The sequence below is a fragment of the Tenrec ecaudatus genome, chromosome 6 (assembly GCF_050624435.1).
Source record: "Tenrec ecaudatus isolate mTenEca1 chromosome 6, mTenEca1.hap1, whole genome shotgun sequence".
Classification (NCBI taxonomy): domain Eukaryota; kingdom Metazoa; phylum Chordata; class Mammalia; order Afrosoricida; family Tenrecidae; genus Tenrec; species Tenrec ecaudatus.
The window spans coordinates 61,847,355-61,961,447 of NC_134535.1; the positions used below are offsets into that span (position 1 = coordinate 61,847,355).

General features: G+C 42.9%; 2 protein-coding genes, 1 non-coding gene and 2 pseudogenes across 3 annotated transcripts; 2 read left to right on the forward strand and 3 right to left on the reverse strand.

Annotated features, from left to right (window-relative positions):
* The first annotated feature begins 11,576 nt into the window (after positions 1-11,576).
* On the forward strand, positions 11,577-12,288 carry LOC142450837 (ferritin light chain-like; annotated as a pseudogene).
* A 2,895-nt stretch (positions 12,289-15,183) lies between these two features.
* Positions 15,184-32,576, reverse strand: SLC35E3 (solute carrier family 35 member E3). The gene is made up of 5 exons (XM_075551315.1): positions 31,952-32,576; positions 30,998-31,108; positions 25,066-25,224; positions 20,236-20,318; positions 15,184-18,193 (listed from the first exon to the last, which is right to left on the reverse strand). The coding sequence occupies exons 1-5, from the start codon at positions 32,351-32,353 to the stop codon at positions 18,007-18,009; spliced, it is 942 nt and encodes a 313-aa protein (XP_075407430.1). The 5' UTR covers positions 32,354-32,576; the 3' UTR covers positions 15,184-18,006.
* A 5,379-nt stretch (positions 32,577-37,955) lies between these two features.
* On the reverse strand, positions 37,956-87,418 carry NUP107 (nucleoporin 107). Its single transcript, XM_075551316.1, has 28 exons — positions 87,304-87,418; positions 85,203-85,294; positions 84,641-84,727; positions 83,595-83,710; positions 81,056-81,194; positions 78,688-78,791; positions 70,394-70,521; positions 66,305-66,353; positions 61,764-61,835; positions 61,344-61,432; positions 57,224-57,302; positions 53,018-53,131; positions 51,034-51,124; positions 50,801-50,877; positions 49,764-49,823; positions 48,777-48,922; positions 48,612-48,660; positions 47,090-47,159; positions 46,674-46,792; positions 45,781-45,819; positions 45,307-45,457; positions 44,879-44,991; positions 44,204-44,306; positions 43,586-43,746; positions 42,785-42,910; positions 42,475-42,588; positions 38,593-38,760; positions 37,956-38,274 (listed from the first exon to the last, which is right to left on the reverse strand). Exons 1-28 carry the CDS (start codon positions 87,309-87,311, stop codon positions 38,167-38,169), a joined length of 2,772 nt encoding a protein of 923 aa, XP_075407431.1. The 5' UTR covers positions 87,312-87,418; the 3' UTR covers positions 37,956-38,166.
* On the forward strand, positions 57,989-58,122 carry LOC142452205 (small nucleolar RNA SNORA2/SNORA34 family). The gene has a single exon (XR_012785234.1). It is a non-coding gene; the product is annotated as a small nucleolar RNA SNORA2/SNORA34 family (small nucleolar RNA).
* A 17,141-nt stretch (positions 87,419-104,559) lies between the features above and the next one.
* On the reverse strand, positions 104,560-105,071 carry LOC142451420 (mediator of RNA polymerase II transcription subunit 22 pseudogene; annotated as a pseudogene).
* Between the last annotated feature and the right edge of the window lie 9,022 nt (positions 105,072-114,093).

The following is a 114,093-nucleotide window of genomic DNA, read 5'->3' on the forward strand; positions in this document are numbered from 1 at the left end:
TCCCGACTTCAACGAAAGGAAGACAAGAATCCTCACAACGGAGCAGCAAGCCCCAAGGAGGAGACCCTGAAGGTGGCGAGGATTTCCTTTTCTTTGGGCCAACAATCAATGCCCACGGGAGCAGCAGTCAAGGACGCAAGAGACATAGTGTGGGGAGAAAACCTGCTGCAAAAGACCTTTTAAATCTTAAAAAAGCAAAGAGATCACTATGATGACTAAAGTGGGTTTGAAAGGTAGAAAGTTCAGGGATAAAGGGGGTTGTCTCCACTGAATGCCTAAGCTAAACAAAAACTAGCTGACCATGCCACAATAACGGGGCTGGAAAGAAATCAGGCACACATTGGGCACCTATGAGGCACAAGTGAAGGTATACCTGGGCACAGACAGTAGGCACCAGTGACATCCTGTCACAGGTGCACCTGAACTCAACCACTAAGAATGGTCAGTACCCAACCATGCCCCTCAAGTGGGGTGGGATGGGATAAAAAGCAGAGACCAAGGGCAGTCACTCTCTTGTTTGGCACTTAAAAATTTTTTTTTTCGATACCAAGGATTTATTTTTTGTTTGTTCATTTTAGCCAAATTATTTAGTATTCTGTAGGATTTTTAATAATATAGAAATCATCTTAATGGGTGCTCTTACAGCTCTTTTTTTGTTTTTGCTTTATATTTTTATTTTTAAAATAATTTTATTAGGGGCTCATACAACTCATCAAAATCCATATATATATAAAAAAAATCCATACATATATCAATTGTGTAAAGCACATTTGTACATTCATTACCTCATCATTCTCAAAACATTTGCTCTCTACTTAAGCACCTGGCATCAGGTCCTCATTTTCCCTTCCCTGCCCGCTCCCCCTCCCTAATGAGCCCTTGATAATTTATAAATTATTATTTTGTTATATCGCTCTGTCCGACGCCTCCCTTTACCCACTTTTCTGTTGTCCACCCCCCAGGGAAGAGGTTATATGTAGATCCTTGTAATCGGTTCCCCCTTTAAAGCCCACCCTCCCTCCACCCTCCCAGTATCGCCACTCACACCACTGGTCCTGAAGGGATCATCCGCCCTGGGTTCCCTGTGTTTCCAGTTCCTATCTGTACCAGTGTACATCCTCTGGTCTAGCCAGATTTGTAAGGTAAAGTTGGAATCATGATGGGGGGGTAGGGTGGGAGGAAGCATTTGGAACTAGAGGAAAGCTGTATGTTTCATCGTTGCTACATCGCACCCTGACTGGCTCGTGTCCCCCCTGAGGCCCTTCGGTAAGGGGGTGTCCAGTGCCTACACATGTGCTTTGGGGCTCCACCCCGCATTCCCCCTCATTCACGATGGCACTCTTCTTCTAGTGCTTCTTCCACGTGGTTTTTCACACCCCCCAAAGTGCCCATCTTCAGTCTCGAACTCTTGCACGGTTCCCCCGCACAACCTTGCACGCTTTCCAGAGAAAGCTTATACTGAGCCTGTAATATCCGAAACTTCCCCTTCCCACATGAACGTTACTTAGAGTTACAAAAGTGCTCCTGTCATGTGAATGCTTTCAGTGTTGAGATGCAAGAACCCAGGGAAACCACCCCAGAATCCGGACAGATTGAACCCACGCCACGGCATCTTCAAGCACTTCCTAGTGTGGGGACGCTGGACAATGACAAAGGAAGCCCGGAGAAGAATGCACACGTTTGAATCACGCGGTTGCAATGTTAATGCAAAAGCCACCTAAGTCAAGCAGAAACGCCCCGGAGATACAGTGTCTCCTTTCGGCAAGGAGAAGATTTCATTTGTGAGCTCAGTACCATAAACCTAACACGACGGTTGCAAAGAAAAGAAGATCGTTCTGTATACGTCTTTATACATTTAACAAAGGACCAGCAACAGACGCGGAGCTCGGCTAACACATCGTGCCGCCGTCTTGATGCCGCATTCTGCTGCGGCGGCAGACGGTTGTCATGATGTGAATGGCGGCCGCCCGGGGAACGATTTAGCTTGCCCTTCTCTGGAACGCCACAGAGCAAGCTTTAGTCTGGCTACTCCTGAGTAAGCACCCTGGTTCTCTGGCCTAAAATCCCAAGCTGTTCACGTACTTCAATCCTTCCTGCTAAGAACACTAACACAAACCCTAAGGTAACTGAAATAACCTATACTAAAATCATAAAATGCTTCCGTTTTTAGTCTTATTTCACTATGAATATAGGTTTCATCAATTCCTAACTTTTAGAGGGAAACAGCAAAGGCAAGTTAATTCATCGATTCTCACACAATGACAAAGGCGAGCAAAATGCATGGAGACCCACGAGTTCACTGAGGCCCGGTGCAGCCACACAAAGAACATTCACTATCCCATAGACCACCAGAAGAACAAACCAATCGATTGTGGAGAAAAGACACTCAGAGTATGAGAGGGTACGCCCCACCACACGGAAAAAAATCTCCTCTGCCAGGTGGAGCTTTTGTAGTTTGAATTTTTCCTGCTAGGTGAGCATCGAGCAACTTGCTCTTAGTGCACCCGGTGGGGTCGCCTGGAAAGGTGCTCTCTGGTCACAGTGAATTTTTTTCATGAAAACAGATTTGCTCGAACCTCATTTTGTATGATGGCTGATTTAAGAGAACGGTGTGTGGCAGTGAAATTACGTTTCCTGCTTAGGAAAACTCCCAGTAACTGTTGTGATGTTGAACACAGCTTACAAGGACAGCACTAAGGGGAAAACTCAAGTATATGAGTGGTTTTCTCTTTCAACAAAGGTGAAAATGTTGATTGATGACAAACCTTGTTCTGGATGTCTGTCAACTTCCCGAACAGATGAAAATGTCAACTTAGTGCATTTGGAATTCTTTCCACCAGGTCAGACTGTTAATCAAACTTTCTATTTAAAAGTTCTGAAAAGTCCCCCCCCCCCCCAACTACCATGATCTGAATTCTACTTTGCAAGTCTGGATAGAGCAGAGGATGTACACTGGTGCAGATAGGAGCTGGAGGCACAGGGAATCCAGGGCGGATAATACTTTCAGGACCAGGGGTGTGAGGGGCGATACTGGGAGGGTAGAGGGAGAGTGGGTTGGAAAGAGGGAACCGATTACAAGGATCTACATGTGACCTCCTCCCTGGGGGACGGACAACAGAAAAGGGGGTGAAGGGAGACGTCGGACAGGACAAGATAGGACAAAATAATAATTTATAAATTATCAAGGGCTCATGAGGGAGGGGGGAGCAGGGAGGGAGGGGGAAAAAAAGGACCTGATGCAAAGGGTTTACGTGGAGAGCAAATGCTTTGAAAATGATGAGGGCAAAGAATGTACAGATGTACTTTACACAATTGATGTATGTATGGCTCGTGATAAGAGTTGTATGAGTCCCTAATAAAATGTTTAAAACAAAAAGTTCTGAAAATATTGCCTGTGTGACACAAAAGACCTGATTTGTGGCAGATGGGGGACTGGTTTTGCCACCATGACAATGCACCTGCTCATGCAGCCATCTCAGTGTGTCAGTTTTTGGCAAAAAATAGCATGCCTCTCTTGTCCCATGCACCTGACTCACCTGACTTCACTCTAAGCGACTTCTTTTTGTTTCTGCAAATTAAGAAGGCCATGAAAGGACAGTGGTTTGATGATGTAGAAGAGGTGAACAAATAAATGAGGGAGGCAGTGCTTTCAGCCATCCAAACAGATGAGTTTGAAAAATGTTTCCCAGAATGGAATCGCAGAAGCAGAAAGCTTCATCTTCCTCCTGTAGAGCAGCTGGTAGGTTTGAATTAACAACCTGTCCTTAGTGGCCCAACACATAAGCCACTACCTGAACAGAGCTCCTAGTTCTGGTAAACGTTTTCTTAATAATGCAGAAGCCTAACTAATGCAGTTCTACTCTGCCCAATAGGATCACTGTGGGTTGGAAGTGACTTGAAGGTACTGAAGTCACAGTGCTGTCTAAGATGATCGAAAATACCATGGACTGCCAAAAGAACACACAAATCTTGTCTTGGAAGAAGTACAGCAAAGAGGACACAATACTGCCTCACATATTTAGGACATGTTGTCAAGAGCGACAGGTCTTTGGAAAAGGACATCATGCTTGGTAAAAAGGGAGCCCCTCCACAGGATGGGGAGTGGCTCTAACAATGGGCTCAAGCATAGGACAATTGTGAGGATGGCACAGGACCGGGCAGTGTTTATTTAATTGTGTACAGGGTCACTAGAAGTCAGAACCAACTCAATGACCCCTAACAACACAACAACAAGGAATACAGACACGCAAAATGAATAAGCAACTGGTTTGCCTTTGTTGTACTGTATATAAGCTGCTCACAACTGAAATGTGATGAATTGTTCTCCCCCTGTTCGTGAATAATTTTCTCTACCCAATACAATATTTGAGTTTTAATTGACTTATTGGATTATGGTTTCCTTTTTATAGTTATTACTTTTCATAATAAATGCACAAACACAGTCACACCTGTGTGAGTGGATGATGACTCCTGGAGTCCATCTTACAGAGGAGGGTTGTTGGTTGGACTCTTTACAGAAGCAAGTCGCCAGCCCCTTCGATGAGTTGAGGCTGCCAACTTTCAGATATGTGGTGGCGCTGCAAACCACTTGTCCCACCCAGGGATCTAGAAAGTTATATGTCCCCTGTATAAAGGGAAAAGTTTGACCCGATAAGAGAGGGCAGAGGGGTGGGGATGCGGCAGGCTGCAACCATAAAAAACAGTGACCAGGACAGCCTCTGAGACGTTGGGAAGGTTTGAGGAAAGACTTAAAAGGAAGTGAGGTCTGTGAGACACGGTGTTCTAGAAGAACAAAACAAGGACATTTATGATTTTAGATAGATACAACATGAAGAAATAAACAGCTAATTAGTCCACAGAGCAGTACAGAGGATTCAGTTCAGTTGAACTCACTTCTGAGACAGTTAATGTACTGGCAGTACTTCAACTCATGAGGCCTACTGGGTGCAAGTCAAGGAAGCAGACAGCTGAGTCTTCTGTAGAGCAATACAGGCAGTCTGGCCACAGGCAGCAAACAGCAGGGTAGGTCACCAACAGTCTGCCAGATGACAGGGTCCTACAGTCCCCTGATCAAGTGATGTATACACCAGCAGTGTGGCGAAGCAGGTCTTAAGGAGCCTCAAACTATAGTGACACAGTCCACGGGTTGGGTTTCCCACAGGTAGTATAGCTCCCAAGTTGAGGCAGAGAACTGGCTAAGGCAGCCGCACACTGGTCTGATCATCAGAAAGCAAGGCTCTCCGAGCCATTTATCTCTTTGCCCTTCAATTGAACTGAGACTTTATTAATCCCACATGTGTTTATTGGCCAGGTTGGTAAAATAAACCCACCTATCATATGAAGGTTAGCCAAAGGACATCTGGGAGGAAAGTTTCCAATGCAGAGCTGGAGCAAACTTCCAGGCAGGTGTCTGTTGGAGTGTAGAAGGGACAGTGGGGAAGCCTGTGTCACTGGAGTAGAGGAGGGAGTAGAAGGTGAGAGGAGACAAAGTGAGAAGAGAAACAGGTGTGGAGGGAAACAGACTTCTCGAGGCCCAATGTGGTCATTCTTGCTTTCTGATAGCCCACTCTGGTTGCTCAGTGCCCCTTCCATGCACCTGCTGTGGTGGCTTTGGAGGTCCAGCCTCCTGTCTTGGAACCACCTTTGTTCAACAAAGCCACAGAAACCACTGCCTCCTACTGCAGGGTGTCCAGAACTAACCTGGTCCTATCAGTGCCTGCCTGGTATGTAACCATGAATGAATGCTTCGCTGCCACCCATGGAACTGCCTGTCTCCTCCTTCAGGCTGACACTTTAGGTAACTTCAAGTTACTGTTCCACACTAAGGAGCCCTGATGGAAAATGGCAAAGTGGGTTACAAGTTGGATTGCTAACCATAAAGTCAGCAGTTCAAAACCACCAGTTGCTTCCTCAGGGGGAGAGATGAGCCTTTCTATTACCCTAAAGATTCAGTCTCAGAAACCCAGAGGGGCAGTTCTACTCTGCCCTGTAGGGTCACTATGGGATTGAAGCTCCCCACGGGTAGTCCGTTTTTGGAGCCCCATCCTCAGACAAGGCCATATTCCACACCACTCTGAGGCGACTGTAGGCAGGGCTTTGAGCAAAGAGGGCTGCCACGATAAGACCATTCTTCTGTTGGGTTGAGAATGGACTTTGAGAACCAGGAGGGAAAAAAAATTCTAATCAGTGAACACAGTAATTGAGGAAATGGTACAAAGACGTTGGATTCTGGATATATTTGCATGGAAGAATCAACTGTGATGCAGCCGAACAGCAAGGGAATGGAGTGGCAAGGTCCCCAGGGAATGCTGAAAGTGGACTTTGGGGCCAGGGCGTGATGCCCCAACAGACTGGACTGGAAAACGCTCCTAAGGGCCAGCAAACGATCCCTGAACTAACTACAAGCTTTTCTCTTGTGAACTGTTTTGTTCTGTTCTGTCAGTGGTTTGTTTTTGTTGTTTGGTTGTCTGGTTGTATACTGTTGCTTTGCTTTCCTCTGTCTTGTTTTCGGGCATGTTAGTGTCTCCACAGGTCTGTCTGAATAGGACAGGCTGGATGAACTATCTGGAGGAAAAACAACGGGACCGACAGTTCCGGGGGGACTTGGGGTGGGGGGGTAGGGGGTAAGGAAGTGGTGTTAACAAACACAGGGACAAGGGAAAAACATGGGACCCCAAATGGTAGAGAGGGGGGAGTGGCAGGCCTGGTGGGAAATGATCAAGGGTAAGGTTGCTTACAGAAGAGGTATACTCTAGCCCAGGTGGCGACAAAGCATGGTAGTAGGGCAGGAGGAAAGTCAAGGGAGATGGAGGAAAGAGCTAGGAGTCAAAGGGCATTCATGGAGGTCTAGACAAAGACATGTATATGCAAATATATAAAGGAGGATGGGGAAATAGATCTATGTGTCTATATTTATAGGTTAAGTATTAAGGTGGCGGAAGGACATTGGACCTCTACTCAAACACTCCCTCAATGCATGAATACTTTCTTTTATTAAATTGGAACTCTATGATGCTCACTCTCCCGACACAACGGCTGGAGCCAAAGTGGGTGAACAAGTAAATGTGGTGAAGAAAGCTGATGGTGCCCGGCTATCAAAAGAGATAGTGACTGGGGTCTTAAAGGCTTGAAGATAAACAAGCGGCCATCTAGCTCAGAAGCAACAAAGTCCACATGGAAGAACACACCAGCCTGTGTGATTGAGTGGTCCCAAAGGGATCAGTTACCAGGCATCAAAGAACAAAAAATCATATCATTGACTGCACACCTCCATGATAGGATCGCTGAAGACAAATGGGTGCATAAGCAAATGTGGTGAAGAAAGCTGATGGTGCCCGGCTATCAAAAGAGATAGTGTCTGGGGTCTTAAAGGTTTGAAGGTGAACAAGCGGCCATCTAGCTCAGAAGCAAAAAAGCCCACATGGAAGAAGCACACCGGCCAGTGTGATCACGAGGTGCCAAGGGACCAAGTATAAGGCATCATGCAAAAAAAAAATATATATATATATGTGTGTGTGTGTGTGTGTATGTATGTGTATATGTATATATATATAAATATATACCATATTAAATGAAGGGGGAATTGCAGAGTGGAGACCCAAGGCCCAAGTGTCGGCCAATGGAGATCCCCTCATAGAGGGGTTTAGGAGAGGAGATGGGTTAATTAGGGTGCGAGGTAGTACCAATGAAGAACACAGCTTTCCCCCAGATCCTGGATGCTTCCTCCCCCCAACTACCATGATCCGAATTCTACCTTGCAGGGCTGGATAGGGCAGAGGCTGTACACTGGTACATATGAGGGCTGGAGGCACAGGGAATCCAGGGTGGATGATACCTTCAGGACCAAGGGTGTGAGGGGCAATGCTGGGAGAGTGGAGGGTGAGTGGGTTGGAAAGGGGGAACTGATTACAAGGATCCACATGTGACCTCTTCCCTGGGAGAGGGACAGCAGAGAAGGGGGGGAGGGGAGACTCCGGATAGGGCAAGATATGACAAAATAACGATGTATAAATTACTAAGGGCACATGAGGGAGGGGGTAGAGGGGAGGGAGGGGAAAAAAAAGAGGACCTGATGCAAAGGGCTTAAGTAGAGAGCAAATGCTTTGAGAATGATTGGGGCAGGAAATGTATGGATGTGCTTTATACAATTGATGTATGTATCTGTATGGATTGTGATGAGTTGTATGAGCACCTAATAAAATGTAAAAAAAGAAAAGAGGAGGAAAAAATGATTAGGGCAAAGAATGTACAGATGTGCTTTATACAATTGATGTTGTATATGTATGAACTGTGATAAGAGTTGTATGCGCCCCTAATAAATTGTTAAAAAAAAAAAAGAGTTGTATGAGTCCCTAATAAAATGTAAAAAAAAGAAAAGAGGAGAAAAAAAATCAACTGTTTTTTTGTTTTTTTTTCAACTTAAGACCTGCTCTATGCCAACCAACCCAAGTGGAAGAAAAAGAGGAGGCTTTAGGTTTGTTTCCACTAGATGGGCCTGCAGTGCGGGGAGCACTCAGCTCTGGGGGTAAGGGAAGGGCCTTTGTAGAGTAACCACATAGAGTACTACATTGGGTTGTTACTGGGTCCAAATAAGATTCCTTCCTTCTAAACTCAGCCTTCTAAATTCACAATTAGAATGTGGAATGTACGAGGCAGGAATCTAGACATACCGAAGTGGTCAAAAAGGAAATGGAACGCACGAAGCTCAATACTCTAGGCATCAGTGAGCTGACCTGGTCTTGTATTAGCCATTGTGAATCGGACAATCATATCAATTCGATGGTTTACTATGCTGGAAACGACAAATTCAAGCAGAATCACGTGGTACTCATCATCGAAAATGACATTTCAAGATCTATCTTGAAGTACAATGTTGTCTGTGATAGGCTCATTTCTGTCTTTAGACAAGGAAGTCCGCCAATACATTATGCAAATGTGTGTTCCAGCCACTAAAGGGAGCATTGAGAAAATTGAAGAATTTTGCCATCTTTAGTCAGAAATTGTTGAAACGTGCAATCAAGATGCTTTAATAATTATGGGTGCTTGGAATGGAAATAAAGAGGAAGGAATTGTAGTTAGAAAAATATGACATTGATGATAAGAATGTTGCAAGACCAACAACTTCTTCATGATATCTTTCAACAACATGACAACTGCATGTCAGGGGAAGCCAGCCCCTAACACATCATTACAGGTCCAGTAGGCGCAATTGTACAGCGATAATAAACAAAGATCATAGTAAAGTTACAGAGAGCATGAGATAGAAGTATTGAAATAAATGGAGTCAGACATGATTCATAGTAGCATGCTCACCTCAGCCCCGCTTGATGGCCTGCTAGCCCAGGCTTTTTATCTTCTCTGGGGACATGCAAGCCCCCTAATTACAGGTGAGGACATACGTCACAGGAAGGGGTTGTGCTATAAGGTAATACAGTAATGAGAGGGGGTGGTCTAGGGTCATATACGCAATAGGAAGAGGAGGGATTGGGGGATATACATGTGACAAGACGGGCGGATCCTAGGTACAGGATGGCAGCCTAACCTTGGATGCCACAGATCAGTTTGGCCTGTTCCCTGGCTCAACCATTAATCCATTGTCTCCAGCAGCAGGGAGCATGCCCACCCCTGTGGTGTGGGGAGACAGCAGTCTGGCAGGGACTGCTTCCAGGGAAGATGCCTGTGAGCATCTGACCTCCCCCCACAACTGCACACCTGGACCTCACCAGTTGGAATACAGGAAGCACACGGGCGACATCTGCGGGCAGAGACGATGGAGCTCCGTAGCAACAGGGCAAACAGGGCCAGAGCAACAATGCGACAGACCCCAGATGCTTATCAACTGCTCAGGTTGAAGCTGAAGAGAATGCAAGCAAGTCCACGAGAGCCACACTACAACCTGGAGGACAGCCCACCTGAACACCGAGAGCCCTCAAGATGTTCCCCCTGCCCTCCCTCACAGTTTGGGAGTCTCTGCGAAGGGAGGTGGACTGGAGCCAGCCTAGCTGTATTTTTGTTTTTAACAAGCTAAATTTTTATGTTGCTTTCTGAGTTTTCAAGTCCAGTAGACAGAGCTGGCCGTCCATTATTGTCCCCCGACACCTTTGATTCCAAAATGTTCAATGGCAGGTTTTCAGCTGCAAGTAAGAGTTACAGGAGATTCAAACAGTGCGGGGTGTACTTTTTACCAATGAGAAGTAGTTGGACGGGTGCAACTGCTCTGTTGTTTACGTGGCTCCGCAGGTTCTTTTCAGGCTCTTGACCCCTCTTTTAGTCTTCCAGTGTCTAGCAAAATTCGAGGCATCTTGGATATATTTAAGGGAGCAAGATGAAAGGAAGAGGCAGTCTTTATCATACCCCACCCTTACAACACAAAAGCAAAAACCTCCAGAAATCTTCAGCAGAGTGCCAGGTTATGTGTCATGTGACCACCAGTATGCAATTAGTTTAAAGAGAAGTTAATTTTTCTAGTGTCTAGAATGACATTGGGTAAATCTGCTGCACAAGACCACTTTAAAGCGTTGAAAAGAAAGGCTACTTTGATGCTAAGTTGCACTTGACCTAAGCCATGGTATTGTCAGTGGTCTCAGATGCACGTGAAAGTTGGACATTGAAATAGGAAGACTGGAGGAGAACCGATGCCTGTGGATGCTGCTGCTGGTGACGAACATTGGCAGTACCACAGACTTCCAGAAGAACCAACACATCCTCTGTGGAAGAAGTACAGCCAGCATGCTGGGAGCGAGGATGGCAAGACATACTTTGGACGTGCTGTCAGGAGAGACTAGTCCCTGGAAAAAGGACATCATGCTTGGTAGAGGGGCAGTGAGAAAGATGACCCGTGACAAGATGGATTGACACAGTGGCCGCATCTGTGGACTCAAGCAAGGCAATAACTGGGCGGATGGCGCAGGCCGAGTGGTGTCCTGTTGGCACTGGTTTGATGACACCTAACAACCACAGTCTCGAGAGTTGAAGTGAGCAGGACGGGTGTTTTGTGTAGGAAACGCAACGGAAGGCTTTTGACTGCACTCTGCCCAGTTCCCCAGCCCTGTCTTTCTGTTAACTTCTATAAATCATTCTGATTCAACAAATCACTCCATGCTTCTCTAAGACCTTCTGCCCATGAAGAGTCTGCTTCTAAGCTCCAGGCAGAGAAATACCTAGTCTGGAAATACCATAGGAAGTCTGTTTAGGAAATCTCAGGAAGCAAACCCACTGCTGTGGAGTCAGTTCTGACTAATCAACTGCTAGCCAGCCCATTGTGACTCATAGGGAATCTGTGACCCTAGGATTCTGCCTCACTAGCTGCCATGGCCTTGAGGTGCTGTAAGACAATGTCCAACACCGGGAAGGAAGGGGGTGTAGAAAGGGAGAACCGATCTCGGGGATCTACATGTAACCTCCTCTCTGGGGGATGGGCAACAGGAAGGTGGGTGAGAGGAGATGCCGGGCAGTGTAAGATAAAATAATTTAGCTAAGCTCGCCCCGTGGTCCCGAGGATCTGTGTCTTGCTTCAACAGTGTTTGAATGGAACAGATCCGGGGACTCCCTGCCACCAACCCTCCGCCACTGCAACAGGTTTCTTTCCGGAAGTAACTTGGGGACCATCTTCTTGGCCAGCCCCTCTTCTTGGGACCAGCGGACACTTTTATTTGGCGTGCGGTGACCTCCAAACCGACGCATCATGAGCTCTCAGATCCGTCAGAATTATTCCACCGACGCGGAGGCCGGCGTCAACCGTCTGGTCAACCTGCACCTGCAGGCCTCTGACACCTACCTCTCTCTGGGCTGCTTTTTCGACCGCGACGATGTGGCCTTGGAAGGCGTGGGGCACGTCTTCCGCGAGCTGGCGAAGGAGAAGCGCGAGGGGGCCGAGCGTCTCTGGAAGCTGCAGAACCAGCGCGGCGGCCCGCCCTCTTCCAGGATGTGCAGAAGCCGTCTCAAGATGAGTGGGGTCGAACCCTGGACGCCATGGAAGCTGCCCTAGCCCTGGAGAAGAACCTCAACCAGGCTCTTCTGGACCTGCATGCCGCGGGGTCCACTCACACCGACCCTCATCTCTGTGACTTTCTAGAGAACCACTTCCTGGACAAGGAGGTGAAACTCCTCAAGAAGATGGGCGACCACTTGACCCACCTCCGCAGGCTGGCCAGCCCCCAGGCCAGGCTGGGGGAGGATCTCTTGGAGAGGCTCACCCTCAAAGAAGACTAGAAACCTGCGGCGCCCAGCCACCTGCCAGGGGCCCTCTGCCTCCCCACGGCCGGCCTTAGCCCCTCTGCCTGAACCCGTCCGCAGCGCCACCGCCCTGGAGCCCCTCCCCCCAGCTGGGGACCAAATGGAAACAATAAAGCTTCCTTTTGCAGCAAAAAAAAAAAAAAAAAAGATAAAATAATTTATAAACTATTAAGGGTTCATGGGGGAGGGGGGCCTGGGGAGGGAAAAAAAGGAAAGCGAGCTGATTCCAGGAACCCAAGTGGAAGGTGAATTTTGAGAATGACGAGGACAACGAATGCATAAGGGTGCTTTACTCAATTGATGTATGTATGGGTTGTGATAAGAGTTGCATGAGCCCCAATAAAATGATTTATTAAAAAAAAAGACAGTGTCCATGTCTGCCCCTGTGCATTTCCAAGACAGTACCTCTTTACAGAGTAGAAAGCCTCATCTTTCTCCTGTGCAGTGGTGGATGGTTTTGAGCTGACCTTTCGGTTTGCAGCCAGGGCTCCTGGGTCTTCTAAAACAGACTGATTGCAAGCCTCCCGCCACCTGGATGATGGCCCACCTGTTGCTCTCCTACACCAAATGCTTAGCTCTAATTTTAAATGGAGAAAGCAGGAAAGTGACTTTTTTTTTTGGAGAGCGTAAGACAAACAGGAAAAGGAAAAGGAGCACATCTGGTTGACACAGACCATTTGATTTCAAAAGGAAAAAACAATCCTTAGGGGTAAGTTAAAAAATTCCTTCTTTAAACACATAATGCTGTAGGTTGAATAAGCACGCATGTCTGTTTCTGTGGCACAGGCCGCATTTATATTTTTAGGTTTAGTAGAATAATGTGCATTATTGGTTTGGCACGTGCTGTTTCCCAAATTAAAAACAGCATAGGAAAAAATATCCCCCCAAATAGCCATTATTTCTTCGACGATTAATTCCCCTCTGCTGACTTCATAAATGTTGTCGTTTTGATAAATCCAATGAAATCATGCCTTTTAACATAACAAAGATGAAAACAAACCACATTTAATGTATTGCAAATGATTTCCAAAAAATAGAAATCGCTAAAAAATGCACACGAACAAGAAAACATTTCTTATAAGGAGAAAACAAAATCTGAAATCTGAATTAATTTCCTCTTACTATAAACAAAAGAAAATTACAACATTTTACCCTGAAAAAGCAGCCTCTGGGGCTTTAGGAGCTGGAAAGTCCCTTGGAAATCACCCGGAGGGGAGCCTTCATTTGTAGCTGAAGAAAGTGAGGCCCCTGAGCCAAGCACCTGGCCCAAGGCTCAAGACAACCGTTAACAGCTGAATCTAGCCTGGAAGGCACACGCTTGGTGCCCAGTCCGAACTCACTGTGCTGTGCCGCTTTGCGTGTGGGTGTTTGCATCTTTAGCAGAAATGGGAATAAGAAATCTGTAATTGATCACCCTGGAGCGGGCTTGTAAAACTTAATTTTTTCAATATATGCCAGCACTTGGCAAAAGCAACTGTAGATTTTACTAATAGCAACCCATATGTCAGCAATATGCTTGATTTTTCAGGAGCAATTTTGTCATTTATGCCCCCCTAAATGAGAGTCCTTTTCAAGCAAGATGGTTCCTCTTAAAAAGTCCTCACATTTCTGCCAGGGGTAGACATGTACACAGTATATTTGGGGCTTTGCAATATTCATGGTAATGAATTACCATCACGATAGAATTCTTGGACTCCAACAAGTCTCTCGTAACTGCAGAATTGTCTGTTTACCTGGATCCCCTCTCTGTTCCTTTCAGCTGCTTCACTCACTCGTCTGTCACTTCCATCATGCCACTGCAACAGATCTCGGTGCGACACATGATGACCTCAGCTCACTGTCGCCCCTCCGCCCCCTCTCCTGGCTCATCAGTAGCCCAGGTTACGTGTCCCTCTGTGTTACCTTCTTCTATCTAACCATCCATAAACAAGTGTCTTTGAAGGATGTCCAGAATGCTCCTTAGAGGCTTAGCAGCAGGGGTGAGGCTCGACTATCTCATGGGCTCTGGACTTTTCAGGCGAGAATAGTCCCTTGAAGGGGACATCATGCTTGGTAGCGGGTCAGTGAAATACAGGAAGATGTTCACTTAGATGGACTGACACAGTGGCTGTTACCTGTGAGCGCAAACAATTGAGGATGGTGTGGGGCTGGGCATTCTGTGCGGTGGGTCACAGTGCTGCTATGACCCAATGTAACCAACAGCAACATCCAACCATCAAAGGAGCCCTAGTGGTGCAGTGGTCAAGTGCTCAACCGTTCACCAAAACGTTGGTGACTTGAACCCAGCAGCTGCTTGGTAAGAAACCGTGGCAGTCTGCTTCCGTCAAGATTTGACCTTGGAAACCATCTGGGGCAGTTCTACCCTGATCTACAGGGTGGTTATGAGGCAGAATTAAGTAGGCAGCAATGGGTTTGGATCATCTAACCACCATTTCCTGTAATTCCATCAGATTAGGAGGGAAAAGCCATTTGAAGTTTGGGAACAGGATTAAACCTAGCTTCCATTATTTTAAAAAGAATTCACCTTTGGCCATTCTGCATATTCATCCCCTCACCCAACCACCATCCACTAATGGGATATGGGGTGGATTCTCTCACTGCCATAGAACCAATGCCAATGCATAGGGCCCTATATGACAGAGTAGAAAGTCCCATCTTCTGCAGAGCCGCTGGTAGTTTTGAACTGCCGACCTTGACGTTAGCAACCCAACTCATAACCACTATGCCATCAGGGCACCTAAGTTGCTGATTTTTTAAAATGGCATTAATGGTTTAAAAATAATGCAAGAAGAAAGCTTGCATCAGCACACGATTTCTGTTACTTTTAGTAAGGAGGTGGGCATTCAGTTTCCTTTTATCCTGCATATATGGGAGACGGACAGAGCGGTGCCAACAATGCACTCACCGGTGCTGCCCGTATTGCTTAGGCTCTGACAGGAAAGACAAAAGTAAAAACATCATGTTCTTTTTATTTGTAAAGGGTATAAACAGAAGTTCAATCATTTACCATAAGATACAAAATAACATTGGTAACAAAACGATTGTCCATCTTCTTCAAAAGCAATCCATTCTGGGTTGTCTGCTGCTGGTCCCGATAATCGGATGCACTCATTCCTCCCAGGAATTCTTCCTCATGGGCCCATCATCTTCAGGATGAAAGATGTTCACGGACTCTTGTTCTAGCAGTGCATAGTTTACTCATACACCCAAGATCCCCAGCGTCCAGCTCCAACCCTCTGACTACATTCCTATTGACACCAGCCATTGCTTACAATCTTCCATCTGGCCCTGAGTTTAGTCGCCAGTTAGGACCCTGGCACAAACTCAGCTGTTCTCGGGGTTTAAAGGTCACATAACCCTGTGCTGAACTATGTTGCTTACACATAGTCATTTCTTCGACAAACGTTAACATCCGAGGCTCAGCACAAATTGCATTTCAAAGCGCAGTGAAATATGTCTCTGTAAACTCAGAAGAACCAAAGACTGTTTAGATAAAAAAAACAACAGAAAAACACATACAACAGACTTTCAGAAATGTCAATTTCGGTGAAATAGATGTTCATTGTGGCTTTTCACGTCCAGTGGGCCAGAAAGTAAGTCTAAAGGGACTATTTGATACCTATGGCTCATTGTCCTGTTTGAGCTTTTTCCTCAAAGTGAATCAGCACAGCTGTCTGACTCAATTCACTGTGAGAGACAACTATTTTTAATGTTCAAAAGCCGAGCCGGTGGAAGGTCGGAATACATCTTGCAGTTAAATATGTGGCACTGTATTTCCTTCAATGGGAATCGTGTAGTCTGGCCAGACTCCGATTCTCTTAAATTATCCTTTAAAGACTCGTGGGACTGACTGGTCAGTAACATGGTTGTTAACAAATGGTGGTGCGTTTCTGCTTCGAGCATCACTCTGTAATCATGCACTGGAATTGCACTGTAAGGGATGGCTTTCCTTCCTCACCACCTATGTATTTATTGACTTTTTGTTTTCTTGCTCCAAATGCCAGATTTCATTATTAAAAGCTGCCTTAAGTAGTTTCCTATAAAACAACAATAAAACTCATGGGACTAAGTTGCTTCTTGATGATTTCTCTTTAAAATCTCTCAACTTTTCACCAAGTTCCTGCTTGGTGTCTGGGTAACACATTTGCTCTGAATTGCCTCATTGGAATTTTCCTCAGCCACGTTGGCAAGGCGGAGCACAATCCACTCTAAAGCCAAATTCCAAAGAAAGGTCCATTTCAGCAGCAAAGGTGGGGAGTGGGGGAGGGGTGGAGGGATGGGGTGGGGGAAGGTGCGAGGAAATTTCCAATATGAACTACAGGACTTTGCCTGTTTAAATAAAGCATGCCTGCCTTGAGTGTTCTGCATATGTTTAACATAAATTATAAAATAAAAACTGCCCATGTGAAATGCTCAGAGGGTCTGGGAAGCAGGTCCTAGGATCAGAAGAAACCCATTCAGTTCCCTCTACTCTCTCTGTTTTAGCTACTTACATGTGAGACTATTTTGCTTTTGAACTCCACCCAGAGACTCCCGAGTTCCCAGAAAGCCCAACAAGAAAATGTCTGTGGGATGGCAAAGAACCTGAGTTGGCCTCTCTGCTTTCTGAAAACAGGTCTGGGGATTTGCCGGCAGTCCAGTCTCTGATAAAGCAGCCAGGCTACATTTAATCATAGGCAAATTAGTGCCTCCACAGGGCCCATGTGGCAGCCAAGCTCACAGAGCAAGGCGGCTAGATGAACTCCGTCATTCGAACCAGTTCATGCTAATGGGCTGGGGCCCCAGTCAGGCACAGGTACTGGGCACCAATGACGCAGGATACTGGTCTTCTTTCAGGCTTCCAAGCGTGGTCAGGTCTCTGCAGGCATGGCACTTCCTGAAGGGACCTCAGCCAGACCCTGCCGGATGATTCCTTGCTTCGTACCCTCCTGGTCACTGAGTAGTAGGTAGTCCCTGCTTGTCCTGCGAGTCTCTAGGGCACACGGAACCGCCACGGGCAGTGAGAGCCAGCAGAGGCTGGTGCTGGCCTTTCATCAGGCCTGAGGGTCAGGCCGAGTGGCTGCCATCAGGCAAAGGTGCTGCCTTCCTCGTTTGTCAGTAAGCCCAGGCTGGCGACTATAAAAACTAGCTTTGGTTTTGTTTTTGTTGATGTGTTTTCTCTTATATTAGAGTTCTACTAGAAAATTTCACTTTTTGGGTAAGATTTTGTCTTTTGGGTTACTTTCTCTCCTTACTAAACTTTGCTTTCCACACGAATCAGGAAGTGAAACTAAGCCTATGAAAAGGATGTGGGGGATGTAAAATCGGATTTGAACACTGTGGCTAGAATGAAGAAGTGAGAGGCCGTCTTCTAGGGCAAGGGAGGCCCAGAGAAGTCTTTCCTCAAAAGAGTCGGAACACTTTACCACCACATGTCACACAGTAATAGATTCTTTTGTCGTCACTATAGAATCTGAATTTTCATGTATGCCACCTGATAAAACCAAACCATCTTATATAATTCATACTTAATACCATTATCGTTGAAAAGACATCCCATTTTTGCATGGGAACTTATTTGGAAAGTTCTTAAGAGAATTCACATTTATGAATAAAATTCCCTTTGCATTATTTCTTGCAAACTAAGATTTCCTTTGCATTATTTCTTACAAACCATGACTCACTCATGTATAATTACTGAATTGTAATTTTTCTTCTTTGAAAGTCATCTGCACATTTGACATTTCCCCATGATCTTCTTGAGGCAGCTTGCTTTTCTTCACAAACACCAGGTCATGGACGCTGCACCAGTTTACTCTTGCTTCCTTCCTGCTCACGGAGTTTAAAGTAGGTATAGGCGAGAATGCCAAATAACGTACAAAGAATCCCGAGACCCTGGGTAACTGACAGTGGATCCTGAAATAAGACGTAGCCTCCAAATAAAGTGATGCAGAACTTGAAGTGTCCAAACATGTTATACCTGAGCACTCCAGATAAGGACAGAAAAGAACCACAAGCCAGATGCTCTATTCCACCCTCCCCAGCAACTGCTGCCCTTCTGGCCAACTCCTCTTCCTCCTCTACTCTCCCTCCACCAGCCCCACCCACACGGCAAAGGCTCCCGTGGCTGGAGAGAAGGGCATGAGGCACACTGCTAACAATGAAGTGTAGGTGAGCCCCAATCACTCCAAACTCACTGCCATTGAGTCGATTACAATGCACAGAGACCCGTTTGGTCAGCGTAGAGCTGCCCCCATGGGTTTCTGAGGCTGTAAATCTTTCTGGGAGTAGAAAGCCTCATCCCTCTCCCAGGGCAAGTCTGGTTTCTTCAACTCAGTTGGAGCAATTGACCAGTGACCAAGATCACCTCTACTGTCCCTGATGACTGTCCCAGTCTGGAAAGCGGGCTACAATCAAAGGTAGGGAGGTACACCGAAAACTCGGAGTACAAAAGATACAATGGGGCTTCAAAAGATATCTCTCCACAAACTTTCGGAAGCCCCCTTGTACATGTAAATATTTTCCCCCTTCTTCCCTATCCCTTCCCACCTTCTCAAATTTTCTCATTGACTAAATGTTGCCTCGCCATGGCCTCCCTCACTTGCTTCAGATATTTCCGCCTAAGTCACCTTTGCAGGGAGACCTTCACCACGTTCCCAAACTCTGTCTCCTTCCAGCTCCAGCTCACTCTCCTAAGCACTGGTCACTGTGTAACACTTTTATAGCTGTGCCCCTTCCCCCACGGGGAATCTTCCTTACCAGGGTTCTCACCTGTGGTACAAGGACTTCTGTGCTTTTGACTCTACTGTCTCTACAGGGTCTGACATATAAACAGCAGATGGTCGGTAAGCACACAGTAAAGCCAGAATGCTTGAGAAGCCGGCTGATCTAGAGTCGATTCAAACTCACGGTGCCCTACAGAGGGTTTCTGCGAGTGTAAGTCACCGTGGGAGAGGACAGCCTCACCTCTCTCTAGGGGAGCAGCTGCGGGGTTGGAACCACTGACCAGGCGACCTACTGCAAAAACATCTGTTGAATGAGTGAATAAATGTTTGGGTTCTTAATTAGGGCATACCCTTGTGCTGTGCAAGTTCTGCTTGTAGAAGACTTGGGCTGAAATAAGAAGGCTGCCCTTCTCACTGCGTGACCTTAAGTGTGTTTAATCTGTGCCTTTTCCCCTCTAAACGGAATGATAGAATTCACTACACAGAAAGGCTGGGAAATAAGTGATCTAACATGTACAATGTGCTTCAAACAGAATCAGGCACAGATTAAGTATTGGTTTAAAAAGAAAAATTATTTTTAAAATAATAAAAAATAAAAAGAAAAATTATTACCGATTGTTGCTACTTCTTTAATGTCTGCTAATGCACTGACATCTAAATATTTATTTGCTTACAAATAACAGGCACATCCATCTCCAAATAAGTACAAAAGTCAACTCCAAAGTCAGATTGCCAATGGTTTGAAAAGTATATTTTGCAATTTGGAGTAAAGACACTTCTTTATGACTCCAAGCCTCCACCCCCTCGCCCCGCCCTCCACCCCCATTATTCATTAAAAAAAATCTCTTGACCCTACCTACTGTGTCTGGCAGCTTAGTGGTTAGGTCCAGCAGTTAGAAATCGCCAGCCGCACCACGGTAGAAAGACAAGGTTTTGCATCCCTGTGAAGTTAGTCTCTTCCTCAGGGGCAGTGCTGCCCTGTCCTATAAGTTCGCTATGAATCACAACCAACCCAGTGGCAGAGAGTTTGGTTTTTGACTTTCAATGTGCAAGGAATATTGCTCCATGTTAATGTTCATAAAAAAAAACCATGGTCTAATATCGAAGAACATTTAAAACAAAAATCACTTATGGTGTAGAGGCTAACCATTTGCTCAATTCATATTTCTGTAACTTCATTAACGTGAATAGGAAAGCGCTCTGTGAAGGGACGTAAGAAAAGACTAAAGCTGCCCCCGCTTCAATTCGTGTCAGACTATCCACTGGTAAGCAATGATGGACATTTTGGAAAGGATACGTGACGGGGGAAGTGTTTCCGATGATCCAGTAAATCGACAAGTTCACCATGAAAGCGATGACTCCAGACAGCAGCACCATAACCTACAAACAAACCGGGAGAACCACTCATGCAAAATCACTAATTCCCCAGGGCCACCTTCGAGTAAAAACACATTTCATGGGGCATTTTAAGACTCAAGGTTTCAACACTTAAGAATGGGGTGGGGATTAGGGAGGGAGCCGAAAAGTGAGTGAAAGAGCACACTGAGCAGTAGCAGGAGTGTGATCCTGCCCACGAGGGTCAAGGGGGACTCTCAGTAATACCCCGCCTTGGAATGAAGATTTCATTTCCACCTCCTTATTCAGTTGACAGAATGTTGTTTTTTTTTAAATATATAATTTACCATAAAAACAGTACATATACACTGCAGGGAGATCAGAAAATACCGGCAAGCAAAAAAATGTCTGAGTCTCATACTCCAGACGACCCAGCACAGGTAACACTTTGATCCATAGCCATCTAGATTGTTTCCCAATGAATAGCGCATATCTGTGTTTTATTTAAATGAAATTTAAAGTAAGTCCACTGACTGAAAACTGAGCCAGGCTTTGTGAGAAGCAGTCTGTGCAAGGTAAGTGCCCAACCGCTCAGAGGAGAAGCCCCATGAGGGCAGCACATGCTTCCATAGCACTCCCCACCTGCCACGAATTGCATTACCTCCCCCACGCACCAGGCGACAGGTCGATGCTACCATTTCCTTGGGAGAGGTGAGAAAACAGCACCGAGAGGTAAGGTCATTTGCCCAAGATCACACAGCTAGTGAGTGACGGTTAAACCCAGGAGAACCGGCGTCTGTGCTCCGCGCTCACCTTGTGATTCTAGTTTAGGCGATAGAAGAAAGGGAACACAGGATGCTACACTATTGCAGCCAAATGATGGAATGGGTTCATGCAAATCCCTAGGCACAAGACGGTGTTAGGGGCTAGGAGAAAGAGGAAAATCCCCGAATTTCAAGTCTGAATCGATTTTTTAAAACAGGGAAACTCGTGGGCCAGCGCGCGGGGAACCCGAGCAGGAGGCATGTTCAGGGGGCGGTGGTCGCCCGCCTGGCCGAGGGCACGGGGAGGGCCTGCACCTCTGTAGACATGTACACAGTCACACAAGGTGCTGCTCAGATCGACTCCGCAGTTTAGAAAGCTATGACAGCATTTCCTCTTTCTCAAGAGAACCTAGATAAAATACTGAATGTGCCTTGAATTATTAAGACATGTAGGCTCCATAGACGGATCTATAAAACCAAACCAAACGCACGGCCAGAGCGCAATTCTGACTCATGGCGCCCTTACAGAGCAGGGCAGCCCTGCCCGGGGGCCCCGAGGCTGCTCCCCTTTATGGGAGGAGGAAAGCCTCTCTCTTCCGTGGAACAACTGGTTTTTACCCACAGGGAATAGGCTCAGCACTTTCCTTTTCCACCACCTTGGGGCCTGCGAGGCTGCTGGGAAATCACTCCTGAACTGGCAAACATGCCTGCAAGACTCTCAGCTGGCGACGAGGGGTCTCTGCGACCAGAGGGAGCAGGCACAGCACGTCTTAAAACTGAAGGCGCTTACGCCCCAGATGGAACTGAGCTCTATTTAGGCAAAGGTCCACACCTGCCTCCTGGCGGCAAACTTAACAAAACCAGAGTCACCTGGGGAAAGGTAGCTCTTGCCCAGGGAGGCACTGGGCAAATTCTGAAGCCACCTCCCTGTGAGGGTCATGCAACATAGAATCCATGCGATGCCGTGTCCTTCAAGGATCTAAACTTGTTGAAAATAAATACAACTGTGAATTTGTTATTAAAATAAAAAAGAACAGTGCTTAGAATAATCAACAACAGGAGAACAAAGAAGCAAAGATGAGGCTTGTGGGAAGGAAGCAGGAGTGCTGACACACTGTGGAGGCTACCCACCCCCATCTCATAATCTGTGCATGAATCACTGAGTGGAAATCTAATCCCCTGAAGCACAATGTAAGAACATTAACTAGGTAATCAAAGACAGGCTAACAAACAAACCGCTCTTATTTGAAGATTCTCTGTCCCCAATGAGTTTCATCTTAAATCAGTGCAACATGCGGGGACACATCGGGGCAAGTCAGGTCCCACTGAGGTAAATGCAGGAATGCCCCATTTGTCTTACAACAGTGAGGCCCATTAAATATTTAACTAGGAGACACTTGCTCCTTGGACGTCCATCTCTATAACTACATCTAAAATAGGCCATTCTTAATTGTCTAGGGCTCACAGAATATTACATAGCTGGAGCCCTGGTGGTGTAATTATGCACTGGGTGGGCTGCTGACTCCACGTCAACGGTTCAAAACCACCAGTTGCACTCTGAGAGAAGGATGAAGCTTTCTCTTGTCAAGAAGTACGTGTGGGAAACCCACAGGGGCAGTTCTACCCTGTCCTACAGGGTCGCTCTTAGTTGGAGTGGCTTGCTGGCAGTGAGTGTGGAGTTTGGCTTTGGATGTCTCGATGAGAGCGCCTTGGTGGCATGGCGAGTTCAGGATGGGCTCCAAGGTTGGCATTTCTAACCCACCAGCGGCTCGGAGAGAGGAATCCGAGGCTGTGTGTCCCTGTAGAGACGCGGCATCTCAGAAAGCCTGTCCGGCAGCTCTGTTCTGTCCTAGAGGGTACCTATGAGTTGGAAGATTATAGCCAAGAAAACCCCAGGGGGCAGGTCAACTCTGTCACGTGGGCTCGCTATGCGCTCGAGGGGACTCGACCACATCCCAGCACAGTCACACTAGCTTCAATGGCGTGAAGACCAGAGTGCCAAGACGGTTAGGAGGTCTGTGAACTAAAAGGAGTGTTAGCTGAGCAATGGCCCGGTGATTCCTTGGGAAATGAAAGTATGTGTCAAAGCCTATCAAGGAGCCCTGGTGGTGCTGCGGTTAAGTGCTCGGCTGCTAACCACCAGGTCAGACATTTGAACCCACCAGTTGTTGGGCAGGAGAAGGAGGTGGCAAGTCTGCTTCCACAGACATTCACCGCCTTGGACGCACTGGAAGGTGTTCTATCTGCTCGCCAGGGAGTTTGAACTACTACCCATCTGCTCGCAGGCAGCATAGGGCACAGAAAGACGGACCTTGGAGCCAGAATACTGGTTCTGAATGCTCACTCTTGATTTGTACCGAGATCTTGGGCTGGTTGGTTAACTGTCCCCGTTTCCTCATCTTCAGGAATGGTGTGTGCCGCTGCATCAGTTCCTGCGCAGAGCAACCGTGCAGGATGGGGTGCAGCTGCCTCAGAGCGTTTGCTCGGCTACAAGGTGAGCGGGAGCAGATCACCTGACCGTTGCTCCTGCAACGCTGCTAGTGGGCTCGAACCACAGACCTTTCAGCCAGTAACCAAGCACTCAACCACCGCCAGGCCAGGACACCTTTATCAAATAGTGTCTCCTTAATAGGGGTGTTATCAGAATTAAATAAATTAATACCTACAAAGTATTTAGAATAGTACCTGGAAAAGGGTGACGTTTAATAAGTTAACCCTATCAACAAAATGGCATTCCTGTTGCCTATGTTCAAAAGGGTAAAGTTATGGGACACGGAAATTCCTGCCATCTTTTCTGCTGTAAAATGTTCCCAAAGCAATTGTACCTTTGATCTGGAAATGGATTTTCCTAGGAAAAAGAACAAAAAGCATTTGCACACAGGGGTACATGTATAAGAATGTCTACTGAAATGTAAAGAGTGGTCAAGAACTTACACACACACAAAGAAGGGAAAAAAAGACACTAAAGTGGAAACCCAAAAGGACCACTCCTTAGAAAAGCAAGATTTGGAAAGATTTTACTGAAGTACTGTCAATTGAGGAAAGCAAAGTTCAGAATAGATATATAATATGAACCTACTTTTGCAAAATAAATGAAATTTTATTATGTGTGTCTTCATCATATGGGTATGAATGGCATGCAGAAAAACATGGAAGCACAAATTCTCGAATGTTAACCTGCCTTACTTCAGGGACCACGGGAAGCCGTCATGGGAGGTGGAGGAGCCTATGGGTAGGAGGGCCGGCAGAGGAAGAATCCAAGGTAAAAAGCAGCATGCATAGAAAACGACAGGCACACACATACATGAGTGTGCATGACGTGCCTGTGTGTATGTGAATAACAGATCTAGGGCAGGAGTGTCTCCAGAGGGTAAAGGTGGTGAGACTCCGGCGGAGGCCCTGACTGTGTTTCTGCTTCTCCGTGTGCTCCTATGTGTCCAGAATCTAGATAACGGACGCTTACTAGCTGTGTTAAAGCAATGCCAGGAAAGCGGTATTTCACTGTGAAGAGAGAAGGCAAGAGGGAAAACAAAATTTCCCATTAGTCATGGGATAGCTTAGTGTGGCTGCAAGACAACCAAAAACATGAATGAAACTGAACTCACTGGTTCTGACTCCACAGGACTGGGTCCACCGGCCCCTGTCAGTTTGCCGGACTGTAACTCTTTATAGGAGTAGAAAGCCCCAGCTTTCTCCCTCAGAGAAGCTGGCTGTTTTGAACTGCCGACCTTATAAATGGCAGCCCAACACGTAACTACTATGCTGCCAGGGCAGAAGATTTGAATTCTAGTCTTGGTTTTGCCACTGACTGGTTGTTTGACTCTGGGAAAATCCCCGAATCACTCTGTGACTTAATTTTCTTCATTTAAAAAAAAAAATCTTTATCTTGCCTTCCTTCCAGCATAACTAAGAAGATCTATGGTGAATAAATATGAGACGGAGTTCTGCAAAGAAAACATTGCCCCAGGAACAGCACAGTGATGATGCTGTTTCTAAAACATACATGAAAAGAAAACCTGTGAACTTACCACAGCAGAAATTGACCAGGGGCCAAATATTCCTCCTTCTCCAAACACTGGCTCAAAGAAGGGCACCGCCACCAGCAGCATGGCGGACGACATCGGAGCCTGGTAGTACAGCAGCTGCATTGAGTTCACTTGCAATTCATGCTGCTTGGCTCCTACCCACTGAAAGTTGGGAGACAAAAGCAGTCAGGAGTGGCAGCTTAGGTGCTAAGGAAGAACACAGGGGCACCCCCCGATTCCATTTCTTTCTACAAATGCACCCCCGCCCCAGAAGACGACTGAGACTCACAGAAACCTCACTGATCCCAGGTGGCAGCTACTGTGAGTGGCCAGATGGGAAGAAAGCACTTTTCATTCACTTTACAAAGATCCAGTGAACAGAGAGGGCATTTTCCCCTCCGAGGATGGCTTTCTGTGGGCAGTGCGCCTCCCCTCAGTAAATCAGGTAATTACCAAGCCTAAAATAGTGATCTCATTCAGGACAGACATCATGTCCAAACCTCAAATCCCATCAGACCTCAAAATGCCTCACAAACATGCCTGAAAAGGAGGCTTTCAGGAAAGGCTGGTGGGACTGTCTGCCGAAAATCTGGCAACCGCAGCAAGGCTTGTGAATAACATCGCTGAGAAGCTATTTTTCCTGTAGGTCTGAGTATCCTATTGCAGGGACTCTAAGTCTATAGAAATTAACCAAGACAAAAATAGAGAAGCAGGAAACGTGAAACATACTCCTGCCAGTCTTAAGAGTCTCCCGTGGATAAGAAGGCTGGAGAATTGCTTCTTCAGTTGCCTGCGGCTGGGGCACAGAAGCGGGTGAAAGCAGAGGCCCCGACTGCGTGCATGTCCTTCAACAACCTCCCCGGGCAGCGGCACAGGCCTCCCCCACAGAACTGCCTGCATCGGCAGTCCACACTGCACCACACCCTTTACAGAAGCTGCTCTCCCCAAGGCCACTGTCCCCTCCAACGACCAGACCCTTCGTCCTGCCGCTCCTCTCTGTAGCACCTACCAACTGCTCCTGGAAGAACCTGACTTCTGGTTTGCACGACACCCTGGCCTCCTACCTCGTGCCCCTCTTCACCCCTTACTGAAGGTAAGGGAGCTGCCTGGCCTGGTATCTTTTCTTCTGATGGGTCTCTCCCTCTCCACTGACATACAGAGCATAGCAGGAATGGGCTGTGTAACCAAAAACTAACCAAACTCTGCCATCAACAAATCAGTGCTGACTCATAGTGACCCTATAGTCTGTCACTCATTACAGGGGTAGAAAACCCCATCCTTCAGTCGAGGAGCAGCTGGTGGTTTTGAACTGCTTACCTTGCAGTTAGCAGCCCCCATATCATAAATACCAGCTAACACTACACGCTTCACCAAGAGAAGCAGTTCTAGCCAGCACATGAAACCCAAACTACACTTGCTGGCCTGCAGTCGATGCCGACCCACAGCGACTCTACGGAGCCGGGTAGCACCGACCCCCGGGGGTTTCTGAGGCTCTAACTGTTCGAGGAAACCCCGTGTTTCTCCAGTGGTGTCACCACGTTAGGGGTGAGTTACTTCAGCGTTCCACCAGTATGGCCTGCAATGATGCTATCCATCTCCATGTGGTTCTTAGCAGAAAAAAATTCTGATCCCCGATCGAAAGTTCTCATTTCCTTCCCTGAGCGTCCTAACCCTTCATCTTTAACAATGTACTGTCTATCTTTCCTCAATCTGCAGGAAATTATTTCAAATAAACCGGTGCTCCTTCTACAAACGGGTTCCTGTTGTGTCCCTCCACCTCACGATGCAATCTCCCGCAGGGGTCAGAGCCCTGGCTTCCCTCACTCTCACCTTAAACCAACTCTTAGGCATTCTTCCTAACTCTCCCACTTCAGAATGGAGCATCGTCGCTCTGGGTGGCAGTCTAGATTGTTGACTATCTAGTCTCACCCCCACCTTTTCCTCTCCACGGGGCACCTATGCTCTAGTCTCACCAAGCATTTCTCCAAAAGTGCCTTGTACTTTCTCACAGCATTACAGTACAAGCAAACACCTCCGTTGTTTCTCCGCCAAGCAAAGTCCTGTGCATCCTTCAGCTTGTCCCTAACGTCTCACCTGCCCATTTCCTGCCACGTGTTCCTCAGAACTTCCTGCATTCCCTAAGGCAGACATACTGTGTGTGATTTGCTGTCTACATTCATTTCATTAATGCCGGACTGCAGCGGCTTTTATCTCCATGCCCTCAACACTGAGCAAGAGACTTCGTCCAGGAAATCTCTGATGAATACATTAATCAACAAGTCGAAACTTCAGAGCTGATGTTAATGCCCTCAATAGCAATACAAAGAAATACCATAGAAATTACTTCAGAGAACAATAGGAAAATACAACTTTCTTTAAAAGAAAAAGAAATCTCAGGGAATATGCCTATTCTACAGTAGCCCTTTACTATTTACTGTTAATAGAGATGGTGTCCATGAACTAGCAACTCACTGGCCAATCTCATTCAAATACCTACCCTGAGGATACAGAATCTTTCATTCTAACCTGCAGTAATTTGAGACTTGTGTGAACAGAAAGTATCATATTGATATTTATATATTAAGAATTAAGGTTGCAGATGGACATTGGGCCTCAACTCAAGTACTCCCTCAACACAAGAAAACTTTGTTCTAATAATCTGGCATTCTGTGATGCCCACCTTCCCAACAGGATCACTGAAGACAAAATGGATACATAAGCAAATGTGGTGAAGAAAGTTGACGGTGACTGGCTATCAAAAGATACAGCATCTGGGATCTTAAAAGCTTGAAGATAAACAAGTGGCCATCTAGCTCAGAAGCAACAAAGCCCACATGGAAGAAGCACACCAGCCTGTGCGATCACGAGGTGTCAAAAGGGGTCAGGTATCAGGCATCTGAGACCCAGAAAAAAATCATACCCAATTTGAACAGGGTGGGGTGGGAGCATGATATGGAGTGGAGACCCAATGCCCATCTGTAGACAATTGGACATCCCCTCACAGCGGGGTCACAGGGAAGAGATGAGCCAGTCAGTGTACAGTATAGCACCAATCAACACACAACTTTCTTCTAATTCTTTGGTGCTTCCTTCATTCCACTATCATGACCTCAATTCTACTTTACAAATCGAATTAGACCAGAGCATGCACACTGCTATAGATAAGATCCCGAAACACAGGGAATCCAGGGTAGATAAACCCCTCAGGGCCAACAATGAGGGTAAAGATACCAGGAGGATTAGGGCAGGGTGGGGGAAGAAAGGGAGAATCAATCACAAGGATAAATCTAGAAATCCCTCCCAGGGGGATGAATAACAGAAAAGTAGGTAAGGGGCAATGGAAGATGATGTAAGCTATGAAATAATAATCTTTAACTTATCAAGGGTTTGTGAGGGAGGGTGGGTGGGGAAGGGAGGGGGATGAAATGGGGAGCTGATATCAGGGGCTCAAGTGGGAAAAGAATGCTTTGAAAATGATGACGGCATATGTGCAAATGTGCCTGACACACTGGATGAATGTATGGATTGTGATAAAAGCTCTAAGAGCCCCCCATAAATGTACTGGGGGGAGGAGAGTATAGTATGTACTAAGATTTAAGATTATGTATACAGGAAAAAGGTGGGGCTTTCCGCTCCTGTAAAGAGTTAGTCTTAGTAACGATCAGTTCTACCTGCCCTACAAGGTCATATGACTCAGAATCGACTACATGGCAGTGAGCTGGTTTATAAGAAGTGTAAGAACTTCTACTCTTCAACAAAGTAAATTTCTTACTATATTTAAGAAAGATTTAGCCCTAGTAAACAACAAGAAATGTATTTGGCCCTTAATAAATAAAAAGCAAAGTTCATTGATATTTACTGTACCTACTAACAAAATTTAAGCCCACTGAAATGTACTCGTTAAGGGATTGACTTGTCTTCCCTCCTAAGTAAGTGCTGTCAATCTCTAGCCCCAGGCCCATGGAGAGGAACCCGGAGCCCGGCGGTTAAGCACTGGGCTGCTTCGCACAGGGGCGGCGAGTTGAACTCTCACCAGTCACTCTGCAGGAGGACGATGTGGCAGTGTATTTCCGTGAAGATTTACAAAAACCAACCAACTTATTGCTACGGAACTAACTGCCTCAGAGCAGCCCGACGGCACAGGGTAGAACGGCCCCATGGGGTTTCTTTTGGAGCAGCTGGGGGTCCGGACCGGACATCCAGTATTGGTGAGAGCTGAGTGCTAAACCACCGTGCCACCAAGGTCCCTTGAGTAAAGAGTGCAGCGTTGGTAAGCCTATGGACAGTCCTCCAGGGTTGCTGTGTGTTGGAATGAACTTGGGTTTGGGGCGGGGGTGGGGGGAGACCGGTGATGACAGTGCCATTTCGGAATAGGGTGTTGTTCTTGGTTAAAGAGGTGGGGGAAGTGCAGAGTGGGTTTTTGAATGAGTCTCTTTTAAGATTTAAATGAGCAGATTAAGGAAGCACAGATTAAAAAGCAGAGAGTGGACAACACATGCGACACCGCATGGAGATCACCAAGGCGCGGAGCAACAGGAGCTGAGAAGACAATGATCCTCATGAAATCCCCGAGAAAGACAGCTTTTCTCCAGAGCCAAACTCACTGACAACAAGTCGATTCCAACTCACAGCCAGCTCACTGGACAGGGTCGAGCTGATCTTGAGAGTTTCTGAAACTAACTCTTTACAGGAGTGGAAAGTCCTGTCTTTCTCTGTCTGAGCTGCTGGTGGTTTTGAACTGCTGACCTTGGAGTTAGCATGACAATGCACAACTACTAGGTCACCAGGGCTCCTTCCCCAAAGCCAGCACCCTGGATTTGGACTTCCGGCCTCCTACACTGTGAAAAAATAATTCTGTTTTATTAAAGCCACCTACCTACAGCATTTGTTATGTCAGCATTAGGTAATCAAGACAATTTTTTGCTCAAATACAAAACTCAGCAACCTCTGGCCTGAGCTTGGAGTAAAAGGCAGAATTGATCATGGAGCCAAGTGTCACAGAGTAGGGGCTCCTGCCATCCTAACTGGATCTCTTATTTTATTTGAACTGGTTCTATGCCACGAAGAACACACATTCAACCAAGTAATTTTTGAGATGATGCTTCAGAAACTATCGATACCAAAAAAGTTTAAGGTGCCAGTCTTATTGAACCTTAACACCATAACAAGAACCCAACTGCAGGAGTTTGAGATCAGTTATAACATGGATTTTGGCTTGATTCCCCATGTAGGCACAGCCCAGAGTTTCCAGCCCAAAGCTTTCAGTATGGAGAGAAAACTGTTTCACTATACCTCATACCAAGTTACCTCTTCCTTTCTAATATAAGAAAACAAATTTGCACTTAATGATTATACTAAGGAAAGTGAACATAAAACATTTTTAATGAATGCCTACTACAGATAAGGAACAGGTGCTACGCTTGAACCAGAAATGAAATACTCATTGCTAGCAGGTACTCTACTAATAGAGGAAAATTATTAGAAGCCAATATCCAAGTCATATAGCAGCAACATTTTTTTCTTAAGGTAAAGATCTATAAACCTGACATTGTTCTTCCTGCTTCACATGCTAGAAAGTAAACTCTCACAATCAATTAAAAGTAAATGATTACTTTATTTGGCAAATGCGGTCCTTAAAGTAAAAAAGTAACTACTCACTTTGTAAAGATTTCCCAGAAAATAATACAGCTTCACCCCAAAACCAGAGTGTTAAGCCTGGGTATTATTCACTTACAAACAGGCAGGTATTTGATGAGCATCATACACCCAAGTTTCTGTCTCCTTTCTTCTCTTCACCTTGAGTCAGACAATTTATGCAATTATGCTTTCTTCCCAACAGTCTATTGTCTCTATACTGTTTTTTCTAAACCTTGGGATACAGCGTCAACATATATGAAATCTGCTAAAAAGCACATAAGAAAAAAAAATTACCAACCACTTGATAAAGAGATGTAACTAAAACACCAAGAGCAGCAAACACCATTCCAAGGAAATTAAACTTCACATCGTAATAAGAATTTAGGACAACACCTAAAGTTATAGGAATCTGTAAAGAAAAAGAGGTAAACATTGTTCAGATTAAATTCACACGAGATAAACAGTACTCCTTCCACGGTGCTTTCTAAGGCTTTTATAAAGACATCACTGGAAAACCATGTGTCTTCTATACATGTTTTCTGGTTTCTGTTTTGGAATAAGGGATGGCTAATCCAATTTTTTCAAAGTGTAAAGTAGTAACATTATATATATTGATGTTTACATTTAATTCTACTTTAAATTTGGGCTACAATAAAGGTGGCATTGCACTTTGCAATCAATGCCTATCCACGTGTGCAAGTGTAAATATGGAGATCTTAAAACTGGTCTAAACAGCATGTAAGTATGTAACTAGGCAAATAAAAACATAAGGAAATAATATGCGTTCATAAGCATTAGAGTTTTTAGCCCACCTTTTATTTAAAGATGAAGAACCCCCTGCAATATTGTCACCAGACATCTCTCCTGAGATTGACTTTTGGGTGCTAAACTTGGAAGTCATTCTCATACCTGGTTTGGCTCCCCAGAGGAGGGAAGCTGTTTTCAGTTTGGAGTTTCGTGAACTTTGATACATTGTATTACGTCAATACTGCTTTCTTTTCCCACTGCCTCTACTGATTCCCATCAAACAGTACTATTAAATCCCACATTAACGCAGCCTCTGCGCTAAGAGCCAATGGAACGTCAGTGTGCTTTGCTTGCCCACCTCCCTCAAATAGGCCCGCGTTCACTGCTCACAGAATGACTTCGTTGAGGGTGTGTAGGCGCAGGGACCGAGCACGGGCGAAGGTCAGCCACCTCCATTCCAATTTCCCGGGGACAGGCGGTTGCAGGCGGAGCGGAGGCTACTCACCAGCGTGAGCTGTATCCTGGTGGAGAAGGTCTTCTGGTAGCAGAAGGTCTGGATGGCGATGATCACCGGCGTGGTCATTGCTTTGGCCAGCTGATAGGTGCCGATGGTGTTGTTCTGCAGAGAGAGGTTGGTGAAGACCACGAAGCCGCAGAAGCTGAGCGCCAGCAGGAGAAGCTTGGTGGGCGGCAGACTTTTAGGCGCAAAGATGTCCAGCTTCTGGCAGATGAACAAGCCCAGCCAGGTGACCACGAAATGCACCAGAGTCAGGCTCATATTGGGGAACCCGTGGTGCACGTAGATCCATTTGTTGAGGAACACGATGCAGATGGACACCAGCAGGTTGAGCAGGAGCCCCGCGGTTATCCGGCCGTGGGCCCTCACTCGGTCCGCCAGCGATGCCATGGTCGCGGGCGGCGGCCGAGTGGCGACCCCTGAGGCTGGGGCGCCCCAGCCTCCGAGGGGGCGCCGATTGCTCTCCGCTGCCCTTCTGGTCCTCCTTCGCCGCTGCCTGCGCACAGCCGCCGGCCTCACCTCTCCGCCAGGGAGAGGCAAGCACCCATCGGGGCTCCCGCCAGCAGGCGCTTCAGCAGCGCACACCCGCCCCGCCGCCGCCCAGCGAGCCCGCCAGTCCGAAGCCGGGAGGTCCACTCGCCCCGCCCCGCCCCGGTCACGTGACTCGGGCGGCCGCGCTTCCGCCCCGCGCGGTCCCTAGCGCGGCCTCGCCCTGGCGCAGGCGCACTGGGGTCCGGGCAAGGGGGGCGGGGCAACCCACACCCAAACCAATCCAAAAGATGCTAAGGGAACCACTTGTCTTACTCTAACGCCGCCGCTGACTGGCTGTTCTTGGGCCAACCTCTTGGGTTTGTACAGCCCTTGTGACGTTTCACGTCTCTGGATAGATGGCTTCTTTTTCAGACTTGTGCAATGGGTAATACAGCTTCAAAAAACCTCGCTGCCATTGAGTTGAAACCAACTCAGAGGAACATGATACCATAGGGCAGTATAACTGTCCCTACGGGTTTTACAACCTGTAAATCATAGTTCTCCCGTGCAACTGGTGGGCTTGAACTACGGACGTTGCTGTTAACAGCCAAAAACCTATGTCGAGATCTTTACAGCTTTGGAGCTGGAGAGAGGTGCCCCGGTGGATCCACCCTGTGGATTCAAAACCAACAGCAGCTCCCGGGGAGAAAGACTGGGCTTTCGACTCCCATCAATAGTTACAGTCTTGGAAACCCACAGGGGGTCATTGTGCTATGAGCTAGCATTGACTCCATGGCAGTGTTTGTTTGTTTGTTTTTTGTTTAGCTGGGGGCGGGACAGTGGCCCACTTCTCTCAGTGCAATCTCTACAAGCAGGGAAGGGTGGGTAGTCTGGGGTCTGACTTGCCTCTCCTGTAGTGCCAACTACTAGGAGCCTGGTGGCTAATGGATTATGACGTTCAAATCCACCAGCTGCTCCGCAGGATAAAGACGGAAGCCTTCTGCTTGGCAACCCACAGGGCAATTCTTCTCTGACTGAAGACCACAGCACCAGGATTGGAAGAAGGCTTACCCTGCGTTATGCAGATGACACAGCGTTACTTGCTAAAAGTGAGGACCTGAAGTACTTGCTGATGAAAATCAAAGTCAACAGCTTTCAGTGTGGCTTGCAATTCAAATGTAAAGATTAAAAAGAAATCCTAAGAACTGGACCAATAGGCAGCATCATGATAAACATAGAAAAGATTTAAGCTGTCAAAGATTTAATTTTGTTTAGATCTACAATCAATGCCCACGGAAGCAGCAAAGGACATGTTGTATTGGGAAAATCAGCTTCAGAAGGCCTCTTTAGAATGTTGAAAAGATACCACTCCGGCCCAAGCCCTGGTATTTTCAGTCGCCTCATATGCATGTGAAAGTTGAGTAGTGATAAAGTACACTGATAAAGTAGAATTCATGCGTTTGCATTATGGCCTTGGGGAAGAAGAACATTCAAAGTACATGAACTACCAGAAAAACAAACACACCTGTCTTAGGAGAAGTACAGCCAGCATGAGCCTTAAAAGGGAGGGTGGTGAGACAGTCTTATAGACATGTTGTCAGGAGAGATCAGGTCCAGGAATGAGGCTTCATGCTTGGTAAAGCGGAGGATCAGCCAGAGAGGACAGGCCTGGGCGCAATGGGTTGACACATTGCTACACTAATGGGCTCAACCACAATTCTGAGGATGGCACGGGAACAGCTGCTTCCTTGTGGAGGGCACAGTTACTGTAAGTGGGAACCGACTCCACAGCACTGAACAACAGAGATTCATAGTCTTGGAAACACTTTATGAGCCAGCCTGAGTGGGACATTGATTGAGGAAGGGGACCCCCCCCCCCCGGATAGCTCAGGCACACGTCTCTGTGTGAGCTTCTGTAACATGAAACTGGGGATGGGGTGTGTGGGGTCTGAGAACTGGGAGAACTCAATCAACTTACTGGTAGTCAGTCAGAGTGGACTGAGATCTCGCATTTCACTAAGAGACTAGTTAGGAGGAAGCAGGTTCTGGCCCAAGGGCCACAGAATCTCACTGTTCTCACCAAGACGTAGGCTCAGTCACTGCCATCAAGTCAATACCAACCCATGGCAACCTACAGGGCAGCGGAGAACTGCCCTTGTGGGTTTCTGAGGCTGTAACTCTCTTTTTTAGTGATATGTGATTGCTATTCTTTTTTAAAAATCATTTTATTGGGGGCTCATACAACTCATCACAATCCATACATACATCAATTGTGTAAAGCACATTTGTACATTCGTTGCCCTCATCATTCAAGCCCTTGGCATCAGCTCATTTCCCCCTCCCTCCCTGTTCCCCTTCCCTCATGAACCCTTGATAATTTATAAATTATTCTTTTGTCATATCTTGCCCTGTCCGATGTCTCCCTTCACTCATTTTTCTGTTGTCCTTTCCCCAAGGAGGTTATATGTAGATCCTTGTAATCAGTTCCCTCTTTCCACCTCACCCTCCCAGTATCACGGCTCTCGCCAACTGGTCCTGAAGGGATCATTTGCCCTGGATTCCCTGTGTTTCCAGTTGCTATCTGTACCACTGTACATCCTCTGGTCTAGCCAGACTTGTAAGGTAGAATTGGGATGATAGTGGTGAGGGAAGAAGCATTTAGGAACTAGAGGAACGTTGTATGTTTCGTTGCTACCCTGCACCCTGACTGGCTCATTTCCTCCCCGAGACCCTTCCATAAGGGGATGTCCAGTTGCCTACAAATGGGCTTTGGGTTCCCACTCCGCACTCCCCCTCATTCACAATGATGTGATTTTTTGTTCTTTGATGTCATCCCTTTGACACCTCATGGCCACACAGGCTGGTGTGCTACTTCCATGTGGGCTGTTACTTCTGGGCTAGATGGCCCCTTATCTTCAAGCCTTTAAGACCCCAGATGCTATGTTTTGATAGCTGGGCACCATCAGTTTTCTTCACATTTGCTTATGTACCCACTTTGTTTTCAGCGATCATGTCAGGAAGATGAGCGTCATGGAATGCCAGTTTAATAAAACAAAGCATTCTTGCATTGAGGGAGTACTTGAGTGGTGGCCCAATGTCCATCTGCTACCTTAATACTACATCTATAAATATATGCACATAGATCTATTTCCCCATCCTCATACATATTTACATATGTACATGCCTTTATTTAGAACTCTATAAATGCTCTTTGCCTCCTCTTTCCTCTATTTCCTTTGACTTTCCTCTTGTCCTACTATCATGCTCAGTCTTCATTTGGGTTTCAGTAATTCTTGTGTTACATTACACTTGATCATGCCCTACCAGGCCTCTCACACCATCCTCACCACTGATTTTGGATCACTTGTTCCCTTGTCCCTGGGGTTGCTAACACTTCCTTTCCCCCACCTCCCCCTCTCCCATGTTCCCCCAGAACTGTCGGTCAGTTGTTTTCTCCTCCAGATTGTTCATCCAGCCTATTTTATTTAGACAGACTGGAGATAATAACATGGACAAAAACAAGACAGAGTAAAACCAAGTAACAAAAGAAAACAAAGCCAATGACAAAACAAAACCCAACACAACAAACAAAAACAAAAAGCTGTAGTTAGTTCAAGGACTATTTCTTGGCCTTTAGGAGTGTTTTCTTGTCAAGTATGGGGTTCCAAGACCTGGTCCCAAAGTCTATTTTTAGCAATCCCTGGGGACTTCGTTGATGTGTTCCCCTTGCTGTTGTTGCACACCCTTAGTGTTTTGCCTTGGTGTGGTGGGACCAGATCAGGTGCAATTCCCACAGTGTCTCCAGTGTTGTCCCCTGTAGGGTTATGGGTCAGTGAGGGATGTCATGTCTTATAGTGGGGTTGGCCATATGGTCCTCTCTGTGGATTGTCTACTGAGAGAGAATATGGTCAAGGCTTGTTGGGCCAGGATGTGCTCCACTCTCTCTTCCTCCCCCTTTATTTGCTCCTGTGTGCTCTGATCAGACATGTCCCTCTCCCTGAGCTGCAGCTTCAGTGCTGTCATCTGAAATAAATTCTTCTGGGGGAAGGGGCAGCTATCCACATAGTTGGGATTGGGGCCAGATCTGAGACGTAACTCTTTACAGGAGTACAAAGCCTCATTTTTCTTCGGAGGAGCAGCTATTGGTTACAAACTGCCTACTCTGTAGTTAGCAGCCCAACATGTAACCAGTACACTACCAAGGCTTCAAGATGCAATGAGTCTTCTGATAATTTTTAGAGATATTAATGACTGTTTTTATAATTTTTTGTAGTCTTGTGATTTCTCTGGGCAGGTCCACAGAGATCTTCACAAGCTATTACAGAATTCTTATATCCCACCCCCCAAAAAAGTTCTCAATTTATTCTTAAGTTTTATTCTTAAGTCTATTAACCAGTTTGAGCTATTTTTTTTTGTAAGACAATGTTGTGATCAATTATTGCTTCCTTCAGCAGAAGTGCTAATATCCACCCGACTGGGGCCAGGATGTCCCAAACTTAGCTAGCGAGAACCACCTAGGGCGTTATAGACTATTCTAAAACACACGTTCTAGGACCCTCAAGCGCTCTGAACTATCTCTAGGAGTGATGCCTGTAGATATTAACCAATTCCCAAAGCTAGTCAGATGTTTGGCCAGTTGTGTTACCAAACTAGACTGTGTTTTCTATCAGTCACATTTTCTCTCTGAGTTACTTCCTCACTACAAACCTGTGCCAGTCTATTTGGAATATTTGCTGATTGACAAGCATGCTCTAAGCAGTCCGGCTGATTCAGTGGTTATGCACGGGCTGCGAACCATAGGACAGCAGCTTGAACCTAGCAGCCATTCTGCGGGAACGGCTTTCTACTTCCATTAAGAATAAGGTTCACTTATTGATGTTAAAAATTAAATATCTCAACTCAAAAAAAAAAGAGAAATAGTCCAGGAACTTACAGGGGCAGTTCTCTCATGTCCTCTTGGGTCGCAGTGGGTTGGCACTGACCCGAGGACAGCGAGACACCTGCTTTGCTCATTCAGGTTTCCGTTTGTAGCCCGTTCCCCTTGTCCCATAGCTTTGCTGTTTTAAACTTGAGTTATTCCGCAAACTCCAGCTCAAACACTACTTGCTCTGAAATAATTTCTTCTAACTCAGGTTACTTTTATTTGTTAATGGTACTGTTTAATATACTCACTGTTTTTCTCACTAGAATTGCTGGATTAAACCATACTGACTTGAGAACACATTCTGAGATTGATTCAGGACTTTAGCAGGTTTGGTGACTAAACTAGGTAGGTTTTCAAAATAAAGAAATAATTGTTTAATATTACCTAAAACAAAAAATATACACCATCACACTGATTTTAATTATAATTTAAAAATATTAAACTTTATGAAAAATTTTTGTGTCTGGGTAAAAAATAATTTTACTTCCATCTTCTTTTTAAAGAAAAAATGAAGACAATAGGAAATTTCATATCTGTATTCATTACACAACTGCCAATCTTGGAATTCATAAGAACAGGCCATTATAATTTTTTCACAATTTTATTAATAAACAGGAAAATACTGACATATACATTAAAACTTCAGTGTCACTATAATATTCTAAAAGGTACAAAATGCAATCTTGAAATTTTACAAACATTTCCCCCATGATAACTCAGAAGATAATTCCCAGTAATTACAATTATGTGTATTTTATAAGGAATATCATTTATCATGTAAATTAGCAGGATTCAGAGAATGACTGAATTATGGCTGAATTTCATATCCTAACGGGTCGTGTCCCTGGTCTAGCAGCATTAGAGAGGACTCCCTTAGCTTCTGAAGCAGTTTCCTTAGTTCTTCCTTCGAAAATACCTGATTAAGAAAAACAAAACAAGAACAAAGATCATGTAACTAGTCACTTAATAGATCTGGTTAGCTAAATTCCTTTTAAAGATTTATGTCAGTCAGGGCTAGTAAACCAAAGTGAATTAGGACCTTCCAGCTGCTTCCCAGAACCAGTCTTGTTGTATAGGAAAACACAGACGTTTTAGAAAAGAAACACAAACATTACAAAGTAGATCATTATTTTATGCTAGGGACAACTGAAACATGTAAACATATCTCACAAAATTAAATACTTTTACATAGTTTATCACTGCACTTGAAAACAGCAAGTGCTCTGGGACATACCAGGTATAACTTGTGGCGCTCAGAAGACACCATGTCCGCTAACTGCAGACACTCCTGATACTGGCCAGTGTTGTGCAGTATGGTGTGAAGAAGAAAGCACAGCATTGGCAGACAGAGCTTCCTCAGTGAAGTCATCTGGTGCGCTCTTTCCTCATCTTCTTCAGCATCCTGCACACAGACACCAGTGGTCACCTCATTAGCATTAAGCTACATTTGTCAAAAGGAAATTCAAACACTGAAACAAAACCCTAATGCACACCCACACAACATGACCAGGCTACAAAGACCATTTCCTGGGGAAAGAAGAGTCTCGTCTACAAGTCTGGGAAAATGGAATTTCTACACGGAGAAAATGAAACAGGATCTAGGCCTCTCACCACATATAAAAACAATTAAAAATGGATTAATGACCCAAATGTGCAAACTCAAATAGTAACATTCTTAGAAGAATATGCAAAAAGGCAACCCTATCAGAGGCCTAGGTTTCAACAAGGAAGCATGTAATAAAAAAGACAAACAGCAAAAACAAATAATTGGGCCCTCCTGAAAAATAAAAAGGTTTGTTCCTCAGAAGACTTTACCACGAGAGAAAAATGGCAAGCTACCATCTGGGAGGTTCTCTTCAGAAACCATACATCCAATAAAACTCTGCAATTTATCAAGGGTGCATGAGGGAGGGAGGGAGGGAGGGCTGGGGAGGGAGGGGGAAAATGAGCTGATACCAAGGGCTCAAGTAGAAAGAAAACGCTTTGAAAATGATGATGGAAACATATGTACAAATGTGCTTGACACAATGGATGAATGTATGAATCGTGTTGAGATATGAGCCCCCAATAAGAGTATTTAATAATAATAAAAAAGAATCTACAGTCAAAATGTAGATGAAATTTCAACAACACTAACAACAAAAAGATAAGTAGCTTAATTATAAAATGTGCAAAGGACTTGAATTGACAGTTCTCCAAAGAAGACAGGCCAAGAGCCACCAAACACATGAAGTAAGATGCTCAGCATCATTGGCCATCAGACATACAAATCAAACCCACCATGAGCCACCTGCTGACTCCCATAAGAAAGGCTCACAACCAAAACTCTCTAGAAAAATAACAAATGGTGGCAAGGATGTGGGGAAATTGGAACTCTCATCCGATGCTGGCTGGTAGGAATGCCAAATGGCATAGCCGTAGTGGAAAGCAGTGTTGTGGTTCCTGGAAAAACTAAAAATAGAATTTCCATTTGAACCAACAATTCCATGCCTAGGTGTGAGTACATACTCAAAAGGCCTGCTGGCAGAGACACCGAAACAGAGAGTGAGTAACAACCTTACTGCAGTGCTAGTCACAATACGCCACAGGTAAAAACAACGCGTGTGTCCGCCAACACATGAAGGAAAAACCCTATGTGGCATGTACCTTCAAGGGAATACTGCTCAGCCAGCGGGAGCAATGAAGTTTTGATATCTGCATGGAACTGGGGACATTAAAAAATGCACCGCTGCCATGAAATACAACCACCACAAAGGAGAAATAAGATACAGCGACAGTAACCAACCTACGAGATCAAAAGGGCAGTGTTTACTTGACATCAAGAGTTCAGGGGATTATGAGTAGAGGAACGGGAATAGGAACACAGAGAAAGCTGAGTGGGAGATGGTACAGGCCGGAACTGCGACAAACGAACTGAAACAAAGCAAACCGTACACGAAACGTTGCAGCTACACCCGATCCCCTGCTCTGTAAGCCTTCTCCTAGTCCACAATAGTTTCTGAAAGCAGAGCTCGCTTACATAGAGAGAGAAAAGGCAGACCAAGGGAAGAGTAGCCACCGTGGGGGGGGGGGGGGCGGGCGGAGGTTGAAGGGCTAACAGTGTAAGAAAAGTTACACTGATTAAGGGCAGGGCCGCACAGTGGCTGATTGCTGTGAGTTGTACACTATAAAAAGTCGAGTTGGCAAAAGTTGTGTGAGATAATGCAAGGGGATTTAAAAAAAATTCATCAACAATGGATTTAAAAAAAAATAGTATTTTCCCAGAAACATTTTGAAGCCCCGTTGTATTTATAATGACCCCCCTGTATCCCACCCACTGTGGGATTCATGGGGTTATGTCAGGGGACGCTGGGGGAAGTGGGGAGTTAATAATAGGTGTACAAGAAAAATGTTCTAAAACTAATTGTAGTGATGAGTGCACAAATGTTCTTAATCATTTAAACTACTGAGTTTTAATGATATATGAATTCTATGTCAATAAAATCTAAAATAAAAGAGCCCATTGTTAATGAAAATATTAGAAATATAAGTTTAGTTTGTAAGAAATCTAAAATTTAACAGCCCGCTTCTTTGTAGTGAAAATTCCTTTAAAGCTTCATCAGCAAGGACAGTCTTCTAACTGAGGAAGGTGAGGCAGAGCAATTAAAGACAGGTAACCAGGCAAAAAGCAACGCCCACCTATGCAAGCCGTGGGGCACGGTGCTTCAGGGCATCCTGGTTTGGCTTTAGAAAAATGTATGTACAGACAATGTTTGCCGTGATAATTGCAGCCTCCTTTGTGTTACATTGGTAGGGTATATAACTTGCTTGATGTCCACAGCAGTTTCTTCCTTTATCCTGAGCTTGCAGAATAAACTTATGAGTCTCAAGAAAAGAACGTTTTCATAGAAGAATGCTTATGAAAAGGGGAGAAATGCAGAGCAGAATTTGAAGATAATTCCTATAACAATACCAGAAAAATGGAACCTGAGTCTAACCTTCTGTTTCTAACCACGAGAGGTAATAAGATGCGGTCATTAAAATAAAAATGTAAATACGCCAAAATACAGGGAATAGCAGCAGAAAACCACCAAGACTATTCCTGTGGGCTTCTTTGCTTCAAACAGCATTCCAAACACACAAGAACCTACCGCCCAGCTCTTCGGGCATCAGGCCTGCAGAGGCAACGGAGTTCCTGCTCGTGTTGGTGTCAAGCCTCAGTCTCTGCTCCCATGATCTTTCTTTACTCCACTCTCAACTCATCTACAGTCCACTGTTCACTCAGCAATTAAATGATACAGCTCTGCAGCAATCCTGTCCAGTTATTTTCAGGGTGGAAGTAATTGGTTTTTTTCCTGAACTCATAAATAACCTTATTTGTGCTTTTCTGAAGCCATTTAACACTTTTGGGCCAGCAGTTTGAAATCAGACTAAACAAAACCCTCAAGATGATTAAAAAAAAAAAAGTTCAGTGCCTCACAGTTCTGGGATGGAGCTTATCCCAGTCAGATGGGTGGCTTAGAGATGAAAGTCACTATTTTACACAATGTAACTTGTGAAAGTTGATAAATTGCATAAGGCAGAAACCAGTCAAGAGGAGGGAAATGTAAACATTTGCCACTAAAACAAGAGATAAAAAATGTCAGGTCAGAAGGTACCCTGTCAAAGAAGGAAAAAAAGAGGACCTGATGCAAAGGGCTTAAGTGGAGAGCAAATGCTTTGAAAATGATGAGGGCAAAGAATGTACAGATGTGCTTTACACAATTGATGTATGTATATGTATGGATTGTGATAAGAGCTGTATGAGCCCCTAGTGTAAAAAAAAAAAAAAAAAAAGGTAGAGAACTGGGAGGTCCAGAAAGCCAAGGCTTACTGCATGTACCCTAATTGACTAAATACAAGTATAATGCAATTTTAAAACGCCGATATTCTTAAAAATTGGATTTTAGTATCTTGAGAAAATGATTCCCCAAAGAGTCAAACATTCTAAGTTCCCAGCTACCATTTTCAGCTCAACCTTAAAATATGGATGTTCAGTGTTAAGTACAAAGGCTGTATGAGAATACGTACTGATTCAAAGTCAGAGCTTTTTAAACACAGTTTTAAATAAAAGTTAGCCAAAAGGCGCACAGCTTACCTCTCTAACATCGACCATCCACCCTCCATCAACAAACAGTAAGACGTTGTACATTTTCTCCTTCACATCAGCAGTTAGGGCATCTAAATGTCCCTTCCAAATGCCAAAATCCATCTGCGAAACAAGCATGCGGCAGATATATAGTCACCTACAATATATTTCATTTCTGGATACCTACTTACCAAGAAGTAATGAGGGACTTCTTTGTCAAAGCAGGACATTAACAAGAAAATCCCCCATTATAATAACGACCTCCGTGCAACAGTCATTTTAAAGGAAATAAAACATCTCATGTCCATAGTCCACTCACTTCATATTTCTTTTCTTTGTGTTCGTAAGCCACTGTCTCAGTAAAGGTTGCCTGAGGAGTTAAAGTAGGTTTCTGTGGAGCGGAATTCATATGCTTAAACCACTCGTTAAAGGCTTCATGGGCTTCCTAGATTGAAAAATAAAAACAAAACAAACACATGAATTAAAAATTTCACATCTATTCAACAAAGCTTTGAAGATTTGGTTCTTAGAAGTAGTTTATAGCATCAAGAAATAAAACTGTTCAATATTTATTTTGCCAGCACCATCCTCTTTCCGAAAAATAATCCCTGTGAGTAAATGTTTTGGCAAGTAACAAACAAGAGCAAGACATATATCTTGTCTCCCAGCATTTCCTCCTGCCTCAGCACCCTAAGTCAACCCCCCGACTGTGCTGACTGCGTATTTACTTGTCTTCCTGATTAGCCCATGAGTTGCTAGAAAGTACCGCTGCACCCCACAGGAAGGCTGCCAGCACACAGCCCAGAGCAATCCCTCGGTACTTTATTCCATGAACTGGGAGTGAGTGTGTTGTCAGCACAGAGTGGAGACAACAGTGGTGGTGCAGTTGCTGCCCACTAACAGAAGCGTGGGTTTGCGCCTGCCCTTTGCCTTCCAGGAAGAAGAAGGGGCAGCCTGCTTCTGGGCGGACTGCAGCCTGAGAACCTCTACAGGCAGTTCTACTCCATCCAGCAAGGCCACGGCGTCAGAACCTACTGGCTAGCAACTCGTTTGATTTGGGTGATGTCTCAAAATCTGAGAGCAAATCAGAGACATCTGTACGAAGCCAGACACATCTTACCAAATAAGCTCGAATGCACAAGTGCTCTCGGATGGCGTTATCATCTTCCGCAGGAAGTGGACTCTCCATTCCTTGTTCTTCCCACTGGTTATAGATTTCTGCAATGGAATCCTGAGGGATTTTCACAAATACTTCCTTTGCAGCATCATGCTTCTTTGATGCTGTGGCCAGAAAAATGTACAGGTTTCCAATATGCATACAATTCTGTGCAATGCTAAAATAATCAAATTATCGATCGGCCACTTATAGAGCATTGTCCCCTCTTCTGGTCCCAATGCATGACTGTTAGAAGTCTGGGGGACCTTCCGACTCAACGCTCTGCCTTTTCTTTATCTTAATGTGATACGACACAAAGGCTACACTAGCTGCAGTTACTCCGCTGCAATTTGATGCCTTTAAAGGAAATTGTTTGCAGAGTCTGAGAGTTTAAGAGCGTACATTCAAAATTGATGGGAAGAATAAAAATTCACTGATACATACTGCTTGTTTCATACTACCAGGTTTGATAAGTAAATAGTGTCTATTTTATTTTTTTGTTCCCAGTGGAAGAACTTTAAAAAAAATTAAAACAAAACTGAATAGTATATGAATTTGAGAAAACAAACAGATTGCACATACCTAAGAATCTTCTCATGATTGCGTTGCCTTGCTTCAGAGCTTCCGCTCTCTGTGCCGGGTCAAACACCAACCAGTCGATCACATCGATCTTTAAGCGGTCTTCCTACACAGTTACAGAACAAGAGTGGGTAAGGAAAAATGGTTTTCGCTTTTGGTTTCTTTTACCTCTATGATCCTGAAAATTAATAAAATGATTTGCACTTCTAGTGAACATAATTTTCTTTAAATTGTGCAAATTTATGAAAGAATATAGCCTTCCTTATTCTATTCCATATTTAATAATTCTCCATTACACTACAGAAAACACTCACTAGATTATTAATCTGGGATTAGACATTTTATTTCCCATTAATTTAATGATGTGATTCCCTTATGTATAACTCCAAAAAATGTCCTTTCCTAAACACAACTTTTTATTCTTTCCTGAAAATATAAATATATAAGCTACATGAGAATGATTTAAGTATAAAAAATAACTTGAAAAACAACTATCCACTCAGATAGTTTCTCTTCAAACAGAAACAAAAACGTTTTCTATAAAATGCAACGACTGTATATAATCTTAGATAAGGCTTTAAATTTATGACCAGTTTCTATACTCTGAAAGGTTTTGGCTAACGAAGAAGGAAATGACTACACTAGGCTACAAAGCCGGCTTCCAAGGGAGCAGGTTACCTCAGTGGTGCCGGTATCCAGAGCTGGTGCCAGGTCGTGATGACTGAATTCACCATTGTCTTTCCTTCGAATATTCTCAACCACGGTTTTGGTTATTGTTGCAACATCCAAATCTGAAGAATGTTTTTAAGAGACAAAAACCAAAGACTGAGACAAAATATGCATTCGTGATGATCTGGTAAATCTGGAATGGTAATTATTTACAAATAAAGCACAGAGTATGAAAAGCATTATAAAAGAAAATGCCCAAATTAAAAGCTATCCTTATACGCAGTTTATATTATTCCTAAAGCAGAACTGAACTGGAAATTTTTACTTATGCCCCCCCCCCCCAGGAGAAATGAGTGAAATGTGGTTTAATGTTATTAAAAGCACAAGGAGATTATTCCTTAGAAAACCCAATAAATAAAATTCCCAACCCTTCTTACCTGCTTCTTTAGCCAGCTCTAGACACTGGTGCCGCTCTTGAAGTTCTGTAACACCTTCCAAAAATAGAGCATACTGGGCAACAGCTAGGTCTTGAGGTAAATGACAGGCATAAAACGCTATGAGACTTGTATGCTTTTCATTTATTAGAAGCTGGAAAGCAGAAACAGATTAAAGTATGTCAACAGTAAGTTCTAGGATTAACACTACTTTTTAAAGAATAGCCTTAAAAAATAGCCTTTAAAATTTTAAGTCCATTTACACAGAAAATGGAGATTCGTAATGACATGGATTTGTGCTGCTAAAAAGAATCTTAAATTCAAAAGAAATGTACTAATGATAATTTTAAAAGCTCTCAGATAGACTCTTATGACTTTCATGTCACTTTGTATTAAAATAGTGCCACATTTGGCTTTTGTTTTCATTAAAGGGGGGGGGGGCGCCACGGGAGTTAAATTCTAGACTCTCAGGTTTACCTGTATGTATGTCTTCAAAATGTCAATTGAAACTTCTTCCTTCAGAGGGAAAAAAGACAATCCATAACTCAATTATAAAAACAAGTGCTTATATGTAACAGAAACATTTCTAAGAAAAAGTGTGCCATTGACTCTTTTAATCATCTTAACATTTACCAGTGGCCAAGAAATACATGCCAGGTTCAGTGCTTAGAAAAGTTCACACATCGACAGATTCGGCCTTATAACTCTTTGCATTTAGTTATTCTTATTGTTCACATTTTCAGACCTAGAGAGGTTTTAACTCAAACTCACGGTCATCAAGTCAATGCTAACTCAAAGCAATCCCCTATGGGTTCCCAAGACTGTAACTGTTTACAGGAGTAGAAAGCCCACTCTTTCTCGTCAGAGCTGCTGGTGGTTTCGAACTGCTGACCATGTGGAAGGCAACCCAACTCATAAGCGCTACGCCACCAGGGTTCCCAGAATTATAGTTAGAAGTTGCCAAGTAAGGAGTGAACCCAGGATACCTTAGTCCAAAATCCCACCTTTCACCTAGTACATGTACTCTGACAAAAATGCTCTGAAATATTTAGAAAAAAAAAAAAAAACACAGGTAGTTTAAAAATTCACACTGAACTTATTAGTTTGACTCAACAAGCTTGACTGTTTGCTTTAAAGTTGAGTACTGATGAGAATAAAGTTAGGAATTTATAAATCACTAGGTAGCCACCATATTCCGCAGCCAAAGGCTCAACCCTAAAGAGGCACCTGCAGTGAGTTATCATTGAATGACCACAAAAGACCTCTGTACCCTTATCACCATTTCTAGAAAATCAAAATTAAAAAGTAGTGTGTTTTCCTGAAGAGAAACACATGGCATTAAGTTTCAAAGAAAGGTAGACTTTATTTACTTTGGTCTGCAGCCCCAAAGTCCGGAAAAACAGAATGAGATGAGTCATGAAGCGGAGGAGGTGTCCAGGTAGACTGCTCCTGCCTTTGGAAAGCCATTTGCTAAATTCGTCCATCAAACCTAAAGGCCATGGGGGAAAAGAGGTTCAATACGGGAGACACCCAAACAAGAGAAGTAAACGCTGCCAGGAATACCGACCTCACTCCTCCGTCTGAGTTAATAGTCATTGTAAAAACTCTGTGACACTCTTAAACAGAGTTTGTTTTTATTCGATGAAACAATTAAGCGAATAATTGTATTCCAAGGGTTATTATTTAAAAAGATTACGATATGTGCGTCATATACATTGTTTGGATAAACCTTTCACAAAAATTATTAAGGGAAAATTAAGAAATATGAAGTAAAATAATATCTTACCATCAATGTCTCCCAGGATAAGAAATTTTTGAACTATATGATAATGTTCTTGATTTTCTTCCAAAACTCTCTGGAGGAAAAAAAAAGAAAAGGCATATTCCAAAAATCTTTTAGTTGTCATTCAGTAATATGTACTCATTGATAAACTAGAAATGCAAACTTCTAAAGGTCCAAGAGTGAGTAAAAAGTTAGAAACGAAGGCTAACTCGAAATAAAATACGGGAAAGATACCTGCCTTGGAAATACACTTGCGGCTGAACTCTTACTGGAGAACTAGAACAGAACAATCTAATCTTTGTGAATGCCATTAAACTTCTGTTTACATTTTGCAGCTATTTGACACTCCATGAAGGACCAGAAAGTAAGAATACATGTAAATTTGTTATTTTTGAATACATGTAAATTAAAAAAAATATTTTTAATAACCAAAGCCATAATCTCAATACATTTAACAATTACATCAACCAAAAATACTTATAAAAAACTTTACATCTCCTTCTCTAACTCTATATGGTCTTGATTAGTTAGAATCTAGGAAAAGGAAGTGTTGTTAATCTTCTATTATATAATTATAAATTTTTGAAAGATAAAGGGTTAAATTAACTTACATGCATACCAGATATTTAGATGGAACCAATTCAAAATCAAAAAGAAAAAGTGATTTTCTCATTAAAGTATGCAATTGTTTAAACACTGGCTCTACAAACAATCATATTGATGCAAACAAGGGGGAGTGTAGAGTAGAGTCAAAGCCCATGCGTAGACAATGGGACATTCCCTCACAGAAGGGTCACAAGGAAGAGCTGAGTCAGCCAGGGTGCAGTGTAGCACTAACAAAACATACAACCCTCCTCTAGTGTTTTAATGTTTCCTCCCCACCACTATCATGATCCCAATTCTACCTAACAGATCTGTCTAGACCAGAGCATGTACACTGCTACAGTTGAGTTCTCAACACAGGGAATCCAGGACAAACCCCTCAGGACCAACAAGAGAGTAGCAATACCAGGAGGGTAGGGGGAAGGCTGGGGGTTGAAAGGGGAACTGATCACAATGATCAACATACCCCCCAACACCCGGGGACGGACAACAGAAACGTGGGTGACGGGAGATAGCAGTCGGTGTAAGACAGGAAATAATAATAATTTATAAATTATCAAGGGTTCATGAGGGAGGAAGGGTGGGGGAAGAGGGAAATGAAGAGCTGATATTAAGGGCTCAAGAGTCGAAAGAAAATGTTTTGAAAATGATGATGGCAACATATGTACACATGTGCTTGATACAATGGATGGATGTATGGATTGTTATAAAAGCTGTAAGAACACAATAAAATGATTTAAAGAAACATGCATTTATTCAACAAACATTTACTGAGTACTGGAAAATAAAAAGGGGACTGTCTTTCATTTTGATAACAGGCAAGGAAAAGAATGGCGAGGGGAATAAATTTTCACACATTAAATGGCCTAACATTTATTGTTTGCCATTTCAGAGAGGCTGACACCTCTATACTCATATTTACCTTCTTATCGGTAGCTTGGAGTTCTTCAAAAACCTTTTCTAAGGTCCAACTTTGAAACAAAGAAGAGGAAATCAACAGAATATTAACAAGATAAGAGCTGTGAGAAAACAAGCAGCAAACCCCTTCAAGAAGCACCCGGGACCGAGACCCAGGCGGCACACTCACTTTGTTTCCAGACACTCTCTAGGGAGCTCTTCCGTTTCACCCAGAGTCATCACTGACGTCCGGATCTCTTGCTCCACCAGGCTGTCCACCATCACCCTGAAGTAGGCCCACACTGTGTCTTCCCATGTGTCACAGACAGGAAGAAGCTTTTCCCCCATTCCAACACAGAAACACACACCCAGATTCAGCAAAAAGAAACGAAACGCAATCAGATCTGTTGGCATGGACTATCAAGCCACTTACAATCACATTAAACTGCACTCTTACATAGTGCCCACATGCAGAAATATGCCACCGAGGCACAGTGACTGCTTGCTATTTCATGAGCCCCCATGCCCTTAGCCCATCTTGAAACTATCTTACATCTACATGAAAAATCGAATCTACTGGAATTTCTGAATGGACAAATTTTAAATTCATATTTATTAAAATATATCACCAATAAATATGGCTTGGCAATGAAATTTACAATTCTTAGAATTCAAGTCTGATTGTATGTGAACATCCAAATTAAACAGTGTAACTCACTATTGTGTTCCATGAATATCTCTATCGTTGCTACTCTTAAAATTTATTTATAAGAATCTATGCCTATTCAAATATTTTTAAAATTTATATTAATTTGGAGCTAATACATATACGCTATCATTCCATGGTTTAACAGTTTGAAGCAGGATTGCACAATTGCTACCACAATAAGTTTCCAAACATTCTTTTCCTCCCTGGACTCAACATTGTCTCCCTTTAGGCCCACAGTGCACCACCCACCACTCCACCACCGCTGTACCCGACCTCCAAAACCCTTTTCCACTTGCAACTGTCCCTGTAGGTTCTTCAATCCTGGGTTTCATGCACAGAAACACAGAAAAACAACACAACTTCATGAGGGTGACCTCCAATGACAACATGCAATGTCTACTAAAATATTATTAAAGATGTAATTTTATTCCACAGGGGGGGGTAAACTGATTGAAAGAGCTTGCATACCTGCTTGAGATTCCCACTTAAAACTGCATAAATCGCTCTCTCGTATCTGTTAAAAAACTCCTGGAATAAAGGGAATAAAACATAAACTCAGAATCGACCTGATGGTAGTGAGTTTTATTTTCGGTTCTTAGTATGCAATTTCTTTCAAAATCATCTGGTATTTTATATAATCTCCTTTCAATTTATTCACTTGATTCAACTCTGAAATTCTTAAGAAGATGTCAAACAAGTAAATTTCGAATGCACTGCAGGCAGATTTAACCAATGGCCACGCCGGTTACCTATCTAGCAGTCAGGGGTGTTCTCAGCCCCGCCCACAGAAACCCCGCCCACCACTCTGACCGAGCTCCTGGGCTGCGGCCCTTCTGAAATTAACTTCCCCAAGAACACTCCAGGTCACTTCCACGGTAAAGTTTTTGAATTACTTGCCCTGTAGTATGAGGGAAACAGCTACCATTTTTAATAAGGTTTCTCTTTTTATGTATCACTAAAGAACTTTGTGTCCTTAACATCCCAGTTTGCCCATGAGCTCCAGGGGCATTTCTGTTTAATTTTGGATCGTGTGATTTTCAATAATGCATATGCATTGTTACAACAGTTTAACAGTATTTCCTTCTATGAGCTTTCTGCTCTAATCTGGTAAGAGTACCTTCCCTTGAGTTTCCCAATTTATCCTGTGTCATATCTGACCCTCTACCTAGAGTTCCTTCCTTTCTTCTCTTGCCCAATAACCCAAATCCTCTAAACTTTAAAATGTCTACTACATTCTTTCTCCTGTGAAGCCAGGTCTAGCCCAATGCTTATTCTCTGAACTCATTGGGTATCTCCTCCTATTCCTGGCTTATATCAAAGTTTAATTCTGGTTCCACAGTGTCTGAATAATTCTGATTAGCAGTTAAGACGGTCCCAATTTCTCATTTTGATCTGAACTTCCTTGAAGACAGGGATTAGTGTCCCCTGCCACACTGAGCGCTTCATAGCATACGAGCAGGCATGCAAGTAATCAGTAAAAACCAGTTCCAAAAGTCGTATCTTACATCTTCTGCCATTCTCCAACAACTGATTTTCCAGATGCATCTATAGGGATTCCCTTCGACAGGCTCTAATTCCATTCCTACAAAACAGCAAACAAAATAAAGTCCTAAGGTAGCTTACATTGAGATCTCCTTATCTCAAGATTTTCGACACAGAAAAGATCGCCTTCACAAATAGTAGCACTTAGAACTAAGGACCTTCACCCCCAACTCTCAGAATAAAATCTACCAAATACCTCCATTCACGTTAGGGTCATGGTACAGTTTCCAGCCTTCCAGGGTCGCAGCTCTCCACGCCTGACCACAACGTTTACAGAGACGCTGTGCCTTGTAAAAGAAGAGCAAGCCATGAGCCAAAACCACTGTACAATTCAAAAATACCTGTAGTCGTCAAAGCCTGAGCACACAGTAGGATCACATCATCTGTGGCACAGAAGTGATAGCGCATGGCATAATAATGTTCCACTCTGCCAGCGTCATCTTTCTGTGATTTCTGTTTTTCTTTTAAAAATATTTCCTTTTTCAGCATTAAACTTTTTAAAAACCTTCTTTAATGTGAATTAGGTAGAGGTTGACATTTCAGGTCATCAATGAAGTATACAACAATGTAAACTACTTATTGAACGTCCCAATAACTTGCCCTGCCCGCCTTTACTTTCTCTTCTCCCCCCGGTGGAGTACGATCTTCCCCTTCAGCGACACAACAGCTGCGGCCCAGCCTCTAGCTTGTTGCGTCACCTGTCCTCCTTGCTCCCATCCTTGATGCTCATCAAAATCTTTTTGTTTGGGCACGAAAACCTTTGACTTGAATTTTCATTTATAACAGTGACCATTGTTATACAATATCTGTCCTTTTGTGATTGACTTATTTCATTTAGCACGATGTTCTACAAGTGGTGTTTCATCTTGCTAGAGACAAATGGGGCTAAAATGTTTGAAGACCTCTGACCTATGTAAAAGTACTTTGAAGCCATTGTTAGTCTCTATGCAATAGTTGGTTTTGCTCATATAGTCCACTATTGATATTTATGTTCAGACGACCAGTAAGCTGAGCTTGTACCAGGGGTGCACATCTTTGTCTTTTCTTCCTCATTCTTAGTTCTCATGATTTGGATAGGCTGAACTGAGGGTTAGGCGGGTGACTCAACAAGAACCACCCTGGGATGATGTAGGATCATCAGAGAAGAGACACACTCCAAATGCTGAGACTGCTAGCTGGGGGGTATATCAACCTGGAGAAGTTGCTGGTCAGCTCCCAAGAAGCCACTGAGAAGAGCTCAGAGGCTAAAGAGATAGTATCCTACTAATATCATAGTCATTTTATAAGGTAAACAAAAATAAGTCCCTTCCCTATAAGCTCACAGTAATTTGAGTTGGGTTTCTCTCTCTTGAACCTAAAAAGTCTAACTAGCACAACTAGTCAAAAGGCAGAATGAAACAATGTATAAAGTCTATTATGATTATTGTTAAAAAGTTGGGACAAAAGAAAAATGGTTTTAAGCAAACACAACAAAACACCACCTGCGGTTACTCCACATACCAGGACCTTTCCACTTTTAAGTCTTCAGTAAGATATTTTTGTTGTCCCTTTTTAAAGATAAATCTTTTGCTCACCATGTGATTCCCAGTATATTTTGCAAATAATATGGTAAAAGGGGCTGGAACCTAATACCTTCTGAATACACAAACAAGTGATGTCAACTTTTCTTCATTAAAAAGTAAAAATGATCTTACTACTCTAATAAATTACTTAACATATTCTATGAGTTTATAACACAAACAAAATAACAAAGCATCCTTTGGCCTAACATGCACCTATTAAAGAACATCACACCCAAGCCTCATCTCGAGTCGACAGAGCCCTCTTCGTAAGGAGAAGTGTGAGGGCCACCCGAGCCTTCAAACGCCAACACAGCGTCGCTCTGGAGACCAGCTAGAATTCTACGTCTCCTCAGCGCTTTAAAACAGCGTTAGAAATGTCCCACTGGGATGTGCTGACGTGCAAGGGAGATAAAGCTTGACTTATAAAATTTTAAAAAGAATTATGGTTGGGCTGAACTTGTGTGGGCTGCTTATCAATGGAAATGTTCAGGGAAGGAGTTACATGCAAAAATACTTTAAAAGGGATTCCTGCATCGAAAAGGTAGGTTCACAAAGACCCCTTCCAAGTTACAGTCCATGGTTTTTGAAAATGGGACAGGCAGGCTACACGTGGTTTACCTCTTCTGTCATCCCGGCACGGATCAGCGTGAAAATGTACTTGAGTAATCTGGCTTCATCTTCTCTATCCAGATCATCCAGGGGCATTTTCTGTCTTATGGGAGCGTCAGGATCCTATTTTAAAAAAAAAAACCAAAAAAACCATATACATACACATTTTTAGCATTCTCCATCTATGCTGTAGTTATATACTGAAACATATTTAATTATAATTTAAGTTAACACAGGGAATGAAAGTGTCACAGGTGTTCCAACAAGGTACACAATTATCTGCTGTACAGATTTGAAGACAAAGGCAAATGCAAGATGGAAACACCATTAGCCCAGAAACGCTACTTATCACTCAAGACGAGTTGAGGTTTACTCTGCATGATATATGTAGCCATGTTAATTCTAAACAAAGTCAGAATAAAAATGGAAGTTACTGTTATTGTTGGCTTGCCTGCTTATATAAGATAGGCACGGGAAGCAAGCTCGAGGAGAAAGCAACGGGACTGATGACTGTAGAGGGACTTGGGGGAGGAGCCGGAGAAAGGGAGCAGTGAGCAAACTATGCCAGACAAGGGAACAACGAGGAGCTCGTAGAGATGCTGGAGGTGTCGGAGCAATAGCAATCTAGCCGAGAGGCATTCCTAAGAGGGGAAGAAGAGCAGGGTGATGGTGGGCAGGAGGAAGGTAAAAGGAAACAGGAATGAGCTAGGAAGCAAAGCTATGGATAGCAGTATAAACAGGTCTACATCTGTGTAAATACATTAATTCATACAAATAGAGGTATTGGCCTATGTACATACATTTATATGCCAATACATTTATATGCCTTGGGGCCTCTGCACATACCCTCCCCTCAATGCACGAACACTTTGTTCTAACAACCTGGCATTCTGTGATGCTCGCCTTCCCGGCACAATCGATAAAGACAAAATGAGTGCAAAAACAAATGTGGTGAAGAAAACGGATGGTGCCTGGCTATCAAAAGATAGAGAGTCTGGGCTCTTAAAAGACTTGAAATTAAACAAGTGGTGCTCTAGCAGAGAAGCAACAAGCCCACATGGAAGAAGCACACCAGTCTGTGGGATCATGAGGTGTTGTTGATGGGATCAGGTAATAGCATCAAGAAGACCCAAAACCAACCAACGAACAAACAAGCAAGCAAAAGCATATTGTTGAGAATAAGGGGGATCGGAGCAGAGACCCAAAAACCCATCTGTGGACAGTTGGGCATCCCCTCATAGAAGGGTCACAAGAAAGGGATGACTCAACCAAGGTGCAGTATAGCACTGATGAAACACACACTATTCCTCCTCTGGTTCCTTGAGGTTTCCTCCTCCCCCACTATCATGACCCTAGTCCTGCCTAGATCAGCGCATGTGCACAGGTATAGGTAAGCGATAAGAGTCTCACAGAATCCAGGAACAGGAAGAGGTGTAGTGATACCAGGAGGATAGGGGGAAGGTGGAGAGAGAAGAGGAAAAAGCAAGAACCAATTGTAATGATCAACACATTACCATAACCCCTTCCCCCAGGGGGACGAACAACAGAAGCTGTGGGGGAAGGGAGACAGAGGTCTGTAAGATATGAAAATAATAATATTTTACAATTTATCAAGGGGTCACGGGGGGAAGGGGAGGAAAAAAAGAGGAGCTGATACCAAGGACTCAATAGAAAGTAAATGTTCAGAAAATAATGATGGCAACATATGTACAAATATGCTCGATACAATTGATATATGGATTGTTATAAAAGCTGTAGGAGCTCCCAATAAAAGTCTTTCAATAGAAATAATAAATCCCAAAGGCAACAAACCAACAGGGCAGAGCAAGGCCTAGATGAACAAGGAGGCGGAACAGCGGGTCTCTTCATTCTGTTCCGTGACCAGGAAGTGCTCAGCTAGTACTTTCTGGAACTTGAGAAGGGAGTCCACTGTAGGACTAATGACCCAGCAAATCCATTAATGTCCAGTAAAAAATCTATAAACACTTTTCCCACCTTTCACAAATTAAGTTATTTCTGTATCTCTTACTGGTTCTATGACAGCTATTTCTTCCCTGGCTTATTGATTATTGTTGGGGCTCTCATCCCTTTTAATGCATTACTAGTATTTTTGTCTGTATACTATTAAGTTTTTACCTTTTCCAACTTAGTGCGATTATGTTTTTTATTGCTTTCTGTTGGGTCTCCCAGGTGTGATGCATTAAGGATGGATGCATAATTATAATAACAGATACAAGCAGATATAGGGAATACAGAGGTGGGATGGGGAGACAGGGAGGGGAAAGGGATTTCGGGAGTAACTAATGAAGACAGGAAGGGGGGGAGAGCGCTAGAACTGATAGTTATTACACAAATCATCTTAAAGGCAATTCAACCATGGTGGGGATGCTCTAAAATTGATGTGGGGGTGACTGTACAATTCTCTGTGATAGGATTGATTGAACTCTTTAATTATATATGTAAATTACTGGCCAATAAAACTGTTGGGGGGCGATATCAGGAAAGGAAAAAAATTTTGAAGCAAAAATAAAAGTTATTTCTACCTTCATAAATGGGAGGGAAATGTGGTTTTAAACATGGGGAATTATGTGACTGGTAACGAGCACATGTGATCTGCGTGAGGAATGCAAATGGAAGCCGTGTGATGCGACTGTTTCCAACTTTACCGAGCGCACAAGCACAGGTGCGTCAGCTCCAAGGGGACTGCTGAAGCGGTCACGTGGCTACTTTCACATGATTTTGCAGACACTGAATTGAAGAAGTCATCAAATAGATGACTCTAATTATCACTCATTTAATATTGGAAGACAGTTTATTTCTGACAACAGGAAAGAGCACTCTCCAGATGTTCGGAGTAAATGACTTTCAGCTGTTGCCTGGCTGCAGGGAAATTTAGTTGGTTTATCTCATTCTCTTCTAGTTTTCAAGCAATTGTCCTTAAAAAATAACTTTGCCGCCAAAAGGAATTTTATCAATTCTTCAATTGTGTTATTTCTCTCCAGGTTTCATTATAAACATTTCTTTTACACGTTCTATCACATAGCTGTCTCTATTTCTGTACAAACTTCATTCTTCTAAAGTTCATTAAATTATTATTCCTATAACTCATATTCTAGAGTATGTCCAATTTCAAGTTATTCATACAGCTTTACTTTTTTCCTGCTTTCTACATGAAGAACTTTCATAGATCACTATCTTATGGCTGAAGAGGTCAAAACCTGCTGTTGTGTCAAAATTAAATTGTTTTTAATGCTGCCAAATCAGGTACATTTCCTAAACTTCTTTAATTCATAAGGTAACATTTAACATATTTAGGGTCAAATAAATTCCGCTAAATTCAAAGGCAGTATAGTAGTTTAGAGTTAATTTTTGTTCAATCCTTTGGGAATATTTGCACAAAACAAGGATTCAAGAAACGAACAGTTCTCATACTTAATTAAAAGGAAAAATATCACTAATAATGAGATACCTCCTCACCCCAACATTGATAGCAAAGTTCAGCAAAGCAGAAAACAAGTGCTGGAGGGGGGTGTGGAGAGACCGGCGGTCTCACACTGCTAGTGGGACTGTAATCAATAATAACCACTGTGGAAAGAGATATGACACTTCCTCCATCAACTGGGATTATAAATGCCGCATGTCCCAACAATTGTACTACTTGGTATATGCCCTACAGAAATAAGGAACACAGTCCAAACAAATAAATGCACACCTATGGTCATCACAGTACTATTCATAATAGCAAGAAGATGGAAACAAGCTCAATGCCCAGTCAGTGGAAGAATGGATAATAAATGAACTCTGGTACATACACACAAAGAAATCAAGAAAGATGGGGAAAATGTGAGGCACTTCTTGACTGGAATGAATTGGTAGGCCTTTACACTGAATGAAGCCAGTCAATCACAAAAGGAGAAAAATTGTAGGGACCACTGATATGAAAAAGGAAGAAACGAAAAGGTTTTCATACCGTAAGAAGCAGGTAGTTTTCAGGGTCCGAGGGGAAGCAATAGGCTAGAGGGTACAGAGGTCTTAGCTTGGGTGAAGGGGGAGATGAGATCTTAACAGAGGGAAGTGGCAGGGAAAAGGTCAAAGAGGGTTGATATGCTGTTTAATTGTGGAATGCAAAACTGATGATCTAGTATGTAAATGCAATAGTTGTTTTTTTAAATCATCCAACTTTGAAGATTATTTTCCATTTCAAAGAGCACTTACCAATTCAGTGACAAGTGGACGGGCATTTCCTATATAAGAAGCTAGCTGCCGCTGTTTCAAAGTATGCAAAGTATTTTCCCTAAAAGAAAACACAAACTTAAACAAAGCATTCAAAATTCCCCAATATAGAAAGGAATTTCAATTTTAGCTTTTCGAACCTTAATTGCAGTTTCCTCACCAACATTTTATTATAAAGTTTCAAACAGAGAGCAAAGTTACAAGACTTTCATAGCCACCACAGACCCTACGGTTAGCATTGTCTTTGGCTGCTAGCTGCTCCCAGGAGAAAGATGCAGCAGTCGGCTTCCCTAGAGATGTACAGCCTTGGAAACACCACGGGCAGTTGTAAGTTTTCCAGAGTTACTCGACAGCAATAGGCTTGTTTTGGTTTTATTACAATAGCTAGTCTAACCTCCTTGCATTTGAATTGTGGTCCTCGAGAATATTTCAAGTACCACGGCCTGCTAAAAGGACAAACTGGTCTGTATTGGAAGAAGTAAGGCCAGAGTGCTCCTTAGGACAGGATGGCAAGACTGGAAGCCATTTCTTCCCGTCTCTGGCTTCCCTCCACTCATTTTCCTACTGGTGTCTTTTAGTGAGTAAATTGGGATGAAGTTAAATCAACTTTTCTTTCCTGGTAATTGTATTTTGTTACATAAGAAATATACACCCCAAGGAACAGAGACACTGAATGCTTTCTCCTACAAGCTTTGTGATGCTAGCTTTTAAAATTTAGATAAGAATCTGACTTGAATTCATTTTTGCTTGGCCCCGAAACAAGGGCAGTAGTTTGATGGAGCTGCTGGCTTCAAGCAGGAGCTACAGAAATGTCTTCCACGGTCTGAGGGCTAGTTCAGAACTTGGAAATGTAATGGTCAGTTGATTAGAAAGAAACATCTGAGAAAAAAGAAGACATTTTGCCTGTGATGTGAAGCAGGGATTAAAGCTAGTCTTTTTGCACACAAGTGTTCAGTTTTTCAGCACCAGCTGGTGCACAGACACCCCTTCCCACTGGATCGCTTCAGTGACACACGAGAAACCAATTGATCAGTTAAAAAAAAAGTGAACTAATGAAAATTTTGCAAAAGCCCTACCATAGAAGGAAACTTTAGTTTTATAAAGATATTTTACAGAAAATAAAAAAATTATCTTTTACTCAAAAATTTAACTAGTTAAGATTTAATTTTTAATAACCACCAAGTCAAGCAGAGAAAAGTCAGATGTGATGTACAGGCTCTGTACATGTACGACGTTACTGAACACAATGGGGATGTGAACTTTTTCATTCTGGAATAAGCGACTCCTGTGTCAGGGTGGACTCGGCCGCAGAGCCGGAGTGAGTCTGAATTATCTGAAGGCTGCTTCCAGGTTTAAGGTCCTAGAACAACTTAAGAGTTATTTAAAGCTGTTGGGGTGGGGAGGAAGCAGATTCTTTTTTAAAAACAAAACAACACAACAGAATTAGTTAGATACATAGCATATGTGTTTTCTTGATGATCAAATTATTCGACTTAGAATAAAACTCAAAATCCTCACCTTGGCTTGCCTAGAACAGTCCTACAGCACTGGCCTCCATGCACAAAGGCTTCACTTCTCGGATCTCTGCAGTTTCTGTTACTGCTAAAACACTTCTCCTTGAATTTTTGCATGGCCTGCCTCTGATTTCTCAAGAATTTCTCCCTGTTACTTCCTCAAGAGGCCTTCTATATCTACTTTGTCTCCTTAGAGTCTTGTTCACGGTCATTTTATACCCCTCAGATGATTTCTACAACCCCCCCGCCAAAAAAAAAAAGTTTGTGTACTCTGACAGAAAATAACTATTTGCTAACCCTTAAAAAATTATAAAGCCCACAAAACAAGGCCTTTACACAATTTGCTCACTAGTTGAACAGTAACTGGAAACAGTACAAACTACCACATATACTCGAATATAAGCCGACCAGAGTATAAGCCAAGGTACCTAATTATTACCTGGGAAACCAGAAAAACTGATTGAGTTTCAATAATCAAAACAAATGAAAATAAAATTACTAAAAATTGAGACATCAGTGGGGTAACGTATTTAAATACTTATTTTAAATAAAAAACATAAATAAAAGGACAAGTCATTTAACATTAGTAAACCAGCACAGTAAGTGGAAAATAGGTGCAACAAACACAGTAAGGTATCAACAATGATACCTTAAGAGTACTATTCCCTGAGCTCAATCAGCAACCAAGCTAAAATGTAAAGAGTTAAAATCCTTCAAAACTGGATTCCTCATCACCATCCGTATCCCAGTGCAGAGCTTCAGCTGGTGTGAGGTCATCATAGACGCTGTCCTCACTGAGATCACCGTCACCACCATCACTGCTGTCATTTTCATACAAAGCACAGTCTTCACTGCCATCCATAGCATTACTAATACTACATTTCTGGAAGGCACGTCGCACCATGTCTTCTGGAATGTCTTCCCACGCATCTTGAACCCACTTTGCTATTAACTCTATGTCAGGCTTCATGAGGTTTCCTCCTTTTCTTAGTCGGGCTTGACCAGATGACATCCATTCATGCCACATCCTTTGCACACGGTCTTTAAAAGGCTTATTCAAAGATACATCCAAAGGCTGCAGTACAGATGTAAGCCCACCTGGAATAATGGCTAAAGTAAATACTAGATTTTGCCAATTTTTAAATGTCATCCGATAGGTGGGCTCTGAACATATCCATATAAGTAATGATGGCTTTGTCTTTAAGGGTGCTCCTGGTCGTTGGCTCCAAATTTCTTCCAGCCCTTTTTTTGTTCCGTCTGCATCCATCCAGCCTTTAACATGTGCATGCACAGTAATTCTTGGTGGGAAATTGATCATTTTAGGCAAGGTCTTTCTTTTAAAAATAATTACAGGACGCAGCTTAGTTTGATTAGGCAAACATGATAGAACTGTAAAATGTTTTTTTTTTCCATTTCCTGTGGTTTTGAGGAAAGTGGTTTTTCTCCTAAACTTGCCACAGTTCTGTTGCTTGGAAGATCAAAGGTCATGGCAGTTTCATCCATATTCCCAATGTCGGCCAGGTCATAATTGTAAATCCTTCTTTGTTTTGTAATAAATGACTGGAATGACCTAATTTTTTCTTCAAGGTCTTGTGGCAATTTCTGGGAAATCTTTGTTCTTTGTCTCAAACATACTAGGCCAAACCTATTCATGAAGCGGGTACACCATCCTGCTGACGCAGCAAATTTCTGAATGCCTGGTGCTTTATATTTGTCATCCTTAGCCATTTGTAGAGCATGTATGTAGATTCCCATACATGTTATGCAGTAACCATTTTGACGACACTCCATAACCCATTTATGCAATTCACTCTCTAGAGCCCCATAAAAAGATGTTAAACCACGACGAGCTTTTTTAGCTTTTGGAATCTGTTCCAAGTCAGCCTTCATTTTCCGCCAACCCCTCCCTTGTTTCTAGTCAACACAGAATCCCTTACTTGCAATAGTGTTATTGCTCTCTTCTGCTCTTGACACAATCGTCGTTTTGAAACCAGTCTCATATGACCAGTGTTTTTGTTTTGGTTCAAGAGTATCCATTTCTAATACAATTAAAAAAACAAGACTTTGAAAAAGAACTTTCATGGTAATGCCCCCGCCCCCTCGCAATGTGTTAGATGGGATGATGGGGGGGGGAGTCCATGCGGGTGGGGGATGCAGGATGTGAATTAACACAGAGACCAGAGGGAGAGACAGAGTGCAGCCAGACACATCCTTACCAGTTCAGCTGCTGGTGTAAGTGAATCACTACGGGTGCTTCTGCGAATTGGAGCCGTCCATGTCATAGGACGGCTCTGATTGGTTAGATGTAAGTAAACAAACATTCAAAGCCCTGCAGTGTCAGCAGGGCTTTGAATGAACAGAGGAGAAACGGCAATCACCCGTGAGATAATGGGCACTCATTCTGGGGGTGGGGCAGCTAGATGTTACACCTGCTGGGGTACCACTGACCCTTGTATAAGCTGAACCCCAGTTTTTCAGCACATTTTTGTGCTGAAAAACTCGGCTTAAACACAAGTATATACGGTAACTACCTGTTGAATGATGAATGAACAATATTAAAACTGTAAAAACAAAGTGTAGTGACTTACCAATAAACTGATTTTGCATAATACTCAATATTATCAGAAAAATCTCCGATCTCATCCTTGGCAATGCTCTCTAACCAATCTACCACCAGCTAGGAAAGAAAAAAAAAGTTTCTGATTTCAAAATACTGTCCATTTTCTAATCACTATCTTAACTTTTAAAAATAAAACAAATATCATAGCAAGAAAATGGACTTTTATTAGAATTGGCATGGTTTTTGAAAGGTTATTCCTAGAAATATTATGGTTATTTTAAAATCTCAGAACAAGGTTCCTAATTCCTAAATCCAAGGTAATTGCTAAAAGAAGCCTAATTAAAAATTAAGAAAACGCTAATTAAAAATTTAAAAACTTTAGCTGTTATGCCATTAACCTTGTTTTCAAGTTTTATAAAAAAATAAAACCCCCAAATTAGATTCATACCTGACTTTGTCGAACAAGTGAATCTCTCTGAAATAATGCTTCCACAACTGCCTTTTCACTGGCATTAAGAGCCTATTTGGGAGGAAAAGTTATTTTTAAAAAGATGATATTCCAAGAGAGAATCTAAAGAAAGTATATTTTAGTCACCCCTACACGAGCATTTTACACATGACAAATCTGGATACTCATCTTCGAAAATGTTCTTATATAGACTGCAAGCAGCCAAATGAATTTGTGGCTGCTCCTCCTAATGTAATTCTTTGACTAAGCTTACAACTTTAACTTTTATTTTCCTAAATATATTGTTTTAAAGGAAACAAAAACAAAGGACGGAATATAGTCACATTACATACTAAAAAGAAGTTCCTTCTCTCCACAGTTGAAAGGTGATAAAGCTGCAGAGTAACCCAGAGCTATTAAGATGAACTTACAGGACAACTTAACACACAGAGGGGAAGCAGTTTTGAGGCCCGGCATGCCTGTGCTCTTGCTTACTGCTGGCTCATTCCCCGTGCTCAGTTGACATGACAGCTGACAAGAGCGGTCATCTGACGGGACAGCGACTCAAGTTTGGCCCTGCTGCTACCCGGGTTGTTTTTATTAAACTCCTTAATAAAACTCATTATCATCATGGAGCTGACAGCATCTTTTCCTTTTCTGGGTACTTTAGGGAAAATATCAAGTTACTAGTCTGTGCTCAGACAATGTAAATATTACCAAATCGAACTAAGCAGATAGTAAAAAATTGTATTTTCTGATCACGTGTCAGCATGGGTTAAATCGATCAATTCACCAATTTTATTAGTTGAGTACAGGCACTGGGCTGCCAACCAACAGACTGGTGGTTCAAACCTCATTAGAAAGGTGAAGCCACCTGTTCCGGTAAAGATCTAGTCTTGGAAATGCACATACAGGCACCAGGAGGACGCACACATTAAATTGTATGCTTTCTCTCTTTATTCTGTTGGGTATAGAGATGACTTTATCAGTGTTTTGTTAAAAATTATGTATGGCTAAAGAGTTTGAGTTTATCTGGAATGGATAGTTATATGAATTAATGAAGAGATTCAACTTTCAAGTAGGTATTCATTTATTCCAACACCTTTTCAATATTCCAATACCTTTGAAATATATCCAACACCTTTTCAATATTCCAATACCTTTGAAATATATCCAACACCTTTTCAATGAGTATTCATTTATTCCAACACCTTTTCATCTCTTTTTTTTAATAAATAATTTTATTGGGGCTCATACAACTCTTATCACAATACATACATATATCCATTGAGTAAAGCACCCTTATACATTCATTGCCCTCGTCAGTCTCAAAATTCGCCTTCCACTTGGGTTCCTGGAATCAGCTCATTTTCCTTTTTTTTCTCCCTCCCCCTCCCTCCCCGTCCCCCTCACCTTTTCATCTTTTACTGAATTATAATGCAAATCTTATACCAAATCACATTTGTGTGTGGATCTTTTGTTTTATTGATTCATTCATTTAAAGCCAGTACTACACAATTTTACTCAGATAACTAAAATTTTTGGTATTTCTATATTTTTAAAATACATTTTTTACTATTCTCATATATTTTTTCCCATGGTTGAACTTATTTTTTTAAAAAAAATCTTATTGGGAAATTTATTGAAACTATATTGAATTTGTCAGTTAATTTGTATATAATTGACAAACTTTTCTACAGCAAGTCTTTCTATTAGTGAACATAGTATAGTTCTCCATTAACTCACATCTTTCGTATTTTATATAGATCTTGTCTTCTCTGTAAAGTCCTATGTGAAGCCTATTAGTGGGTTTCTATTTTACTGAGTTGACTAGTTAGTTATTATTGTCAAAGAGAAAGCTTGATTTATGTATACAACTTAAATTTGACTACCTCTCTGAACTCATGACTCCAGCAGGTTTCCATTTGCTTCTGTTGGCTTTTCTCTGTAGATAATCATCATCTGCAAACTGTCCTTAATCCTTGCCAGTCTTTGCACCTGCATTTCTCTTACCTGCCTGGTTGCCCTGACTTGGAGCACCCACACAGTGTTGAAGTATGTCAGTGATAGCAGTCATTCTTGTTGCTAAATTTTGATAAGAACGGTTCTCTTTTTCATCTTTACATTTTGTTTTACTTTATGTGGTATAAGAATTTTTCTCCTTCCCATTTTGTAAGGTGTTGGAACAGGTATTGGATGTAGTCAAATGTTGTTGTGTGCTTTGATTTACTAAATATGGGCAAGCCGCTGCTTCCTGTCCTGGATAAGTACAAGTACACGCCTTGTTCCAGCTTACATCAACATGGGTGACAGCATCAAGATAAATGGCTACAGCTGAGCATCAGCCAAGTTTCCTTGCTGTCAGTGGATGGGTGGAGCATGGTTGGCGTCGACACACTCATTTCTGAAGTATACGGAAGGGAGCAGGGTGAAGATGAGCTCTCTGAATGGTCAATGCTTCTCAGGAGACGTGTGAAGTGAAACTAGCCCCGTGAAACTAGCAAAGGGCATCTGCTCTAGATTTTTTTTAAAAAAAAATTATTACAAGATCATTTTATTGGGGGCTCTTATAGCTCTTACAACAATCCACACATCAACTGTATCCAGGATACTTGTACTGTTCTAGAATTCTGACGCCCGTACAGGCATCTGTCTCATCTCATCACTGCAGTGCTGTTCCTATCTAACAGTTGCATTTTGTATTTTAAGCAATAAAGCTGAGCTGTGTGTGAAACCCTTCAGCCTCAGAAAACTATTATTTCACGTAGGCTATAACTTGTTTACAAATTTTATAAGTTTGAAGAGAAAATAGTTAGCATTTTAATTTGTCAGTAAACCAGGCTTTGCTGCTCTTCTCCCCAGGAGGAACTTGCGATGTGAGCAGTGACTAAGGCCCTTTGGAGAGACGGTCTCTGTAGAGCCTGCCTACTTTTAGAGGCGGCTTCCCCTACACTAGAGAGGTCTGTCTCTTCAAGAGGATGTTTAAAAGCACACGGTCTTAAGCAGAACACCCTCAACTCACTTGCCCTGCATCGCCCCAAAGCCCAACTCTTTGGCAATCAAGGACGTTTACTAAACAGCAAGCTTTGTCTTCTTTGGTTAGATGCAGAAAAGCACCACAGCTTACTAGGAATCTTGAACAGCTGACGTCCACAATAGTAAATAAAAAACGACTACAGCTGTGATCAGATGAAAATGAAAATGTCTGCTTGACAGATTCCTTCTTAAACAAAGTTAAAGGCTAATATCTTTAATATGTGCAACAGGAAATAATTAAGAAATAATATAAAAGTGAGTAAGACATATGAACAGAGAATCCGTTTAAGAAATACAAATGGATTCGAATGAAAAATACTCCACCTCATAAACGGTCGACGATATGCACATTAAAGCAATGAGGCAGGTATCGTCCAAGCTGGGGAAACTGTGTCACGTGCCAATACCCTCAGAAGAAACCTGTTCATACACTGCTAATGCCAAGAACGAACTGGTGCAGTCTATTAGGGAGCTTCACGTCCAGCAAGAATGAAGAAGAGGGAGAGCAGGGCTCTGAGCCAAGATGGAAGGTAGAGAGACAGGAGGACCAGATGCCTAGGAACCACCCACCCACAAGGGAATAAATGAGAATGCTAACACACTGTGAAAAACGTCACCAACATCACTGAACAGTCTATAGTGATAGTAATTATTAAATAAATGGGAAGCAAATTTGCTATGTAAACTTTCACTGAAAAAAGTATGAGGAAGATTGTTACTATACGGATTGCTACAGCAAACATGCTTGGAAAATCTACATGTGTCCAGCAGAATGTCTGAAAAAAACCGCAGCACATTAGTCCTCTGGTATATGATGAAAAAAAAAGAGTATAAATCAATATGAATTGAAATGGGAAAAAACACAAAGAAATATTAATGAATGTGAAAAGGAATTCAGTGTAATCTAAAAGGAGGCTTCAAAGTTTTCAAAAAAAGAATGAAAATATAATGGAATTTTTCCAGAAACTTTTTTGAGCTCCCTCATATAAATGCAATAATACAATATATTAAAAAGGCAAACTACGCGTGTGTGCGCATATAAAAGTGCACAGAAAAATCTCATAGGATACATATCAACTGGTTATCACAGTAACAGGAATAAGACTTTTACCTCTCATTTGTAAGTCAATACTTAATTTATTTTATGGGATTATATATTTTATTTTTAAAACGTTTTCAATGATGGGAGTTTAGATAAAAAGTTAAATACTATCACTGAAAGAAATTCCCTATGATTTTTAATCACCACTAAAGGAAAGTGAGCCCTGGAAGCACAGTGGGTTAAAAACTGGGTGCTAACCGAGATTTCAGCAGTTCAAGTCCACTAGCTGCCCTATAGGAGAAAGATGAGGCAGTCTGCGTCCATAACGATTTACAGTCTCAAAATTCCTATGGAGCAGCTCTACATTGCTCTGTAGCATTGCTCTGGGTAGGAATCAATTTCAGGACAGTGGGTTTGGTCTTAGCTCTATTTGGTGACTAAAGAAAATAAGAAATAAACTTACAGTTACTGCAAACATATTTTCATCCTCTAAAGCACACTGTATTCTGTCTCTGGGGGAAAGAATAAAACAAAAAAGCTTCATTTCACATGAGCATATGGAAACACCTTTTAAGTTATGTGGATGCATAAGCCTGCATTCTATTCAGTGAAAACAATAGGTTTCCAATTAACATAGCCACCACACATTAAAAGCAAAATACAATCGTAAATGCTTGCTGACTCTGATAGTAACACCTGAATAAACCTGGTATTTGCTAAAACAAAGTACACTGCAAAATAAAATAATCCCTATAGTTGAATGATTCATTTAGTCTTCTTGATAATGGACATACTCCCCTCGCCTAAGAAACAAACAAAAACATTTTAGTTCTTGGCAAATTAGTACATAGCAATATTCACACACAAGTTGTCCCACGACACTGGCTGCATCCTTGTTCTGTGTCAGCGTGCCCTCATTTCCACCCTGGGCTCTCCATTTCTAGTCCTCTGGTTTCCCTGCCTCTCACTGCTTTCTCACTACTTCTGGGCAGCTGTTGCTCTCTTGGTCCCATACAGCTGATTGTTCTAAGGTGCAAATTGCTCACAGGTGTTAATGTTTTATAGGCCAGTCTATGATGTGGTTGAGAAGTGGCCTCCATGAGTGGCTTGGGGTCCAAATGATTCAGGGTGGTAGTCTAGGGGTCCCTGTAGTTTCTATCAGATCACTAAGACTGCTTTTCCTTATGAATAGAATTCTGTTCTGCATTCAGTCTACATGCTGTGTGGTCTCAGCAGCTGATCATGGCAGCTGGACACCATCTAGCTCTGGGCTCCAGCTGGAGAAGGCTGGGCTCCACATGTGCCTTTAATCTTTGGAACGAACTACTCCTTGGAGGAGTTTTTGGTTTTCTTCACTTCCCTTTCTGCTCTGGCAGGAAAAGCCCAATAGCTATCTTAGATGGTCACTCACAAGCTATTATGGAGAAACTATGATATAGAACATTATTATTATAAACTGTTATGCAAATCGACCTACAAGGCTCCAAAATTAAGGTCCTCAGACTTCAATCACCATAACTCAGTTCCAGATTTGGTTTTGCCCATGAAGTTTCATAACTTTGGCCCCTATGTGCTGCTCTATTATATATATGGCAATTCATGGAGCACTTATAAACACGTATGTAGAAATATCCACAACCATACCTCTATCTGCAAGCGGGCGTACTTTTACACGCACTCCCACATCTATCTAGCACACACATCTATACCTTTGTGTCCATTCATAAATGGCTTATTACTATGCTTGTAGAGGAGTTCTGGTAGCACAGTGGTTAAGATCTGGGCAACCAGCGACAAGAGCGGCAGTTCAAAACGCCAGCCATTCCATGGGAGAGGGGACGCTTTCTGACGCTAACAGGGGCAGCTCTCCCGTCCTGTAGGCAAGATGGCAGTGAGGGTTGGTTTCTGTACTGTTGCAAGATTATGTATGCTAATTTATTGTAATTGTCTGTTATTCTTGCACACCTGCATGTCTTCCTTGATCATGGTCAAGCTATGCTGACTCTACCCACAGAGTGTACTGCCTTTCCCTTCAGCAGAATGAACACGTCTACTACCTAGTTAGCTATTCTTCCCCCCTCATGCCTGGTCACCACCAAAGAATGTTTCCCGGTGTAAATCTGTTCTCCACCTTTTGTAGCATCACACACCACTTGTCCTTTTGGGAGTGACTTACTCCCCCACTATCATGCCCTCCAGGTCCATCCACATTGTGAGGTGTGTCACAGAGTCATTACTACTTCTCATCGTTGGGTAGTGTTCCGTTGTATGTATGAGGGGGCTTCAAAAAGATTTTGGAAAAAAAATAGAATGCAAAGATAGTGGGATTTTGCCACAAACTTTTTGATGCCATCGCATATAATTATCCACTGGCGGACACATCTGCTACTGTGAACAATGCTGCACGAGTGCACGTCCATTTCTATCACAGCGCGCACTTCTCAGGACATACAAGGGTAGGCGAAAAGCATCGCTATCAGGGTTCCAGTCCATACATGCAGTTCACACCAAACAAGACATGTTGGAGCATGTTCTGCGATCAGTGGGTAGCTGTGGACACATTCTTTCAGGAATCTGCCTTAGTTTCATTAGGGTGCGTTGGACAGAAGGTCCAATCAAAATAGTGGCTGTCAAGGGATCTCTGGCGCCGGTTAACTTCAAGTCAGAGGAGTCAGCTCAGAAGGTTGTGGTGCCGGCTTTCTGGAATCCCTAAAGGGGCAATCTTACACTGTCTCAAGACCCAAAAGCATCACAAGGGCTGATAACTACACTAGCGAGAAAAAGGCCAGGCAATCTGCACTAAGGCATTCTTTTCCACGACAATGACAATGCACCTGCCCACTCTTCAAGGGTGGCAGACACTGCCCGATAGAATGTCATTGGGAAACTTTATCTCGTCCACCTGACTGCCCTGATCTTCCCTTTCAGAATTTATTGGTTTCCAGAACTGATCGAACATTTCCAGGCAACATGATTTGAGTTTCTGGCGTATGCAAACTACAATTTGATGGCGAAAAACAGAAGAGTACAGAATTGTTCAAGGAAACGTTAGAGATGGAAACACTGTCTTTCCAAATGCACAGACCCAGAGGGAGGACATATCAAGAAACGACAGCTTCACATTTGGTATTTTTGTTTAATGCGAGTTTGTAAGATTTAATAGCAATACTTTGTGTCTTATACTCATATACTTACAAGTGGCATTGCTGGCTGGCATAGTATTTTTATTTCTATACTTTGAAGGAAGAGCATACTGATTTTCATAGTGGCCACACGACTGTGCAGTCTCGTAACCATGGTGTAAGTATTCCAATCTCTTAATAGCCTCTCAAGCACTTGTTTCTTTTGATTAGTGCCATTATTCCCAGGGCGAAGTCTAACTTTCTACTGCTGGAGTGACCTTTAACTTGTTTTTTTTTTAATCATTTAAATTCTTATCACAATCCATACATCCATCTATTGTGTCAAGCACACTTGTTGCCATAATCACTCTTAATTTAAAACATTTGCTTTCTGCTTGAGCCCTTGGTATCAGATTCTCATTTTCTCCTCCCTCCCCACTCCCCCCTCATGAATCCTTGATAATTTATAAATTATTATTATTTTGTCATATACTGTCCGTCGTCTCCCTTCACCCACTTATCTGCTGTCGCCCTGCCCCCCCACCCCGGAGGAGGTTATATGTAGATCCTTGTAATCGGTTCCCTCTTTCCACCCCACCCTCCGTTCTCCCCTCCCGGTGACCACTCTCACCACTGGTCCTCTCCCCTCCCGGTATCACCACTCTCAGCACTGGTCCTGAGGGATCACCTGCCTGGATTCCCTAGAGGCTTAACTTTTTACACAGTATTTTCAGAGAGCAAACATAAAGCATTGTACTTTTCTTAAGATTTCATCATTAGGATGAGAACCCAACAGAAGAAAAGTTAAACCTCTGAGAAGGTAAAGCTGATTGATTTCTTTAAAATCGTTATCAGCACTGTATCAAGTCCATCTTTCTAATACTTTCCTTTTTTTAAAAAAAACTATACTAAGTATTGCAGTATTTGTAAACAAAGTTCATAAACCATAAAATTTCAAAGTTCACCGTAACACAAAATTATGTTTAAAAGATTGTGTGTATATTTTATGTATATGTTCATGAGTCTTCAATTAGTTTATTGAAAAAAAGGGTTTAAAAATAATAAATTATGTCAGTAAAACTGTTAAGAAAAAAAAAGAAACAAGTTTGTCCATGAACCTTTTGAAGCCCCCTAGTATGTATATTTCAATTTTTGTTAGCAACTAGTTACACGACTTGTTATGTCCCTCTTCTCCAAAAACCCACTCCTAAAAATTAAGGTACATGAAATAGAAATGAAAAAAAAGAAGTAGAAATAAGCATAAAAATTATCAAAACCTATTTCCAAACACAACTTATTCTTTTAAATGGTTTTAATTTTGTAAAATTACAAATATCATCATTTGCCATTCACTTTAATTTTTAAAATAATTTGATTGGTGTGTAACCTTTTATCTATTTCACTTATGAATTAATTATACACAACCTTACCTATATAAAGACGCCAACAGCCTCCATGTGACCATTTCCTGTTGAAGAAGCCAGAGCATACTGGCGGTTTTGGAAAACTTCTGAAGTCCAGGTGTTGCTCTGTTTACTATTTTACTCAGTATATTCACCTGAATTAAATAATTAGGTAAAAGGTCAATTTTCTGTAACTTCTGAATTTTGCATTCTTCAATTATACTGTTAAAAATATGCCAACAAAAGTGTTTTCCTTCCTACTGTCTTTCTAAGCGCCCTGGTGGTGCTGAGAAGCATGTACTGGACTTACCACAAGGTCAGCAGTTCAAACCCACCAGACCCTCTGTGGGAGAACGATGAGGCCAAAAGATTAATGGCCTCAGAAACCCTATTTAGAGTTGCTGTGAGTCAGAACTGACTCAAAGGGCAGTAAGCTTTTATTTTGGGTATCTTGTCCTTCTGAGTTAAGTGTAACATAACATTCCCATTAAAAATGGCCTTGATTTAAATGTTGTACTATACTTCTATCAAAAAGAAAGCAGTTACTGATACTGCCTATATACAACCAAACAAATCATGGAATTTTTTCCTGGCTGAGTTTTCAGGGTTATAGTTTCATGGGATATCCCAGTCCGGGGCTGAATATTGCTTTTAGTATTTCTCTCTTCTATTCCCGTACATAGTACCTGAGGTCTTAAATGCTTGAACGTGGCTACCTAAGGTACAATTGATTTCTAGTTGCCTGGACTAGCAGGGGAAGGAACGTTCGAAAAGAAAGAGCAACTGAAGTGTGTGTAAAACAGTCTTCCTGAAGTGTGTGTGTGTGTAACAGTCTTCCTGAAGTGTGTGTGTGAGTGAGTGTGTGTGTGTAACAGTCTTCCTGAAGTGTGTGTGTGAGTGAGTGTGTGTGTGTAACAGTCTTCCTGAAGACCAGACAAGCTGAACGGTGTCCGGCTGCCATCACTGGACATTTCCACCAAATATTCTGTAGATGACTCCTGATCAAAAGGAGGGTAGGGCACAGATATGGAAAAACATTTACAATTCTCACAGAATTCAGACTTTCTGGAGCCACTGGAATTAGAGAACCAACCTCTCTGAAACTACTGCCCTGAGGACGTCTTCATAGCATTACATCAAGCCTACCTGCGAAGTTATCTTTCAGCCAAACGATCTAAACACCCACTGCTATAGTCAATTCTGACTCATAGTGATCCTATAGGGCAGTGGTCCTCAACCTTCCTAAGGCAGCGACCCTTTCATACAGCTCCTTATGTTGTGGTGACGACCTCAACCACAAAATCATTTTCGCTGCTTTTTCATCACTGTAATTTTGCTACTGTTATGAATCAGGTGACCCCTGTGAAAGGGTTGTTCGATCCCAAAAGGGGTCGCGACCCACAGGTTGAGAACCGCTGCTCTAGGGCACTGCCCCCTCGCGCTTCCAAGGCTGTCAATCTTTAGAGAAGCAGAAAGCTGTTTCATTCTTCTGCAGAGCAGCTGGAGTTCCCACTGCTGACCTTGCAGTTAGCCGGCCAACACACAATCCACTGTATCATCAAACAATAGTTCTGCTTCATAGGAAAACGTCTGCCTTGAGCACTGATCAAAAGAGCCACAGCAACTTGAAGCGCGCGGGCAGTCAGCAAGCTTGTAATCATAGAAAAGTCATTCAGAACTGAGCCTGCATGATTTGTACATGTAGGATGTGTTGAGATGTTTCACCAATTAAACAAAAGAAAAGGTCTTAATATTAAGTATGTTCATGAGTACACAAAAAGGGCTTACATGAGAATTCAGATTCAACAATAATAGCTATGGGTACATTTTTATCTCACTATTTATTTAACAGGTTTATTAGTGCTCTGCTCACATGTCACTCACTTCAACAACCCAACCATAAAAAGTAGTTGTATAATTGTCACCATATTCAATTCTAGAACATTTTATTCTTTAAAAAAAAACAACATTTCATTAGGGGCTCATACAACTCTTATCGCAATTCATACAGACATCAATTGTATAAAGCACATCTGTACATTCTTTGCCCTAATCATTTTCAAATCATTTGCTCTTCACTTAAGCCCTTTGCATCAGGTCCTCTTTTTTTCCCCCTCCCTCATGAGCCCTTGATAATTTATAGATTATTATTTTGTCATATCTTGCCCTATCCGGCGTCTCCCTTCACCCCCTTCTCTGCTGTCCGTCCCCCAGGGAAGAGGTCACACGTAGATCCTTGTAATCGGTTCCCCCTTTCCAACCCACTCACCCTCTACTCTCCCAGTATCGCCCCTCACTCCCTGGTTCTGAAGGTATCATCCACCCTGAATTCCCTGTGCCTCCAGCTCCTATCTGCACCAGTGTACATCCTCTGCTCTATCCAGACTTGCAAGGTAGAATTCGGATCATGGTAGTTGGGGGGTAGGGTGGGGGAGGAAACATCCAGGATCTGGGGGAAAGCTGTATTCTTCATCAGTGCTACATCGCACCCTGACTGACTCATCTCCTCCCCTGGACCCCTCTGGGAGGGGATCTCCAGTGGCTGACAAATGGGCTTTGGGTCTCCACTCTGCACTTCCCCCTTCATTCACTATGGTATTTTTTTTTTATGATGCCTTATACCTGGTCCCTTTGGCACCTCGTGATCGCACAGGCTGGTGTGCTTCTTCCATGTGGGCTTTATTGCTTCTGAGCTAGATGGCTGCTTGTTCACCTTTAAGCCTTTAAGACCCCAGACACTATCTCTTTTGATAGCCGGGCACCATCAGCTTTCTTTGCCACATTTGCTTATGCACCCATTTGTCCTCGGCGATCGTATCATGGAGGTGTGCAGCCAATGATATGATTTTTTGTTCTTTGATGCCTGATAACTGATCCCTTCGGGACCACATGATCACACAGGCTGGTCATTTTAGTTTTATAGTCATTGTTATTCATATAATTTTTCCAATTGTGGCAAAAATATATACAACAGAATATTCTCCAATTCCACAATTTCTACTTGTATAACTCAGTGTCACTGATTATATTCTTCGTATTACACAAGCATTATTCTCCCTTTCCAAATTACTCCACCACCACTGACATAAGCTCAATGCCCCTATGTAACAATTCTTTCCCCTTCACCCATGGTAACCACTGGTCAATAATTATGATTTATGAATTATGAAGGGTTCATGAGGGAGGGAGGGGGAAAATGAGCAGCTGATATTAAGGGCTCAAGTAGAAGGCAAATGTTTTGAGAATGATGATGGCAACAAATATACATATGTCCTTGATAACAATGGATGTATGTATGGATTGTGATAAGAATTGTATGAGCCCCCAATAAAATAATTTAAAAAAAAACAAGGACAAAGTTAGGTTTCTTTTTTTGGTTTGGTTTTCTTGATATAGTATTCACATATCACACTTCCATGGTTAATTCTTAAACCAGTTGTATATATGTAATCACAATCAGTTCTCCCTCCCTACTCTCTTCCTAGATATTTACATAGAAGATAAGCTATATCTAACCTATACGCCCACCATTGGTGTGTCAGTCTGTCACACTCTGGTGACAGCAGGGCCACCCCCCCAAATAATGTTTCAACAGATTTTCCAGACCAAGAACAGACTACAAAGAAATTATTTGTACACTTCAGAGGAATTAACCACTGAAAACCTTACGGATAGCATGCAAATATTATCATTTACTGGAAACCTAATAAACAGAACTTTTTCTGAGACAGTACCAGATGTGCCTCTCAGGTGAGATACTCAAAATATGACTGAGGATGAGCTGTCTTCTCAAAGCAGAGTTGACCGTAACGACAAAGATGGAGTAAAGCCTTCAGGACTTTCATTTGCTCATGGGGCATGGCTCAAAATGAAAAGAAACAGCTGAAAACATCAATTAATAATTAGAATTTGGAATGTACAAAGTATGACTCTAGGAAAATTAGAATTTGTCAAAATGAAACAGAGATCAAGATCAACATGCTACGCATTAGTGTTGGCCATTTTGAACCAGAATTCACAAGGTGTCCAATGCTGGGAATAACAGATTCAAGAGGAACAGCATTGCAGTCAGTGTCAAAAGAGCATTTCCAGATTGATTTTGAAGTACCACGCTGTTAATATCTATCTATCTATCTATCCATCTAATCTGTTAATATCTATCCACAGACAAGGAAATCCAATCAGCCTGACTATTATTCAAATTTCTGCACCAACCACTAAAGCTAGTGGATGGAGAAACTGAAGACTGAAATTGACCAAATATGAAATCAAGATGTACGGATAAACATTGGCAACTGGAATGCAGAAGTTGGAAACAAAGAGGATGGAACAGTAGTTGGAAAATATGGCCTTGGTGTAGAAATGAAGCTATAGATCACATGATAGAATTTTGCAAGTTCAAGACTTCTTCATCAGAAATACCTTTTTTCAACTTAAAAGGCAAATGTACATGTGAATGTCTCCTGACTCCAACTGTGGGAAGAGATAGTGGAGATGCTCAGTTTCAGCAGCTAAAATGAGATCAGGGGTCGACCCTGGCACAGGTCATCAGCTGATGTTAGTTCAGGTTGAAACTGAAGACAATTAAGTCCACAAGAGCCCAAATACTACTCTTTATATTCCACCTGAATTTCTATAACATCTTAGGAACACTAATGACAGAAGATCTCATGAGGTACGGGATGACATGAAGCATATCATACATGAACAAAGCTAAAGGTCATTAAAAACACATGGAAGAAAAACAAGAACAGCAAAGGCTCTGGACCATGCTCTTAATCATCGAGTAGCAAATGAGGGAAATAGTGAAGTCGAAGAGCTGAACAGGAATGTCTAAGGGCAGCTCGCAAAGGCAAACATTACAATGCAATGTGCAAAGACGAGTTAGAAACTACAAAGGAAGAACACACTCAGTTTATCACACACTGAAAGACATGAAGAAAACGTTGAAGCTCTGAGCTGCAATACTGAAGGACTCCACTGACAAAATATTAAATGATGCAGGAAGCATCACAAGATGAATACACAGAGTCACTGTGCCAAAAAGAATAGCTGCCATTCAATCATGTCAACAGCAAGAATCAATGCACTGAAGGAAGAAATTCAAGGGGCATTGAAAGCATGAGCCAAAAACAAGCTTCCAGGAACTGATTTAATACCCACTGAAAGTTCCAACAAGTTGATGGAGCACTGGAAGCACTGAGGAAAACGGCTCCTGGGCCAAATGGCTGGGAGAGATCCCTATTTGCACCCACTCCAAAGAAAGGGGACCTAACAAAATGTGCAAATTACAAAAAATATAACTGATATCACATGCAAGTAAAAGATCATCCAACAAAAGGTGCAACACTATACTGACAGCCAGAGGTTCCAGTTGGATTCCGACGACGTCATGGAATCAATCACTGCTGCTATCAGGTGATCAAGAAAGAAGCTTACTTGTGTCTCACTGACTGTGCAAAGACAATCAACTGTGCGGATCACACAAACTATGGACAGCCTTGAGAAGAATGGGAACTCCAGAAACTTCATTGTGCTCACATGAACCTGTACCTAGATCAGGAGATAGTTGTGTGAACAGAACAAGGGTAAGCTGCATGGTTTAAAATCAGGCAATTGTGCATTAGAGTCGCATCCTCTCACCACCCTTATGCAATCTGTACACTGAGCACATCATCCGAGAAACTGGCTTACACGCAGAAGAATGTGGCATCAGGAATGACAGGAGGCTTATTAACAACCTGTGACATGTAGATGACACAACATTGCTTGCTGCAAAATGAAGAGGACTTGAAGCACTTGAAAAAGATCAAGATCCCCACAAATGGACCGACAGGTAACTTCATGATAAACGGAGAAAAGACTGACGTTGTCGAGGATCCATCCTGTTTGGACCCACATTCAATGCTCATGGAAGCAGCAGTCAAGAGATCAAAAGACGAGCTGAATCCGGTCAACCTGTTTGTTGCACAAGTCCTTCACCTACTGAAAGCTACGGTCATTCTCCACGGGCACACCCACAGACTGCTTTCTAGTTTCATTCGCAAAGACGAGGACGGGGACCCCTTGAGAAGGGAATTAAACAAGGGCAGGCGTTCAGAAGATGAAGAGTCACTCTTACCATAAGTTTTCCTACTCCTAACAAGCAGTCAGAGCAATGTTACTAGTTGTTTGTTTTTTATTTCTTTTTACTTAAAATCATTTTATTGGGGGCTCAAACAACTCCTTTTTGTTTGTTTCTTTTGCTCATACAACTTTTATCACCATCCAGCCAACCACTGTGTCAAGCACATTTGTACATATGTTGCCATCATCATTTTCAAAACATTTTCTCTCTACTTGAGCCCTTGGGATCAGCTTCTTCTCTCCTCTACTCCCCGCCCCCCACGAACACGTAATAATTTATAAATTATTATTATTTTGTCATGCCTTACACTGACCGATGTCTCGCTTCACCCACCTTTTTTGTTTGTTTGTTTATCCTCCTGGGAGGGGTTATAGGTAGATCATTATGATCGGTTCTCCCTTTCTCCCCCTGCCTTCCCCTTCCCCTCCTGGTATGGCTACTCCTCATTATCAATCCTGAGGGGTTTATCTGCCCTGGATTCCCTGTGTTTCCAGGTCTTCTCTGTACCCGTGTCCATGCTCTGGTCTAGCCAGATTTGTAAGGTAGAATTGGGGCTATGATAGTGGGGGGGGGGCACGGAGAGGGCGGAGAAGGAAGCATTAAAGAACTAGAGCATGTTTCATCGGAGCTATACTGTACCATGACTGGCTCGTTTCCTCTCCACCACCCTTCTGTTAGGGGATGTTCAACTGCCTATAGATAGGCTTTGGGTCTCCATTCCACACTCCCCCCCATTCACAATGATAAGATATACACATAGATCTATTCTTCCATTGTCATATATAAATATATTTACATATGTACATGCCTGTATTTAGACCTTTATAAATGGCATTTGCCCCCTAGTTCTTTCCTCTATTTTCTTTTACTTTCCTCTAGTCCCACTATCATGCTCAGCCTTCAATTGGGTTTCAGTAATTCCTCTTGGTTGCGTTGCTCTTGATTGAGCCCTACCAGGCCTCTACACCCTGCACGCCATCGATTCTAGATCACTTGTTGTTCCCTTGTCCCTAGATTTGTTAACACCCTCTTCCTTTCCTCCATCTCCCCCTGTCCCTTGTCCCCCTGGAACCATCTGTCCCATTGTTTTCTCCTCCAGGTTGTTTACCCTGTCTATCTTATCTAGATAGACCTGCAGAGATAATGATATGCACAAAAACAAGAGAGAGCAAACCAAAGCAACAAAAGAAAACAATAAGGACAAGAAAAAAGAGAAAAACCTATAAACAGTTACAGGTCTGTTTCTTGACCTTTAGGAATATTTTCCGCTCAAGTCTGATGACACGCCCTGGCCCCAAAGTCTATTTTTGGTATTCCTCAGGGACATCATTGCTCAGCTCCCCTTGCTGTTCTGTTGCACACCCTTAGTGTTTTGCCTCGGTGTGGTGGGATCAGACTGGGCACAATTCCCACACTGTGCCTCCAGTGTTGTCCCCCTTAGCACTATGGGTCAGTGAGGGGCGCTGTGTCTCCTGGTGGGGTTGGCCTTATGGTCCTCTCTCTGCATTGGCTGCTCTGAGAGGAAGTATCATCCTCAGGGCATGGTGGTCCAGGATGTGCTCCACTCTCTCCCTCCTCCCCCTTCATTTGCTCCCATGTGCTCTGATCAGACATGTCCCTCTCCCTGAGTTGTAGCTTCAGTGCTATCCTCTAAAGTGAATTCTTCTGAGGGGAGAGGGGCTGTCCACATAATTGGGATTGAAGCCTACCCGTGTTACTATTATTAAGTACAGTGTTTTAATTAAAAATTACTATCTACTTTTCACTCTTTAGTACAACTTTAATTTCTCTTCCAATAATTCACTAGGTGACTCTTAAATAAGAAAATAGTTTTCCTATTTTAATGAATGTTCTGATTTCATAATAGGACAATTCAGACCACTAGTTGAGACAATATTAAATGCATAGATAATACTGGCTATTACTATTTTAATTATTCTTAATGTAACAGTTTTCAAAAGTTTCTTTTTCTCCAAGCTCACTGATTTTCTGTAAAGCAGTAGAATCCTTTTGTTTCATGGGATTTTGCACAAATGGACCTTCAAGGCGCACGCTGGCTCACCTCTCTTTCTCACTACTCCTGCCATTGAAATCCCAAGACAAGTCTCTTAAATAAGCATGGAAATTCACAGGTAAGGCTGTGCAAAACAATCTAAATGTGCTTCCATTTAGGCAGCCATAGAAAGTAGCTTACCTGACTACAACAAATGTTTTCATACTCTTCTACAAGATCAAAAATTGTAGTTGATGTGTGCTTCAGAGAAGACTGCAGGAAATCAGAAAACATACTCATGGATGCTAGAACACAGTAAGAAGAAACGGAACAAAGAAATGTTAAGTGACATGCTTCTAGGTTTAACTGTTCGTTTGATATCTTAAAAACATAGCTAAAAGTTCTTCAAGATCCCACAAATCTACTAGTTACTAATCTTTTCTACATTTCCCCCAGTTAACAAAAAAATTGGGGACAAACTTTATTACATCTGAGTTAGTTACATCTTAAGTCTATCAAAACAAAGTAGCTTAGAAAATAATACAGAACTTTTACATATAATGCACCCATGTAAATAGTGTATACACAGAGTACATGCATCGCAAATTGATCTGTGAGGGGTTATATTTTGCAAAAATCATGTAACGTGTTATTTGCATAAAACGTGGCAGATACTAAAAGAACATGCTCATTGTATGTTTATTTAAGATCCCGCCAATTGGTCACATTAAAAAAGGAATTCTTGCACTTTGTACATTAATTACAGAAACTTTCACGAAGTCATTCAAAATGTGCGTGTACATTATTGGCAAGCAGGACACAGCAGCAGAGGCTACCACAGTCATCAGGGCTTTGGAGGCCACTGGCTCAGTTTCAAATCCCGGTGCCATCACTTTCAAGCCAGATGATAAAACGCAAGTTACGTAACCTCTCTGAGTAGCACTTTCCTTCCATGATTGCTGTCACTATTTTAACTAGAAGGAGCTCTGGTGGTGCAGTGGTTAAGTACTCAAGTGCTAACTGAAAGGTCAGCAATTTGAACCCCACAGCAGAAAGCTCCGCCTCCATAAAGACGAGTCCTGGGAAGCCCATGGGGGCAGTGATTCTGGGTGCTCTATGGTCACTCTGAATCAAAATGCGGTTGAGGGCAGTGGGTTTGGTTTTTGACTGTTAAGAATCACCCAAATTGATGTTTGTAAAATGGTTGGCACAATGATTAGCATTCCTTTGTATTAGCTTATGATGAGGTTAAAATAAATAAAATAATGTGTAAATGCAGACACAAAAAGCAAATGCTCACTGTCAAAAAAGTAAGGTGACAACAGACTCAAAACTAGCAAGGTCACAACAGTATGTAAAAAATAGCACTACAAGCAAACGTGGTAAAGAGAGCTGATGGTGCCCGGCTATCAAAAGAGGTAGTTTGGGGTCTTAAAGATAAACAAGTGGCCATTTAGCTCAGAAGCAACAAACTCCACATAGAAGAAGGACACCAACCTATGTGATCATGAGGTGTCGATGGGATCAGGTATCAGGCATCAAAGACCCAAAACAAAACAAACTAAAAGCATATCAATGGGAATGAGGGGGAGAGCAGAATGGAGACCCAAAGCCCATCAACTGGACGCCCCCTGTCAGAAAAGCCACAAGGAAAAGAAGAGCCAGTCAGGTGCAATATAGCACTGATGAAACACACAACCTTCCTCTGGTTCTTTAATGCTTCATCCCACTACCATGATCCCAATTCTATTTTACCAACCTGGCTAGACCAGACCATGCATACTAGTACAGATTAAGAGCTCAGACACAGGGAATATAGAACAGATAAACCCCTCAGGACCAATAAGGGGAGTGGAGATGCTAGGAGGGTAAGGGTCGGGGGCGGTTCTAAGGGGGAACGGGGATAGATAGCAGAAAAGTGGGTGAAATGAGACAGCAGTTGGTGTAAGACATAAAAAAGAAAGAATTTATAAATTATCAAGGGAGCATGGGGGAGGAAGGGGAGCGGAGGGAGGGGAAAAATGAGAAGTTGATGCCAGGGGCTCAAGTAGAAAGAAAATGTTTTGAAAAAGATGATGACAACATATGTACAGGTGTTTTCGACACAATGGATATATGTATAGATTGTGATAAGATGTGTAAGAGCCCCCAATAAAATGATTGAAAAAAACCCATACATTTCAAGGAAAAAAATATATAAGACACACACACACACACACACACACACAAAGTAGCACTAGCATTCAGATCAAACAAAACATGCCAACACTGTTAAAAAATTAAGAACTAAACCTGAAGAGGAAAAGCTATTTCAGTAGCAGGAATAAGAATAGAGATAGAAGTGACTTGCTCAGTAAGCTGAGAGGCTGCTAGTTATACTGAAAGATAAAAGTGCAAGATGCTGCTCTGACTAAGGTGAGATTACCAACGCTCCTGTGCCAACTAGCTTTGCCATGACCTCATAGATCAGCTTAATGACTAAGTGTTCTGGGAACGCCTAGAAACAGCCGAAAATAGTTCCTTTGGTCTAAGCAACAGGCTGCTGCGTCAAAGCTCAAGTCCAACTCACCAGCTTCCCCAGGATCGTCCTCACGCAGCATAACCGCACTGAGGGTTACGTCCTCCGTCACATTCTGGGGATCCGTGAAAAGCCCCGAACGCTGCGCTGAGAATGCAGTTGCCCAATGACTGTCATCCAGATTAGAGACCTTAAAAGGGCAGATTCAGAAAAACAATGGAATCATTACCACGGAGTGAATAAAGAGCCACAAAAGTAACTGACACAAAAGTATATACTGTTTTCTTTTTCTGGAAGGAATTATGAGACATTCTAACAGTGCCTCCTGTTGTCGAGAGATGCCTAGGGAGGTTTTTACTTTCCACCTGTCTGCTTTATATGCCCATGCGTGCTTTTCATTTGTAAGACAGCCGCAGCACCCGCACTCCTAGGCGTATGTGCCGGGAAACTGAAAACAGGAAGTCGAATGTTCATCACAGTCAAAAAGTAGAAGCAACTCAAATGTGCGTCAGTGCATGAACCGATAAGCAAAATGCGGCTGTGCACACGATGGAACATAACCCTGTTGTAAAAATGGTACAAAGTACTGATCAAGCAACATGGATGAATCTTGAAGCAAAAATAATAAAACATAAATCAAGTAAAAGAAGGCAAACACTAAAAACCATTTACTAGCCCCAATAAAAAGATTAAAAAAAAAGTAAATGTCTAGAAGAGAATGAGGGCAACATATGTACAAACATGCCTGATTCAGTTGATGTATGGCTTGTGATAAGAGTTGTACGAGCCCCCAATAAATTATTACCAAAAAAACCCAAAACCATTTACTTATGACCCCCTTTATATGAATATCCAGAATAGGCAAATAGAAGGCAGGAAAGTGGTGGCCAGGGGTTTGGGAGAGAAAGGTATGTCTGACCTTTGCTTCACAATAATCAGCCTTGGGCTCTTGCTCCGTGATTCTCTCTCCCCCTTGTGATAATAGGAGGCCAGATGCCCCTGCTACCTTATTTTTACAGGGGCTTCCTTTACTATTCCACTCTTGGGTATGTTTGAAAATATCCGTAGTGCTGAAAATGTTCATCTTTCCCCAGCGTCTAGGCATGTGCAACAATAAAGCTATGTCTTGAAGCCATTTTTCTTCCATCCAAGTTAAAAAGGTGAGTCTTCACAGAGTAGCAACTATGGGCTGAGGAGAGCCCTGGGGCCCTTCTGCAATCTGAGCAACATGACTGTAAGGACAAGGGACGCTCTTACATAGAAGTTATCTTTTACATTTACAGGACTACTTTGGTCCGCAGACAAATCAGAAAAATCCTTTTAGAATATAAAGTAATTTTCAAGAATTTTATAATAAAACTGTATACACTTACTTTGCTCTGCCTTTAAGAGAGCAACAATTTTACTATTCATTTTACATTTCTTTAGCAATATAATAAAGTCATCTTCTTTTGTTTAAAGCCAGAGACGCAGAGTAACTCATGTTTTTAAGTGAAGTAAGGCAAAATAAACCAGTTTCACTAGCCAAGTGAAATCAGTCAGTGAGTAGATAATTTTTAGATATTAACACTCTAAAAATCAACAAGATTACAGGGAAAAAGCTACTGTATACAAACACTCAAGGGGCGAGGTCCAGGTAGTATGGCCAGACCAAATCCAGGGGTACATATGGGAGCCAACTAAAAAGAAGGCAGGGAGGAAAGGAGGAAAAAAAAAAAAGATGTGTGGCGGTGGAATAGGGCACTGACCCACCCAAGGGGAGAGTATTGTTAGTGTCTCCACAGGGAGAGGGACCAGATATAAAGCCAGTTCCAGATAAATGCAGTGTGCCAGCAAGGAGTGGGGAGCCACCAGTAGAGGGACCTGAGGGCTTGGCCCCCATATCAGCTACGTGGACAACTGCCCCTCCCCCCAGAAGAATTTACTTGAGGACGGCACTGAAGCTGCAGCTTGGGGAGAGGGACATGTCTGACCAGAGCACATGAAGGGGGAGGAAGAGAGAGTGGAGCACATCCTGGCCCTCCAGGCCTGGAGGACGATATCCACGCTCTGAACAGTCAAGGCACAGAGTGGACAATATGGCTGAATCAGTATGAGGCAAGCCGTCCCTTGCTGGCCCAGGGCCCTAAGGGGGACAACACTGGAGACTCAAGGCCGGGACTGGCCCAGACTGACCCTGCGACACCGAGGCAAACAACTAAAAGCGTGCCGCAGAGCAACTGCGGGAGCAGAGCAGGGAGCACAAAGGACAGACTCTGGGGCCAAAGGATGGTTCTCCATCGGACCTGACTGAAGGACACGCCTAGAGATGAAAAATCAGACCTTGATCTATTTCTTTTAACATTTATTCTTTATAGGTAATTGGTTTTCTTTTCTGTTTTCATCACTGTGTTCTCATTCATCACCTATCTTGCTTTGGCTTGATTTTTGGTGCATATTATTAGCTCTATAGATCTATCTAGATAAGATAGACTGGATGAATAGTCTGAAGGAGAAAACAAGGGGACCCTTTAGTTGAATGTAACAGTTTACCAGAGAGAAAAAAAGGCGGGGGACGGGGCTGGTTTTAAGCTTCCTTTTTCCTACGTACCAAGGAGAGATTTCCCAAGAACCCGGAAGACTGCGTGAGCCGGGGCGACTTTCCTCCTGTTCCAAGAATGCATGAAATATCTGGCTGCCTCAGCAAGCTGCGGTTTGGTGTTATAACTACAATCAAGAAGAAGTTAGTAAGAAGCATCCTCAGTGCGTGAGTCTCGATCATCAAACTAAAGCATGCAAGCAAAACACACACTTGGGAGGGTAACTTTTTCGTGCTCCTAAGACTTAACTTCCTTTCCTAAATTTGAATTTTAATGCACATAAGATTTCATATAAAACATCCGAGTGACAGTAAAGAGTTCATGGATTTGTCATAAGCTAATCTTACGACATATCCTGCAGCAGCAGTATAGTGTTGTTGTTGTCGATAGGTGCTGTTGAGCCGATTCGGATGCATAGCAACCTTATGTAACAACAGACGGAAAATTGTATAGTGTAGGGACTTTCAATCCAGGTCCTATAACTTTCACATGTATGAACACTGGTACTCACATTATTTAACATCTCTACGTCTCACTTTTGGAAAAAAGTCAACCAACAAAAAGCCAAAATCTTATGGATCACAATAATGTAATCCCACTGTGCTTGGAGTTGCCATAAATTGAGGACCAACTCAATGGCCACAATGTCTCACTTTCAGTTTTGGTAAAATGGAAATGACATCTATCCCACAACCACTGTGTTGATAGAAAGTATAGTGACTTGCAATCATTAAGTAGCTGCTAATCATTATTCCAGGAGTCATGGCGGCACTGTGGTTACACATTGCATTGCTAAACACAAGGTCAACAGTCAGAAATCACCCTACTCTCTAAACCCATGAAAAGTTAGTCTCAGAAATCCACAGGGGAAGTTATGCCTGGCCGTATAGGGTTACTCTAAGTCAGAATCGACTCAATGGACGTGAACTTGGTTGGTTTAGCTGCAGTTATTGTTGATACTGCTGACAAAAATGCTAACTGTATGTTTGTATAATAAATGTCAGTGTCTAGCCTTGTCAATGCTATTATTTGATGCTTTAAAGGCAAAAAGTCTTACAGGGCTGTCGAAAAGAACTGGGAGTTCGAGGAGTGACTTGGTTTTTTGGTGTAAAGTTTGCAAAACTTTCATCTTGAGATGCTCGAACTGTTAGGAAGGTTAAGAAAAATTTCCATGTAGAAAAGAGACCATTAAAATTAAAGTAGAATTAATCATACTTACATCCTACAAAACATGGGAATACATACTTTAAAAACACTGTATGTTATAGATACCTTTATTAATTTAAAGAGTATATAACTTCCATTTAAATTCTGAGATGTCAAGTCATAGACTGTTAGAGTGAGCTAAAAGTTCTTAGTCTGATTTCAAATAAAAACAAAACAAAAACCGAATGTCAGCAGTATTGATCCACAACACGACAGTCAGCAATAAATGGTAAACCCTCAGAGTCAGGAAACACACATCTTAATCTCACTACCAAGTAACATACCTATGGAATGAACAGAATGAATCCCTGAAGCATTTTATTTATAATTGCAAACAGTGTTTAAAATCGATCACAACAAGGAAATTCTACATCCCAGGTTCCAAACATGTTCAGTGCAAACATAAAGGATACTTAGGACTCTTTTCTGAGCACTCTGCTTCTTTGCAGTCCGGGTCACCTCTGCCTCTCGGATCACGGGGGACAGCATCTCTCCAAAGCTACTCCTAAAAGAGCATAACCAAGCTCATGTGAAAAAAACAATCATCACGGAACATCATGATCAAGGACCCTGAATCAGCCAAGCTTTAGGTCATTCCAGTAGACAAGTTATCTTTTTGTTTAGAATGCCTTCCTCCTTTCAAAATCTGATTAAGCCTCAACGCTACACTCAATCCTTACCTGCACATGACTTCTTTGACTTTATTAAAGTTTCCTCCTATGAAATTACTTCAGCAGTTGAAGTCTATATTAAAATAGCATCGTTTTGGAGAAGTGCTTCCTGAAGTTGTCCTCTTTTCCCTATTATATCGTGAAGCCCTCCGATTGCAGGGGCCCTTGTCTTAGAGAATCTGTAGTCTTCAAAATTCGGAAAGTACTGGTACTACAGAAAATGCTGTCCCTTGAGCTGCTGAGATGAATGCCAATGCATGAGAAAGAAACGACCCTTGAAGTAGTCTTCCAATAGAACAAGAGCATCTCCTCTCTCCACATGCACTCTCCACATGGCTCCTGTCATTCTCACCTGAAGGTCTAGAAACTAAACTGTGTAGAGTATGAAACCAGTTTCAAGACACAATAGAATATGCTTTCCCTTTATTTAAAACCTAGACTGTCTCTGGTTTATAGAATAGAGTCCAAACCCTTTACTGTGGCATTTTCAACCTGAGTCCTGTTCAGTCTAAGCAACACATATTACCACCCTCAAAAATACACTCCACACAGCCATTCAGGCACACTGAGCAAGCACTACCATACTCACACCTTTGTACATTGCTCCTTTTAAAAACAAGGGCCTACTTTTGCCCCCTCCTCCCCCCCTTTGTGAACACCTACCTACCTGCGAGCAGCATGAAGGTTAAGAACTCCAGTTATAGAGACACAAAGATCCAGATTTAAAACTCGGTTCTTCTATTTATTAGCTTCCAAACTTTGACCAGGAGAAGAAACAAATTAGTCTTGGAAGAACTAAGGCCAGCATGCTCCTTTAAAAGCATACTCTGGACATGTTATCAGGAGGGACCCATCGCTGGAGAAGGACCACATGCTTGGTCCAGTGGAAGGGTCAGCAAAAAAGCAGCGGGGCCCTCAAGGAGATGAAGTGGCACAGTGGCTGCCATATGCACTGGCTTCCAGTATAGTGTGGGTTTTAGGATGGCGCAGGGCTGGGCAGTGTTTCCTTTCCTAATACACAGGCTTACGATGAGTTGGAACCAACTCCATACCTAATATCTATCATTATTCAAAGTTTGAAAGTGACCTGTTTTGAGAAATGATCCCGAAACGCTCCAAGACAGGGCCCCTCATTGACCTCAACAAGTGGGCTTTGTAAAACATTGGTCACTTTCTACTCTTCAGTCTCGTTTTCAGCGCCATCAAGGCCACTCTGGGCTACTAACCACAGGGCCGGCAGTTCAAAGTCACCAGCCGCACTGCAGGAGGATGACGAGGCTTTCTTTACCCTAAAAGGGTTACAATCTCGGAAACCCATAAGGGCAGTTCTACGCTGTCCTATAGGGTCGCTATGAATTAATACTGTTTCGTAGTCTCCTTCCATTAAAAAGAATTCCCCAAGGCGAAGGACTTTGACTCATTTCTGTACACACACACACACTCACTCTCTCTCTCTCTCTCTCTGAGAGAAGGGACTCAATACTGTAACGAAGTGCTGGGGCCTGGAATCAAAGTCCAGGCTGAGATCTCAGTTCCGTCACTGACTGCTTTGCAGCTAGTCTGCACCCCCAACCCGCGACCACTCTTTGGCCTACCCATGCCCAAAGCAGAACATGTGTCCGCCAGCGCCGCCGTCGCACAGCGGCTGAACGAACTGAGCGGCAGGTGACCGAACGTAGCCTGCACCCTCGGTCCTGCTTCAGGGGCGGCCTCCCAAGCCGGGGAAAGGTCCTGGGCAGTCACTTAGGAAAGCTTTGGCTTCCATTGAGTATCGGGTTTCGCCTCTTTCGTTCTGCCATTAAGCAGGAGGGGCCTGGTCTCTGAAGTCACCATTAGAACTGACCTGTCCATGGCGACGGCTTCTTCCAGCCAGAACCTTGCAAGCCCGGCTCCAGTTTAACCACCTCGTTTTAGCCTTCCCGCTCTCCGGAAGCTAATCCCTGACCCGGAAGCATACCACGGCGGACTCCGCCCCCAGAGGAAGGGCATGGGAAGAGAATGACAACAGCTCCCTTGGGCGCATGCGTAAACTCCCCCCGCCTCCCCCGCACAGTGGCGCAGGCGCGAGGGGGCGCCGGGCTGCGACCCGAGGCCGGCGCGTCTGTGACGCAGGGCCCGCTGCCCCGCCGGACGGCCGCCTGAGGGCGTGGCCCGGGGTGATGTTATCTTACTGGGAAGCCGGGTTGACGTCGGTTGCTAGCATTGGAAAATGTGAATTCATTTCCTGGCGTTCCCCGTCAGAAGAGCCAGAGCTTGAAATTCAGGCGTGGGATCTCTTCCGACGCTTGCGCGGGACCCTGTCTCTGACTGCACCCACTTCCTTGTTTGAATTGTGCTTTAAACCGCCCCCCCCACAACAGTTTTAAAAACTTTTCCATTCTTACTGTTTGCCTTTTACTTGGTATTTTTGGTCATTTACGAAGAAAGAGCTAAAAACTGGGGGGGGGGGGGGAATCATTGAAGTGATGGTATTGCCCTCTTTCAAAATGCCTTTCAGGCAAACAATAAAGCTTCCTTGTTTGGTGACCAGGAGACAGTTCCAACTGACAGGGACCCTATATATGTAATTATAATAGTGAAACATTGTCTGCCCTGCGCTCCCCTTACAGTTGTTATGTTTGAGCCCCTTGTTGCAGGTCCTGTGTCAGTCCACGGTCGTTGGCTTTTTCCCTGACCCTCATGCCCTTTTCCAAGGACTGGTCACTCCTGATAACATATCCAAAGTATGGAGAAAAGTTTTACCATCCTCAGGCCTCCTGGCTTGTAAGAAGCATCCAAGACAGATGTTTTCTCTTCAGGACATACCAGCACATAGTTTATTCAATATTCTTTGCCAGCATCCTAATTCAAAAGCATTAATTCTTCATTCTTCCTTATCCATTGTCCAGTGTTGGCTGGGTATGAGACCATTGAAAATACCACGATTTGGGTCAGGCAAACGTTAATCTTAGAAGTCACGTCTTTGCTTTTCAATAAAGAGGTCATATGCAGCAGACTTGCCCAATGCAGCATTTGATTTCTTGAGTATATCTGACTACAGTTCTATGAGTCCCTCATTAAGAAATGACCAACTGAGATTAGTTTATCAAAAGACCTAAAAGGGAAAAAATAATAGTGTTGTTTTATGCAACTTAGTTCTGGATGGCTTGATAGTTAATGAGCAAGTAGGATTATAACATAGCACTGTTTGATAAGCTATGTTTTTCACTTAACAGTTATGATTCAGTGAATTACTTTATATAGTCTTATCATCTTTGTAGTTCCTACCAAATGACTAGATAGGGCTATGCAAATGTAAAGTGCTTGCAGCACACCCATTGGAATGGATAGCTGGCTAAAGATGTAAATAAGGGGATGGGACCTTTGTAGGAATAGGGTGTACAGAACCTTAATATCAGGATTGGTCAGTTTTGCAATCCCTCTGGGCTTAAAATGAGCCATCCCAGAGGTAGAAAGGGAGAATCTCACTACCATCAAGAAAGAAGAGCCAGGAGTGGAGCATCCTTTAGGCTTAATACTCCTGTGCTGAACCGCTCCAATCCAGGAAACAGATGTGACACCAGAGATGGTAAGAGACAGTGAGTAGCAGTGGCAGAGAAGCAGAGGCAGCCTTACCAGGAGACTAGCAGGAGATGGTGTAGTGGGATTCCTGGCTCATGGAGTAAGAAAGCTGTATAACTTTGGGCGGGAGCCTTCCTGGTAGAGTAAGTTGCCTCCAGGGACTTGTCTGTGGAGCTAGAGTTTTGGACCCACAGAGATCCAGCTGAGCCCCTTCAGGTTGAGGCATACTGAAGTGCTTCTGGATATTTTAGCAGAGCTAAAAAAATTTATAACACTTGCAACAGGGCAAAAGCCAAAGTGCCTGGATATATCCCTGTGGGTATGACTGAGAAAAGGCTGTCTTGATTGAAGAACAAGTATCCTGAATCATTTCTGAGCCTGTCACTTCCCTGGTAAACCTCCTAACTTGTGGGTATTGTCTGTGAGTTCAGTGTGGCCATTGTTGTGAATGATCAAACCTAGCAGAGAAATAGAAGGTGCTGTGAAAGCGGAAGTTGGTGCCAGACTGGGTAGAAAGGTTGGAGGAGAGGCATGTCTTCCCTCTGCCTCATAGGAACCAGCCTGAGGAATCAGTTGATGCCACAGAGTTATTTTCCTCTTTTCCTGCGAAGTTAAGGGAGGTCAGGCACCAAAGCAATGTGACAAAAAGAAAAGATCAAAGCAGGTATCATCAAAGGCTGAAATTTGCTCTTGAACAGAGTCCCAAAAGCAAAAGAAATTATGAAGTAAAATAGCTTAAAATAGGTAATTTCAAAGGGCAGCTCAAGAGGACAAAGTAAAATATTATAAGGAAATATGAAAAGTGCTGCAGTCAAAAAGCTACAAAGGAAAAACATGCTGAACGTATGTCAAGCTGACAGAACGGAAGGGAAAATTAAAGCCTCACGTTTCAATATTGAAGGGTTCTCTGGGCAAAATGTTGACTGCTGCAGGAAACGTCAAAAGAAGAATTCACATTGACAATACCCCCCCCCCAAAAAAAACCCCACCAAACTGGTTGACATTCAACCCTATCCAGAGGTAGGATCCAATCAAGAATCAATAGTACTTAAGGAAGAAGTCTAAGCTTCGCTGAAGGCATTATCAAAAAACCAGGCTCCAGGAATTGATGGAATGCCAACGGAAATGTTTTAACACACTGAGGAACCCACGGATGCCATCAATTGTGTGTAATGATTTGAAGACAGATAACAGGCCAACCAACTGGAAGAGATTAGTATCTGTATCATTCTAAAGGAAAACGACCCAGAGTTTGGAAATTATTGAACAACATCACTGAAAGCACATGCAAGTAAAATTATGTTGAATATTATTCAACAATGGTAGCGGCAGCGCAATAATAGGGAGCTGCCAGAAATTCAAGATAGATTTAGAAGAGGATGTGCACAAGGTATCATTGCTAATGTTATATGGCTCTTGGCTGAAAGCAGAGTATACTAGAATAATGTTTTCTTGTGTTTAAAAGAAATATGTCTGGATCATAACAAGTTTTGGATAACATTGAGAAGAATGGGAATTCCAGAACACTGTGTTCATGCAGAGCCTGTCCATGGTCCATAAGGCGGTTGTACAAACAGTACAAGGGAGTAACACATTGTTTAAGATCAGAAAAGTATACAAAAAAAGTTCTATGTTTTTACCATTTCACCAAACTGTTTCAAACTCTGTTGAGCGAATAATCAAAAGTTGTTCTATAGCAAAAGAACATGATATCAGAACTGGAGCAAGGCTTATTTTTAGCCTGTGATACACAGAGGACATACTTTGCTTGCTGAAAGCTGGAGGACTGGAAGCACTTGCCGATGAAGGTCAAGGACCAGAGCCTTAAGTCTGAATTACAATTCATTGCAAAGAAAACGAAAATTCTCTCAGCGGGACCAACAGACAACATCATGATAAACGAAGAGAAGGATTTAGGTTTCCTTGGATCCACAATCATGTTCATGGAAGCAGCAGTCAAGAAATAAAATGACTTAGGGCATTGGGAAATTTCACCGATGTCTTGATTGTGTTGAAAAGCATGATCTTGTTAATGCGTTGAAGAGCCAGGATATCATTTTATAGACTAAGGTGCACCTGACCCAAGCCATGATATTGCCAATTGCTTCATATGCATAAGAAGGTTGGACAACTAATAAGGAAAGCCACAGATTGGTGCATTTGAATTATGATGCCAGTGAGGAATATTAAAAGTACTCTAAAACCAAACCAAACTTAGGATTATTGAATCAATTCTGACTCAAGGTGACCCTACAGGACAGTAGAACTGCCTCTATCAGTTTCCAAGACTGTCATTGTGTATGATTACCCTGACAGGGCCAGAGCAAATGATTTCGAGGGCCTGATATGACTTGTGGGCTGGACGTTCCTCCCCCTGCTAGAGGGTGAAGGAGTAAGTCAGCAAAAAGAGACGACCAAGGAGATGGAGTGTGACAAGGTGGCTGCCACAGGGGCTCAAACACAACACTAATTGTGATGATGGCACAGTGTTTCCTTGTATTGTACGTAGGGTAACTGAGTCAGAATGGACTCGACCACACCTATTCACCGCAGCAACAATGACAAAGTGCAGTCTGCTCTATTTGAGGTCACTAATGATCTCTCTGCTAGCAAAAGTTTGTTTTTAATTGGCCAGAACTTCTGGAACATTCTGCACCATGGCATCTTCTCTTCCCGGCCACTCTCCTCTCTGTGGGTGTCATGTCTTACTCGCGGGCCTCTGGTCCTCCTGCCTGGTTTCCTGGGTTAGTCTCCTTTGTGAGTTATTGGCATCTTCGTGCTATTTTTTAGGGTCCAAACTTAAATCCTATTTTCTTCAACTCTGCACACTATCCTTGGCTTTTAAATTACCAACTATTTCTTAGTCGGTCTCCAGTGAATGTTTTTAGCCCATACCTCACTTTTACATTCCAAACCCATGCATATGATTGCTGACGGGACATGTCCACACTGAGGATCCAAGATATCTGAAATTGAGTATATCCAAACTTGAGACCTGAGCTCACATGTCTACCTTTCTCCCAGTCCCCACCCACCCAAATAGGAACACGAAAAGCACCTTACTTGCAGTGCATTTTCTGTCCGGGCAAATGGACACATCCAATGTGACCTCAGTCTCTTCCGGGCCTTCAATACTCCAGTCACTTTTGCTCTCAATCTTGTTAGAATTTGTGATTAATTAGCATGCCTTTGCTGTTCCCTGAGTAATGCACCTCCCATTTGAAGGAGTCCATTAAAACAGAATTAGCCAATAATACCTGCCTGCAAGAGAAAATAATCCAAAAACTGGATGACCCGGCTTGGGTTTGAACAGCCTATTGATTGTTCCAGAAGAACCCCTCCCTAGATTTACATCAAAACCTAGCACACTACCATTGAATCGGTTCTGACTCAGGGCGACTCTATAGGACCCGGGTAGAACTGGCCCTGTAGGTTTCTGAGACCATAACTATGGGTGTGGATAGTGTCATCTTTCTCCCAGGAGCTCCCTGAACCCCTTAACTCGTTGCTTAGGGAGACAGATTGTTTTCAGAATGTGTCCACGCTCCTTCACTTTTTCTCTCTGTGCTTGTCTCATCAATTGACGTCCTCTCAGCCGGGAGCTCAAGCTGCTAAATTTTGTGAACATTTCGTCACCTAAGTCAAAAATAAGAATTTTAATCTCTAGCACTAGAGTTGCATGAGGGCAGAGGTAAACTTTCGTTCTGTTTGTTGCCATATCCTTTTAAATATTTGTTGATTGGATGATTCTTCTCTAACCCGCACATAATTTGTCATCAAGTCTTCACCATGCATTCCTATCTCCATTATCACCATCTTAGTCCTAGCTCTTGATCTCTTGCCTGTATCATTGCAGGTCTTTCTCCAAACCAGGTCTTCAAATTGGTTCTTCCTGCTTCAAATGTGGTGGATGAATGAAATCAGATCAGTCTGGGATTTTCCAATGTGCATACCCTGGAATGGTCATTGGAATAGAGAAAAGTATGTGCTCATCCCCTGCCGGAAACATAATCTCCCTCTCAGAAAACAAGGGCAGTGCGCACATTGCATAGCAACCAGATCTCTTACCTAGCAGTGTCAGAAACAATGACGACTTCCTCGCAGATGTCAGCCAACAAGCATTTTAAGTGAGTGTTCGTCATCATAGTCCTGGCAATAATCCAGGCTCCTGCTTTGGGCTTCTGGAAGGGCTTTTCCATGTCTCCCATTCCAGGGCTTCAGAAATATTTTCATGTTCCAATTATGGTTCCAGGCACCCACATTTTGAAAATTCCAGTTTATCTCAGTTTTTAAAAATTTTATTTAATCATTTTATTGTGGACTCATACAGCTCATCACAATCCATACATCCATTGTGTCCAGCACATTTGTAAATATGTTACCATCATCATTTTCAAAACATTTTCTTTCTACCTGAGTCTTTGGTATCAGTTCCTCATTTCCCCTCTCCTTCCTCAACCCTCCCTCCCTCATGAACCCTTGATAATTTATAAAATATTATTATTTTCGTGTCTTACACTGACTGCTGTCTCCCTTTACCCATGTTTCTGATGCTCATCTCCGTGTGTGTGGTGGGGGAGAGTTATACATTGATCATTGTGATTGGTTCCCCCTTTCTCCACCCACCTTACTGGTATCGCTACTCTCCTTATTGGTCCTGAGGGGGTTATCTATACTGGATTTTGTGTATTGAGAGCTATTATCTATACCAGTGGTCATGCTCTGGTGTACCAGCTGAATTTGTAAAGTAGAATTGGGGTCATGAGAGTGGAGAGAAGAAACCATTAAAGAACCAAAGGAAAGCTGTATGTTTTGTTATTGCTATACTGAACCCTGACTGGCTCATCTCTTTCTTGTGACCTTTCTGAAAGGGAATGTCCAATTGTCTGCAGATGGGCTTTGGCTCTCCACTTGGCCCTTCCCCTCATTTGCATTGATATGACTGTTTCTTCTGGGTCTTCTGAATCCTGATACCTGATCCCATTGACAGCTGATGGCATACAGACTCTTGTACTTCTTCCTTGTGGGCGTTGTTGCTTCTCAGCTAGATGGCCACTTGTTTATCTTCAAGCCTTTAAGACCCCAGACACTATATCTTTTGATAGCTGGGCACCATCACCTGTCTTCACCATATTTGTTTGGGCACCTATTTTGTCTTGATCCTGTTAGGAAGGTGAGTATCACATAATGCTGGGTTATTAGAACAAAGTGTTCTTGTGTTGAGGAAGTACTTGAGTAGAGGCCCAATGTTTGTGTGCTGCCTTAATATTTAACATATAATATATATACATAGATCTATGCCCCTATCATTATATATAAATTATATATATGTATGTGCCTATATTTATACCTCTATAAATGTCTTTTGTCTCCTAGTTCTTTCCTCTATTTCCTTTTACTTTCCTCTTGTCCAACTATCATGTTCGACCTTTATTCAGCTTTCATTAATTCCTCTTGGCTACATTGCACTTGATCAAGCCCCACCAGGCATCCTACACCCTCCTCACCATCAATTTTAGATCACTTGTTCCCTTGTCTCTGAGTTTGTTGGCTCCCCAGTTCCCCCTTTCTTTCCCCCACCTCCCCCTCTCCCATGTCCCTCTGAACCTTTGGTCATGTTATTTTCTCCTTGGGATTGTTTATCCTGTCTATCTTATCTAGATAGACATGCAAAAACAACAGCAACAAAGAAAAGTCTATAAATAGTTCCAGGTCTGTCTGTTGAACTTTATGAGTATTTTTGGTGGAGTCTTAAGTGGTGCCATGCTCTATCCCCAAAGTCTATTTTTGGGAGTCCTCGGGGACTGCATTGCTCTGCTCCCCTTGCTGTTCTGTTACATGCCCTTTGTGTTTTGCCCTGGTGTGGTGGGGTCAGATTGGGCACAAATCTCACACTTTGTCTCCAGTGTTGTCCTCTAGAGCACTATGGGTCAGTGAGGGACGTCGTGTCTCATGTTGGGGTTGGCCCTGTGGTCCTGTCTGTGCATTGGGTACTCTGAGTAGGAGTATCATCTTCGGGGCTTGGTGGGCCAGGATGCATTCCACTTTGTTTGCTCCTGTGTGTTCTGAGCAGACATGCCCCTCTCCTTGAGCTGTAACTTCAGTGCTGTCCTTTGTAGTACATTCTTCTGGGGAGAGGGTCCACGTAGCTGTGATTGGGACTGGTGTTGCAGACCTCTCTGCTTGGTTCACTGCTTCATGCTGCTATGTTGCATTCACATCTGGTCCTTCTCTCCCTTTCTTGTGGAGACATAAGAATACCTTCCTCTTGGGTGGGTTAGTGCCCTGTTTCCCCCACTGCCCACGTCTTTTTATTTCTTTTCCCTCCTTTTTAATCGGCTGCCATATGTATCCCTGGGTTGGGTCTGTCGCTTGCCATAGTGCCTGGTCCTCACCCCAGGCATGTATACATATAGTAGCTTTCCCCCTGTGCCCCTTTTGCTTTTTAAAAGCTTACCTCAGTGGACTCATGTTGTACTTGTCCTTTGGTGCTTGGCTTACTTCACCTAGCATAAGTTCCTCCAGCTCTTCCCATGCAGAAATGTGCTTGATGCGTGTACTGCTTTTTCAGGATGCGTAGTACTCCATTGTATGTATGTACTACAGTTGTTTAATCCATTCATCCACTGATGGAAATTTAGGTTGTTTCAACTCCTTGCAATTTGCTTCTTGGCCATGACTGCACTGGTTAGAAGCCCTGCTTCAAACTACTAAGAGTGTTCTAAAAATGCAAATATATCACATCACTCACCTTTTGATTTTCTCTCATCTCCATATTAACTCCAAACTATTTGACTCAGCTTTCATCTGTTTTACCTGTCAGGTAGCATCATGCAGAAATCTCCACTTCAAACTCTACGTATGTGCTAGCCCTATTGAAGTACAGTTGCCCAGTCAGTGACCTTTTGGTATATGTTCTCCACCCTCACTAATCAGAGGCAGAAAGAGATTATAACCATACCCAGGTCGTAGAATGCTCTACCATCCTTAAAAGGATGTTCAGAGAGAGCTTGCAATTGCTTGGGAATGTTGATGATTTGCTTTAAATGAGAAAGCATATTGGTAAATTGAATGTATTAGTATGCTTACAAACAATGTGTAAATGCACAAAAGCTTCTGAGCAAGAGTCATGTGATCTTTGGGTCAAACTCTCCCTAGCTGATTTTTCATTCTTTTCTTTTTTCTGATTTCATTCTTAGGGTTGCTTTTTTTGTTTTGTTTTATTTTTTGGTCCAATTCTTTGTATGCTGTCTTTTAATGTAAACAATTTCTTTTCATGGCATGTTCTAATGGAAATTTAAAGAAATAATTTAATAAATGTATTAAGAATTTCTGAGTCAGACATGAATCTAGTTAAGTACAGTTATGTCAAGTGCTCAAGTACACTTTGCCATTTTGAAGAGGTGATAGGATTGTGAATAAAATCATGAGACACACCTGGCTTAAATAAATAAAGCTCTTAGTTTATTAACAGTTTGTTTAGATGTGTGATGGTGGAGTTCTAACATTTTTAATATTTGAAGAATTTAGTTTTCATCTTTGAGCTCAAAATATTGCAAACTTGCTGTTACAACTTCATCATCTTTTTTACCTAGAGAAATGCACTTACTGAAAGATTAAGGGATTTACTCCAGATAACAGACTCAAATGGAAGTGAATCGCAAGCTAAAAATCGTGTAAATAACAGTGAATCATGAATCAAATACAAGTAGCAATTTGGGGCTGGCGCATAAATCACAATGTGTAGGCTTTCCCTTTTGCTTTGTTTTAATGGTAAATATATAACATTTGCCATTTCAGCATATAGCAATGGATTATGTTCATCGTGTTCGATTATCACAGTGTGGTTTTAAAAAGATAACTCTGCTAGGAAGCAGTATTGCATGGAGGTGTAAGAGCACAGTTTGGAGGGTTGTGTGTGACTCCCAGTTCTGCACACGTTATGGAAAAGTACTTAAATGTCCTTACTGTCAAGAACAGAGCTTGGAGTGTCATTTAGAGGGGAGTTGGCAGGATATGATTTTGTTCCCAATAGAGCAGGTAGAAGAAAAATTATTGTTAAATTTTCTAGAATTTCATGAATCAGGGGAAGAAAAATATATTTGACCATGAAGTATACATTTCTGTGCTGGCAATTCAGAGGTGGTGTTATTGGAACTTTATGTACAGTAGAAAAGCTCAGGGAAGTATTCAACAAGACACTGTTAGGATTCTAGGAAAGGATGTGGTTATGGTGATAATTTCAGGAAGTTATTGATTCAGTACATTATGTCTTCTCAGAAATGACTTTTTTTTGCAAAGAAAACAGTAATCTAAAGAGAGAGAAAAAAAGCCTGATTCTGAGGTCAAATGGGGTCAGAGCTTACATGTGGCGTCTGCTTGACACTTGTTTAATTGCTGTCTTTCCAGTTGAGCAGTGTAGTCTAGTAGGTACTTGGTATTATTTCACTGTCTGTACTTCGGTTTCTCTTCGGTAAAACCAGCAAAATCATCCTATCCTTAAAAGTTTGTACTGGAAATTAAATAACATATATGACTGTTGGGAGATGGCACAGAATGAAGCTCCGTGGGTTGAGCCCTACTTCCCCTATTTGTGACCTATGGAGTGTTAGATAAATGACTTAATACTTTCATACATATAAATATTTATACTTCAGAGATTGAGGGATTAACATATGCAAATGCATTTAGAGCAGTGTTAGGCATTCATCAAATAATATTATAGGGAGAATATCAGCATTTACACAATCAGATTGTACCTTTTTATGTTCTATAATTGTGTTAGTCTGAGTAGACGAGAGAAACAAATCCAGGAAGACTCATATATGTATGAGAAAGAGCTTTATACAAGAGCAGTTGAGTATTGAGAAAACATCCCAACTCAGTCCAGATCAAGTCCATAAGTCCTATATTAGCCCATATGTCTGATACCAATCTATAAAGTCCTCTTCAGACTCATGAAACACATGCAATGATGCCCAATTCAAGAAGATCACAGGCCAGTAGGTGTAAACTCTTGTGGATCCAGTGGCAGTGTAAGCATCTCAGCGCTGGCAGGGGTCTCCATGTGGCTCCTCCAGTTCCCAGGGCATGGGGTCTATCATTTAGTGCCATGTGTCTTGTCAGTAGAGCAGTCTCTCAGGGAGTGAGCAAAGAGAGACAGTCTCCCACCTCCAAGGAGGAAATACAGGAAGACAGAGAATCCTCAGGGGAAAGCCATGCCCACACAGAGACATGGCTATAATCCAATTGACATTGGTGGACATTGGCTATAATCCAATTGACAGACTAGACTCCACCTCTTCACTCTTAATCCTCTCAAGTCTCAAATTGACACCAGATTATGTAACTACTACAATAATATACAGATTCTTCACAGTAATCTCAATCACTTCAAATGATTTATCATCTTAATCTGTAGAGTATAAAAACAGGAAAAACCCTAGAATAATGTGCTATAGCCTTTCTTCTTGAGTGTAGTTAAAATAAAACCATAAAAACAAACTCACTGCTATCGAGTCAGTTCTGACGCATAGCAACCTTATAGGACAAGGTAGAACTAACTGTCCCTGTGGGCTTGCCCCTGTGGGCTTCTGAGACGGTACATCTTGAGCAGAGTAGAAAGCCTTTTCTTTCTCTTTCGGAGCAGGTGGTGGTTTTGGTCTGTTGATCTTGAGTTTAGCAGCCCAATGTATAACCATTATGCCCCAGAGTCCATTAAATCTGTATCCTATTAACCATTTCAGCCATCTTATCTGGAATTTCAGTGACATTAATTACTTTTAATTTATATAGCTGCCACCACTTACAAAATTGTCATCAGCTGTAACAGAAACCCAGCATCTCACCAGCGGTATCTTCCTCACTTCCTTCCCACCCGCCTCGGGTAACCACAAATAAACTTTTGTCTCTGTGCATTTGCCTGTTCTGGTATTTCATGCTAAGTGGAATTGTCTAATATTTACCCTTTGGGGGTCTGATTTATTTCATTTTGCATTATGCTTTTAAGGTTCACCCATCAGAACCCCTTGCTATCGAACTGATTCCAACTCATAAAAATCCAAAACCAAACTCAGTGTCATTGAGTCAATGAGTACTGTCAGTGATCCTATAGGACACAGTGGAACTGCCCCTGTGAGTTTCAAGGCTGTAACGCTTTCAGAAGTAGAAAGCTTCGTATTTCTTCCTCAAAAGGCAAGTGATTTAGAACTGCTGACCTTCCAGTTGGCAGCGAAATGTGCAACCACTATGGCCAGTTGGGCTCCTTTCCAACTCATAGAATCTCTATCTAGGGTCTCCAAGGCTGTAAATCTTTATGGGATCAGATAGCCTCCTGGTTCTCCCCTGTAGCTGCTGGTGGGTTTGAACCATTAACTTTGTGGTTCCAATTGCCCAACAGTGCCACCAGGACATCTTGCCACAGCATGCGTCAAAACCCATTTTCTTTATGATGGAATACTATTCCATTGAATGTAATTACCATGTATTTGCTTAATCCCTTCACCTGTTGGTGGACATTGGGTTGTTTACACTTCTTGACTTTGGTGACTAGAGCTATCGTGGACATTGGTGTATAAGTGGGCGTGTCCTTGCTTTCAAGGCTTCAGGGTATAAACCTAAGATTTGACTTGCTGGGCCATATGATAAGCTGGCAGGGGGGGGGGCAGAGAAAAGTGCGATGGGCGGACACCTTGGCAGCATCAAATGGCTCAGGCACGGGAAGCATGGTGAGGCTGGCACAGGACCAGCCAGTGTTTCCTTCTGTGGTACAGGGGGTCGCTTATGGGTTGGAGCCAACTCAATGGCACCTAGGAAAAGAGCGGTTAATGAGGACAGTTTGAGAACCTTTTCATGCTCGGGTTGGCCATTGGTGTATCTTTTCCCCGTCACCCTGTTAGTTCGTTTTGCTGTGGTGACTAGCATGTTGATGATGCTGGAAGTTATGTCACTGGTATTTTAAAAACCAAAAGGGTCACCCACAAGTTTCATTTGTGATTTCAAAGTCAAGTGGACTAGGCAAAAAGGCCTCTCCTGGTTGCAGAGCCAAGTTGATGGCAACTAGTAAGACTGTGTCTTTTTGGTCAAAGGTCTATTTCATTCCTTGGTTCGATTTTGCTTGGGTTGTGTTTGTTGTTGAGTTGTGGGACTTGTTTATAAGGTGTTCTCCTGGTAAACCCTCAATCAGGGACATGGCTCCCAAATGTTTTCTCCGCTGCTGTCAGTTCTCTCTGCTGGGTTGACACTCTTTTCTAAGTACTTCAAACTGTGTTCAATTTCAATGGAATGGCGAAACGTAAAACGTTATAACCTCATGTTACTCTTCTATTTTGTGAGGAGTTTGGTCTTCTTACATTGAATCATATTTGAAGACAAAGGTGCGCCTGACCCAAGTCTTGGTACCCTCCATTGCTTCCTAGGCATTTGAAAGTTGAACATAGAATAAGGAAGACTGAAGAAGAATTGATGCATTTGAATTGTGGAGCTGCAGAAGAATATTGGAAGTACCACAAACTGCTAAAAGGACAAATCAATCTGTCTTGGGAAAAGCATAGCCAGAGTGCTCCTTAGAGCCAAGGGTGGAAAGACTTTGTCTCACATACTTTGGACATGTTCTCAGCGAAGACCAGTCCCTGGAGAAGGACATCGTGCTTAGTAAAATAGAGGGACAGTGAAAAAGAGGACGCTCTCGACAAGATGAATTGACAGCATGGCTGCAACCATGGGCTGAAGCATAGAGACAATTGTGTGGATGGCACCGGACTGGGCGGTGTATTACGTAGGATTGCTCTGAGTGGGAACCGACTCAATGGCCCCTAACAACAGCCTCTATTACCAAATTGTGATTTAAACAATGGCTGTCTGGGAGATTTTAACATGAAATCAATCGTAACTATATTAACAAATTCTTAAAATTCTAGCAGAGAGGAACTTAGAATTTTATGGTTGCTTCGGCTTCTAATGTTTTAAATGCGGAAAAACGTTGGGACATTTTCCAGGTACTGGTGAATTTGCTGACAAGTTGTCCAGACAAAGCAATAGAAAATGACCCTTCTTGGGTCTTTGGGAGGAGATGAGCCAGTCAGGGTGCCATGTAGCAACGATGAAAAATACAACTTTCCTCTAGTTCCTAAATGCTTCCTCTCCCCCACCCCCACCCCCAACATCATGATCCGAATTCTACCTTGCAAGTCTGACTAGACCAGAGGATGTACACTGGTATAGATGGGAACTGTAAACACAGGGAATCCAGGGCGGATTCCCCTCAGGGCCAGTGGTGAGAGTGGTGATACTGGGAGGGAATAGGGAGGGTGAGTTGGAAAGGGGGAACCAATTTCAAGGATCTACATGTGACCTCCTCCCTGGGGGAAAGACAACAGAAAAGTGAGTGAAGGGAGACGTGGGACAGAGCAAGATATGGCAAAATAATAATTTATAAATTATCAAGGGTTCATGAGAGAAGGGGGAGTGGGGAGGGAGGAGAAAAATGAGGACCTGATGCCGGGGGCTTGGGTGGAGAGCAAATGTTTTGAGAATGATGAAGGCAATGGATGTACAAATGTGCTTTACACAATTGATGTATGTATGGATTGTGATAAGAGTTGTATGAGCCCCTAATAAAATGATTAAAAAAAAGAAAATGACTCTTTTTTTAAAGATGTTTCAAGCCTCATCAATAGTGGGAATGATCTTGGGAGCAATTGGAAAACAAAAAAATCGTGATTCCCATGAATTGAAGACATTCTCCAGCTCAACCACAGAACGATTATTGCTGCTTAAGTATTTTGCTTTCCTGCTTTTGTGTTCTTGCTGCCTTGGCCTGGAACTCCTGTATACCAAGCACACGCCCACAGCTCTAGAGGGTGATTTACCAAGGCCCTTGGGAAGGCGTAAGGTCCCTGGTGGTGCTGTAGGTTAAACACCGAACTGCTGATGACAAAATCTATGGTTCAAACCCACTGCCTGGGAGAAATCAGAGGTTCTCTGCTCCCATAAAGATGTACAGTCTCGGAAGTCCTAGGGTCTGAAAGAGTTAGAATCAATTCGATGCCAGCAGGTTTGGGCAGTGGGTGTGAAAAAGCATTGCTTTGCTGTTTTCTCTAAATCACACAGTTTATACAGTTTAGAGTTTATTGTGCAAAGAAAGAAGCCGTCATGAAGCTTACCACACAAACTTGACTGGGTAAGAAAAGTCATATTTCTGACTGAGCCTCGCCTGCCTAGTTTGATGGGATTAGAAGAGGGACTTCAACCCGGCTCCTTCCAGGGTTTCTTCTCTCTTCTTCGGGATATGCACGAGTCTCTAGGGGTGGTGGGAGACAACTTCCGGGGATGTCGGTCCCTCTGCCTAGTCCAGGTGCTGGCCAGTCCCTGGTGACTCTCTAGAGATGTTCCGTGCTGATGCTTGCACACCAGGTTAGATAGAAGAAGGCAAGAGGGGAAAAGCAGGCAAGAAAGTCCCAAAGATTATATCATAAGCTTTTGAGAAACACCATAATCATTAAAATTTTAATAATTAATCTACAAAAATTCAAAACTGAACTGCTGTCATTGGGTTGATTCCAACCGATGCATGTGTTTCAGAGTAGAACAGCGCCACGAAGGGCTTTCCAAAGGCTGTGATCTTTTAGAAGTAGACTGCCAAACATTTCTTCTGAAGCACCTCTAGGTGGATTCAAACCGTCCTTTCCAATAGCAGCCAAGCATTTAACCATGTGTGCCACCCAGGGACTCTAAGCAGCTACTCTATGTCTATCATCATTATTATTGTTGTCTATAAGTATCTCTAATTGGAAGATCTACAAAAAGGTAATCTTGATAGACATTTTCTAGCATTATTTACATGATTGATGACGTTGCATGCTTTGTTCATAAATCGAAAGCAGGAATTGACTATCCTAAAGTATATCTCAAGACACAAACATATTGACAGATAAGAGCAAACTATGCAGATTCTATAAATAGAAGTGCATTTAAAAGTAAAAGAACATAAAAACATTGGCAATGCGATACAATGCCAAGAAGCAGCTGTGTCTGGTTTAACGTTGCCCTTGAAATTTGTTTGGGAGCTTGAGTATCATTGTAAAAGGGCAATAGGCAAATCTATGCTTCAAATTCCTTATTGGTTTCTTATTTGCAATTTCTAAATGATTGAATTTAATCTTTAGGAACCTGCTTGTTATCCTAGGGGAGTCCTCCTGCTTCTTTGTCCTTCACAAGGTCAACTGACATTTTTAACTGTGTAAAAAGGTGGATTTGCATGTAATAAAAGAAAGTTAAACTTCTTTGGCTTTTTGGTTGCTTAAACTTTTTTTTTGTAACTGTAGTATCATTATGAAAATGTTTTAGGTTTAAATGTAGTTTTACTTAAAGATAGCATGATAATGCTAAAGAAAATAAAGAGTAACAGTAAATAATAATTTAAAAGTCACTCCTATTATTACTACTATAGCATAACAATTTTCATTAGAACTCGTTATTTCTCCATATAGTTACATTTATATTTTACATATCGTCAAAGCATTCATACACTCACTGCTATGGAGTTAATATAACTCACAGCAACACTATAGGACAGAGTAGAACTACTGCATATTGTTGCTGAGACTAAATCTTTACAGGATCAGAGAATGTCCTTTTTCTCCCACAGGGTGACTATGGATTTGAATCTCCTTGTGGTTAGCAGTCCAACACTTAACCCGCTGAACCACCAGGCAAAAATGTGTGAAAGAAATAAAACAAGAACGCAAAGGGGGTTGCTATTGGCAGCAGCCAGAAAATACATTTCTAGATGGAAAAACTTCAAGTTAGATGAATGTGAAGAGTACTGGTGGTGCCTGTTAACCTCTATGTAGGCAGTTCAAGTCCACCAGTCACTCCTTGGGAGAAAGATGCAATGAGGCAATCAGCTCCAATAAACAGTCTCCCAAACCCCATGGAGCAGTCTTACTCCATCCAATAGGGTCATTCTGAGTCTAAATGGCCGCCATAGCAGTGGGTTGAGTTCCCCCATCTGCTTTAGATACCCCTCCCTACCTCACCTTGATCTTCCTCTGGCCCTTTGCCTTACAGCGCATCTTACAACCCATGGAGCCTTCAGGATCTTTCCTAGGCTCACATCACACCCGCACCCCCCCCCCCTTCTCTTTCTCTCTCTTTTTTAGAGGGCAGCAGCATGTTTATTCTGTCTCCAGACCAGGGGTCAGCAGGACGGGGTGGACCATTACTGCAGCGAGCGGCGGCGGGCCCACAGGTCTGGCCTGGGCAGGGGGGCTGGCATGGTTGTCAGTGCCCATGTTAGGCACACCTCCTGCTCCCCTGTACCCAATCAGGCACATCTTGGAAGTGTCCCTCCAACCCTGGGGGCCGGGGCAGTACCCAGAGGACTCAGCAAAGGTGGGCAGTCCCAGCACTCGGGGTGTGGGTGGACCCCAGGCCAAGACAGATGAGGCTGCCAGGGAAGCTGCAGGGCGGGGGAAGGGGGGGCGGTCCTGGAGTCCCCGGGGCCCTAGAGGGGAGTTGCATTCCGAGAACCTCAGGGTCAGCGGAAGGTGGGGAAACAGAGCTGCTGGTGTGGGGGTGTCCAGGGACCAGGGACCGCAGCCTGCAGAGGGCCAGTGCTAAGCTGCGGGGAGACCACCAGCCGAAAGGGCATCCGCGGGGGCTGAGTCGCGGTCCAGGCTCCAATAAGCTTCACACAGAGGGAGATGGTTAGCAGCGCTACCAGCTTCTGGTCACAGGCCTCCTGCAGCGCACGCAGCTGCTGGTTGTGCTGGTCGATGGCCTCGTTCCCCACGGGAAGTCACTGAGGGTCAGGAACTGTTTGAGGTCAGACACCAGCGTCATCAGGGACTCGCCGGCCCGCGCGCACGTGCATCTCATAGTTGGCCTGCGCGCCCTGCGTGGCCCGGGACACCTGAGTCTCGTCCTCAATCTTGGCCGTCTTGATGATGGCGGAGAAGTTGTCCATGTGGACTTGATGTCGTCCTTGAGCCGCTTGTTGTAGGACCGCAGCGTCTCCTTGCTCCGCGGCAGGGCTCGCTGCTGCGCCATGGCCGGCCCACGACTCTCCGCCACTGGAGGTGCCTATCCGATGGCGGCTCCCCGTACCTTTGGGGACTGCGCCCCTTTTCTCATTTTTCTCTATTAATTTCTGATGTTATCGCATGCAATTAAACTTCGCTGAAGATCATCTACCAACAGTTGAAGCAGTATATTGGCAGGGAGCTGCCGGAGGTTCAGGATGGAGTCAGAAGAAGATGTGGAACAAGGGGTATCATTGCTGATGTCAGATGGATCTTGGGCTGAAAGCAGAGAATTCCAGAAAGATGTTTCCTGGTGTTTCATTGACTATGCCAAGACATTAATGACTGTGTGGATCATACAAACTCTGGATACGCTTGAGGAGAATGGGAATTCCAGAACACTTGGTTGTGCTCATTTAGGAGTTGTGCACGGATCAAGAGGCGATAGTGTGGACAAAAGGGCACACTGCACGGTGTGAAATCAGGAAAGGTGCGCGGCAGGGTTGCATCCTCTCACCGCACCCATTCATTGTGTGTGCTAACGGAATCATCATGTGGCATCGGGATTGGAAGAAGGCTTATTAATAACCTGTGATGTGCAGATGACACAACCTTGCTTGCTGAAAGTGAGGAGGAGTTGAAGCACTTGCTGATGAAGATTTAGTATTGCGGTCTTCAGTATGTATTATAGCTCAATGTCAAGAAAATCCAAATCCTCACAACTGGACCAACATGTAACATCATGATACATGCAGAAAAGTTTGAAGATGTTATGTTAGACAGGGTTCTCTAGAGAGACAAAACCAGATTGCTAATACATACATATATATATTCATAAAGATAGAGATATATATATAAAACACAAGAAATGAACAGTTAAATTACATACAGATAGATAGATATATAATACAAGAAGTTAACAGTTAAATTATAAAGCAGTGCAAATGGCTCAGTGCAACTCACTCCCATGAGAGAGTTGGGAGACACTGGCAATCCTTCAAATCTTGAGGGCTGCCAGGTAGTCCTCTGTAGAGAGATTCAGGCTATCCCGGCACAGGCAGCAAATAGCAAGGCAGGTCAACAACAGCGAGCCAGGTCACCAACAGTCAGTCCTCAGCTCAAGAAATGTAAATTCCAATTGTGTGGTGAGGCAGGTCTTAAAGAGACCTTAAATTATAGTGACACCGTTCACAGGTTAGGTGTCCCACAGGTAGTGTAGCTTGCAAATTGAGGCACAGAACAAGCAAGTCAGCCACACACTGCTTTGATGATCAAAGAGCGAGAGACAAGAAAGGCGAGGCTCGCTGAGCCATCTATCTCTCCCCCCTTCAATTAATCCCTCATGGGTTTATCGGCCAGGCTGGCACGATAAACTAACTTCCTCAGATGTCAAGGACTTTTTTCTTGCTTTCATCCACAATCAACATTCATGCAAGCACAGTCTAGATCAAAAGATGGGTTGCATTAGGTAAACCTGTTGTGACACAAGACCTCTTTAGAGTATAGAAGAGCAAGGATGCCACTTTGAGGACTAAGATGCGCCTGACCCAGCCATGGTATTTTCAGTGGCCTCTTATGCATGTGAAAGTTGGACAGTGAATAAGGGAGACTGAAGGAGAATGAATGCATTTGAATTGTGGTGCTGGAGAAGAATATTGAAAGTACTATGAACTGCTAAAGCAGTGGTTCTCAACCTTCCTAATGCTGTGACCCTTTAATACAGTTCCTCATGTTGAGGAGACCCCCCAACCATAATATTTTTGTTGCTACTTCATAAGTGTAATTTTGCTACTGTTATGAATCATAATGTAAATAATATACAGGATGTATTTTCATTGTTACAAATTGAACATAATTAAAGCATAGTGATTAATCGCAAAACAATATGTAATTATATATTATGAAATATTTATGTGTTTCCTGATGGTCTTTGGCGACCCCTGTGAAAGGGTCCTTCAACCCCCAAAGGGGTCGTGACCCACAGGTTGAGAACCGCTGTGCTAAAGGGATAGCCTGGTCTGTCTTGAAAGAAGGACAGCCAGAAGCCTCCTTAGAGGCAAGGATGGCAAGACTTCATCCTGCATACTTTAGTCATGTTGTCAGGAGCGACCGGTTCCTGGAGAAGGACATTATGCTGCGTAAAATGGAGGGACAGTGAGAAAGAGGAAGGCCCTCAAGGCGATGGGTAGACACACTGGTGCAACAATGGGCTCAGCATAAGAACCATTGTGAGGATGGCACTGGAGGGGGCAGTTTTTGGTTCGCCTGTGCAAAGGGTCACTATGGGTCAGAACTAACTGGATGGCACTAACAACAACAAAAACAACAACAACACTGTCGAATACCTCCTGGAAATCCTCAGACATCAACCATGAAAAATAATTTTAAACAGTTTTAATACCATATAATTCACATATCATACACCTCAACAGATCAATCACATTCAAGAGTTATTATCATCATCTCTACAGTAAGTTCTAGAAGATTTTCTTCCCTCTTGTACTCATTTGTACTCTTGTCCTCATTTCCCTCCAACCTCCCCTCTCATACTCTCAGTAAGTCATTAGTACAGTTACTGTCTCTATAGATTTACCTCTTCTGGATTTCTTTCTTTTAAAAAAAATCATTTTATTAGGGGCTCATACAACTCTTACCATGATCCTTATCACAACTCTTATACATACATCAATTGTGTAAAGCACATTTGTACCTTCGTTGCCCCCATCATTCTCAAAACATTTGCTCTTCACTTAATCCCCTGGCATCAGCTCCTCATTTTTTTCTTCTCCCTTCTCTCTCCCTAATGAACCCTTGATAATTTATAAATTGTTATTTTGTCATATCTTGCCCTGTACGATGTCTCCCTTCACCCATTTTTCTGTTGTCCATCCCCCAGGGAGGAGGTTATATGTAGATCCTTGTAATTGGTTCCCCCTTTTCTGGATTTCATATACTGGAAAATATACCAAAAAAAAAGCAGAGGAAAAAAATGGTCAACAACAATAACAAAATAAACTAGAAAAAAAACTCAATAGAAGAGCAGGAAATATAAAAATGAGAACAAAACTAAAAGGGATTAAAAGGGTGATCAAGTGATCAGGTATTACATTTTAGCCTAATTATATCTTCCATAATCATCAACTCATATTTAATGGCTGCATATTGTTCTGTTGAACACGAGCCATAATCTGTTCAATCATCCCTCTACTGATGGATATGCACCCCCTTTTCTTTTGCAGTAGCAGTGAATTGTCTTGTGTATGTATATTTTCATTTCCTCGGAGAGGAGTTGCTGGGTCAAATGTGCATATTTTGAACTTGAATACACATTGTCGATGCTGCATGCCATCAATCAGTTGTGACTCAGAGTGGAATTGGCCGTAGGATTTCCTGGGTGGTAATCTTTAGAGGGTCAGTTCACCAGGTGTTTTCTCCCACTGACAGCTGGTGAGTTCTAACCATTGGCTTTTAAGATGGCAATTCAATGCTTAACTAGCATGTCACTAGGAACCTTTGAATAGATTTTAGAAGATATCATAGTAAAATTTGGTCTACTCAAACTCCCCCAAACCGAACTCGTTGTTGCTTAGTTCTGACTGATGGCAGTCCGGCCAGGCAGAGAAGAACTGCTCTGCAGGGTTTCTGACGCTGTGATCTTCCCAGAAGCAGATGGGTTTCTAGCTGGTGGGTTTCAAGCACCATTCTAGTCAGTAGCCGAGCACGTGACCACTGTGCCACCAGGCTCCTCACGGGTACCCAGGCTGTACAAGTCACTGTCCATCAGCCATATATCACTTCTCCCCTCGAGTTCCTTTCTTGGCCTTTCTTCTGGGTTGTAGTGGTTTCATCCCTTTAAGATTTTTGCCAGTTTGTTGGGTTCCCTGGTATCTATTGCATTTCTCTGGCTGCTCCTAAGTCTGAGCATCTTTTCATGTTTGTGGGCCATCTGTACTTGCTGTTCTTTGAACTGCTTCCCTGTTTTCCTACTGGATTGTTTCTTCTTAACTTTTAAGAAACTTCTATATTTTGTAAGGAGCCCTGGTGGCCTAGTGTTTAGACACTGCAAGGTCTGCAGTTTGGAGCCACCAGCTGCTCCATTGGAGGAAGGCGAGGCTTTCTCCTCCCATCAAGATTTACAGTCTTGGAAACCCACAGGGGTGATGCTTCCCTGACTGATAGGGCCGCTGTGAGTCAGAATCAACTCAATGGCAGTGAGTTTAGTTTTAAGTTTTGGTATTCTGAGTATCTTGATTAAGTATTCTGTATCTCTAGCTATCTCTTAAGTCTCTAAGTTTTTCTTCTAATATTTTCATCTTGCTTTACATGATGAGTAATTTAAATGTATCTGGAATTTACTTTTTGTACGATAGAGGAATTTAACTTTCACTTTCTTTAAATGGATGGTTAGTTGTGTCAACAGCATACTAAGTAATACTCTTTCTTTTTTTTTCCCTTTTTAAATTAATTTTTTTGTTGTTGTCTTTTTTTTAAACAATTTATTAGGGGCTCATACAACTCTTATCACAATCCATGCATATACATACATCAATTGTATAAAGCACATCTGTACATTCTTTGCCCTAATCATTTTTTTTCTCCTCTTTTCTTTTTTTACATTTTATTAGGGACTCATACAACTCGTATCACAATCCATACATATACATACATCAATTGTATAAAGCACATCCATACATTTCCTGCCCCAATCATTCTCAAAGCATTTGCTCTCCACTTAAGCCCTTTGCATCAGGTCCTCTTTTTTTTGTACCCTCCCTCCCCTCTCCCCCCTCCCTCATGTGCCATTGGTAATTTATACATCGTTATTTTGTCATATCTTGCCCTATCTCCCTTCCCCCCCTTCTCTGCTGTCCCTCTCCCAGGGAAGAGGTCACATGTGGATCCTTGTAATCAGTTCCCTGTTTCCAACCCACTCACCCTCCACTCTCCCAGCATCGCCCCTCACACCCTTGGTTCTGAAGGTATCATCCACCCTGGATTCCCTGTACCTCCAGCCCTCATATGTACCAGTGTACAGCCTCTGCCCTATCCAGCCCTGCAAGGTAGACTTCGGATCATGGTAGTTGGGGGGAGGAAGCATCCAGGATCTGGGAGAAAGCTGTGTTCTTCATCGGTACTACCTCGCACCCTAATTAACCCATCTCCTCTCCTAAACCCCTCTATGAGGGGATCTCCATTGGCCGACACTTGGGCCTTGGGTCTCCACTCTGCACTTCCCCCTTCATTTAATATGGTATATATATATATATATATACACACACACACATACACACATATACACATACATACACACACACATATATACATACACACACATATATCTTTTTTTTTTTTTGCATGATGCCTTATACCTGGTCCCTTGGCACCTCGTGATCACACTGGCCGGTGTGCTTCTTCCATGTGGGCTTTTTTGCTTCTGAGCTAGATGGCTGCTTGTTCACCTTCAAGCCTTTAAGACCCCAGACACTATCTCTTTTGATAGCCGGGCACCATCAGCTTTCTTCACCACATTTGCTTACGCACCCATTTGTCTTCAGCGATCCTATCATGGAGGTGTGCAGCCAATGATATGATGATTTTTTGTTCTTTGATGTCTGATAACTGATCCCTTTGGGACCACTCGATCACCCAGGCTGGTGTGTTCTTCCATGTGGACTTTGTTGCTTCTGAGCTAGATGGCCGCTTGTTTATCTTCAAGCCTTTAAGACCCCAGTCACTATCTCTTTTGATAGTTGGGCACCATCAGCTTTCTTCACCACATTTACTTGTTCACCCACTTTGGCTCCAGCAGTTGTGTCGGGAGAGTGAGCATCATAGAGTTCCAATTTAATAAAAGAAGGTATTCATGGATTGAGGGAGTGTTTGAGTAGAGGCCCAAGGTCCTTCTGCCACCTTAATACTTAACCTATAAATATAGACACATAGATCTATTTCCCCATCCTCCTATATATATTTGCATGTACATGTCTTTGTCTAGACCTCCATGAATGCCCTTTGACTCCTAGCTCTTTCCTCCATCTCCCTTGACTTTCCTCCTGCCCTACTACCATGCTTCGTCGCCACCTGGGCTAGAGTATACCTCTTCTGTAAGCAACCTTACCCTTGATCATTTCCCACCAGGCCTGCCACTCCCCCCTCTCTACCATTTGGGGTCCCATGTTTTTCCCTTGTCCCTGTGTTTGTTAACACCACTTCCTTACCCTCCCTACCCCCCACCCCAAGTCCCCCCGGAACTGTCGGTCCCGTTGTTTTTCCTCCAGATAGTTCATCCAGCCTGTCCTATTCAGACAGACCTGTGGAGACACTAACATGCACGAAAACAAGACAGAGGAAAACAAAGCAACAGTATACAACCAGACAACAAAACAACAAAAGCAAACCACTGACAAAGAGCAAAACAAAACACTTCCCAAGAGAAAAGCTTGTAGTTAGTTCAGGGATCGTTTGCTGGCCCTTAGGAGCGTTTTCCAGTCCAGTCTGTTGGGGCACCACGCCCTGGCCCCAAAGTCCACTTTCAGCATTCCCTGGGGACCTTGCCACTCCATTCCCTTGCTGTTCCGCTGCACTCCCCCAGTGCTTTGCCTCGGTGTGGTGGGATCAGGTCAGGTGCAATTCCCACACTGTGTCTCTGGTACAGTCACCTGTATCGCCCTTAGTCACTGATTAGCATCATTTCTCATAGTGGGACCAGCCATGTTGTTCTCTCTGTGGACTGGCTGCTCTACTCAGGAACATCATCCTCACAGCCTGGTGGGCCAGGCTGTGCTCCACTCTCTCCTCCTGCCCCTTCATCTGCTCCCGTGTGCTATGTCCATCTCCCGGAGCTGCAGAGTCAATGTCGTCCTTTGGAACAAATTCTTTTCGGGGGAGGGGCAGGAATCCACTTAATTTATGGTGTAATACTCTTTCTTATTGAAATATATTTTTGTTATATAACAACTTGTAATATATTGAAATTGACTTCACTCTATTTACTTTATTCTGATTAACAATTATAATTCTTATTCCACATGAACTTAAAGACATGTAGTGCTTCAATTCTCAAACCTCAGTCAGTTGAAATTGTATTATATTAAAATGTTAATTTGGGAGAAATTATATTTTTGATATTGTTTTCCCATTTGAGAATATACTATTTATTCAGTTCTTGATTTATGCCCATGCATTTTCTTGTTCCCTTTATTCTTTAAGATGCTTACAGTTTTTGTCTGTTTGCTCCCATTTCTACCTCTAAATATTTATTATGAAAATAGAGAAAAATGATTGATTATCCTTCAGAATTCCTAAATACTTCTCATATCTTTCTGCTTTCTCAATGGTCACTTTCCCTCAGTGTTTATAATGATTATGTCAGTGACGATACTATATTGACTTGAGGTTTTCATTATCACTGTTAGGAGACACTCACACCCAGTTCATAGCCTTGCTGTGATGGGTGAATATGGTTTACACAGGGGAAGCGTAATGAGTGACCAATGCGTAGCACAAAATAGGGGTTCAGTAATTGACAACTAAGGTTATTCCTTCTCAGCTGAGGTGGTCAGTTCTCCAATGCAGAAATGTTTCTCATGGGAATACCAAGATGAAGCATAAAAATTAAATGACCACTTAACTTTTGTTGTTGTGTTCTGTCACCAGTTTCCACTTTCATTGGTACTGGGTCGCCTGGGGGATACCTGTCTGCAATTTTGAGCTCATCAGAGGTGATTCTCTCACCTGCTGGTGTGGCAGAGAAGGAGAGCAGAGAAACAATTCATGTATGGGCTCTATTCACATTGTTATGATTATCTCCCCTTGGAAAAGAGAAATTAAAGTCAGATTAGGTTTGGGTTACATGTGGAATGGGTTTTTGTGTAACTTTTGTGCAAGAGATGTTAAGTTAAAGAGAGTAGCTCAGAAGGTTATGGTGACTGTTTGGGGCGGCGGGGGGGGGGGGGGTTTGGATAGACTTCCTCAAGGAACAATCAATCATAGGGGCTTATTGGGAAGGGTTTTAAGAAACTAGAGAACTACTTTAGTGAGAAAAGGGCCAGAAAAGTTGCACCAAGGATTCTTTTTCATCACGACAATGGACCTACTACTCATTCTTTGAAATTAGAATTTTGTTGGGAAGCCTTATCTCACTCAAAGGCCCAATATTGACTTTTATTCCTAAAGTTCAAATAATATTTTAAAAGGCCAAAATTTGAGTCTTCCCAACCCAACCCAGACCAAACTCACAGCCACTGAGTCATCTCAGACTCATAACGACCCTGATAGGACAGGGCAGAACTGCCCCTGTGAGTGTCTGAGATTGTAACTCTTTTGGGGAGTGGAAAACCTCTCCTTTCTCCGAAGTGAGTCCTCCAGCGTACCAATATTCTATTTTCATGTGGCTTAAGTCCAAGAGCACAGAATTATTTGGGGGGAAAAGTGAATCAACAACAACAATAACAACACACACACACACACACACACACACACACAAACCGAAACTCACTGCCATCAAGTCAATTCCAACTCCAAGTCAGAGAGATGGAAACAATGTCTTCAGATGTGTTGTACAGACCTAGATGGAGGACATGTTGAGAAATAATAGCTTCATCTTGTGCTATTTTTATTTACTAAAAGTTTCTGATTTTGCAGCAATACTTTGACTTACTCTCATTGAGTTTCAAGGTAAAATGTGTGCAAGCCCAAGATACCTGGTTACAAAAAAATCTTGCTTCCTAGAATTTCTTTCTACTTCCAAATTGAAATGAAGCAGCTGAGCCCATTGTGATTAAAATGACTGCCCCTCCAAGATTTCAGAGTAACTGAGTCAATGAAAAACGCCCCTTTTGAGTTGCACTGGTCTGACCCCACCACACCAAGGCAAAACACTAAAGGCATGCAACAGAACAGCAAAGGGAGCAGAGCAAGGAAGTCCTGAGGGAATACCAAAAATAGACTTTGGGGCCAGGGTGTGGCACTCAATCAGACTGGACCAGAAAACACTCCTAAAGTTCAACAAATAGACCTTTGAACTATTTACAGGATTTTCTTGTTTTTGT

Excerpts from the sequence above, each read along its gene's own strand:
- SLC35E3 (XM_075551315.1), bottom strand. The coding sequence starts at position 32,353 with ATGGCATCGCTGGCGGACCGAGTGAGGGCCCACGGCCGGATAACCGCG. Across the intron at positions 25,225-30,997 it reads TTACATCTCTTTATCAAGTG|TGGGTAGGAGCCAAGCAGCA; the intron begins GTTGGTAATTTT and ends CCCAACTTTCAG. Across the intron at positions 18,194-20,235 it reads GGAAACACTTCCCCCGTCAC|GTATAACATGTTTGGACACT; the intron begins GTATCCTTTCCA and ends TGGAGTGCTCAG.
- NUP107 (XM_075551316.1), bottom strand. Across the intron at positions 49,824-50,800 it reads GTTGGAGAATGGCAGAAGAT|GAGTTTTTTAACAGATACGA; the intron begins GTAAGATACGAC and ends CCTTTATTCCAG. Across the intron at positions 43,747-44,203 it reads AATCATGAGAAGATTCTTAG|CATCAAAGAAGCATGATGCT; the intron begins GTATGTGCAATC and ends TTCTGGCCACAG.